Genomic DNA, 112,989 nt, shown 5'->3' with positions numbered 1-112,989 from the left:
GGAATACTGTGTCCAGTTCTGGGCTATGGGGACACATCAGTTGAATACAATAAGCTCGCTACTTAGGCACATCTAACTTGTGCACATTCAGTTTTACATGCCTGGCAAAAAAAATTAAACAGGGGACAAGCACCCAGGGGGGGAAAGACTTTGGCATTCCTACATGCCCTTGAACCCCGTGTGTTTTGACTATGTGCAGTTTTGACATTAGGCGCAATCCCTAGAATGTGACCCCCCATCAGTTGTGCGCTCATTGTGCTGCAGCTGCAGAGGCCGAGTTCTGCCAGATTCTCAGAGGAACGGAGATGTAAGACTGGGTTTCGCCAGAGGTATTCGGAGCATTGCAGCAGATACAATGCATGTAGACAAGGAACAACATTTTGCATGGGCAGGCATAGCAATGCTGCTCACTGAGTTTCTCAGCATTCAGCCTAAAGAGAAATAACTGCCAGTGGCAGGCCCTGGGAAAGGGAGGGCTCACTGCCTTTTTAAAAATGCTGTGTAAGGGCAATCTGAAGGTGATAGCATGTTCTGTGACTTGGGGGAAGGACCACTGCTGCTCAGCAAACATTGGCAGCTGCTACAGATGAACGTGATGGCAACAGAGTCAGGAGAAAGTCCAAGGTAACTGCAAACAGATAGTGGGACAAAGCTCAGCCTCAAACAAGCATGTTTTCATCTGGCTTCAGTTACACACACACACACACACACACACACAGGCCAGTAGGTCCAGTTTCCTGCCAATTTATCCAGTAGGTTATTCTACCACATCTCTCTCTGGTGGGTCACAATAAACACAGGCCACTGAAAAGGGCACAAGCCACAGGCAAGTTCCCATGCCGTCTACCCAATGAAATCAATGGAGGCTGCAGAAGAGGAGAGAGAGCACAGGGCTGTTGAAGAACATCTAAGTGTCACTCACTTTCTGCCATAGAGAAGCAATTAATGTTAACCAAGGAGGTTATGCAGCAGCTTGGCTGGTTTTCTCATAAAAATGTTCTCCTCTGAACTCTAGCAGACTCCTCACGCAACAGAGTCTCATGGGGTGATCAGGCAGAACATCAAGTAGCTTCTCACCACTTCCGAGGGCCATGGCACACCAGAAAATATCCATGGTTTCCACCCCCCATTTGCGTTTTTTCCACAGTGCCCCAGTGCTACACTAGGAAGGGGTGGGGGCATTGTTTTTTTTGTGCCACCACTGCAGGTTAAAGAAAATCTCAAACTATATTGATCCTTGTTTTAAAAATATTTTTGAAAAGTTTCCAGGCCACAAAGGAGTGCTGGAGAAAGGGTGCTAGGGGAGGTGTTTGTGATGCCCACCCCTGGAGCGCAGGCCCACAGCTACCCACATAGGAGGAGAGCCAGGGTGGACTCTCTGCTGAAGGCTCCCTCCAATCCAGAGCCTACACTTTCACTCCTCACTACTCACCCACAGGATTTTTATCCCCCCCTTGATTTCAATTGGTGGGGAAACTTCGCTAGCCTATGGCACTCTGCACTAGCAGAAGACTCAAAGGCAGCCCAACCGAGTCCATCAATAATCATTACTTCTGATTTTTAAAAATGCATTACTGTGTTTGTATCTTATCTGTTGGAAGCCACATTGACTGTACTCTATACATAAAGTTGAGATATCAATTAATAAATTAAACCTTGAAATAAAATAGAATATTTGAAACAGACAGACAGACAGAGTCTCCTTTGCCTTTAATATCTAATTGGGTTGTGCATGTCCTTCAGTAGATGTCGTGGTTTGCCAGGAATTTTCCATGTGACAAATACAATTAGCCAGGTAACAGAAATATTATTATGTGTCTGAATCTAAAATGTTTATTAATTTTATTACAAAGTTTTTATTATAAAATAATAGCCCAATTCGGAACATGTTTGCTTACATAACAGAATGAGCCGCTAGGTGGCAGTAAAGGATTATTTAGGAGAAGCAGTTCCTCATCCAAGGTGAAGAGGGATTTGCTGTCCTCCTTCGAGAGACAATGGGGACAATGGAGCCCTTTCCGGGGTGTGGCTGCTGTGGCTGCGGACAGCTTCTAGGAGCTGCGTGCAGAATGGGGACCCAAGGTGGGCAAACTGTCGCAGAAGGAGCACAGGGTGTCCCCCACCAGAGCAGCGCCCTACCCCTCCTCGAACTCCCCATATACACCCCAGATACGGCTTTAACATCTCCACCCAAACAGATCCATGGACGAAAGTAGGTTGCAGAATACCTAGTGGTTGGGACTGAAGGCAACAAAGCTACCTCTTCACTGCCCATGCTTTCCAGGAGGACCTCCCCAGTTTGTCTGCAGACGGTGGAATTCCCAGTTCCAGTCCCCAGCATCGCCTGCTAAATAATCCCAGATCAAGGGAAGTAATAGTCCCACTCTATTCTGTCTTGGTCAGACCACACCTGCAATACTGTGTCCAGTTCTGGGCACCACAATTTAAGGAGGATGTTACATGGGATTTATGTTGGGAGGGGGCAGAACCGAGTTATCTGCCACTGTGCCACACAATTGTTCAGTTAATTAAGTATTTTTATTTATTTACTTGATGGGGGCAACATCCACGCCCATGGATGTTGACAAGCTGGAAGGTATGTAGAGAAGGGCGACCAAGATGATCAAGCCTGATGAGGAACGGTTGAAGGAGCTGGATATGTTTAGCCTAGAGGAGACTGAGAGGCGATAGGAGAGCCATCTTCCAATGCTGTATCTGAAGGGCTGTCACGTGGAAGAGGGAGCTTGTTTTCTCCTGCTCTGGTGGGTAGGACTCGAACCAATGGCTTCAAGTTGCAAGAAAGGAGATTCCAACTAAACATCAGGAAGAACTTTCTGTCTGTCAGGATTGTTCGGCAGTGGGGTGGAAGGTGGTGGACTCTCCTTCCTTGGAGGTTTTGAAGCAAAGGTGGGATGCCTTAGCTGAGATTCCGGCATCGCAGGGGGTTGGACTAGATGACCCTTGGGGTCCGCTCCAATTCTACCATTCTCTGATGCCATGATTCTACCACAGTCAAATGTGCTGGCTGGCTTCTATAGGTATACCAGCAGTGGCTGCAGATGTAAAATGGTTATTTATTACTTCTCACGTGGGAAATCGGATTAAATGCACCAAAAACAAAAACCGTAAACGTTGTTTGTTTGTTTGTTTGCATTTCCATGCCCTCACTCACGTGGCTGCTGCAAAACCTTGTGTTGTCTGGAGGCGACCTACCGATGCAGCACAAGGCGCTCTGCTTCCAGCCGGACCAGGCTGGCAAACGTCAGGATCGTTTTCTGCGGCTGGTCCGAAGGTTTCCTCTGTCTCTTGAAAGAGATGCGATCCTTTTAGCGGTCCTCCTTGCTGCTTCTCAGGCGAGGACTGCAGCCCCTTTTTCCGCCGCGGCTGCGCTCGTGTCAGCTGGAGGCGGCTCCGGGAGCGCGCGGCCCGGCGACAGCATCCCGGCGCCGGCGGCGAGCGGAGGGAGCAGGTATGCGCCGTCGCGGGGAGGCGGCTCGGGGTCGCGGTCGGCCGGAGGGTGCTCGGCCGCGGGGGCGCCCCCACGGACCCCGGGAGCGATGCCGCGAAGGGAAGGCGGCGGCGGCGGCCTGGGGGAGATCCGGGCCTCGGGCGGCGCAGCTCCAGTGGGCAGCGGGCCAGGCAGCGCTGCCCCGGGGGCCGGGATCCTCGGTCAAGGGCAGAGGGCACCCCTGGGAGGAAGCCGGGGTCTGCGGGCGGGCGGGCGGCCTTGGGCAGCATCGGCATGGCGCCGCCCGGAGGGTCGTGTGGTACAATGGTCATTGCCAGCGGCACTCCCCCCCCCCCCCCCGCTTCTTCTCGGGCTGCTGCGCGCTCCCTTTCCGCGGATGCTCTTTGTTGCGGCCGCCCGCCTGCCCGCGAGGGGGATCCCGAGGGAGCGCGCGGGGATTGCGGCCTTTTCTCCACGAGCTGCTCTTACTCCGCTCGGCCTCTTCCCGGGGCTTCTGCTCCCGGGCGGCGGCGTGTGAACCTGAAAGAAAATCCCAGGCAGCACACAAGATGGTACCCGGCTTCATTACCACGTTTCACAGGCACAACCAGATGGTTGCTGGTTTTGGGTGGAATTCACCCACATCCCAGCAAGTTCACTGCACAATGGCTCTTATACAACAACCCCCCCCCCTTCCCCTTATAATCAGACTTTTTGCAGTAAGGAGATGGACGTGCATTGGTAATAGTTGCTCAAGGCAGGATCTGACCTCCCTGCAAACAAATCAGAAAATGTTGTTGGCATCCATCTGTCTGGAGAGACAAGGGAATGTAACCTCCCTGGGGTGCAAGCCTGGGGGCAGTGTCTGGAGGTGGGCTGCCCAGATGGCAACCCCCCCCCCCAGCCTCGCTGATGGGGCCCAAAGGAAAGCAGAGCAAGATGTTTGGCACCAGGTTGACTGCAGGGGTTTCTGGAAGGAGGCGTAGGGGGGGGGGGGGAGCCATGCGACCCTCTTAGGGCCTCCGCTCCAGTTTTGTGTAGGGTTGACTCCTGAGCCTTTTCTTCTCCTGGATATGTCCTGCAAGGCAGCAGAGGTTTCTTTCTCTTAGGTGGGCTCCCTTCCCAGGGTGACAAGCCCCATCTGCTCCTCACTTCCCTCTACACCTTCTTGACCGTTGGATCCACTCTTGGCCTTCGTGGAAATCCCTATCTCACCGAGGGTTTCAGACCCCTGGACTCCCCTCAACTGCTTCAGCTGGCCAGTCAATGCTGTTTCCCCGGGTGTTTCCGCTGTCTCTGCTGACAGCTTCTAGGAACCACAGGTGAGAGTTGAGTGCCGGGTGCACAGCTGTCAACTTTCCCCCTTTTTAAAGGGAAATTCCCTTATTCCGAATAGGATTACTCGAAAGAAAAGGGAAAAGTTGACAGCTATGGCCGGGTGGGCACCAAAGGTGGACAAACTCTCTGCAAACTTTGTGCAAACAAATCAGACCGGTGCTTGGAGGCATAGATGTCCTGGATGTGGGCTGAATCCTGAAAAGATGGAGGTCTTTTGTGTCCCAAGCTCTCATGTCCAGGAAGTGGAGAGACATCCGGTCATGGACAGGGTTGCACTCCCTTGGATGGAACAGATCCGCAGCTTTGGGATGTTGCTGGATTCAGCTGGTGGCCTTGGTGACTAGGAGGGCCTTTTTGAGCTCTGACTGCTTCACCATCTCTTGCCCCTTTTAGAAAGACATGATGACTGTGGTGACGCTATGCTCTGGTAACTTCCAGAATAGATTGTTGGAATGCTCTATACAAAAAAGGAGATTCCAGCTAAACATCCAGAAGAACTTTCTGATGGTAAGAGCTGTTTGGCAGTGGGACGGTCTCCCTTGAGAGGTTGTGGGCTCTCCTTCCGTGGAGGTTTTTATGCAGAGTTTGGATGGCCATCTGTCAGGGATGCTGTAGTTGAGATGCCTGCATCACAGAGGGCTGGACCAGATGAGCTGCTTGGGATCCCCTCCCACATTACAATTCTATGATTCTATGACTCCTTTCCATTTACAGTATACCCCACCTTTCCTCCAAAGTGCTCAAGGTGGCACTCCTGGTTTCCCATTTCCCATGTTATCCTCACAACAACCCTGTGAGGTAGGTGAGGCTGAGAGACAATGACTGGCTAAAGACCTCACTTGAGGGCCAAGCCGTGGCTTTTACCCTGTTCTCCCAGATCCAATTAATGTCCCACAATGTTATTCTTATTCCATATTCTGGAAAGTAGGTCTAGAAGTGAAAAAGCAGGAGGACCTTTTCTCATAGCTCTGGACGTTTGTGGCGACCCTTGTTAAGAGTTCTGGGTGGCAACTTTCCCCTTTCCCCCACCCCTTCCTATGGGACCTGCTAGTTGTCCTACCAGGTCCAGCGTCCACCAGCTGCCGCTGTTATTGCCCCTTTCAAGCCAGAAGGGAGCCTGGTAGCGAAGCTCTTTTCAGGAAGGAAAGGGTTAAGCAACCCCGCCCTCATGGTCCTTCCGCCCCGCATTTCAGCCTGTGGTGCTAATTTTCAGGGAGGCTGGAGCAGCTATTTTGTGCCGCCCCAGTCACTTTCTGAGGATGCGACTTCACTAATGGGCTTCTGCCCTTTGAAATCTCACTTAGCCTGTAATGCTTCTGAGGTTCAGGGCTGGACCACAGGAGCCATAAGTGCAGCTGAGACGGAGAAGAGCACCTTCCCCAGAGCCCAGAGGAGCAGCTGTCTCTCTGCAGAGGACAAGAGCAGTGGCACGCTTCACCCAATATTTCTTAAAAGGATCCTCTCCACACTGGGGCTCCTGGCAGCAGCCCTTAAAGCTGGATCTACCAGGAGCTGAATAATTCGGCCTGCTCACCCAGGGCTTTCTGTGATGTTAAAGTGGCCAAAAGCCCGGGCGTTTGGGCTTAGATAAAGCAGGAAGAGCCTTTTTCTTATTTTCCTCAGCCTGACCCAAGGAGCTGCCTGCTGCTTTTTCCTCCTTCGCTGGAGGACTCGGCCTGCCTGGGCTCCCCCCTCTCCCGCCATGTGGTTGCTGACTCCACGGTGCCAGGCAGTCACTGGGGAGGCTCTGGATTCTGCAGGCAGCACTTCCTTCCTTGCCTGTGTGTGTCGCTGGAGGGGGCAGTTGTTGCTTCAGGCTCCCCTCCCGCTTAGTTTCTTGCAAGAGGAAAGTTCTGTGCAAAGGGAGGGCCTCAGGTGAGCCAGGCAGATCCATGTCTTCTTCCTGGCTCATCACCAGTCCGTGACCTGAGCCAAAGGGGTAAGTAGGGCTTTCCCCATTTGTGCTAATAGACATTGGAGTGCTTCTTCCTGGGTTCCCTGCAGTGAGCGGACATCTCTCTTCCCTTGTGGGCCTGAGCTGCTGTGACTCTTAATGCCTGGCAGTCACAGAAGAGCATCTGCCAGAGAGGCTGCCTTGGGACAGCTGGCTTGTACTCTTCCTTGCAGCCCATCCCTAGGAGGAAAGGCTGCATTTCAAGCCCCCTGGAAACAGCCACTTGCACCCCAGAAAGGAGGAGTTGGGCTGGGCTCTGCTGGAGATGGGCCCCTTTTGCTGGGGGGTGAGGGGGCGTCAGACTACTCCTTTGAACCAAGTGAAGGAACCCAGCTGTAGGAAAGGATTTTCTTTCAGGGGTGCTTTTCCCATTTTGTCAGGGAGAAAGATTCACCAGCCCCACCCAGAGTGAAACCCCCTCCTCACAGTGAAGGCACAGGATGAAAAAGCTTATTTGTGACCCCCCCAAAAAAACCTTCACCTGTGAAGCAAGCCCATTCAGTGACCCCCCCCCCAAGGACAGGAAGGCTTCTTGGATGCTGCTTAGCACTCTCTGCTGTTCTAATTTTTGTTTTCTGTGCTTTATCCATTGTGTTTTTAGTGTATATATTGTTGTAGACATTTAAGTGGAAAGTAGGGTAGTTGAAAATGCAAAAATAATAAATAAATACTGTTCCTATGGCAGGCAGCATTTTCTCAAGTAAATTGTAAAGGATGTTCATTTTATTATGTGCCATAAGCTTTAAATCCTTCTTGGCAACTTTTTTGCTGAGCTGTTTAGCCTCTATGCTGTATTTATGTATTTGATTCTCATCTATAAGTAATAAATCAGACTTGTTCTTTTTCAGTTTAATTTAATCTTATCTGATTGTCATTCCATTTCTTCATTCTAAGATAAATATGATTTTTTTTTGCCTGTCATTAAAAGTGATTGTCAACTCCATCCCCGTGCCTATTTTATATTTTATAACAACTTTGATATGCATTGGCACCTCTTTTATTAAAGCGATTCATTCACGAAAACATGGAAGGACATCAAAATTGGGACTGACCCAGTAAAGTCTGATGGGGTTATATTTGGGGCCGGGGGGGGGGGTGTTGGTTACAGTTCTCAGGTGCAAAGGAGAAGAAGACCTGGGCCTTGTGCTTAGAACAGTTACTGGTATATAAAAGAGGGTTTTGGGACAGGTGTATGACAAGCCACACCAACCCAAATTCCCTCTTCTACTCCAACTGGTAAAAACCTCTTTATTGTTTATGCCTGGTTATCCTGTAGATTATCTGTATTTCTTCTGTGTGGTTTTTCAAAAGGGTCACATTTTCTCCAGGATGCTTGCAGGTTTTTCAAAACAGTGATAAAAGAAACTTAGCTGCAGTATATATCAAAGATTGGGAGGGATGTCAGTGTGGTTAATAAGAAGAGTCAAGGAAGCTGTTTGCAGCCCCCACAAAAGGTGTTTCAGAAAATGGAAGTATTGTCCAAATAAAGAGAACAAAAAGGACTACAAACTTTGCTCCCCCAAAAGTTGAAAATAAGGGGTGCATTTTAAAATATATGTATTAAGTATATAGAACAAGAAGAAGAAGAATCAGCATGGCTTCTGCAAAAGTAACTTTTGCCTCAGTACTCTGATTATATTAATAAGAGTTCTTTGATTATATTAACAAGCACATGATTAAGGATGATCTGGTAGACATTACACACTTGAGACTTCCAAGAAGCTTTGAGCAAGATCCCTCACCGATGGCTTGGCTCCTGAGTCAACTTGGCAGTTGCAGGATAAGTGTTCAAGTCCTCCTGTGGTCCTAGAGCAGGTTAAATAGAGGAAGTAGAAGGTAGGAATAAATGGGCAATTTCCCCAAAGAAGGGAAGTGGCCAGAGGGTCATGGGAGGCTTCTGGTGTGAGAGGTGCTGTTATCCATTCCTGGGAATGTGCTTGTGCCTAATATGTAGGCAGGGAATACAGGATGTGTTTTGGGAAGGGTGATGTCATTCTGGCATTCTGCCATTGCCTCATGTCCATTGCTGTCTTCCATAGATGGCTAATTGAGGCTTGGTTGGTATGCAGGGACCTCGTCATCGCGAAGGGACTCTGTTGTCTTTGCTACATTTGCTTTGGTTTCTGCAGTGATTGAGGTGATGCCACTGCCACTAGTTGGCCATAGGATGGCATCTGTGTGGTGCTGATGTTAGTCCTGACATAATGGCTTGTAGCAGAAGGATAGGATTGGTCTTCCTGGTACTTGGAAAAGAGGGCAGCTCTGCACAAGGATTTCAGAGGATGTGAGAAAGAGAAAAAGGAAAGCCTCTTTGTACACAATAAAGCCCTCGATGATTCTTCATTTTCATATTACCTCTGTGCTTTCCTGTAACGTCTAGTATTGAAATACAAAATACACATAATTTCAGATTCTGCAGCAAAACAAAATATAATTAGTTACAGGTAGGTAGCCGTGTTGGTCTGCCATAGTTGAAACAAACAAATAAAAAAAAATCCTTCCAGTAGCACCTTAGAGACCAACTAAATTTGTTATTGGTATGAGCTTTCGTGTGCATGCACACTTATTCAGGTACTGGAAGGAATTTTTTTATTTTGTTTCAAAATAAAATTGTGAAACTGCATAAGTCAACATATCTCTATTTGTGTAATGTATCACAGTTGCCGTGGGTTTGTTTTATGGAGCTATCCCATAACAGTCAGCCTTCCTGACTTCTTTGCTCATGCCAACTCAGCAGTTTAATTTCCTCTCCAAGAAGGAGTCCTTCTGCCCTCTGTCACCTTACGATAAGGGAAGCCATCTAGAAAAGGGTGAAGTATTCAGATCATGGTTTAAGGACTTCTTCCTGCCCTGCTTCACAAGATATGTCCCTATTGATTGCAACCCAACCTCATTGGCGCATCTCTGCCCAGGAATAGTTTGCCTGTTTCTGTTTTCCATGCTTTGAACATGGTTTGTGTGTACCTGTTAAGTGTTGTGGGGATTTTTCTTAGTTTGTTTGGGAGGAGTGGGTATGCTGTGGTGCAGATTACAGACCCCATCAGGAAACCACTGAACCTAATTGAACACACTAAGGCAACTAAACTCCCATTGACAATCATGTCCCTAGACATCCTCAAAGCTTTTGATTGCCTAGAATGGAAATACCTATCAGCAGCAGGGGTGTCGCAAGGGGGGGCGGGGGGGCGGGCCGCCCTTAGTTCCAGGGGAGGAGGGGTGACACTTTGGCCGGCCCCTCCCACCCCGCCCCGACGGGCGGACCCGAACGGGGGCATGTCGCCTTTTCCCCCTTCTAGCGGCTATTTTTCGGCGGGGGGGCAGCGAGGAGGGGGTGTCACGCTGGCATGACACCCCCTCCCCGCTGGCCACCACCCCCCCGCCAAAAAAAACCGCTGGGAGGGGGGGAAAGGAAGCAGAGCAGGGCGCATTCAAGCCCTGCTCTGCTTGTTTTTCCCCTTTCCGCCGCTTTTTTCCGGCGGGGGGGGTCGGACCCGCGAGGGGAGGGTGTCAAACTTGTCACCCCCTCCCCGCTGGTCACCACCCCCCGCCGAAAAAAGCCTCGGAAAGGGGGGAATCCCCCCTTTCTGCATCCACGTGCGTCATGACGTCATGATGACGTCACGACGCACTCGTGCCCCTCCCCCAGGTGGGTGTCTCTGCGCTGCCGCCGCCCCCAGCAGCGCAGAGGCTAGCTACGCCACTGATCAGCAGTACTAACTAGCATGAAATTTGGCCCCAACTTCCTACAAACCATCAAACAAATACACTCCCAAGCCTGAGCAAAATGCAGAATTAATAATATGGACTCAAATACCATAGCAATCCAAAGAGGCACAAAACAAGGATGCCCACTATCTCCCTTCCTATTTATCCTGGTGCTGGAATCCCTAGCTATCCGAATCCGAGCAGCCACAGACATCAAGGGCAGCACCGTCTTAGCCATAGAGGCCAGTGTTGCAGGGAACCATGGCGCCAGGTTCTGGAGGGCACCAGGGAAGAGGCAAAGGCTGGACACGGCACCTCCCAGCATCAGCTCGCTGCCCTCGTCCGCCTCCGCCATGCCTCCTTTTGGGAAAGCGTGCCATTGTGGCTGCCCCCTCCCCAGCGTACCCCACGCCCCCATGCAGCCAACCAGCCAAACACGGCGCACAAACACGGCGTGCAATCGGGATCTTGGCTATGCATATGAGGAGGCGCAGGACCCGGTGAATCCATAACCTTCTGGGATCCTGATTGCATGCTCTGCTGTGCCTCCCTTGTGCTTGCGCTCCGGGCTCGACTGGCTGCAGAGAGCGAGCGAGAGCAGCGCCTGTGTCGCTGGCTGCCTTGGCAGCCTCCCTCCCTCCTTGCCCTCCCCCAGCCAGGCACTGTGGCCGGGCAGTCAGGTTGAGCCTTTGGGGGGGGGTATCCATCTCCCTGCTCCGCCTTTGTGCAGCCGTCACTGCAACTGCGAAGCGACAGGCAAGGCGGGGAGAGCTTGGAGGGTTCTGTGCGATAATTGTGGGGAGGCCAGGAGAAGAACAGCTCCAGAAGTATTCCTCTCCCCCCCCCACCCCTTCTCGCCATTTGGACATGCATGTTGCACACTATGCACCCCGTGGGGAACCGTTCCTAAAAATGGTCAACAACTTTGGGGGTCCCCCCACCTAAAAAAGGTTGACAATTCTGGGAAATGGGAGGGGTCTTCGCACCACGGCACCGGATATGCTTAAGATGGCCCTGATCAATGGGGTGGAAATAAAAGGCAGAACCTATAAATTAGGACTTTTTGCAGACAACCTAATGGTCCCAACACCAGATCCCTTACACCAGTGTTTTTCAACCACTGTTCCGCGGCACACTAGTGTGCCGCGAGATGTTGCCTGGTGTGCCGTGGGAAAAATTGTGTTTATTTGATTCCTATTCAAGAGAATTACTTTATATATAGTCAATATAGGCACAGAGTTAATTTTTTTAACATTTTCTAATGGTGGTGTGCCTCGTGATTTTTTTCATAAAACAAGTGTGCCCTTGCCCAAAAAAGGCTGGAAAACACTGCCTTACACACAAGCATCCTCACTGGTCAGAGATCTCTCCCAAGGGATGACTGCATTTCTCCTGCTTCCTTGGCAGCTCACAGTTCTTCTGCGAAAAGCAGGAAATTTGAGCATCTAATGGAGCTAAATTGATTCCACAGAAGGGGCCATCCACTTTCATCCTGACTTTCTCATTTGGCTGCTGACCTCTCCCCTTTTGGCTGCCATTGACTGGCAGTAGGGAAGGGCTGCCTGCCTGAATGTCCAACCAGGTTTGCATTTCTGGGGGCAGAGACAATTAGTACCAACAGCAAGACTGGTGGTGTGTTGCCCTATTTTGACAGACCAAGGATGACTGGGGCGGGGGGTTCTGACAACTGGTCACCATCTAAGCATATTAGGCAGTTTGACTGTCACACATGTTCTATCTATCACCAGATAAAGGGCATAACTACACAGAGGTTTTTATGAGGTTTGGAGGGCCTTTCGGTGCTATGCTGACCCATTTTCTGTTGCATACAATCTGGCAGTGGCATTCCATGTTCTGAGCAGGAAAAGGGGAGGCTTTGACCTTCTTCGGTTGTGCCTGCTAGAAGATGTAAGATGCAAGATCTATCATAATGAAAAGTGACATGTTCTCCACCCCATGTGTTTCAACAGAGTCCTGCCTTTTAATGCAAATTTTATAGGAAATCATTCAGAATTAATATGATGTTTGTGTTGCTTGATATCAATTTGATATTTGGTATCTGAAGAAGTGTGCATGCACACGAAAGCTCATACCAAGAACAAACTTAAATGGTCTCTAAGGTGCTACTGGAAGGAATTTCTTTATTTTTTATTTTGTTTTGTCTATGGCAGACCAACACGGCTACCTACCTGTAATAGATATTTTTTGTTATTGTTGCTGCAAGCAATCCTCTCTCTCCCCCCCCCCGCCCCCGCTCTGAAAGTCCCTGCAACCAATCTGTGAGTGCTAACCCCCCCCCCCCCCGGACTTCCACACATTTTTTTGCGGTGTGTGAATTGTGCCACTCTGCATGGAAGGGTTTTTGAGTCATTACTTACATTTTATATTAAAATAAGAAAAGCTTGTTTTGAACACCCTGACTGATGAAAAAATACTTAGCTATGCCTGCCTATGCTGGGACCCCTGCAAATGAGTGAGGATGGAGGGTGTCAGCAAATCTCCTTGCCTGCTCCACCCTTACTCTGTCATACATGATCCTAACAGGATTTCACTCGTGATTTCTCCTTATGTGTACCTCCAACCTCCATTGCCTGAATTGCTTTACAAATTGGTCTCCCCAATAATATATTTTCATGGGAATTACAAATCAGTCTGGTTTGTGATCTAGGCTTTGGTTTTGAATCCCGTTTATGCTCCTGTGTTCCCTGAAACAGATGTTTTTGTTATATTGCTTTTACATCATTTTTAATGCTGTTTTTATTTTATGGCCTTTTCACTGACTTGTTGTTAGTCATCTTGGAGGTTCCATTGTTGGTGGCAGAAAGCAGGGATCCAAATACCAGTATTTAAATAAATAAAAGTCTGACATGTTTACATACCTTTAATTTCACTTTTAGTTTAAACTATATAACACTTTCTAGTTTAAATTATGTTACACCCTAACCCTAACCCCAACCCCAACCCAAACCCTCAACTTCACCTTCACCTTCACCCTCACCTTCACCCTCACCATCACCCAAACCACCCTAACCCCAACCCCAACCCCAATCCTAACCCTAACCCTAATCCTAATCCGAACCCTAACCATAACCCCAACCCTGAACCCAACCCCAACCCCAACCCTAACCCTAACCCCCAGCCTCACCCCAAACCCAAACCTAACCCTAACCCTAACCATATCCCTAAACCCAGCCCCAGCGCTAACCTCAACCCTAACCGCAACCCTAACCCTAACCCTAACGCCAGCCACAGCCCCAGCCATAACGTTAACCCTAACCCTAACCCTAACCCTAACCCTAACCCCAACCCCAACCCCAACCCCAACCCCAACCCCAACCCCAATCCCAAACCCAACCCTAACCCTCATCCTAACACTAACCCCAACCCCAGCCCCATCCCCAACCATAAACTAACCCCAACCCCAACCCCAACCCTTACCCTGACCCCAACCCCAACCCCAACCCCTACCCCTACCCCTACCCCAACCCCAACCCTAACCCTAAACCTAACCCTAGCTCCAACCCTAACCTGAACCCCAACCCCAACCCCAACCCCAACTCTAACTCTAACCCTAACCCCTAACCCCTAACCCCAAACCTAACCCCAACCCCAACCCCATCCCTAACCCTAACCCTAACCCTAACCCTAACCCTAACCCTAACCCCATCCCTAACCCTAACCCTAACCCTACAGCTAACCTCAACCCCAACCCCAACCCTAACCCCAACCGTATCCCCAAACCTATCCCCAACCCTAACCCTAACCCTAACGCCAGCCCCAACCCTCACCCCAACCCCAACCCCCACCCCAACCCCAACGCTAACCCTAACCCCAACGCTTACCCCAACCCTAACCCTAACCGTAACCTTAACCCTAACCCCAAACCCAAACCCAAACCCAAACCCAAACCCAGCCCCAGCCCTAAACCCAACCGTAACACCAACCCTAACACTAACCCCAACCCTAACCCTAACCCTAACCCTAACCCCAGCCCCAACTCCAACTCCAACCCTAACCCTAACCCTAACCCTAACCCTAACCCTAACCCTAACCCTAACCCCAACCCCAACCCCATCCCCAACCATAAACTAACCCCAACCCCAACCCTTACCCTGACCCCAACCCCTACCCCTACCCCAACCCCAACCCCAACCTTAACCCTAGCCCTAACCCTAACCCCAACCCCAACCCCAACCCCAACCCTAACCCTAACCCCAGCCCTAACCCTAACCCTAACCCTAACCCCTGCCCCAACCCTAACCCTAACCCTAACCCTAACCCCTGCCCCAACCCTAACCCTAACCCTAACCCCAACCCCAACCCCAACCCTAACCCGAGCCCCAACACCAACCCTAACCCTAACCCTAACCCTAACCCTAACCCTAACTCTAGCCCTAGCCCTAGCCCTAGCCCTATCCCTGACACTGACTCTGACCCTAACCCTAACCCTAACCCCAACCCCAACCCCAACCCCAACCCTAACCCTAACCCCAACCCCAACCCCAACCCTAACCCTAACCCCAAACCTAACCCATACCCTAACCCCAACCCCAATCCCAAACCCAACACTAACCCTCACCCTCACCCTCACCCTCACCCTAACACTAACCCTAACCCTAACCCGAGCTCCAACCCTAACCTGAACCCCAAGCCCAACCTCAACCCCAACTCTAACCCTAACCCTAACCCCAACCCCAACCCCAACCCCAAGCCTAACCCTAACCCTAACCCTAACCCTAACCCTACACCTAACCTCAACCCCAACCCTAACCCCAACGGTATCCCCAAACCTATCCCCAACCCTAACCCTAACCCTAACGCCAGCCCCAACCCTCACCCCAACCCCAACCCCCACCCCATCCCCAACCCCAACTCTAACCCTAACCCCAACGCTTACCCCAACCGTAACCCTAACCCTAACCCTAACCCTAACCCTAACCCCAAACCCAGCCCCAGCCATAAACCCAACCGTAACACAAACCCTAACCCTAACCCCAACCCTAACCCTAACCCTAACCCCAGCCCCAACTCCAACCCCAACCCCAACCCTAACCCTAACCCTAACCCTAACCCTAACCCCAACCCCAACCCCAACCATAAACTAACCCCAACCCTTACCCTGACCCCAACCCAAACCCCTACCCCTACCCCTACCCCAACCCTAACCCCAACACTAACCCTAACCCTAACCCTAGCCCTAACGCTAACGCTAACCCCAGCCCTAACCCTAACCCTAACCCCTGCCCCAACCCTAACCCTAACCCCTGCCCCAACCCCAACCCCAACCCCAACCCCAACCCCAACCCCAACCCTAACCCTAACCCTAACCCCAACCCCAACCCTAACCCTAACCCCAAACCTAACCCTAACCCTAACCCCAACCCCAACCCCAACCCTAACCCTAACCCCAACCCCAACCCTAACCCTAACCCCAAACCTAACCCATACCCTAACCCCAACCCCAACCCCAATCCCAAACCCAACCCAACCCTAACCCTCACCCTCACCCTCACCCTCACCCTCACCCTAACACTAACCCTAACCCTAAACCTAACCCGAGCTCCAACCCTAACCTGAACCCCAAGCCCAACCTCAACCCCAACTCTAACCCTAACCCTAACCCCAACCCCAACCCCAACCCCAAGCCTAACCCTAACCCTAACCCTAACCCTAACCCTAACCCTAACCCTACACCTAACCTCAACCCCAACCCTAACCCCAACGGTATCCCCAAACCTATCCCCAACCCTAACCCTAACCCTAACCCTAACGCCAGCCCCAACCCTCACCCCAACCCCAACCCCCACCCCATCCCCAACCCCAACGCTAACCCTAACCCCAACGCTTACCCCAACCGTAACCCTAACCCTAACCCTAACCCTAACCCCAAACCCAAACCCAGCCCCAGCCCTAAACCCAACCGTAACACCAACCCTAACCCTAACCCCAACCCTAACCCTAACCCTAGCCCCAACTCCAACCCCAACCCCAACCCCAACCCCAACCCTAACCCTAACCCTAACCCCAACCCCAACCATAAACTAACCCCAACCCTTACCCTGACCCCAACCCAAACCCCTACCCCTACCCCTACCCCTACCCCAACCCTAACCCCAACACTAACCCTAACCCTAACCCTAGCCCTAACGCTAACGCTAACCCCAGCCCTAACCCTAACCCCTGCCCCAACCCTAACCCTAACCCCTGCCCCAACCCTAACCCCAACCCCAACTCCAACCCTAACCCTAGCCCCAACCCCAACCCCAACCCCAACCCTAACCCCTACCCCAACCCTAACCCTAACCCCAAACCTAACCCATACCCTAACCCCTGCCCCAACCCTAACTCTAACTCTAACCCAACCCCAACCCTAACCCTAACCCTAACCCTAACCCTAACCCTAACCCTAACCCTAACCCCAACCCCAACCCTAACCCTAACTCTAGCCCTAGCCCTATCCCTGACACTGACTCTGACCCTAACCCTAACCCTAACCCCAACCCCAACCCTAACCCCTACCCCAACCCCAACCCTAACCCTAACCCTAACCCTAACCCTAACCCTAACCCCTGCCCCAACCCTAACTCTAACTCTAACCCTAACCCTAACCCTAACCCTAACCCTAACCCTAACCCTAACCCAACCCTAACCCTAACCCTAACCCTAACCCTAATCCCAATCCCAACCCCAACCCCAACCCTAACCCTAACCCCAACCCTAAAGCCAACCCTAACCCTAACCCTAACCCTAACCCTAACCCTAACCCTAACCCTAACCCCTGCCCCAACCCTCAGCCTAACCCCAACCCTCACCCTAACCCCAACCCTAACCCCAACGCCAATGCCAACCCTAACCCTAACCCTAACCCTAACCCCAACCCCAACCCCAACCCCAACCCCAACCCCAACCCTAACCCTAACCCTAACCCTAATCCTAAATCCCTAACCCCCTAACCCTAACCCACTTAATATGAAACTGAGAAGTTATGCTTGTCCAATGTAATGCTATTTAGGCTGCAATCTGATACCCACTTACTTGTAAGTCCCCCTGAGCTCGATGGGGCTTACTTCTTGGTAGACATGTGAAGTTTGGCAGAAGTAGAAATTGCATTAGCAAAATTTGGATAAGCATGAATGTCCAAAGATGTCTCTGCTCCAGTTCTCAAATCGTTCCTGAAAGTGATAACTGGACCGTTTTGCCTTTAAACATGAACTCTCAACGGTGAGTCCTGTTTCTAGTGAGACTCCAGCAGCAGAGGGTTCTGGACACACTTTCCTTGGCATGAGGGCGTTTGTGGGTCAGCCCCGTATGCAGGTGAGAGGCACACAACAGCAACCCCAGAAATGTTTCTGGGAATCCGAATGCTTTCTGTCTTTCTTAGCTGCTGGTTTAGAATCTCTGGTGCAACAGGCTGTTCCTCTTCGTGGCATTTTTCAGAAGTTTCTCCCAAGCAGGACTGCTCCCCAACAGCACCCCAGGGGCAAAATTAGTCTTCAAAAGCAGCCTATTAGCCCAACGGGAAGGAACTGGAGCAACAAAATTGCCAATGAACTATCACAGCCATAATGTTTGAACACTTAGGATAAAGTGTGAGGGGATTTCTATAGCTAATGTGATTTGTGAGCAAACTTTGCAAGAAGGGAAATTTTGCTCTCTTGGTGCTTCCATGAGCTTTAACACTGTTCATTTACATTTGCCAATGTGTCTTTTGTGCAGGGAGGAGACCAAAGGCAGGCAAGATGGTTCCTAGAACTGGACACGTGATGATGGGTAAGGTCTGCCCCACTTGGGCTATGCTTTGATCTGCTGGTTCTTGCTCTGTGGCGTTAAGCATATAGCTAGACTTGCCAGTGCCGTTTACTGGCACTCGCACCCTTTCTGGCCTGGTGAGACCTGTGGAAGCCTGGCATCTATGGCTTCCTGTAAGATAGCACGGCGAGGAGGATAAACTGCTCCTCAAAGGGAGCTTTTACTTCATTATAGGAATGAGGGGCTTGAAGAACATGCAGCATATTGTAGGAAAAGCATTCCAGGCCAGTAGACCACTCTGTGGAACAGGCCATCCCTAAAAAGGCCCTGTGGCTCCTTTCCTGCCTCCCTGTCTCTATGGGAGTATAAGGAGAACATGCTTGCCAGATGAGTCAAGTGATCCTTTTCCAGCAGTGGCCACCCAAATGATTTTGGGAATTGGACCAGGATGACGTGATGACAGCAGTCCTGCCCCCCCCCCAATCAGCTGGGATTCCCTGGTACATAGACACCGAACTTGGTGGCTTTAGCCAGGAATCCCGTAAATTACTAATGCATTATGTAAAAAACAAACAAATGACATTGTTTTGTCAGCCTTTAATCTGATTCTATTTCTTTGGGAAACTCAAGAGTTCTAGAGATACTTTTTTCACCTTATCAACAGACATACTTTTCATAAATCTCTGTCATGTGCCCCATTAGTTATTTTTATCCCCTAAAGACCCTCACCACCACCACATATAGGGAAGGTGCTGTGTGGATCATATCAACTGTCATTTTTCGTACCTTGTTCAGTGCTGTGCTATCTCCATCCTCCATTCCTATGAGTTCTTTCTTTGAGTTCCTGTCTTTGTAATGCAAGTGTGATAGAAATGTTGGCTCCTTCTCATGGCAGCAGGTTCAGGGGACTCTTTGCTGGCAGATGCCCAGCCATGCCAACCCTTGACCCTACTCCCGTGTAACCCCTACCTTCCATTTTAAGTACGCTGCATGAGAGAGGAACTTGCAGGAGAATGCGCTTATGGTCTCCTGGCTTTCTAGTGCCAGTGCTCTAGGGTTTAGTCTGGTGTTGTGATGAAGTTTTGCTGTGAGGCAGAGATCACCATGGTCTGAATGCACCCCTCTCCTTGCTGCTCCCCAGCCTTTGTTGATGCCATGCAGCAGAGATGCCAGATCCAGCCACAGATCTTGAGCTACTTCAACACGGGTCCTTTGCTGCAGACGCCCAGCGCCCAGGACTTGGACGTGGCTTGCTCCATGGTGCAGGTGCAGCCCAAAGTTCTGAGTGACTTGGAGACCGCCCTTGTCGAGAGCCACCTCCCAGGAGGCTTTGACAAGAGCACCACAGCACAGACCGAAACGCTGCGAGATTTTGAAAAGGTAAGCGGTCTGGAAGCACGGCCCCCAAACAGTAAAAACACATATTGTCCCCGAGTCCATCAGAAATTCCCTGAACTGGGACTGAAACAACAAGACTAAAAATCCCCCCACCCCCCGCCCGGAAGAAGTGCTTTTGACTTGAAGATCTTGCATTTTTCCAGCACTCCAACTCCAGCATGTGATTAATGGGACAATGGGATTCTTATACAACAAGCAGAATCTATTGTGATTTGAGCTATCTTGCAAAATACATCACAGTCCTTTCCCAAATGTGCAACCCTCCTGCAAATTTCTAATAGATGTCTGCCAAGTTTGCAGAGAGGTCAGCATGGTTTGACTGCCAGGTGGGGAGAAGTATAGCAGCAGCCTAGAGCAGGCACCCCCAAACTCACCCCTCCAGATGTTTTGGGACTGCAACTCCCATGGTCCCTAGGTAACAGGACCAGTGGTCAGGGATGATGGGAATTGTAGTCCCAAAACATCTGGAGGACCGAGTTTGGGGATGCCTGGCCTAGAGGAAGCTTTAATAATTTCTGCCCCCCACCTAATACCTTGAGGAAAGAATCTTGACCTGGCAAGGGAAGGTGGAACAATATTGGCGTATCTGAGTGGGAACAAGGAAACTGCAGGTTTTCTGGCTCTTCAGGCCTCACTACTGCTCACCTGACAGTTTATATTAGTTGCTGGGCCACTGAAATACTGGCAAGGTTTGCAACCCTGGTCACAGGCCCTGTTTGGAGGTCCACCCGAGCCTTGGAATTTTTAGGGTTCACTAGGCCCATGAAGGGAAGGGAGCGGAGGGTTTTTCCTTTCCTCAGATGCAGGATTATGTGATCTCCAGATCTCCAGTGGCATTTGAGGGGGTTCTCCTCTCCTTCCTCGTCATGCTGTGCCTTGATCATGTTACTCACCCCACACCTGGCCCAGGCGCAATCTCTCTGTCTCCCTCTGCAGTGAGTGGGGCTGCCCTAGTCGCCCTGTTTCTCTGCTAATCTCCTGCAGCTGGCAAGGGAGAGCTGCAGATCCCTCCACAGCCTATCTCAGATTACACCACTTGCGAAGGGGTTCATGCAGGATGAGCGCCTGCCAAGGATTCCTCAAATACCTCTTCGAGGTAAAAAAAGAAATGGAGCATGCACTCTGCCCCAGAGTTGAGCAGTAGCCCCAGAGCTGAAGGGCAGCTGACGCCCGGAGCTTTGAGCTCATCCCAATGTCTCCATAGGCCTCCCAGGCCATGTGGCTCTAGCCCATTTTCCTGGGCTTCCACTCTTTTCTCGGCTTCACAATGTTACTGCAGTAAAAGGGGTGAGAGGAGATTTCCACCCCATGGATCGCCCACCATGTCTAATGGCTACCGTACTCTGTCTCAGCACCTCAATGACTTGAAGAAGGAGAACTTCAGCCTCAAGCTGCGCATCTACTTCTTGGAGGAGCGCATGCAGCAGAAGTATGAGGCCAGCGGGGAGGACGTCCACAGAAGGGTGAGCAAACAGCCACTGCAGGGACTGGGAACTGCAGGGTCTGAGCTTGTTTGGCCCTGGAGGCAGAGCTGGGCGAGAGTTTTCTATGCTACTTAACTGAAGAAAAGTCACTTTATGGAGCTAACAATACTTCAGTGCGCTGAGCTGCTGCCTAGGCTGGGAGTTTTGCCATAGTGTCACTTAGAAGTTGGGCTCTGGCTGGAGCCTGTCCTTCTGTCAGGAGTCGTCTTAGAGAGAATGGGGGTTCAATGCTGCTTATCACTGCCTGGAGGAGGGTTTTGAAATACGGGGTGCAAAACTCCCAGGGGTGTGGGGGAGCCTTGTGGAAAACACAAGAAGAGGTGAGAAATTTTTGCATGTACCCTCCAGAGATAGCTGCTGAACCTGCAGAGTTTGTGTTTTTTCACTTTGTGAACAAACTGCAGCACTAAGTATAATAGTCTTTTATGTTCTTCTTGGTAATTCAATCAGATAACTTTGTTAATGTGCACAAACTTAGAATTCTGAAAACATGAGCATTGGAGAATAAAATACTGTGTGACGACAGAACAGAATGTATAGCATCAAAATATAAAAATGCAGTATCTGGGCAATTGAAACTCATCTTGTGAGGATAATAGTTGCAAGCTTTCTCTCTGGATATGCAAAACGGGTTTCTCTAAAAGGTTTGTTTGTGGAAGGTGCTTGATTTATGGGTTTGATTTTTGGGGGTTCCTGGCTAATGGGTCAATTCCATCTGCTTGAGCGGGTACTGAAAGAAAGTTTGGACATTGGAATGTATCTAGAGGAGAGGAAAGTGTGACTTTGGGTTGTTGGTCAGAAATATCACAGGAGGAAGGATTTGAAGGGTCTGCTACTGCTTTGGGAAATAGGATGCTGCTGTACATAGTACTTCTACTTGTCACCCAACAAGTGTTTCAAAAATTATGTCCGTTTCCAGTGCTTTCCCCCAACCCTGTAAACCTCTGTACTGCTCAGAGAAGAGGGGAATATGCAACAATATTTTAAAACGGTGGTTTTCAAACTGTGTTTGGAGGAAGACTTGGTGGTTCTCTGAAGTTTGCCAGGGTTTTCTCAGAGTCAGTGTCAGAAATGGTGGGAAGCATATCTGAAAAGCAGCTTGCTGACCACTATCAACCTTCTTTAGCAATGTGCAGCTGCAGGAGAATGTGAGGACTTTATAGGGCACACAACGCTCCATTTGTTTGGTGTGATGGCAAGGGCCAGGGAGCCTTGCCAGTGCTCCGGGTTAACCAAGGGTGTACCCTAGCCTAGAACATACCCCCAATCTTCTGCCATGTGCTGTGATTCCTCAGCAGAAGAGTCAACAGGAAAAAATTCCTTGGAGGTGGAAAACTTTAAAAACCAGCATTTAGAGCATCTTAGTCAGGCATGTCACCAGACTCTAAGCGAGTGGTGTTTGACTTACTCACTACCCACAAAAGGGTGTTCACTCAAAGCAAGTGTACGTACCTGTTTAGTTTGCCAGAGAACTTGAAAGAAATGGATGTGGAAAGTTGTAATGGAATGAAGGCAGCGCATGAGAGAAGCCTGTGTGGCCATGTCAGGTGTTGTGGGGGATTCACACTCTTCAGGCAGAGATGGTTGGAGGTAGCTTGAAAGTGCCATATATGATTCCATCTCAGAAACATCACAGGCCATAAATTGGAGAATAGGTTGGGATCCTCTGCCCTCTGAATCAAACCGAACAACACTTAAACCTAGGATTGCATTCACGGTGCTCTGCTAGTTCTAGTCTCAACAGGGCATAGCTGTCAACCTTCCCCTTTTTTTGCTGGAAATTCCCCTATCAGTACTATAGTCTATAGTATAGTACTGAGAGGGGAATTTCCCACAAAAAAGGGAAGGTTGACAGCTATGCAGCAGGGGTGCAGTGGGGATCAGAGCTTGGGGCCAAAATCTGCCTGGCACCTGGCCTCTGGACCACCATGAAGAGGACAGGTCTCACCAGGATGGAGGAGGCTGGTTTTCACAGCATCCTTTTTCCGTTTCAGTTTTTTAGGTATCTTACAGCAAGGAGGCAGCTAGCTGGGCACACACATGGTGACAGATACGCAGGGACTTTGGAAATCAAAGCCAGTTATGGAGGTCAAATTCCAATGTCAAAATGGAGCTAACATTTTGGAAATATGCTTAATGGCACTCTTTAAGAGGCTCATGTAGTGCCTGTTTTGATTCATGAAGCAGTAAATAGAAATACAAGTAGAATGTCTTATTAAGAGCTGGGCCATAGCTAGGGGGTGGTGAGGTGGGCCCCTGCCAGGGACACAGGCGACAGCCCCCCCCCACAAAATTGGCTTTAAAATATGTCCATAAACATACCTATAAATAAAAATATCAATTATTGACTCATAAGAAAAGGGGAGAGGTGGAAAGAAGAGCTCGTTTGTCCATGGCTGGGGGATGCAACCTGTACGGTTCTGCCAGGGGTGCAAGATCACCCAGCGATGGCTCTGACTAAGAGACTTACCCAGGCAAAGTGGAGGGGAGACGGGATATTGCGTGGTTTCCCCCTGTATTGACACAGTTCGGTAGGTGCCTGTTATGGTCCCTTTGTGTATGACAATTCATTCAAGTGAAATATTGACAGCTGACTGCTGGACTTATAGTATAATTCCCCATCTTTAAGAAAAGTGCCTGGGATAGCTGCCCACATGCTGACCCAGAAAGTCTTCTTGATGTCCCCTCAAAGATACAGGCACAATGTTGTTTAGCATGGATTGAAGAGAAACAGGTTCTATCCCCATGAAAGCTGACTTTCACAAGGGACATAGCACAGTTGACACCCATCTTTTGTTTTTTAATTATCTTATTTATAAAAAACCTGCATGTCACATGTGTTGGTCTTTCATCTGCCTTGGACTCCATTGACTGACAGCATCTATGGGGGGGGAGACTATCAGTTACTTCATATACAACAGCTGTACTTCAAAGTTGATGTTAAAATTAGAAGTGGCCTTGCAAGCTGTCTTTCAGACTCAATATTTACATCGAGAGATGCAAAACAAGGTTGCGTTTTGGACCCACTGATGATGATGATGATCCACTAATTTCTCCAGTAATATCATGCCAGGATATTTATGCTGAATATGAAAATGAATTTAGGATTCCTCATATTTTCAAAGTACTCAGATATTAGGACCTCATATATTAAAATTAAATCCAACCCTTTAAAGGGCGGCTTGTCTATTGGAAGCAACTCTTTGGTCCTGCTAGCAGTTCCATCAACAGCCAAAGTTTACTGTGCAACAGGGCAGAGTGGGGCCTTCTCTGTTATCACACCGCATATGGTAGTTCATTTGAATGATAGCAACATGTTGGGAGTCTGGACAGCAAGTCTTGTTCCCCTGAGTCTTTAAGATATTGCAGCCCGGGCCTGGCACTGGGATTCCACGATACAGTTAGGCAATTTAAGACCCAGGACTTAAAGATTTTGCAGGGCCCCCAGGGCCAGCCCAGTCATAAGGATGGCTGAAGTAGCCACCTCAGGTGTCAGGGTCCTGCAGTGGCTTCTTCCAGTGAGATCTCATGGCCATGGGGCGTGTCTCTGTGTGGCAGCACCTCCCTGTTTCGCCTCAAGCAGCAAAAGGGGACTGGACGGGCTGCCCCCGAAGGGTTCTCCCTTTAGATAGTCATGTGAATTCCTTTGGTTCCAAAGCACACAATTAGCATTCCTCTTCTTCCCCTGGTTCACTGCAATTTCATGCTTCAGAACGACTTCTACATAGCTAAAAATAAAAAATAAAAATACTATCATTATCTTAACCAGCAGTTTCCCAGGGTGGCACACAATGAATTAAAATACAACACAGCAAAAAAAATTAACACATTAAAAAAGGTAACATAACAGCAGTCCAGCTTCAAAAGAAGCCAGTTTTGAAACCAGCCACCTCCATGGCCCGATGGAAGAAATGCATCTTTGCCTGAAAGCTAAAAATAGTGAACATGTTCAGTAGTCTCATCTCCAGTGGGAGGGAGTTCCAGTGAGCAAACCAAGGAGAATCCCAACAGGTGAAGAAGAGCCAGCCCACAGCAGAGCTGCTCCCCTCCTCAGCTGGACCATTTGCGACTGCCTGGCTGATGGAGGTGGGGGAGGCCACCTTGAGGATAGCTTAAGAAGTACCACATACAATAGAGAACCCAATCTGACCAGCAGTGCATGCGAGTGGAGGGCTGTGGGACCTGTGCCATGGCTTCCTCGGGTATTGTATTCCTCGGGTTCCCAGGAGTGTCTACTTGGGGCTTTTGTTCAAGACTAGCAGGGCCCAAGCTGCCCACCCTGCGCACTGGGGGGAAAGCTTGATGGAGGAAGGAGCAGCCTGGACTCTGCAGGAGAAGGAGCTCTGCCTCACTATCCTTTTCAAGTGTTTGGAGACTCTTAAGCATAGAGATAAGGAAATGTACAGAATATATATTTGGACTTGAAAAAGGCTTGTGACAAAGTCTCTTATCAAAGGTTCCTGAGAAAACCAGCAGCCATGAAATAAAAGGACATGAATGTGGACATGGGGAGGAGTTACGATTGCCATTTTTTTTGGCTCTGAAAGGTATGCAAAAGTCCACCCCTCCTGATCAGGAACAAAATAGAGAGGTAAAAGTGGTCAGTAAATAATTTGTGCTGAGTTGAGTGGCATCTTTCAGCTCCCATGAGCAGAAATGTGGATGCACACATGCTGCCTCCCATAAGTAGCAGAATACACCACAAGTGTGTTTTACCCAAAGGGTCACGTAGATGTGCTTGTGGGGATGGGTGATATAAACACCTGTCCACCACCTGACTGTGTATCCACAGCCCTGTATGAAAGGAGGGGAGGGGCTGGCCAGAGCTCCGTGGCAAAATGCCTGTTCTGCTTGCAATGTCCCCAGGTCCATCAGGCTTCCATCATCTCTGGTTAGAACAATCTCGGGGGAGAGTCTGGAAGAGACCCAAGGTGGTCGTGAGCCACCACCAACCAGAGCAGAAAATTAGGCTCGATGGACCCATCTTCTGACTTTGTACACCTTCATACTAAGAATTTGGAGCTAAGAGATTTACAGTCAGTGCACTGCAAGAGAAATGTCACCCTGGTGTTGACAGAAGCCCTCAAAATTGTGAAAAGCAAGTGCAGGCAGCTGACATGTCACAGAACTGCCAGCCAATAGCTTCTTCTCAGAGAGGGGAGTTATAAATATCCTGGTTACTGGGCGAAATGATTGCGAGGTTTGTTCTGCTTCTTGCTTGTTGTGGGAGGGAGAACAAGTGAGGCAACAGAACTGGCAGGGCAGCACCAGACAGGGTGGCTTTGCAGCAGGAAAAGAGAGGGGAGAAACTGAAGTGCCGCTTTTAGTTTGTCAAACATTTGCCAACTGCTCCCTTGCTGGACCAGACCCACCATGAACTCACATCACAGACTGGGAAACAGTTCAGTCAGTAAGGAATGGCACATCTAGCAAACTAGAAAGGAGCCCTAAATATTGGACAAATATTGGACGCAGCATTCTGCTTCTGGCTTTCGAGAGCTGATTCCAAGCCCCATGCAGCTGTTATGCCAGCCAGGGGAAATTGCTGCAGAAAGTAAACAGCAGTTGCTTGAAAAGCACTCCCAACTTTCTCCTTTCTCTCTGACTGGAAAAATAGAGGCTGTGACACTAGGAGAGCAGAGAAAACCACATGGGGAAACTAGTTATGGCTGGAAAGGTGACATTGGAGCCATCAGCTTCCTAACCCAGGTGCCATCCGCACAGAAGTCCCCTTTATTTGCGGTGCATCACTGGCCTGGCATTTTTTTGCAAATGCAATTGCTGCTCATAGGACACGCGCAGCGGAGCATGCCTGGGCTTCCTTTTGAGCCATGTTTCTAGGCACAGGTCCAGGCTGTAAAGCTCTGTGTCCAAGCACCTCCCCCCCTGCCACCGCCAGTGCTTTCCCCACAAAAACCACTCTTTATTGCTGAATCAGAGCAAATGGCAACCCATGGGAAAACTGATTGCTGTTTGCTCTGATTCAGCAGTAAAGAGCAGGTTTTCCTGGGGAAAACAGTGGAGGACAAAAAAAGTGCTTGGAAATGGACTGAGAAAGTGTGGGCCTTTGTCTAGAAAGCCCAGGACAAAAGATTTGTGTGGATGCACCCTGTGTCTCCCCTGTTTGTAACACTGTTGCATGCCACGGCAATATACAATGAAAAGTGTCAGGGTCTTAAGTACTGCACACAAAATCAAGTGGGTGGTGCCTGAAAGGTCACTTTAAAAAAAAAATCTTACCTGCATGTGCTCCTCCACGTCTGCACAGACTAATCATGCAAGTTAATAAAGAGTGTGATCTCCCCATTGACTGGCTAATTCCCTAGAAATGGCTTGTGGGAGAAATATTCTGCCTGCCAAGTACCCTTTTACTCCGCCTTGCTGTTTTTGGGGAACTGGCTCTAAATCTCATTTTAAGTTGATGGAAAAGAAAGACACAGTTGGATCCCCAGCGGTTGGGGTGGGGTGAGAAGCCCCACCAAGATTTATTGGGGCAAAAGGCTCCTTGGCACATGTTGGGATTTATATCCCACCACAATCATGTTCCTACCACAGCCACAAACTTAATTCCTCCACCCAAAAAATGAAATGCGAAGGTTTGGGAGGAAGGCACAAGTGCAGGTGAGCACAACGAGAAGTAGCGTCCACAAAACATGCACAATATGACCGTCAGGAAAGTTAAATGGAGGATAAAACTTCATTCCTATAGATTCCACCTCTTTGAAGTTAAAAGTCAAATATGGGGCAGGGAAGGAAGGCACCAAATTGATTCTGCAAGATTGGAGCCGTTCCTGTGATTAACAATAGCACATCACTGGTTCACCTGAAAATCCACAGAGAAAGAGAAATGCAGCAAGTAAAAAGAAATTGGCACAAAAGAAGTACAAAGAACAATGGAATAAATGAGCAGAAGTGGCCGTATTTGTGGCGATCACACAGGGTCCCCGGTCGTTTGACGGACTATTGATCCCTGTGCCACCACGCGCTTCGCTGCCACCAACCAGGATCCCCCTCCCTGGTAATAACTTTCACAGTCAGGGTGCAATTTTAAACAAAATAATAAGTGTTTATTTAAAAACTTCAACAACTTAAGATAATGGTTACAACCCTGCCTACGCTCACCACTATACCTCACCACCAACCCTCCCAATCAACAACCACCCACCAACCAACCCCCTCGATCAACTGCTCTTCAACAACTCTCTCAACTCCCCGCTCTCTAACTCTAACTGACTCCTTCAGCTGCCCCTAGCTCCTCCCCCCCTCTGTTTATTGGACAGCCTAGGGTCAGCCACTTAACCCCTTTTTCACTCCTGCTCTTATATGTATTCCCTAGAAAGGCAAACGCCACATACCTCCCCCCTTAAATAAGTTTGATTCAGGAGGGATAACTGCACAGAGTTATACTCCTGATCAAACTGCGGGACACATTAATTCAAACAAACATTTCCTATGTTTACTAACCTTAACTCCTCATCTTATACTGGCTTAATAATTGTTTTTCCCCACATTATATACAATAGATCATGCAATATTAAACCTTTAGTTAACTGCAAGAAAATTTGTAACCGTCCATTTTAATCTTTGCCTTCGGGTCTTCGTGATAAGGCATCTGCAACGATGTCCAGGATCCTTTCACGCTCCTCATTGTCCTTAACCGCCACAAGAAGTGTCTTTCTCTGGGCACCAGTCTTTTCTCTGCCACACGTGATGGGATGCGAGTTGTCTTCCTCCGCCATATGACACAGTCCCACCCCGATCCCTGCAGTCGATGCGTCTGTAACGATTGTGGATTCCAATCCGTGTAGAGTCTTTGTTTCTCAGGGTCAAAAGCTCTCTGGGATCACCCTTGCTCTCCTTCAGGATCTCTGTTAAGTGTTCAAGCTCCATGCCTTGTGCAAACGTCTCCAAGTCCTCAAAAGCAGCATAAGCACTGGTTATCTGGCTTCTGAATTCATTGGGAACTGCTTTCAGAAGTTTGTGGAAAGCTGCTTTTTTAATCAGCTTGCTGAAGCTTTTTGGACACACAGGTTTACTTAATGAAAGTAGATTAAAAAGCTCCAATTGCTTATTGCTCTTAGCAATCTCCCTTGCTGTCAGTTCATCTTTGGTCTGTGTTGAATTATCAGTTCCCACTTCAAGCAATTTGAAGACTACTTTTTTATGTCTTTGACGTGGTGGCCATGTTAATGCTGTGTAACCACGTTCATTTTGGGCATTCATTTGTGTTGCATGAGTAGCAGGGTACCCAACTTCCCACCACACAATCTCTAGTGTAGGAAACACTTTCACTTTCATAGAAAGTTGATGGGACACCCTGGCAACTATAACTTTCAGTATGTTTTTCTTTCTATATTTCCAACTGATGAATGTTTTATCATAACTTTGAATAGTTGTTCTAACTGATCTCACAGATAGGTCACTTTTTAAAACAACTCTGACTCCTCTTGAAGGGACATAACCCATAAGCTCAGGGTCATATTTTCCAAAAATCGCCACTGTGGTAATATGTGACCAGTCATAAACTTTCCAGGCCTGCCCCCCAATGTCAAATATAAAGACCTTGTATTCTAAATATGGGGCTTCCTGTTCCTCATCCCACAGGATCCCGGAAATGAGACTGTTTACTAGATCCATGTTTACTTTATATGGGCGCTGACATCTTGCCATGTCACTGCATGGAGCCCCTTGGAAAGGAACTTTTGCAATTGAACAAACATGGGCCTTAATTGAGTCTAGACAGGTATAATCATAGCCATACCATGGAACACTCATCACCATCTTCTTTGGATTAATGCCCATGTGAATGTATTTTTCATATTCCATTATGGTGTGGTTATATGGAGCATTGGCTCTGGCTTTGCATTGCAACCACACCTGACTCTGTTCATCGTACGGCATAACAAATATGAAATCACAAGACTTTGCAATCCCGGTGTCAGTGTGATGGACTACCCCTTTTGCTAGTCTTGGAGTATTACTGAAAATCCTTTTAAATTTTTGTAGGTTGTTTCTCATTTCTTCCTGCTGTGAATGGGTTAAGGTAGGGGCTAGCTTAACTTCTTGTATATTACATTCTTGCTCCCCTCTCCCCTCCCAGCATGATATTTCTGCTTCTTCTGGGTCCTCTCGGATAGCACAGGGAGCCCAGCTTTCGGTTTTCTGGTAAGGCTTAATCATGTTTACGTGAACTACCTTGCGCCCCTCATCCCCCTGCTGGATAAGGTAGTTTACATTATTTATTTTGGACACGATTTGGGATGGTTCCTCCCAGGCTAGTTGCATTTCATTCCCCTTTTTGGTTGCTCTAGGCACGGGTTGTGCCACGTCGTGTCCTAAACTCTGGACTGGTGTGGAGATTACAGGTAAAGGACACAGTTTTGCCTTGGTTTTGTCCTGACCTGATCCCTGCCTCTGGCAAATGTCACAGGCTTGGCAATACATTCTAATTTGCTTCCCCATGCCTGGCCAATAGAAATTTTGTGCCACTCTTCGTTTGGTCCGAGTTATCCCCATATGTGCCCCAAAAATACTATTATGGGCTTGCTTTATTATTTTTTCTCTATACATGTGAGGAACCACTAGTTGTCTGCGGTTTCCTCCTCCCCCTTTATAAGGTGTGCTAAGGGCTTCACGATATAACAGCCCCTCCTCTAGGCAGAACCTCTCTGGGCAATCAGGGGTTAATGGAACAGTAGATTTTGCTGCCTCAAAACAGCTGTTTAGTCCTATGTCATTCTTTTGTTCCTGAGAGAAATTAGTCTTTTGAGTAGTTTTAAAAGGTATTAGGAAGCCTGGCTCACTCAAAGTTTCAACTTGAGGACTCTGAGTCCTGCCCTCATTGGCAACTGTTTCGCTTCCCTCAGTATCAGTTGACAGTTGGCCCCCCTTGGAGCGGGTAATAACAAACGCACTCTGCACATGCTCCAGGAGATCCCAACCGATAAGCACAGCAGTGGGGATTTCCTCTGAAATGGCCACTTGCCACTTTCCACTCCAGTCATGTAACTTAATGTTTACCTCAGCCATTTGGAGTCTAACTGGCTCTTTGGCGATTCCTTTTAATTCTATAGTTTTTCCTGGAATTATTCTCTCGGGATTGATTATCTCAGGATGAACAATTGTGATTTGGGATCCGGTATCTTTTAACCCTAGATATTTTTTGTTTTCAATCCAAATATTTTCTCCTGACTTTCTCAAGAGCAAATCATTCTGTTTAATCAAGTAACAGTGTATTACTGAGGCCTCAGGAATCTCCTCTGTCTCAGGCCTAGCTAAAGCTTCGGTTTCCGTGGCAACCTGCTTAGCCTCACCCTGCCCTACTGAGTGGATACAATAAGAGTGTTTTTGAGTGTTTGTGCTCCCAGATTTAACTTGTTCACCAGTCTTACATTCAAAGCTTCTGTGGCCCAGTTTGTTGCACGACCAGCACCTCATATCTCTTCCCCCAGTATAATTAGATTTATTTTCTTTTACCTCAGAGGTATGGGTGTTAGTTTGGCCCACGTCACTTGGGCTTTTTGACTGTGGTATGTTTCCCTTTTTCATTGCCGGAGAAGAGCTTCCTTTAGCATATTGAAATGGGTTTCTGGGGTTCCCCCACAATTTCCCGCCAAATTTTGGACTATCAAATCCATGGTCCCTAATTTCATTAATTTGGTCAGCTATGGATGCTGCCTCCTGAATGGTTTTAGGACTTCTTTCCTTTACAAGATATTTCAGCTCCCCAGTTATGGTGGCATAAAATTGCTCCAACGCAATAACCTCTCTGATTTTTTTAATTGAATCCGCACCCTCCTGCTCTAACCATTTTTTGAGGTAATTTGTAATTTTTGCCCCCAACTGAGCATACGTTTCTTCTCTCAACTTTGTCACACTCCTGAATTTTTTTCTTAGTTGTTCTGAGGTAATTCCAAACCTCGTATAAATTAATTGTTTAAACATCTCAAAGTCTGTTGACTGTTCTTCTGTCATTTGGGCGTATATTTCTGCCAGTACCCCACTAATTCTAGCCCTTAAGATCACCATTTTCTCCTCATCCTTCACTTGGAAATCTTTACAGGCTCTCTCAAATGATATCAGAAAAGCCTCTGGGCTATCTTTCTCCTTGAACTCAGGGAATCGCTTTAAATCCACTTTCCCTGGTGTTTGACTACCGGTGTTATTACTATTGTTTTGATTCTCCATTGCTGCTAATTCTAGTTTCCTCATTTCCAACTGAAATTGCATTCTTTCGCTCTCTTGCTGAGCTCTAATTCTTTCTTTTTCTAATTCAAATTTATATTGTTGTTCTAGTTTCCACTTTTCTAATTCTATAGAAACTTGTGGCTCTCTCGCCTCAGGTAAAATATTAGTGGCATCTTCTAAGCTCTGCTCTTCCCTCAGAGGATTCCCATTTTCCTCCCCTTCAGAGCTATCTTGAGCTGGTTCCCTCACAGGGTTCTTTGTCTTTTTAGGTGGCATATTGTGTGATTGAGGATTGACAGTTAAATTAACAAAATAAGAGAAATCTCCTCTCAGCACTGTTCCCCCTGGCTAGGTTTCTCCAGACTCGGGTCTCAAAGTTCTGCTATGGGTCTTCTCTCTACCCGTTAAGCTTACTTCCTCGGACCCCAAGTCAAAACCCCCTGCCAGAACAGATTTGTGAGCTCTCTTTTCTCCTTTTGTTATCTTAGCCTTGCAGCGTCCTTGGGTACCCACAACTACACCCCCGGGCTAGGTTATCACTTCACAGATTTACCCTTCCCCTTCCAGGTGTATTGTTTAACCCCAGCTGCTTCTGCCAATTTTGTGGTGAACAGGCACAACGATTTCAATATCCCTCCACGGGCTTATTGATGTCTCCTGCCGGCGTATTGATCTTATCCCGTCGCTGCCACCAGTTTTGTGGCGATCACACAGGGTCCCCGGTCGTTTGACGGACTATTGATCCCTGTGCCACCACGCGCTTCGCTGCCACCAACCAGGATCCCCTCCCTGGTAATAACTTTCACAGTCAGGGTGCAATTTTAAACAAAATAATAAGTGTTTATTTAAAAACTTCAACAACTTAAGATAATGGTTACAACCCTGCCTACGCTCACCACTATACCTCACCACCAACCCTCCCAATCAACAACCACCCACCAACCAACCCCCTCGATCAACTGCTCTTCAACAACTCTCTCAACTCCCCGCTCTCTAACTCTAACTGACTCCTTCAGCTGCCCCTAGCTCCTCCCCCCCTCTGTTTATTGGACAGCCTAGGGTCAGCCACTTAACCCCTTTTTCACTCCTGCTCTTATATGTATTCCCTAGAAAGGCAAACGCCACAGTATTATTACTGGTTGAGCTACGGGTCACCAAGTGCTTCATGAGCAGGCAGGAAACAATAGTACTAGGCAAAGCGTGGATTGAACCTGAGGGCACCAGACGAGTCGGAAGATGGCATGTGGGCGAGGGATCCAATTGTGGATGGGCAGCTCAGATTCTCCGTCCGAAGCAGATGATCTGTGTTCTCTAAAGCAGGCAACTGAAGTCGGGACATTCCGTTCCAGGAGAGGCAAGCATCACATGGGTCCGCTGGCTTCTGGCCATGCTATTCACAGGCTACCGAATAATACAGCTTCTGCTCCTTGGCTTAAATTGGTGCATGGGGAATACAAAAGTGGCAAGTGACGCGGTGTTTCATGGAGCAGCTTGCGTGGGGATTTGTGGGCAGTTGTGCTTTACCTGCTTGCCAGCTGGAACCCCCAGTGGAGCCGCCTGTCTTCATGCCATATTTGCACAAAGAGGAATTTTATGTGACCACATTGACATGATGAATGGAGAAGTGGCAGGGACCCATGTTGGGTTCAGCATGGGATGAAGCAGTCATGTGCTCTTTGTCAGGATGTATCCAGGGGGCAACCTCTAAAACCCCTGGGCCCTGGATTCAGAAAATCTCACTACCAGCCAGCTGCCAATCTCCTCTTCTTGGGTGCTGGTTCTGGGTGGATTTTTTTCTTGGTTAGGGATTTTGTAAGCAGAGGCTGCATGGCTAACTCTCAGGGATGTTTTGAGGGGTGACTTTCCTGTCTTGGCAATAGGCTGGGCTCCATGACCTTGTTGGAATGCAGTGTGTGTGTGTGTGTGTGTGTGTGTGTGTGTGTGGTGCCGGATTTACGTATAAGCTAAACAAGCTATAGCTTAGGGCCCCACTCTATTGGGGGCCCAAAAAAATTTTAAAGGGAAAAAAACCCTGGATGTACATTTCCAAAATATAAGATACAAAACAAATAAAATAAAACCCACATACAGCAACAGTGTTTTGTGTTGTGTAGGTTCCTATTTGTTATGTGCAAATGGCTTTAGATACCTATTAGGTCCATCAATTCCCATATAGTCCCATCAATTCCCATATATTCAACACAAAAAACAGTGACAATTTGTTGTTGACAAAGGACAGCTGGACATATAAAGGGTCCCATTACCTTCAGTAGCTTAGGGCCTCATCAAATCTAAATTCGGCTGTTTGTGTGTGTCTGTCCTTTATAATCTCCTTTATATTCTTGCAAACTAAGAGTGTGCTCAAGTCCGTGAACATTTCTGCCATCATAAATTTGTTAGTCTTTAACATGCTATATAGGACTCTTTGTTGTTTTTACTTGGAAACTCGGGAATTTATTTTGAGTACTGGGACTGAATGGAGCTCATCGTCCTGCACAATAATCCGCTCCTGCTTAGCAAAATCTTTCTTCATTGGACCAGAGGGTGAGACATGCTGTTGATTCTGTTGACAGTGAAAATAAAAATAAAAGGGGTAGTCCTTTTAAACACAAATGGGAATCTAGATTTCACCCCCCCCCAAAGCCCAATGGTTAGGTCATGCAGCTTCTCTTCTTTAAAACAGTTTGGGGCAATTTTTGATGGAATCCTCTCCTTCCCATTTTGAGAGCGGAAAGTGCAACCAGACTGGCACATGCCACCCTAGTCTCCACAAGCAGTGCAAGATTCCAGGGAGGGTTGTGTTTCAAGGCACAGCAGAGATGAGTGTCTTTAAGAAGTATGGTTTACCGGTAATTGACACAACTTTACATCTAGAGCCTTCAGTGTTGCCCCTCTCACAACTTCATCCAGCTTGGGTCTAAAGCAGCCTTCCGCCATGGTCCCTGGTCTCCCCCAGCCAATGCCGCATATGAGTTCTGCTTACCCCTGTTCCCCCACCAACCCATAACAATACAAACAGACAGACAGCAAAGCAATCATGCAAGTTTCAACTTTACTAAGATGGTTTCTAAAAGCTTCAAAAAGAGGGTTAAGGTAGATAACCTAAGGAGGGGTTTTAGAAACCACTGAACTGTCTCTTCCTGCTTGCTTTTTTCTTTCTCTCCCCACCCCTCTCCCCACTCCTTTTTGACACCATCTCAAAGTTGCTTGTTCCCCTCAAGTTCAGCTTCACCAGAAGCTGATGGAGCTGCCTGAAGATGTAGAATTTTAAAGATAAAAAATAGATTGCTGTGACAGCTGCTGCTTATCTTCTGGGGATTACAGATTTGGATATTCTGCAAAAAATGAAAGATGTTTTTAATATGCCACAGCGGCAGCAAGAGTTCTTATCGCTACAAAATGGAAGAGTGATGAAATCCCCTCTATTCATGAATGGATCCAAAAGCTAACAGAATAAACAAAGTTAGACAGTCTATCAGAAAATATATTTTTTTTATAAGAATTTTTATTTTCCATACAAACTACATAAAAACAACAAACACATTATACAAAAATCAAAGAAAAAAAACAATCAAAAACAGTACAAAAAGAAATTCATCTAGTTCTTATAACCTTATTTCTAATCTTATTGGGGGACTTCCCCCGTTCCCTTATCTGCATACAGTATAAGTTTATTTTAGCAGTTTCTTAACTATTTTAATAAACATTCACGTTAATTCATCTTAACCTTAACACCTCTTATCTCTATCACTAATTCTTGGTCTTGACACATTAATCTCATCATCTTATTTAATTGTCTTATGTTATCTTCTAAAAACCTCCAATCTTCACTCCTTATATTCTAATTCAACCTAACATTGTATAGCTAATGCCTGTTATTTCCACTGATTTCACTTCTAAAGTCCAATTTTTCACGTTGTTTCAAATAGTCTTTAAATTTCTTCCAGTCTTCTTGCACCACCTCCTCCCTCTGGTCTCGGAGCTTCATGGTCAGTTCTGCGAGTTCCATATAATCAATTAGCTTCATTTGCCATTCCTCCACAGTCGGTAGCTCCTCCCCTTTCCAGTATTTATCAATCAAAATTCTTGCAGCAGTTGTGGCATACATAAAGAACACTTTATCTTTCCTGTGTATCTCATGGTTGGATATACCCAATAGGAAGGCCTCTGGTTTCTTAGAAAAGGTGTATTTAAACACTCTTTTGAGCTCATTGTATATCTTCTCCCAGAAGTCCTTAACCCTTGGGCACGTCCACCACATGTGATAGAAAGTACCTTCTACTTTCTTACATTTCCAGCATTCATTACTCAGTCCATGATACATCTTTGCTAACTTAACTGGTGTTAAATACCATCTATAAATCATCTTCATCATATTTTCTTTTAACAAGTTACAAGCGGTAAATTTGATACCTTCCCTCCACAACCTCTCCCAATCTGAAAACAAAATGTTATGTCCCACATCTTTTGCCCAGTCAATCATTGCTGATTTAACCAACTCATCTTTTGTATGCCACTCCAACAGCAAATTGTACATCCTAGAAAGGTTTTTGGAGTTCGTGTCTAACAGTTCTGTTTCCAACTTGGATTTTTCTACCTGAAAGCCTAGTTTTTTGTCCATTTTAAAAACTTCATTTATTTGGTGGTACTGCAACCAATCATAAACTCCTTCTTTTACTTGGTCATAGCTTTTCAACTTAAAGCTTTGACCTTCTTGTTGCAGTATATCTGCATACTTTAACCACTTCGCAGGCATATTTGGTCCTTTATAAGCCTTCGCCTCCACTGGCGAAATCCACCTGGGGGTCTTTCTCTCCAATAAGTCTTTGTTACGAATCCAAACCTGATACAAGGCATTTCTAATTATATGATTTTTAAAGGCCTTGTGGGCCTTCACTTTGTCATACCAAAGATAAGCATGCCAACCGAACACATTATCATGACCTTCCAAGTCCAACACGTCTGTATTTTCCAACTTGAACCAATCCTTTAACCAGCAAAAGGCTGCCGCTTCAAAATACATCCGTAAATCTGGTAGGGAAAATCCCCCTCTCTCCTTAGAATCTATGAGAATCTTATATTTGATTCTCGGTTTTTTCCCTTGCCAGATAAATTTCGATAAGTCCTTTTGCCATTTCCTGAAACACTCTAACTTGTCTATAATCGGGATCACTTGGAACAAAAACAGCATTCTTGGTAATACATTCATCTTAATAACCGCTATTCTTCCCATCAAGGACAACTTTAGCCTAGTCCATATTTCTAGGTCTCTTTTAATCTCCTGCCATATTTTTTCATAATTGTCCTTGAACAGGTTTGTATTTTTTGAAGTCAAGTTAACCCCCAAATATTTTACCTTTTTAACAAAGTTCAATCCAGTAAGATCTTTTAATCTTTGAACCTGCGATGGCGTCATATTTTTTGTCAGTCTATCAGAAAATATAAAGAACAAACCAAAACAGGAATTTGTCTCAAAATGGAAAGTCTTCAAAGTTTATTTAAAAAACAACTATAGCAGTTTAAACTCTGTTGCAGCATTTGAATAACTTCAGTAGTAGCTTTAAGAAAGATATGAGACCTAAGATAAACCAATAATTAGTTAATCTGATAAAAGTGTGTATTGGCAACAAATAATATATAATTGAAATAAGGAATAGATGGGAGGTCGGGTCTATAGTTCAAGGACCACTTTTTACTTTATTGATTTGCAATTAATATTGTCTTTATCACTGTTTTTATTTGTATTTTTGTTTTGTTTGTTCCTTTTTTGGTGTATCAACAACAACAACAAAATGCCCACCCAGCCAGGCTCCTGATAGAGCACCAGAGTCTTGCAACTGCAATAGTTTGTGGAGATTTCTCTCTGTTTATATTTCACCATGTCTTCACAAAAGGGAAGCGCTTTGCATGCTGCTACCAGGTACCTCAGTATTTGAAGTCAAAAGGAGACAGGTCTGCTTCAAGGCTGGAATATTGGTGCAGCAGCAGGAGAGAGCCACAGCTCAGCAGGTTATGATCCTTCATGCCTGTTTGTACCTTTCAGAACATCGAGCTGAAGGTGGAAGTGGAAAGCCTGAAGCAAGAGCTCCAGGAGAAGCAACAAAGCTTGGAACAAGCCCGGTAAGAGGTGGGGCGGATGGATCTGCAGAGCCCGGTTCACACACATCCCACCCTTAGGAATGCACACACGTGTGTGTGTGTGTGTGTGTGTGTGTGTTTGTGTGTGTGTTTGTGCATGCACACAAAGAGAGTTTTCTGGGCCCTTCTGTTTATCTACTGCACTACACCAAGGTCACAATCCTGTGTTCACATTTCAGTTCCCATTGAAAAGAAAATCCAGATCTGGATTTTCTTTAATTTAGCATGCAAACCGAGTTTCTTGCTTTGTCACTAAGGGTGGACCTAAACACAGGGGTGAAAATGCTATTAAAAAGTCAGAAATTAGATTGTTTTAACAAAAGAAAACAATCTCTATGGGAAATTGTGTTTTAAAATTTTCTGCTCTCTGGTGCCATCTGGTGTTGCATATTTATAGCACATTCAAATGGCTGCTTCTTTACTAATGTAGCTGAGTCTGAAGATGCCAGCAATTGCTCATGTAGAGCTAAACAGTCAGAGTCAGATGCCTCAGGTATTCAGAACGTTGCCATTTCTATTGAATCACAAGACAACTGGGAGAAGGTTCCTCTGGACTGGGTTCAACTGAATAGTTGTGTTAGCATGGCAGGGCTTCCCTGCTCTGCTCCCCCTGGCCCCCTCCCCCCAAATAACCCCGCCGGGGAGAAGAAGGTAAATCCTTCCCCCTCCTGGTAAGCAGTCTTAGTGCAACATTGAATTCCACCGTTCGTTTTTAAAGAGGTCAATAAGACTTAAGCTCTAGGGACAAGCATAGTCAACAACTTACATCATGGTTTATTCCTAGAAGGGGATACATAGGGAAAATACAAATCTTGTAAGGTACAATGAGACATGTATATTCATTTCTTAAGTTCTCTCGTCCAGTAAATCTCTGCACAGCTTGTCTCTGGGGTCAGTTAGCAGTCACTAGGATGAAAGCCTTTGATTATGTCACTGAGTGAAACAAGCAAACTCTGGGACTCCACTGCTTCTCTTTTCACAGGGCTGGGGAGCATGGAACCCTAAAAACATGTTTTCTGGGGGTTCCTCTGCTCTGTTTGAGTCGGCATTGGTGTCCTGGAGTTTGACTAAATAGGTCTAAGATAAATGCACTTTCTATTCAAAAGCACATTTTCTCTTACCAAGCTGCAGAAAAACTTTGGGTTGGATCTAGATTTAGCCATACTTTAAAGTGGACTCATGTTTGATTTCTTCCAAGCATTAATGTACGAGGAATGCTTGTATTCCAAACTATGCTGCTACAACTTTTGGTGACGTTGCTGCATTGAGCTTGGTGGGTGGATCCTACTCTGAGTAAGCTTGTGTTAGGTTTGCATGGAAATAAAACTCAGTGAAATAAATGTAATTTCCTTCTGTGCATCTGTGGTTAGGATTGGACTATAACCCCAAATTGACAGGTTCCTCAACCCTGGCCTAAAGAGTTTAAGTATGTGCAAAAACATTTGTCCCTTGTCACTCTGATCTCTCGCTTTGAGCGCACAAAGTTCCCTTGGGCTGGTCTTGTCCATCAAGCCTCGTGCTGGCTCTGATCTGGCTGCTGGTGCTCTCTCAGGCAGAGGCCATTTTCAGCCCTGCTGCATGGCACCCATTTCGTGGAAGGTGCCAGTGAGGATCTGAACCTTGGTCTTTCTGCAGGCAAAGCAGTCAGTCTTCCGCAGAGCCATGGCTCCTCCTTTTCTTGTTAGTATTCCTTCTGCCGTGTACCAGGGGTGCTTTTTTCTATCTATGAATTTCAGGGCAGCAGCTGGGAACCTGGGCAGTGAGAATGAGGCTGAGATTTCTCACCAGCAACAGAATGAACATGCCTATGAGATCCTGGAGAAGAAAATCCACCTTCTGCAGGAGGTGAGGAAATTCCCTTACAGGGATTTTTTTAGTTACAGGTAGGTAGCCGTGTTGGTCTGCCATAGTCAAAACAAAATAAAAAATAAAAATAAAAATCCTTCCAGTTAGCACCTTAGAGACCAACTAAGTTTGTTCTTGGTATGAGCTTTCGTGTGCATACACACTTCTTCAGGGTTTTGTGTGTGTGTGTGTGTGTGTGTGTGTGTGTGTGTTTTGTGTGTTTGCTGACCATTTTAGTAGGGCACAATCATGAGATCCTGCAAAAACCAAAAGTATAATAGAAAGAGATTCACCCCAGAAGAGTCAGTATTCAGGTAAAGAAATGACATTCTGGGATGACTATTATAGTTACTTTGTATTATACTTATGTTTTTTACTGTTTGCATTTGTTTTGTTTTTCTTTTCTTTTTCCTTTTCTCTCCCCCCCCCCCCATCATTTTTCCTTCTTTGTGTATTCAGTAGAAATGTTTGTATTCTTTGTTTCATTTGTATTTGCATAATAATTCAATTAAAAAAAACAAAAAAACACGAGATCCTGCAAACAGGGTCATGAGGCTGCAGTGGTGGGGGTCAGGTGGTGGGTGGGCAGTTTCTGGTGAGATCTCATGAGAGTTCCACAGGATCTCATAAGATCTTGCCGGAAACTGCTGCTGTTGCTTCTCCTCAATTCTCCGGAGGCTGCAGGGATGTGTGGGGTGCTGCCCCAAAGGATTCCACTGCCCAAGGCGGCTGCTACAGTCTGCCTCAGGGGTGGGTCAGGCCACCCTGAAAAAAAAACTGAGACAGAGATTGCTCCCCACCTGTCAATTTGGAAAATCCAGAAGGGCTTCTCTCCCCTTATCTTGAAAGTCCCACAACCTGTTATCACCACTTTCTGGTGGATATAAAGTCACTAAAACTTTGGGATACAGTATGGATCAGCTGATCCATGTTGCAATTCCAACCAAGCACTAAAAGGAATACACAAACATCCATTCAGCTGGCACCATGCCAAGTTTGAACAGTAAATGTACACCTTCATTTTCTGCTTTGTTCCCAAAATCTGAGTTGTGTCTCCTTTGAGGCCTCAGTTTTGTTTGGAACCATTAAGCAAAGTTTGCAGTTCCTTAATTTCAAAAAGCTTAAATCTTATAATGAGCTCTGTTTAGATTAGCCACTCAAGTCTGTTTAAAGATAATTAACACGTAAGGTAAAGGTTAAGGGACCCCTGACCATTAGGTCCAGTCATGGACGACTCTGGGGTTGCGGCGCTCATCTTGCTTTACTGGCCACGGGAGCCGGCGTACAGCTTCAGGGTCATATGGCCAGCATGACAAAGCCACTTCTGGCGAACCAGAGCAGTGCACAGAAACGCCATTTACCTTCCCACCGGAGCGGTACCTATTTATCTACTTGCCCTTTGACGTGCTTTCAAACTGCTAGGTTGGCAGGAGCTGGGACAGAGCAACGGGAGCTCACCCCGTCACGGGGATTCGAACCGCCGACCTTCTGATCGGCAAGCCCTAGACTCTGTGGTTTAACCCACAGCGCCACCCATGTCCCATTTAGCATGTAGAACAAGCTAAACTCTTGGACAGCATTTTACAAAGCCTCACTGAAGGGTAGCTATCCTGGAATAAGACAGTTGGGGAATGAGGAAGTTCAGTTCTAGTGTCAGGTATCAGTTTATTCTGGTGTGAGATTTGGGAGTTCCGTGGATCTCGCTTGTAGATTCTGTTTACCCTTGCTCCAAGAAGTGCTCCCATCAGAGGGTGTTTATATGCCCCCTCCATGTTTAAATAGCACATGAGGGGGCTGCATGCATGAGTGCCATCCCTGGCTGCCCATCCCAAGTGCATCAAAAAGGTGCATTGGAATGCATCCAGAGAAGTGTGTAGAATCCTCCACATGCTGGGAGAGCCTGATCTCATCAGGATCTCCTCTCAAATGGAATAGCTATGTAACCTTAGGAGTGGTCCTGCATTGTAATGGAACTTGCTATCTAACCCTAATTCAGTTAAATGATGCTGAATATTTATTTTCTGGAGTAAACATGCTTGCAGCATAGGAGCTTAATGCAAACCATTACTTCATTGTACTTACGGCTAAAGAATGGTGTACATGTGAACTTGGACTGCTCCCGGCCACCATATGTGTTGGATGCAGATTCTGTATCAGAGTTAAAATTTGTAAGTGCAAAACAGAGGAAGTGATGTATATCCAAGTTGATTTAAGTGGCGTGAAGGGGTCTCATCCTATGATGTGGTTTTGACAGAGTAACTGTACTGAAATTCCATATTGAATATTGACTGTAGATTTCACCAATGCGTTCATTCTCAATGTCAAGTGGGAGAATGACTTTGATGAGGTGTTACTATCAGGATATTATTACAAGCCGAGCTGTAAAAGCTGCAGCAGCAAGGCCAGCATGACTATGTGTCTGTTTTCATCCTGTGGGAAAGCCACCAGTTCTACCAGCTTTCTCACACACGTGATGTTTTTGTACTTTACTTTCGTTTCTGGCTCAGAGATGCCGGACATGCTAATACACAGCTCTGACTTACTGAGCTGGAAAGCAGATGCATACTCTGCATTTTATCTATAATAAAGTAGTTTAGCCTTAATGGCTTGTGTGTGTTGTTCTTCTACCTGGGGAACAATCGCATATTATCAATGTGCCCCTGGACTCGAGTAGCCAGGAGGGCATGCAGGCTTCATCCCTACCTGGGGGTCAGTCTCACAACTTGCCCCCGCGGCGGGATGTTTTGCTGACAGATACAAGCAGTCCAAGTCCCTCTCAGAGCCTCCATCCTTTCTGTGAGCCTTCCCAAGACATTTGCGGCCTGCCAAGTAGGATGAAAATACCAGGTGCCTCCTCTAGAGCAGTTTTCAGGTGACACTTGGGAAAACTTGTACATCACAGTCTTCTGCTGGCCTCCTCCTGATTTCTTCTGGAGAGAAAGACTAAGGTCTCTTTGGTTTGAACACAACAGGAGACATCCAAACCGGAGGCACCTGCTCTTTCAGGTTCCTTTGTCTGATTTCATCTCTGATTCTTCCTTTAGGAAGCCCAGTCGGCAAAGACCAAAGCAGAGAGGATGACAACTATGGCTGAGGTTGAGAAGGATCGCTGTCTGAAACTCACCAAGGAGCTGATGAAGTTCACCAAGCTGCAGGATGAGACCAGGAAAAGCCAGGCTGTTTTGGAAACCTACAGTGCTATGTTGGCTGAGAAAAATAAGTATGTTTCTATGGGTTTAGTTCCACTGACTCAGTTTGTGTCTGCCACCCATAATGTTAAATTTCTGAGCAATTTGGGGAATAGTTCCCCCCCCAAAAAAAAGTTGTGTCGGTTTGCATTTCTTAGTGCAGAAGGTATTGATGTGATGTGTAGAGATCTTTCCTATTTTAATTAATTCAAGAGGGTTCTGGAAGCTTCTCTGTATGAAAGAAACAAGCAGAAGGTTCATGATGTTTGGGTTATCCCTTCAGAGAAGCCGAGTACAGCTGGCTTAAAACTGGTCCTGTTATCTCTTTCTCTCAAGGTCATGCTGGCTATAATAATAGGCCAGAAGGAGACTGGATTTCGCTCTCTTTTCTTTTATTTTCTTTTCTTTCTTTCTTTCTTTCTTTCTTTCTTTCTTTCTTTCTTTCTTTCTTTCTGGCGTGGTGTTCTATACATAGTATGCTTATTTAGTCTTATTATTTGTAACTTTAAGTCTGCTGCAACTGGATTTTTTATGAACAGTGCAAATCCTAAATGTATAGATTTGACCATTATGCTCATTTGCCTTCAGTAGCAGTAAAGTTCTGCTGGATGACATAAAATTGCCTCTGGTCTATTTTTGGGGAATCCTGCAATACGTCTAACTATATGTTGGAATCTGCTCTGGGTCAATATTGAGTAAAATTCACGACAAGTTGAAGAGGTCTGCACAAACTTTGTATCTCTCTTTTGGGTGCAGGGGTGAACTTGAGGCCTTGCTGCTGTAAGTCTCCTGGTTTGTTTGGTTTTGTACTCCGTTGGTGGAGGAGGTGCTCCTCTGAGTGACAGGTTGACAAAGCCATCCGTAGCTCATTGTATTAGCCTCCTTGATGTCCTGACCTGGTCTAACTGCCCACAGTCATGCCAAATGGCCATCCTGCCCTGTATCCCTGTATCTAGTAGTGTTCCTTGCTTCCAGCCATGGTGACCAGAATGTTTTTCCTCTGCAGGAAAATTGAGGAGCTGGCTTGGAATCTGAGGGACAAGGAGCAGCTCCTTGAGCAGCTCTCCACAGAGAAGCAAAACCTGTTGCAACGTTTGCAGGAGCATGAGGAAATGAAAGTGCAGGTAACAATGCAGCTGAAGTTTCTCCAGTATAAACACTGTTTTTCTAATGGTTCTTTTACATCCTGCCTGTCCAAACAGCCTGCTGTCAATCAATGTGGCACTGAATTAGTGGATTGGAAGGATTAATTTAGAAAGGAAGCTGGAGAAGATCAGAAAATGTATACTGCTGTTGGGTATACATTCCTTGTGGTCACTTCTCTAGCCATGCGAGATGTTTCCCTCTGCCTGGGAAGTGTTTAAGCTGGTCTTCAAAGGCCATGAATCATTGTTTTCAGGAAGATGCCTCCCTTTGCCACTTCTCTTCCCACCTGTGCAGATATTGGCAACGTGGCCTCCTTGCATGAACAAGAACCCATTCAGTCCCCTCAAGCATCATTGGACCCGTAACAGAAGCACCCCAAAGATCCCAGATACCTTCCAAATACTGTATTATTATTTTTGCTAATACAGAGTAAAGCAGACATGCTTTGAAAATGAAACAAGCCCTGAGGCCTTTCCACCTACAGTTTACACTTTGAGTACCCACCCCCCTGCAGTCCAAATAGAAAGACCATTTCATCTTCACATAGCAGATGAGCCAACAGCCCTTGTAACAGCATTAATGTGCAGTGTCAATTGCAACGAGGCAAGCTTCTGCTGCAGCGCATGCAGGCAGAGAAGCTGCATGGTTCCATCTAAGCCCACCAGTAGACAAAGAAACAGATAAAAAGCCCCAAAGCTTCCAGGAGTGAGAAGAAGGTGCCTTTGCTGTTCTGTGGCATTCCTCCCTCTCTCCCTCCCTCCCCCCTCTCTCTCTGTGCATTCCTGGATGACTCTTAGCAGGACTGAGGCAATATCGCCCCCTGAAGCATAGAGCTGCAAAGTGTGCATGCACACGAAAGCTCATACCAAGAACAAACTTAGTTGGTCTCTAAGGTGCTACTGGAAGGATTTTTTTTAATGGTTAATAAAATGGTCCAGTGACATGGGAAGACAAGGGAGTTATGTAACTAATTACTAATAATATCAGGCAATAGCTAGTAGCTGCTCATCCTGCACTGAAATCACAGTAGGAAATAATGGGGGAGTGGGGAAACAACTGCATTTCTCTACATACAAAATACTGCATTTGAGCAATTTGTAGTCCCTACAAAATAAGACAGTCAACTGCAGTTATCTGACAACAATGTCCTCTGGATTCTCCATCAATGCAAGTATTCAAAGGAAGGCGATTCCAGAGAAAATAGCTAATGTGGAAGGAAACAGTGTTTGTTTTCCTTGTTGTGGAAGAAAGCCAATTATTTGCTTTAGTATCCAGTCTAGGTCTCTTTTAAAGGTATAAAAAATGTTTTGGTCTTTCTTCAAATAACTTTCAAAAAATCATGCGAGTCACAGAATTAAATGCAGCATTCCAGTAATAATCTCATGGCAGAATAATTGTCTGACTACTCCTTTGTTATTTATATATTTGTGGAGCCAGCGTACTCCTCCTTTCTTTGTTCCTAAGGCTTAATGGTTTTTTATCCTGTGTATTAAAGGGGACTCATTTATTGGAAAGGCCATGACCCCTCTTTCCATAGGCACTAATTTAATGTGGGATTTGTGTTCCTATGGTTTAGCAGAATCAAACATACATTGCCAATGGCTTAGTTCAGATGTAATGCTGAGCCAAACTATTGTTTAGGGAAAAACACAAGCAGGTACATTCCTTGCAGCTGTACTCCTCTCTTAGGAATCAGGCAGAGGGCTTTTTCGGTGGTGGCACCCGCCCTGTGGAATGCCCTGCCAGCAGATGTCAAACAGATAAGTGGCTATGTGATTTTTAAAAGACACCTGAAGGCAGCTCTTCAGGGAAGTTCTTAGTGTGTGGTGTGGTATTGTGCTTTTACTATTTTTTGATGGGAGCTGCCCAGAGTGGCTGGGCCAACCTAGTCAGATGGGCGGCATAGAAATAATGAATTAATATTATTGGTCCTCCTGCACTGTGGTTTGGCCAGGTGTGCCGTCCAAACCTGGGCGTGTGGTTTGCCCCCCAAAACCATGAGAGTGGGTTCAGACAGCACCCTAAACTGAGCCATGGTTTAAGCATGGCAGCAAGAGAGCTGAGGAAGGAGTTCAGTGATGCCAGTCTATGAGGACTGAGTTCATGCTAAGCTATGGTTAGGCTTAACTTTATCTGCAATCTGAGTCTGTGTCATCATCACTGCTCTGTCAATTGTATTACTCACAGATACATAATTCTTCCCTTTCACATACATAATGCAAGCTCAAAGCATCTGAATTTGCATATCTGATGTGACTGTATGTTTAAGGTTTGCCTAAAACTTTATTTTTCTGGTTTTTAGTAAGTCACAGTGTTCTATGTCTTTAAATCCTGACTGCATGAAAGTGCATTTTAAATGGGGTAATCATAGAACTGTAGAGCTGGAAGGGACCCTCAGCGGTCACCTAGTCCAACCCCCGCAATGTGGGAATCTCAACTGAAGCATCCAGGAGTTGGCCATCCAAGCTCTGCTTAAAAGCCTCCAAGGAAGGAGAGCCCACAATTTCTAGAGGGAGACCGTTCCACCGCGGAACAGCTCTTCCCCCCAGAAGGTTCTTTCTAATACTTACATGAGCCCATTGGTTCAAGTCCTGCCCTCCAGAGTAGAAGGAAAAGGCTTGCTCCATCCTTCTTCCTTGGAGGTTTTTGAGCAGAGGGTGGGTGGCCACCTGTCCTGGATGCTTGCATTGCCGGCTGCCGGGGGTTAGACTGGATGGCTGCTGAGGGTCCCTTCCCCCCTCTCCCGGTCTGTGCTTCTGACAGGGGTAGCCGAGCTACAGGAGGGGAGGCTACGAGCTACGGGGCACCTGGGAGGCTGCTGCTCTGAGAACGGGATGCTGGACCAAAAGGGCCCAGAGGAGACGCGGAGGCTTCGTGGAGAGCTCCTGCCCGAAAAGCATCCACGGAGACGACGGCTGCTCCGCCCCTGGGGCTGTCGGGCAGGGGCCGTGCTTTGCATGCCTCTCCCTCACGGGCGGAGGCGGGGGAAACTACGACTCCCAGAAGCCTCCGCGGGGCCGGCGGCGGCCGCCATCTTGAAAGCGGAGCCCCGGCGGCGCTGCTGCTGCTGCTGCTGCTGTGCGCAGGGCGAGGGCGAGGGCGCGGCCGGAGCATCTCTTCTTGTGGGCGGCTGCCGAGGTCCCTGCGCTCGGGATGCGCTCGGAGTGGTGCCGGGTGTGCGGCCGGGCGCTGTGCGGCACCCACCGGCGCTGGCTCTTCCACGGGGCGTCGGGGGCGCCGCCTCCTTCTCCCTCCTCGCCTTCTCCCGCTCCGTGTTCCCGGCCGAGCCTGCAGGTGCTCCTTTCTCACGCGACGGGGCGCGAGGTGTCCCGCGACGGGCGCGCCGAGTTCGCGTGCGGCAAGTGCGCCTTCCTGCTCGAGCGCGTCTACCGCTTCGACACGGTCATCGCGCGCGTCGAGGCGCTGTCCCTGGAGCGCCTGCAGCGGCTGCTGCTGGAGAAGGAGCGCCTCAAGCTCTGCCTCGCCGCCCTCTACCGGAGGACCAACGGCGCCCCCGAGGCCCAGGAAGGCCAGCAGGAGGGCGCTTGGGACGCCCGCTACCTGGCGCTGCTCCAGGAGGACTTCGCTTTCTCGGGCCTCGAGTGCTGGACGGAGGGCGAGACGCGCGCCGACGAGCAGCCGCCCGGAGCCCCCCGACGGTGCCGGGGCTGCGCGGCGCTGCGCGTGGCCGACGCCGACTACGAGGCCGTGTGCCGGGTGCCGCGGAGGGCGGCGAAGAGCGGAGGGCAGCCGCCGCCCAAGCGCCACGGAGACGGAGAGAGCCTGGACGACGAGGCGGCGGAGGCGGAGCCGGACGGGCCCGGGAGGCGGCGGAGGCGCGCGGAGGAAGCCGGCTCGTCGTCGCTGGAGTCGCTGGCGTCGGGGCCCGGGGGCGGCGGCGGGGGCGGCCTGGCTGTGGCGCTGAGCCTGCTCAAGGCTTTCGGCTGCAAGCCCGTGCGCAGCCCCCGCGGGAGCAGGCTGCCCGTGCCGGCGCGGAGAGGCCCCGAGGGGGCGGCCGGGTCTCTGGGCGAGGCGCCCTCGGCTTCCCCTACGGAGGCGCCCGAGCTGCGCGAGCTGTGGGAAGAGCTGTGCGCCGACTACGTCCCGCTGCGGCCGAAGGTAGCGCCCTCCCAGGCCGCGCTGTCGGGCTCCGAGCGGGTCGGGCTCTGCGCGGCGGCCGGGCAAGCTCCGCCGCGCCCTCCTGCCGAGTCGCGGGTCGGCGGGCGGAGGTAGCCGCCGGGGGGGGGGGGAGGCGGATGAGAAGCCTGTTTTCCGGCGATGCCCTTGGCCAGGGGACCGGGACCTATGCGGGATGCCGCAGCATCCGGATCTGCCGGCTCCTTTTTAGGTTTCCGAAAGGGAGGCTGGCCACGCATGTAAATGGTCTACAAATCCTCGTTTTAGTTTTACCGTTAAGAATGCATTTTATTCAAAACGTATATTGGACGTTGTACAACAAAGCAGTGCTCTCCCCCCTTCCCCACAAGTGGATGTGTTAAGCATCAGGGCAGCAGAACTAAATCCCTCTTTCTGTGCTGTCATGTAATTGAGTACAAAATGTGAAACTTGCAAAGTTGGCAAAATTATTTTTGAAGGAGGAGAAACCCTTGAAAGGCATGGATTGGGGAGGGGATGGCCTTGTTGTATTACCTGGCAGCACCAGTGTGGTTCAAAATTGTGAGAATTTTCTCTCCTCTTAGTGACCTTGTACAGATGGGATCTAATATGGGGTTGTGCTGCCTATAGACAGACTTCTGCAGTTCAGGTATTCTAAATAATTGGTGTGTCACCTTGAATTAATGGCAGCTCCCCTAGAACTGTGTCAGCTGCAGTCGCCAACATTCTAGGTACCGTATGCAATGGAGTCTTGGATTCTCTTGGCGTTGCTAGAATTTGAAATCTCATTAAGTTCAACTTCTGGTTGTATTTAAGAAATTGTGCCTCTGTCAGCTTTAATTCAGAAACATCCATGTCAGCCTAATTGGATTCACATCAGTAATAAGTGCTGATTTCAGCTAGCAGCAGAAAATGTAAAAAATGCATAGCAATGATTGGTGACAATGACATTTTCGTCTAGTTATCATCCAGCTTTGATTAGGGGAAGCTCACTGAACTGCTTTTAAACACGTAGTGGAAGCTTCGCATTATGAGCTGAGCTGAGCCTCCGAAGCCTTTTGCGACTGAGGATTATATTGAGCTTGTAACACCTTGAGAAAATCTTGTTCTGTTAAACCTTGGGGTTTTCACCATTATTTTGCAAAGGAGTAGGTCCTTTTCTATAGCTTTGGCTTAAATTGAAGTCAGTAGGTATGACAATACTGCAATTGTCATATTACTGAAAAGATCCCCAAATCTGTTGGCCTTCAGCTGGTTGTCCTTTTTGACCCATAACTTGAGTGGCTATCTGGCAATCCCATGCATGTTTACTCAGAATTAAGTCCCATTGAGTACAATGGAACTTCCTCCCAGGTAAGTGTGCATCGGATTGTGCCCGTGGGGTGGGTCTCACAAGCTAAAGAGAAACGGTCAGATCAGTTGTAGTAAAATCATATTTGAGAAAAATGTTAAAAGTGCATGCTGAACATAAGAGCTGGGTGTGCAAGAGTTTGAAGGCCACTGTACCAGAGAATAACCCATGTTTAATTTTAAGAAGATACTGGATTTAATTTTCTGTTTTGATCATTTACATGTACAAAACCACACTCTTGCCTTCGAGGGCAACAAAATACTGTCACCAGCCAGGGTTGCTTTCACTGTCAAATTGCAACAGAGGACACCTTTTTAACCCAGATATGGCTTGTTTTAAAGCTGTATGTGGAAAATCAGAAACGGGCCAAGTTACATGTCTGCTAGAAAACTTACTTGGGCCAGATGTTTTATTCTGTGCTTAAAATCTGAAGTAAGGCACTGATGCAGTTTTAGGATGCCAAGGTGATGATGCCTCACAACATTAAGGGCTAGAATGTCAGATTAAATCTGAGGAAACCTAAAATCAAATCTGTAATGAGCCCTGAGCTTCACTTTAGGTCAGCCTGCTTAAGCCAAACCTGCCTCACAGGCTTGTTTTGGTAAAAAAATGGAGTTGGAGTTAGAACTAGGTACATTATGATTCTTTTTGGAGACAGGATAGAATAAACTAGTTGGTAAAAACAGAGAATCTAAGTGGCTTGGTTTTAAAATTCCACCATACATTGAATAATACACATATTTTTAATCCAAGGAGTGGCTGTAGCTCTTTGAAACTCCTCTCAAAATAATCAGCCAGCTCCACTTGGTTTCCCTTAAATGAGCCCCAATGACTTGTCTTATGTAGCTTTTCTTTTAATGGCTTTATGTTGATCTGCTGTGTTTAGTGGCTGCTTAATTTTAATCAATCTATTGCTTTTTAATTGTGATGGTAAGCCACCTCGTCAGGCCATTGTCCTGAATGGTGGGGTACAAGTATTTGAAACTAACAAATAAAAGTAATCCTCTTTAAAACACCAAGAAAAGTCAAATAGGAAAAAGCACTACAAAATAATGAAAACAGTAATTTTAATGGCAATAAAGTAACAAGCAATGATAAAAGAGCCATATTATACCACCATCCCCTTGAAACACTAGCAAGCAACAACTCTTGGAATTCATTCTCTGTTCTTTGTTAGTGTGACACAGAATAATTTCCAAGCAGCTGAATACACAACTTTTCTACAAGTGTGTACAGCTTTGGGGGCATGTGGGACATTAGTAGCATTGTTGTTTTATAATAATAATAATTATTATAATAATTATAATTTTATTTATACCCTGCCCAAGACTGGGCTCAGGGCGGCTAACATCAGGTATAAAAACAATTGATTAAAATACAACTTAAAAACAGGATTAAAATACAACTTAAAATGCAGCCTCATTTCAGCGGAAGCCCAGATCAAAAACTGTTTGGGGAGAGAAAACGTCAAATCTTCACCAAGGCCAACTATCCAGACTGGTCCTACGTGGGCCAGAAAAAAGCCAGGGAAGTCCCCAGATAGGAGTTCCATCACAGAAGGAAAAGGAAAGAGGGGGAGGGGATCAAGTTGATTCCAAGCCAAAGGCCAGATGGAGCAACTGTCTTACAGGCCCTGTGGAAAGAAATCAGATCCCGCAGGGCCCTGGTCTCATGAGACAGGGCGTTCCACCAAGCCGGAGCCAGTGTTGAAAAGGCCCTGGCCCAGGTTGAGGCTAATCTAACTTCCTTGGGGCCCGGGGCCCCTAGAGTGTTGCTATTTATGGACCTTAAGGTCCTCTGCGGGGCATACCAGGAGAGGCGGTCCCGTAGGTACGAGGGTCCTAGGCCGCATATTTTACTATGGTCCTAGACATACATTACTAGGAATACACTGTTTTTTTACCTGCAGAGGAGTGATCAGCAGCTTGCAACAACTCATTAATTTAGACGCAGCTTAGTAAGACAAGAAACGTCTGAGCAGAGCTGTCAGCAGTAGCGTATTGCCTTCAGAAAAGGCTGTGCTGTGGGAAAGATGGAGCCATTCAGGTTTCCCCCAGGAAATGTTTGCTTGATGCCACTGTGACAGATTCAGATATCAGAATCTAAATCGGTTCACTATAGAGAGGATATTCCATGCACCAGACCTTTAAGTCGTTTGGGGGGGCACGCAGATGAAGTGAAAGGGTTTTGAAATATTTTTACTTCACAACTCGGGGGCAGCATAGAGCGGGGCTATTTAAGGCACAGGTCCCTGGGCAGTGATTTCACTGGACTCCTCTCTGGATCCTGAAGCTCAGCGGTGCATCTGAGCCTGGTTGCGAGCACAGGGCGCAATTGCTGTTAATGCCAGGCCTTGCTTTGCCACCATGGGGAAAGAGATAAAGACTACAGATTACCTCAGTAGGAAGTCATGGAGCTGAGGCAACTTTGTGCTGATGAACATGAACCAGGCTCCTTGCTTAGTGACTTAAAGGAGTATGAGGGGAAATTGCGCAACAGAGAATACCGGTAAATATTTTGGAGCTGCCTTGAATGTCATTGTGTGTCAGAAAGGCAGCAGGAAATATTTCCATAATAAACTCACACAGACTTCTTGTATTAGACATATTAGCTCCAATACAGCTTGAAGAAACAAAGTAACTCTGAGTTCTGGTTAGTTTGGCTAGAAGAATCAGGAAGAATGAGGAATGAATAGCAAGAAATGGAATTGAGAAGAACAGGGGAAGGGGATAATTCATGATACTTTAATTAGTAACTGATGGAAAATTGGATATTTGGGTAGAAAATGGAAATATCAGGGAACTTGAAAGTTGTGTTCATGGAATTGGAAGGGTTAAATTGTTCCCAAGGCCAGCCTCTCACTGAATCTCCTTCGTTTACCAGTCCATTTCTCTGCTGAGGTATAGAACAATGGAAGATAACTGCAAAAGGAACTTTATCTGAGCAAATGTCACTTCTTTCTCACCCTTTTCAGTATTTGTTTGAAGATCAGCAGCAACTGACTCTGAGCAACTTATCACAGGGCAAACAAGCATCTGAACTAAATAATGTAGAACTGCTGGAAAAAATCAGCTGCCTTGATGCTACCAACAAGGTATTTTTTAAATAATAAAAGTCAAAATTGCTTTAAATAAATTTGAGGAAAGTGTGTGAGTAAAAACAACACATGGTGAGACATCTATAGCACTTTCCTGGCCTACGTCTAGATGTATGGTGGTAATAACATCTACAGGTGCCTGTGCCTGTAGTCAAAAAATGCATAGGTTCAGTCCTATTTTCAAAAGCTGGAAGGGTTTAGATTACATGAAAAACACGTTGTCCAAGACATGGTAATGCAGAGCTGGGGACAGCCAGACACAGTCCTATTGCCTCAGCACTTTTGATGCTGTGCACTTCCCCCTAAGACTGGAGTGGGGGACTCTTCCAACCTGTTTGGTCTATTTCTTTTGAACTGGTCATACCCCTCAATTCCTACATTCCAGTCACGAGTCTCATCCCACCAGGTTTCTGTAATACCTAGCAGGGCATATTTTCCATCCTGAATTAAAAGCTCCAGTTCATCTTGTTTGTTTCCCATACTCTCTGCATTTGTGTAGAGACAACTGAATCCATGGGTTGGGGCATGTGTACTTAAACCTTTTGTGCTCAAGTGTAAAAAACTGTTCTGGGCCAGTTGGAGCCATCAGTGTGACACACACACACACACACACGTCATTTCTGCCTGTGTATGTGACCCGGGAGCAGAGTCACTCCATAGTGCCCATGCACAATGTCGCCACGTTCGACGCATGCGTAGCGATGCACATGCGCACTACTGAGTGGAGGCAAGCCAGGGAGGTGCATCAGTGGCCCAAGAGAAGCCCGCCCCTCCCCTCCCCCCGCAGCCTGAGCGGGAAGGAACGAAACAAAGCGCTGAGCGGTGCCCGCTTGGCACTTTGCCTCATTCCTTCCCACTTGGGCTGCGGGCGGAGGGGAGGGGTGGGGCTTGGCCTGCAGCTCAACTCTGCCCGCAGCCCAAGCAGCAAAGCGTGCACCGATGGCTAACCTGCTCGGCGTGCACTTTGCTATTTCCGGCTCGGGCAGAGGCGAGGGTCTGCTTCCGCCCGAGCCGGAAATAGCAAAGCGCATGCTGAGCAGGTTTGCAAGCTCCACCACTCAGCATGGCTTTTTCCCAGCATCCACAGGGCTCGGCTTGGGTGTCGTCACCCCCTCCAGCCTGGAACCCGGGGCGCCCCGCCTCCTATGCCACTGTCTGTTGCAGTCAGAAGCAGTCAGTTTGCTAGTATCACAAAATGGAACCTAACACTAGGGTGGGGCTAGGGTTTGTGTGTTATACATTTACTTTAAAAATGTAAGCTGAAATCCTCAGGTTTCATCTAAAATTTCCCAAAATTATGGGGCAGTAAACTCTCCAATAACACAATATATGTTGGAGGCTTAGGAAATTGCAATTAATGTAAATATGTAGAAAGGTTGAGTAATTCAGCAGTAGGTTAAAGTTGTACAGGCATACCTCATTTTACAGTGGTGCCTCGCAAGACGAAATTACCGTATATACGTGAGTATAAGCCGACGCAAATATAAGCCGAGGCACCTAATTTGACCACAAAAAACTGGGAAAACTTATTGACTTAAGCATAAGCCGAGGGTGGGAAATGCAGCAGCTACTGGTAAATTTCAAAAATAAAAATAAATACCAAGAAAAGGCTTGGAAAGAAAGGGTCTCTTACAGGGAGGGCTCAGGGGGTAAGGGGGCATATTGTGGGTACATTTCAGGGGGCAAGGGGAATATTTTGGGAAGGTTTTGGGGGAGGGGGCAGATTCTAGGATGGATTAAGGGGTGTGGGGGGCATATTTAGGAAGGGCATCGGGCATATTCTGGGAAAGTTTCAGAGTGGGCAGTTTCCAGGGTGGGCAGAGCTGGGATGGGCAGGGGTTAAGAGGGAAGGCTCGAAAAGAAAGGGTCTCTTTACAGGGAGGGCTCAGGGGGAGGGGGCATATTCAGGGAGGAATTAAGGGGGCAGATTCTGGGAAGGTTTCAGGGGTGGACAGTTTCTATGGCAGACTGAGCTGGGATGGGATGGGGGCAAAAGCAACAGGCTCTCTGGGGCTGAGCCGGCTTGCGCGCCTGCTCGATGCTCGTCCTCCTCCTGCTCCCACTGCCACCGTCGCTACCTCTGTTCCCCTTTGGGGAGAAGGGACGGGAGGAGGAGGAGGCGATCCTCGCACAGAGCAGTGACTGCTCTGTGCAAGGCATCAGAGAGGAAAAAGCATTGAGGAGCACTTTCTCCCCGCTTTTCCTTCCCCGATGCCTTGCGCAGAGTAGGCACAGGATCATAGAGTCTCAGCGCAGCGGTTCTCCAATCCCCCGGTGCTGTGCCTGCTCTGCGCAAGGCATGGGGAGAGAAAAGCAGCCAGGAACGCTTTCTCCCCGCTTTCCCCTCCCCGATGCCTTGCGCAGAGCAGGCACAGGACGAGGGATCATAGAGTCTCAGCGCAGCGGTTCTCCAATCCCCCGGTGCTGTGCCTGCTCTGCGCAAGGCATGGGGAGACAAAAGCGGCCAGGAGCGCTTTCTCGCCAGTTTTCCCTCCCCGATGCCTTGCGCAGAGCAGGCACACCACCGGGGGATCTGAGAGCAGGCACAGATGGGGGATCGGCAGGGCAGGGGAGACAAGCAGCAAGAAAGGATCCCTTTCTTTCCGCTTGTCCCTCTGCAGCCACCCGCTTCACCTGAGTATAAGTCCAGGGCGGCTTTTTCAGCCCAAAAAATGGGCTGGAAAAGTCGGCTTATACTCACGTATATACGGTAATTCGTTCTGTGAGTGCTGTCGTATAGCGAAAATTTTGTCTTGCGAAGCACCAACGGGGGCAGAGCGGTTTGACGGGGGGGGGGGAATCGCGAAAATTTTTCGTCTTGCAAGGCAAGCCCATAGGAAAATTCGTCTTGCGAGTCAGCCTTTCGCTAATGAATGCCTTTCGTCTAGCGAGTTTTTCGTCTAGCGAGGCATTCGTCTAGCGAGGTACCACTGTGTTGTGCTTTGCAGACACTTCTCCTTACGAGGATGTGGGCGCAGTTGTAGGCAGCAGAGCTGCTTCCAGGGAAAGGAAGCTGCCTCCCTCTCCACTCCACCCCTGCAGCCGGCGGGGCCTGGCTTAATAAACCACAGTATAGTGTAAACATAACTTATATGCACTGGGAAACAAAGAAAATTGTGGGATCACTTTATTGTAATATTCCCTTTCTTTATTTTGGTGGTCTGGAACCAAACCTGTGTTGTCCCTGAGGTGTGCCTGTACTCAGAATGGAAAAGAGTATCTTATGTGGTCGAGTTCAAAGCATGTCTTTGTTTACAACATTTAGCAGCTGCAAGAGAAACTGAATGAGATGGATTTTGAGCTGAAGTCTGTTCAGCATACATCCCAGAGACAGGATCACAAAATCCAGACCTTAAATGTGACCTTGAAGAGCAAAGAGAATGAGGTTTGTAGTGTTACCATCTCCTTGTCCAGTAAATGCTGATATAGAGCCGCTGATTGAAAATTACATCTAATTGTTATTTGCAGCATATGAAATCTTCCCAGTATGTGAAATTGGGCAAGACAATTCTATAGAGGACGGGGTGAGCTGTCCTTTCTGGTACAGCATTTCAGGAAATTCTAACACTCTTGTTGCACCTTGGGGCGGAATTTCCTGAACGTGCCCCACCAGCTGAAGGACTCTGTCTTGAGAACAGCACTCAGGGGAGGAGTTGGGAGATTGCTCCATGTAGCAAGTGGCAGCGCTTGTGCAGAGAGAACATTTGAAATACTGCAATGTTGAAATCCACTATCTCAGCTACCCCACTACAGATTATGTCTCGGGGGGTGGGGGGTGGGGGTGGCGATATGTGCCTTTGCTAATTTCTCATTGCTCAATTCTGTCCTGTAGTCTGAAGAACTGTACCGTGTAATTGAAGGGCAGAATGAGACAATAGCCAAACTACAAGACACACTACATAAAACCCAACTTGGGCAATTCCAGGTATGTTATCTTATTTTGATATTTCTTGTCTTATATCGAATATTTCTTGTCTTATCCCAGACATTTGAACTAGAGGTTCAAAGTATATTGCCCTGATGTTCATAGTACTGTATTTCAAGAAAATTAGCTGTAAATTGTAATATATGATAAACAAACATAATATAATATAATAAACAAAGATAATCTCCATTAGATTCCAAGGAGACTAAAAGCACAACCAAACTGTTCGGATTATGTATTATACATGCAGGTGCCACTGTCTACTTACTCGCTGTCTGAAAATGTTCCACCCTTAAAGAATTTTGCCTGCAGCATTGGCTACCCGCAAGAGCCTCTGATATACCATGGAATGCACTTTTAAAAGCTCCAGAAATGCCAGTATTTTGCTGGGCAGTGATTTCAGTCTTAAACCCCCCCCCTTATTTATTTTTCACATTTTTGCAGATCCCAGGGGGCTCTTCCATGTTGCAGCAGACACAGCCGGCAGCACTCCTTGAGGTACAGAACACACTTTTCTTCACTCAGCTGGAAGTGCAGCAACTGAAGATGGCTCAGCAGAAAAAGGATCTCCAGTTGGCTGAGGCCAGGAAGACCTCCTGCCTTGTAGAAACATGGCTACAAGAGGAGGAGCAGCAGAAGGAGGCCGCATGGAAACACAACCAGGTATGACATGAACTCGTTTGTTGAGCCCTTTTCATCCATCAAAATATAATAATAATAATAATAATAATAATAATAATAATAATATTTTATTTATACCCCGCCCGCCCTGGCCAGGACCATGCTGAGTGCAGCTAACACCAAATATATAATACACTAAAAACACAAATCAAAACGAATAAAATACAGTTCAAAATCACATTAAAATCAAAATGAAATTGAATGGCAACCCACAAATCACAAGTATAGGGATAAGGAATATTAAATATTCATCAGGCCCGGCCATCTGTGCTGGTCCCATATGGGCCGATGGAAAGAGCCAAGGAGGCCGCTTACATACAGGGTCCCATAGAAAGCGGGGGGAGGGGGGTGTTTCATATTGTGCCCGGACCAAAGGCCTGGCAGAACAGCTCTGTCTTGCAGGCCCTGCAGAAAGATGTCAAATCCCGCAGGGCCCAGGTCTCTTGTGGCAGAGCGTTCCACCAGGCCAGGGCCAGGGCCGAGGCCAGTCTAACCTCCTTGAGGCCCGGGACCTCCATAGTATTAGTGTTTGCAGACCGTAAGGTCCTCCACGGGGCATACCAGGAGAGGCAGTCCTGTAAGTATGAGAGTCCTAGGCCATGTAGGGCTTTAAAGGTTAAAACCAGCACCTGTCCTTTTGAGAGCTCCAGAGCTGCTTTCAGGCCTGATTGACTACATTGCTGTATTGGTTTCCAGGAGCTGCGTTGTGCTCTTCAACAAGTAAGAACAAAGCTGCAGAACAAAAACTGGCAATGTTGTACTTTGGAAAGAGAAAGATGGTCAGAGATGCAGAAACAAGAGCTGAAACTGAAGCATTTGAAGCACAGCCTGGCTTGCAGAGAACAGCTTCTACAGGTGAGATACAGATGGGTTGTTAAATTCTGTTTGGGCAGAAACACACCTTATTTCAGATGGTGCGTGTGTTTAACAGGTGAGAAGATCCAAAGGAAAAACTGAAACAGTTCCCAGAGTTGTTGGTGTTGGGTTGGGAAATACAGTTGCTAAAGGGGAGCTTCCGCACTAGTCTGGAATTTACCAGTTTTGTTCATCTGCATGATGCTCTCATCCTGTATATTTTTTGCAGTAGTTCTGTCTTTTCTCACAAAGTCTATAATGTTTTCAAAAGAACAGAGGAGTGGTGTAGAGCTGTTAGCTCTACTCTTCCATAATTTGGAAAGGGTGGGTCTTTGACACATGTAACGATGCATTGGGGAAATGAACCTATTTCAACTCAGCACACATTTATTATAAGATTTGTGGGGAACTGCATTTTTGTTCACTTTTACTTGGCTAAAATATGTGAAAAGTATAGTAAAGAAAAGGATTGACGCCCACCGCAATGAGGCTCAAGCACCCCAGCAGCCATTTCACACCATTGGGGGCCCACGGAGCCAGCCATTGCCCAGTCTCAAATCTTCCATTCTTGGGCAAGGTGATGGAGCTGAACAACTCCAGGCATGCCTGGAAGAAGCGGAGCATTTGGATAGCTACCAATCAGGATTCAGGCCTCACCATGGGGCTGAAACTGCCTTGGTCATGCTGGTCAATGATCTCCGGCAGGCTAGGGACAAAGGTGAAAGCTGTTTCCTAGTTCTGCTGGATCTCTCAGCGGCCTTTCATACCATCAACCATGACATCTTTCTAGACTGTCTAGAGCAGGGGTAGGCAAACTAAAGCCCGGGGGCCAGATGCGGCCCAATTGCCTTCTCAATCCAGCCCGCGGATGGTCCGGGAATCAGCGTGTTTTTACATGAGTAGAATGTGTCCTTTTATTTAAAATGCATCTCTGGCTTATTTGTGGGGCATAGGAATTTGTTCTTTTCTTTCTTTCTTTCTTTTTCAAAATATAGTGCGGCCCCCCACACTGTCTGAGGGACGGTGGACCGGCCCACGGCTGAAAAAGGTTGCTGACCCCTGGTCTAGAGGGGCTGGGAATTGGGGGCATTGTTATACAATGGTTCCGCTCCTTTCTCCTGGGTCATGTCCAGAAAGTGGGGGGGGGGGAGGAGGAGTGATTGGACCCCTGGGCTATCACTTGTGATGTGCCTCAGGGTTCCGTCCTCTCCCCCAGACCATCAGGGGTTTGAGGCTGGGTGTTCATCAGTATGCGGATGATACCCAGCTCTACCTCTTTCAAATCTGAACCAGTGAAGGTCCTGTGTGAGTGTCTGGAGGCGGTTGGAGGATGGATGGCGGCTAACAGATTGAGGTTGAATCCTGACTAGACAGAAGTACTGTTTTGGGGGGACAGGGTTGTCAGGTGTGGAGGACTCCCTGGTCCTGAATGGGGTAACTATACCCCTGAAGGACCAAGTTCACAGTCAGGGAGTCATTTTGGACTCACAGCTGTCCATGGAGGCACAGGTCAGTTCTGTGGCCAGGGCAGCTGTCTACCAGCTCCAGCTGGTACGCAGGCTGAGACCCTCCCTGCCCATGGACTGTCTCGCCAGAGTGGTACATGCTCTGGTTATCTCTTGCTTGGATTACTGCAATGCACTCTACGTGGGGCTACCTTTGAAGGTGACCCAGAAACTTCATTTAATCCAGAATGTGGCAGCTAGACTGGTGACTGGGAGTGGCCACCGAGACCATATAACACCGGTCCTGAAGGATCTTCATTGGCTCCCAGTATGTTTCCGAGCACAGTTCAAAGCGAAGTTATAGGGAACCAGGCAGAGGGCCTTCTCGGTAGTGGCACCCGCCCTGTGGAACGCCCTCCCACCAGATGTCAAGGAAATAAACAACTACCTGACTTTTAGAAGGCATCTGAAGGCAGCCCTGTTTAGGGAAGTTTTTAATGTTTGGTGTTGTATTTTTAATATTTTGTTGGAAGCCACCCATTGTGGCTGTGGCAGGAGCACATAGGTAGCAGTGGCGGCAGCTTCTCTTCCTTGCCTCTGGGGTGGCAGCTGGAAGAACAGCCCAGCACTCATGGGAAACAAACACCTTTGCTGTCCCACACAGCATGAGCCAAAGTTCCTGAAATCACCTGCTCTTATTAGTTCACCATAAATTGGAGTATTGCAATAAAACTTTGATGCCCTCTCTCTTCTGTTTCGTTATCGATGGAAGAGAAGCGGAAGAAGAGAAGGCTGTCACTTGATATTTACAGTCTTTTTTACTTTCCTTGGATGACATCAGTTCCCTTAACCCTTAAGTAGGAGATAAGGAGCTTCTTAATTGGTTATAAATTGCCTTTGAAGTCCGGACTTCATGATTAAGCTCGTTAGGAGTTTTGAGCTGGAGAGAAACGGGGGGGGGGGGAGAGAATCAGTATTCAAGATGACTGTAACGGATTAGAGAGATAGGCCAGAACTAACAAAATGAATTTCAAGAGGGACAGATGTCAGGTTCTGCACTTAGGCAGGAAGAACCGGCTGCACAAAACAAGATGAGGGACACCTGGTTTACTAGCAGTACATGTAAAAAAGATCTCGGGGTCTTAGTAGCTTAACATAAGCCAACCATGTGATGCAGCAGCAAAAAGGTGAATGCTATTCTAGGTTGCAACAACAGAAGTCTAGTGTTCAGATCAAGGGAAGTCATGTTGTTGTTGTTCAGTCGTTCAGTCGTGTCCGACTCTTTGTGACCCCATGGACCAGAGCATGCCAGGCACGCCTATCCTTCACTGCCTCTCGCAGTTTGGCCAAACTCATGCTAGTCGCTTCGAGAACACTGTCCAACCATCTCATCCTCTGTCGTCCCCTTCTCCTTGTGCCCTCCATTTTTCCCAACATCAGGGTCTTTTCTAGGGAGTCTTCCCTTCTCATGAGGTGGCCAAAGTACTGGAGCCTCAACTTCAGGATCTGTCCTTCTAGTGAGCACTCAGGGCTGATTTCTTGAAGAATGGATAGGTTTGATCTTCTTGCAGTCCATGGGACTCTCAAGAGTCTCCTCCAGCACCATAATTCAAAAGCATCAAAGAAGCAGGCATCTTCTAATTTAGTGACTGCTGTCACCATCTGCAGTGATCGTGGAACCCAAGAAAGTGAAATCTCCCACAGCCTCCATTTCTTCCCCTTCTATTTGCCAGGAGGTAATGGGACCAGTGGAGGGAAGTCATAGTCCCACTCTATTCTGCCTTGGTCAGACCAGAACTGAAATACTGTGTCCAATTCTGCATGCCACAATTTAAGGAGGATTTTGACAAGCTGGAACATGTGCAGGGGAGGGCAACCAGGATGATCAAGGGTCTAGAAGCCAAGCCTTATGAGGAACAGTTGAAGGAGCTGGGTATGTTTAGCCTGGAAAAGAGGAGACCAAGAGGAGATAGGATAGCCATCTTCCAATATCTCAAGGGCTGTCCCATGGAAGAGGGAACAAGCTTGTTTTCTCCTACAGACAGGGGCATTCACAGCTGTACCTGGTGATGCCATGATACTCTGTCATGCTCCAGGGCAGCAAGAGCCCAGCACCAGCATGCCAGGACAGGCGTATGGGCGGTGGTGCTGGTAGCAGTCCAGTTGGCAGGTCCACAGTCAGGAGCAATTCCAACAGAGATGAGGGACTAGAGGAGGCTAGAGAATAACTGGAACGCGATAACTGACTACAGCATGGTATGATGGCACATTGCTGTGGCAAACACCTAGGGTGAAATGTAGGCCTTATATACTCTTCCTGAGCTTGCCTTCAGGTACATCACATCATCTGACCATGCTTGCCGGGCTGCACCTGAGTCCCCCAAGGCAAGCACAGCAAGGGCCTGATTCATGCAAACAGTGCTCAGGGCGTGGCTCTTGCAAACACACATGGTGCTCCTTACACCCAGAGGACAGGATCACACTTCAAAATGACCTTAACAGGTTAGACAACTGGGCCAAAGCAAACAAGATGAATTTTAACAAGGAGAAATGTAAAGTACTACACTTGGGCAAAAAAGAAAGAAAGGCACAAATACAGGATGGGTGACACCTGGCTTGAGAGCAGTACATGTGAAAAGGATCTAGGAGTCTTGGTAGACCACAAACTTGACATGAGTCAACAGTGTGATGCAGCAGCTAAAAAAGCCAATGCAATTCTGGGCTGCATCAATAGGAGTATAGTGTCTAGATCAAGGCAAGTAATAGTACCACTATATTCTGCTCTGGTCAGACCTCACCTGGAATACTGTGTCCAGTTCTGGGCACCACAGTTCAAGAAGGATACTGACAAGCTGGAACGTGTCCAAAGGAGGGCATCCAAAATGGTCAAAGGCCTAGAAACGATGCCTTATGAGGAACGGCTTAGGGAGCTGGGTATGTTTAGCCTGGAGAAGAGAAGGTTAAGGGGTGATATGATAGCCATGTTCAAATATATAAAAGGATGTCATATAGAGGAGGGTGAAAGGTTATTTTCTGCTGCTCCAGAGAAGCGGACACGGAGCAATGGATTCAAACTACAAGAAAGAAGATTCCACCTAAACATTAGGAAGAACTTCCTGACAGTGAGAGCTGTTCAGCAGTGGAATTTGCTACCAAGGAGTGTGGTGGAGTCTCCTTCTTTGGAGGTCTTTAAGCAGAGGCTTGACAGCCATCTGTCAGGAATGCTTTGATGGTGTTTCCTGCTTGGCAGGGGGTTGGACTGGATGGCCCTTGTGGTCTCTTCCAACTCTATGATTCTATGATTCTACATTCTGCTACTGAACAATGGCCTTTCCCTCAAAAAGGATAACTCTCTTTCTCTCTCTCTCTCTCTACTGTCATCTTACCTTCCTGCTTGTGTGCGAGTTAGGCAATGAGTTAGGCAATACAACGTCCCTCGCAACCCATCTCCTGCTCCAGCTTTTGTATGTCCCATCATGCATACTTCTGCGCTGCTGCCAAGCAGTTCCTGCTGCTCCTGTACAAGCTCTCTCCTCACCTAGGCCCAAATGCAGCAAAAGGCCTGTATTTGTGGGTTTTGGGTAGGATGCAATCTCCCTCTTCCCCCTGTCCCTCTGCATTGAGCCTCTGCCTCCTCCTGTTGCACCAAATGCACAGTTCTGTGCATAATTAGGTTTGCCTGAGCTCACCATACATAACTATAATTTTTTAAAAATAAAAAATGTACATTTGTATCCCACATTTCTTTGATAAAATCCAGTTTGAGAATGGTTCCCCTTCATTACATACACAGCCTAACAAGACAATGACAAAAATCTACCGACAGCATACAAATCAATATGGCTAACCTGATCAAAAACACCCCACTCACACAGGAAACCAAAGACCACCACAGCCAACCACAAATGAACAATCACACCCTACGCCAAACCCAACCTCTCTCACCGCCAAAGAAGCACAAGCGAACAACAGAGAACCTACACAAACAACGCTGACACCAAACCCTACATATATTAAGGAAAATAGAAACATCGTCACCCCACCTCACCCATCCCCCCATCCCACCCACCTCTTTCCCCCTTCTCTCCCTAATTTCTCAACAACCAAAACTGATTTGTAAAAATGTTACATGGAAAAAATACGAGAGAGACATTGCACACACTTTTGTAAATCAAGAAAATCTTTAATTAAAAAAAATCCAGTTTGAGACAATTTAGAAAACTCTGGTTGCAGTGTCACCCAGGCTCTAGAGATGTAATGTTGCCAAACGGAAAGGGCTTCTCTTCCCCAGAGACCGGGCAGGGCGCCTTTAGAGGCTGACTGGTCATGATGAACATAGAGGAACAGACACTGCGAGTTCCACAGGACCCAGACCTTACAGAGCTACAGCTGCAGGGAATTGTACATAAGCCGCTGTCGTGGTCTAGAATGACTGCTGGTGGCTACCCCCGTCCTGTGAACAGGCATGCAATGGTTTTTCAGAAAGCTTTCCAGGTAAGCCCCTTCTAGGCTGCTCTAGAGTACGTTGCAGTGGACAGTCAAGGTTAAAGGACTTGAAGATGCTGGGCTGATCCTTGCTTTCTTGTGATAAAAGGCCATGCTTGACTGTGGCTCATGCCCTGACCTTGGGTAAATGTGGGTCAGAAAAGTTGCCTCCTTGTCCCTATTCACAACTGCTCCATTTGCCTTCCCAAGAATGCTTGGATCTCTCACCAGCATTGCTTCTCTCTTGGAGCTTCCTGAAGTTGCTCAGGAACTTGTTATTGATGGTGCCAATATGTTCCATTTCTGCAGGAATCTAAGGAACTTATTCAGTATCACCAGAGCTTGGACAAGAGCCCCACATCAGCTGATAATATGGTGAAGAAATTGCAACAGCGAATTAAGGACAGGGATGCCATCCTGGAGGTAATTACAGAGGTGTCCAGCACAATCTCTTGTGTATTTTTTCTGTGTTCAGACTGGCGCCGTCCTTTGCTGTCCCAGGTCTGGTGGAGTCTCCTCAGCTGGTACGTTTTGCGGAGCACAGAGCACCCTGCTCTGCACGTCTAAGGTGGCCTGCTGCTCTTAGGTGGCAGTCTGGGTGGCTTCTGTACTGGGGGGGGGGCTGCATCTTGCCCTTTCCCTTAGGCAGCCAAATGTCTTGGGCCGGCCCTTGCAGTGCCAAGAGCAGATGTCCTCTTTTCTCTCTTGTCTGGCACATTGAAGAGGGGAACGGGAGCTGAATCTCCCTCTTAACCATGAGTGAGGTGTGAGTTTGTGTGAGGTGTGAGTTCCACAATATTGTGGAATGTTTTTTCTATGTTTGTAAACCATTTAAATAGTTTATATGTATTTTATTAAATTATAATATTGGTTGCTTGCCTCTGGGACGCTTGCTACTTCTTTGCCCACTCGTGGCCTTTTTTGTTGCAGCGAGCGGTCGATGAGAAGTTCTGTGTGCTTGAAGACAAGGAGCAGGAGCTGCAGCAGCTTCGCTTGGCTGTGAAAGAGCGAGAGCATGACTTGGAAGAGCTGCGCAGGGTCCTCTCCCACAATGAGGCTACCATTCAGGTGGGTTGCAGCGGGGAGGACAATGCTTATGCCATGGCTTCCTGCCCACTCCTGGCACTGACCCTGTATTATTGCAGCACTCTTCAAGATGACTCTTGCAACAATTCCTTTGCCATTGCTTTTAGGTTGACTTGAGCTACGTTAGGGTTAATCCAGAGTTTCAGAGTAGCACTCAGCTCAACTAAATTATACCTAATGGTGCCAACATTTCTATCCTCGCATAGAACCATAGAACTGTAGAGTAGGGTCACCTAGTTCAGCCCCCTGCAATGCAGCAATATCTGCTAAAGTATCCATGACAGTTGGCCATCCAAGCTCTGCTTTAAACCCTCCAAGGAAGGAGAGTACAGTCATACCTTGTGTTGCATACGCTCCGTGTTGCGCACGCAATGTGCGGGTGCACAGAAGCGCAAAAAACCGCAAACTTCCAGGTTTTTTCTTTTTGTGTGTGTGCAGTCACGTTACGTGGCGTGACCCGGAAGGGATTGCGTATGTAACACGGGGTACCACTGTACTGTAAGTCCACAACCTCCTGTGGGAGACTGTTCCACTGTTGAGCAGCTCTTACTTGTACTGGCTCTCCAGAGTCTCCACACAGGGCTTTTCTCTCCTGAATTGGGTTCTTCTGCATCAGAGATCAGAGGAGTTGAACTTGGACCTTAAAACGTCCAGAGTATGCATACCACTGTAGAGCTGTGTCCCCCTCCCTGCGGCTGAGGGGCCAGTGCCGTGTGCAAAAAGGACCTGATGGAAATAGATGTTGCTTGTTTTGTACCATGAGAAATCTAGACGGAGGTCTGGCTTGGCCTTCTGTTGATCTCTTTGCTATCCCCTCTCTCCCCTCTCCCGTAGGGCTTGGAGAGCTTGCTGAAAGCAAAGGGCCTGGAACTTGAGCAGCTGTTGACAAGCTACCAGAATTTGCGCTGGCTGAAAGAGGAAGTTGAAGCAAAATCTCTCAAGTGGCAGGCAGAGCAAGAGGGAACAATCCGGCAGCTGCAGACAGCTTTGCATGACAGGAATAAGAAAGTGGAAGTAAGTGAGAAAGGCAGCACTGTTGGGAGGCAATGGGACTGTTGCCCCATCCTCATTGATGCAGGTTCACAGTCATTCTGCAGGTATGACATCATTACTAAACCAGAATCCAGAAAGCAGTTGTTGGTTGCGTTGGCCATTGTGCGTTGCCAGAAATGGTGCCCATGTAATCATAGTTGAATAACCTCTGAAATTTCCTTGATCTCAGCACCATGTCTGAAATTGGAAGGCCTGCTTTCCTCCTCCCTCTTGATTATCCTTATCGTTGTTGTTTTCCTAGGTGCTGTCAGCAAAACTGCTATGCAAGCTGGGGCCTGGGCAGAGGGAGCTTGTGGAAGAGCTGTATCTGTGCCTTCAGCAGAAAGAGCAGATCATCGAGGAACTCCTCAGTGACAAGAGCCGGCAGACTATGGAGCAAATGGCTGAGCTTCAGGAGCTGCTTCAAGCTGTCAACACCAGAGAGCAGCAGAGTTGTGTAAGTGGGCAGCTGTGCACTGGGGTTGGCACTCTTCTCTTGTGCTTTCAATGCCAAACTCTGCCAGATGCATCTGCAGGTTTCTCTATCTCAGCAAGAGAGACTCAATGGTTGGGGAGGTGGAGCTCCTGCATGGCTAGGATGCCTACATTCTTCCTCTGCTTCCAGAGGTAATATGTCTCTGGAAACCAGATGCTGGGACTCAGAAGTGGGGAGAATGCTGTTGCACTCAGGCCCTGTTTCCAGGTTCCCCATGGGCATCAGCTGTGAGAGGTGGATGCTGGAATGAATGGCCCTTTGGCCTCATCCCTCAGGATTTTTCTTATGCCCTCGGGCTCTTCTGTCTAGTATGTTTCCCTCTTTGCGTATTCTGTTTAGGAGTCTTTCCATATCAAATATTTGTACCTCATGCTTGGGCTCTCATGACAGGCTAGGGATTCTGTGAGCACACTCCCCACCCTGCTGAGTTGGTGGATGTGATCTCCAAGGGGACGTTGGAGACCCCAAGGCTTACTGTCTTGCAGGACTTCAGCATCCACACCAAATCTGCCTTTTCTGGTGTGGCTCAGGCTCGCAGTTGCCCCAGAGCCCATGGAATCCTACCTCAGATTATATCTGGTTCAGTCCATGTGGCAGGATGTACTTTTGATCTGGGCAGGAGTACACTGATCAAGAGTTTACACTGCTGGGTGAAACCACCACCTCTCCTGAGTCCCTCTGCCACCAGTGCCTGGCTGCAGCTTTGTGTCTGCCTTGGTGGCCGAGGGACACGGGAGCAGCAGTGGTTTCACTCGCAGTATACCACCGGGTAGAGCTGCCTTCATGGTCGGCCCTCATACCAGTCCTGGGTGATGTATCAATACTGCCCAGAGTGGCTGGGACAACCCAATCAGATGGGCAGGGTACTATCGTTATCATTATCATTATCAGATATCTTCTGAGAAAATGGCACGGGCTTTAATAGAAAGAAGTTGTGAGCTGCAAGATCTACGTCAGCAACTGCAGGGCCAGCTTGCACAAGAGAAGATGGAAGCTTCCACTGCCCAGCTCCTATGGAAGGATGAGTCTGAAGTAAGAACATGCTTCTGTGAGAGAACATTCCCTCCCAGAGGGTTGGTCTGAGGGGGGGGGGAGGCCTTCTTAGAAAGAAAAGGGGTAAGGAAATGGAGGTCCACGCTGCAATAATCTGTGCCCTGAGCAGATGCTTCCATCTTCAGTGGTGCTCATCCTCCAGTGCCGATTGTGCTCAGGGCCTAAGAATCGAGTGGGGAAATGGTTGCATGGTGGCCTGGCCTGGAAGCCCAGGACCACATGGAGAGAAATGGTTTCTAATGACACATTTAGCAGCACATCTAGCTATGTGTGCAGTTTTAAAGCAAAGTGTTTTCAGAGCAGAGCCCTGAAGTCTTTCCTAGAGGAGAGGAATGAGAGCAATGTTGAAGTGAGTGAGCAGAATTGGTGCTTCTCAGAGGGAGGAAATCGACTGTGAGCAAACGCTGGTGTAGTTTCTCATTGTTCAACTTTGGAGTTGAATACTATATTCAAACTCTCAAGGCCTATGAAATAGCAGTGAAATAATGTGTATATTTATGTTCTTAGGCACTGAGGCAAGAAAGCTCAAGCAAGAGCCCCACTACCATGACATCTAAGGACGGAGGTGGCCATTTCAACGTGGAGAAAGGTTGGTCCGTAAGCAGCCGCCATTCTGTTTAACTCTTGGCCACCCAGAATGTTTGCTGGCAGGAACAATTCAGCTGCTTCATGCTGCATGTGACCTCTAAGCCCACGACTGCTTGTCAGGGAGGAGATGGACAGGTGCTGCCTGTCATTGTAGTCCAGGGATGGGAAGCCTTTTGCCCTCCAGATGTTGTTTGGACTCCAACTCCCATCAGCCCCAGCCACCATGGCCAGTGATCAAGGGTGTTGGCAGTTGTAGTCCACAGGTTCCGCATCTCTTGTGTGGATATCACTGTGCTGGGTTTGATTTGGTGCACAGCACCCTCCAGTATCCTGAAGGAAAAACACCTTCCTTTCTGGCACTGGGTAAAAGCTTTTTTATTTGTCCAGGGTTTCTTTTGGGGGAGGAGGAGCAGCTGACCTGTTAATCTCTGTTGCCAATACTGAATATGATTCTGTTCTCCCGTTATTTATTTATTTTGCTTTGTTCTTATTAATTTTTATTTATTTACTTTGTCTCCTATTCGCTGATTTAGGAGTTTCTTTGGGAATAAAGCTGAAACATGATTATATAGCTGCATGCATCTTTCTATATTCATTTTTAAAAAAAACTTATGGGAGGAAAGTGGGATCCTTAACTCTTTTTACTCTGGTTGTTTTTCAACTGAAAGTTCTCCTTCACCTCCAGTTTTTCTCTCCACAGGGATTGCACCCCCTAAAAGCCGCTTTTGGTTTTGATTTTTAAAGTTGTGGGGAGGCAAAAGAGGTATGAGATCCCAGCCTAACATTGTGCTGCTTTCTCTCCAGGAGCTTGGGAGGCAACTGCTGGACTTGAGGAAGAGCTTACTGGTGCCAAAGAACAGCTTGAGCTATTGACACGGAAGGAGAAGGAAAGCAGAGTGAGTCTAAGTCAAGGTATTGAGGAGCAGAGACCCCTGGCAGCACAACCAGCGTGCCCATGTGCTGCATGCTGAATGGCAAAGGAACGGCCATAGTTCTGGGCAGCAGTTCTCCTAGGGAAGGGTGCCTTGGGCCAGCCAACAGATCTAGCAGGCGGGCAGATTTTGTGCCGCTGGCAAGTCTAAGACAGCATGAGAAACATTTGCCACATCCTCACGTGGCACTTCTCTCCTTTGCTGCTACTGGCTCTCGTTTCTCTTCTCCACAGTTGGAACTTGCTGCTCTTCAGTCTGTCCTGGTCTCCCAAGAAGAGGAACTACAGGTTCAAGCTTCTGATGTTGAATCTCTGACTAGAAGCATCCAGATAAAAGAAGAACTCATAAAGGTGGGACAAAAGGGCCCTGTCTCTGGTTCTCTCTGGCTGCAGATATCTGTGTGTATAGTTTATGATTTTACACTTGCAGGAGAAAACCTTTGGTTAAATGCAAAATTATAAGAAGCAGCAGAATCTTTTAATTTGAAGCAGGTTTAGTTTGTTTAATCGCAGGCCTTCTTTGGGATGTTGCAAATGAAAGACCTGTGTTGGGTTTTTAATTCAGGGCCTCCCATTCCAGATGTACTCCACACTTTAATGATGTGGAAGATCTCTTGACTGAAAGTTTGTGGTAGATGCATGGCCCAGGGCCATGAACTGCACTTTTCCATTCTCCAAGTCACTCTCTCCTCGACTTCCAGGACTTGCAAATGCAGCTGGTGGACCCTGAAGAAATGCCAGTAGTTGAGCGACTTTCCCAGGAAGTGTTGATGCTTCAGGAAAAGGTAGCCAGGATGGAACAGCAAGGACAGGAAGTCGCTGAAAACAGGAGACTGCAGGTATGGCAGACTCAGGCTGCTTAGATTTATGTCTGTTTCCTGCTCCTCAAAGATGCTCAGAGTTGCCTATGTAGGCTTTTCTCACAGCAACCCTGTGAGACTACAGTGAGAGGGTGGCTGGCTGAAAAGGACTGTGAACTTCCTGAGCAGGCATTTAAACCCCCAACTGCAGTCTAAGGGCAGCCCTCTGCTGATTGCACTGCACAGGGTGGTATTCAACCAAGTTTTACTCAAGAGTAGACCTACTGAAATTAAGGGGTCTACCTTTGTCTCTGTTTGTGGAAAGTTGGAGGCTTTCCTCCTTGCCAAAAGACTCTGATATCAGCACCATTAAAAGCAGCCTTGGTTGAAGTGTGTGGGGGGGTCCACCTGCATCTGTACTCACAGCCTTCATCTGCCTTCGGTCAAGATCTTCTTCAGGAATTGTGAGAAGCAAGCGGCATAAATGCAGCTCAGGTCACAATCTGGCACAAGGTTGTTTTCGCTTGACAGTTAAATAGCAATAAAATTCACACGTAAGCACAAAGCGAAGGCAAATGTTTGTGCTTTCAGCTGCTGCAGGTGTTGGAGGGGTTGGCAGCAGAGAAGAATCAGCTGAATGAAACCCTGAAGGCAGAAAAGCAGCTCTACAGCACTTTGGTGAAGTTTCAAGCTCATCCTGACAGGTGAGGAGATGCTCTGCTCCCCTGTACTATGTCACTGCATCCAGTGCTGAGGCATTTGATGGGTAGAGGCTGGATTTTTCTATGTAGCTGTGACTAGAAACTCTCTTGCTTATGTTCCCTTGCTTTCCCACCTCTTGCTGTTTGCTTGACATATCTACAAAGATTATAGGCTAGTTTAGTAAATCATTAACTCTCAAGGTGTTACTTGGAAGAACTGTTTGTATACCCAGGTTGTCAGAAGTGAGCACCCACCTCACAGCACCCACAGCTTTCCCCTGTTTTCTCTCTGTTGGTGAGAGCTTTGCTGGAAGACAGCTGCAGGGAGTGAGGTGGTTGTGCATTTGAAGGAATGAGAGTAAGTGGTGAGCAGAGAGAGAGGGTGGTAGGTAGACCTTGGCAGAACAACTCCTAAACTGCTCTTAATCTGCTTCCCTTTCTGCATAGTCTTGCCAGCTCTCAACATGAACAGACTTTGCAGGTGGAGCTGGACCGGGTCCAGGCCATCCGTGGGCAACTGGAAGAGGCTCTTGGAAGAAGTCTGGCACACCTGAGCAGGCTGGAATCGCTGGATGGCATTGGAGGTGGGGAACAGGAGTGTGTGACAGTCCTGCCCAAGCATGCCTTCTGAGCTCTGGCCGTCACACTACCGCTAGCGCAGAATGGAAGTTGATCACTAACAGAGCAAGCCTGTCTTGACACTGGGAGGCTGATAAGGGCTTGCTGGAACCCATGTATGCATTATTCATGATCCTGGTACAAACCTGCCAGGGAGATTGTATAATAGATTTTGGCAGCTAATGATTCCTTTCTAGTGGCTCCCCATCACCCCTTCCCCCATTTGGCTGAATAAAGATTCTCCCATCCCTGCTCCCTCAGAATCTGTGTTAATTGTTCTGTGCCATACCAAACATGCATTTGTCATAGAGGGTTTTGTTTTGTTTTGTTTTTGGAGCCCCAGTTCCCTGTGTTTTCACCCACTAACTCCACAAAGCTATTCATTAATTTAATTTATTTAAAAGCAGGCTCCTCAGAACAACTCACAGGGATAAGCATAGCATTAATGGAGGCAGGCCAGCCTGGGGAGCTGCATGTTGCTTCATTGTGGTGATTTATGTGAATTGTTCCCTGGCTAACCTTGGGTAGTCTTTTCTTTGGACCTTGATTTTGCATCCCAATTCTGGCACAGTTCCTGTACTGCCATGCTAAGTAATGCACAGTGGAATTCTTATTATTTATTTATTTATTTATTGATTTGTATCCCGGCCGAGGCCAGGCTCAGAGCAGCTAACATCATAAAAACAACACGATAAGCATAAAAACAGACATCAGTTAATTAAAATACATCTTAAAATTAATTCAGACAAGTTAAAATCTAGGCAGGTGGCCATTATCAGGGTGGAATTGAGAGTGATTAATAATTGCCAGGACCAACTGTTTCCACGGATCATACAACGACCTGTGAGCGGGTTGGGGGCCTCCTTCGGGCTTGTTTTATACAAAGGAAAGTAAGTCAAACTGCATCCTGCACAAAGGCCTGGGGGAACAGCTCTGTCTTGCAGGCCCTGCGGGAAGATGTCAAATCCTGCAGGGCCCTGGTCTCTTGTGAGAGAGCATTCCACCAGGCCGGCGCCACAGCTGGAAAGGCCCTGGGCTCTGGTCTCCCTGGGGCCCGGAATCTTCAGGGTGTTGTTATTTGCAGACCGTAAGGTCGTCCGTGGGACATACCAGGAGAAGTGGTCCCAAGGGTACGAGGGTCCTAGGCCGTATAGGGCTTTAAAGGTTAAAACCAGCACCTTAAACCTGATCCTGTACTCCACCAGGAGCCAGTGCAGCTGGTAAAGCACTGGGTGAATGTGGTCCCACAGTGAGGACCCCGTAAGGAGCCTCGCTGCGGCGTTCTGCACCCGCTGGAGTTTCTGGGTCAGTTTCAAGAGCAGCTCTGCATAGAGTTACAATAATCGAGCCTGGAGGTGACCGTCACATGGCGAGGTCAGGGCGAGAGGGGTAAGGGACCAACTGCTTAGCTTGGCGGAGATGAAAAATGCCACCTTTGTTATAGCTGTAACCTGCACCTCCATAGAAAGGGAGGCGTCAAAAGATTACACCCAAACTCTTGACGGAAGGTGCTGGCACTAGTTGCCCCCCAACCCTGTATCTTCTCGACCGAGCCAAAGGACCTCTGTCTTCAAAAGAAGACCTGCTAACAGGAATCTCACCCAGGGGCAGCTTCATAAAACAGCAGCCTATGCACATTTAAAGTCCTGTCAGAACAGCTGTGAGGAGTTACCTTCACTTGCAGGATCCAGCCCAATTTTGGCTTTTGGCAGGTCCCAAGTTCAGCTAAATCCTGAGTGCATTCACAGAGACGGAATGCAAGCCTTCGACCCCGGACTGACATGGCTGGAAGAGATTGCTGTGGATTCAGGTGGCTAAGAGGACATGAACCCCTGCCCAGTCAGTCAGCAAGCATTATGTTCCATTTCCCCCAAAGAACCCATGAATCTAATGGAAATTGTAGGCCTGTATTGGCTTTGAAGTGGCATTCTATAAAGACAACATGTTACTTACCCTGAATTAACTCCCTTCATGCTTTGCAATGAGGTTGCTAATACCTCCAACTTGGAATAGTCAACTTCCAAGATGCTTTGCTTTTGCTGTTCCTTGGTGCAGCACTTCAATGTGTGGGCAAAATGAGCTAGAAGATTAAGCCTCTCTGTGCCTACTTTTTATGACAGCAAAAATTAGAAAATTCCCAGTATAGGGCCCATGTTTACCAGTTACTGGAGACAGACAACAGAGGAGAGCTTCTTTCCTTTATGCCCTACTTGTGAGCTGCTAGGAGCATCTGGCTGGCAAATGCTGGAAACGGATAGACTTTATTGCTCTGCTTCAGCAAGGCAGTTATTTTATTGCCATCCTCCAGAAGGAGCAAAACTAGATCAAATATTTCTCTTTGTATCCGTTCTCATTACTGAAGGCTGACCCAGAGGCCACAGAGGTGGACACGTCATCATTCCACTAGATTTGGAACTTTTCTTTGTCGCTCAACCATAATGCTGGCATTTATTATTGCTGCTGTTTTGTGTCTCGCTTGAGAAGTATATGGTGAAACTGTGACTGCAATCTTACATAGCAAGAATAAGTGCCATTGCGTTCACTGGTGCTTGTGTCTGAGTGGATGCGTATCAGATTGCGCTGTGAATCTACTTTTTCAGTGCTTAACTAGGAAAAGAGCCATTGGCTCCTCATTGCCATGTGAGTGTAACTGGGTAGCACACCACCCATGGAATGCAAGCAGCCAGCCCACTGGCCCGTGTTCAGCTAGGAGTTGGGAGAGTGCTCCTAAATTCTTGTGTATCATGGAGTGTGTACTTGCTTTTTGTGTGTTTTATATTGAAGTAGGTTCCTACCCTCATACTTGCTGGAGCAGGACTGAAAACGAGAGTAAAGCCTGCTAAAGGTGCCAGGGAAACAAGTTCTAAACCATTTTGGAAAGGGCTGCTCTGTTTTAGGTTAGTTGAGGAAGAAAAACAGGCTTGGATCCTGAGAGCAGTTAACTTGCGGAAATTCACAGAAGAGAAATTTCCTCTTCCTTCCCTTTGCCCCTTTCCTATATCATTCTGAACAATTTGCATTCTAATGTAAGTCAAAGTCTATGGAAGGACTGTGTCCAACCTTCCAGTGAGGCTTTGGCGTGGGGAGCAGTTGGCTACCAGGGCAGGGAGCTGGGCCTGGAAACTTTGTTTTCCTGAGCTTAAGTTCAGGATCCAAACTACAGGGTTCCTTCACCTTTAGGCAAGAGCCTTGGTGTGAAGCAAGAGGCCCCAGGTCAATCCAAGCCTTTTAATTAAAACATATGCCTAATATTGAAAGCCTGTTTTTCCCATTCATTGAATTATAGAAGAAACTGGGAGCCCTTCTACTCTGCACAAGTAGATGTTACACTGGGAATCAGCCAGTGGTTAAAATAAAAAGTAGGACATGGGAGGAAGGGTGAGACTTTCATGAGGGCCAGAGTCAGGGAGAAAAGTTAAACTTCTCCCTTTACACAGCAGTTCTGACAATAATCACTTTCCCATACCTGCTATTTTGTTTTAAACCATGCTGGCACCTAGTTTTGTCCTAAGTTGTGGATTCACTAGGGCAATTCTATTGCTAACTTGTGAATATATGTATTTGCCAGGAGGTTCCTCTGTTTACAGTACGATCACAATTTACTCGTGTTTAATATGTGCAGTTTCAGCTTTATGTGTTTGAAGTGTGGCTGGTTGAAATAATATAAATTAAATGCTCAGAAGGTGGAGAGTTTAAAAGCACTTTTTGCGCAGGTTTCCCAGGTGTGGAGGGGGCTTTTAAGCATTCTGCCTTGTTTGGGGGGGGGGGTGCACACAAGACCTGTTTGGTGTCCCAGCTCTGGAAGGCAAGATGGCTTGCGTGGGGGGCAATTCCAAGGGGGCGCTTTGACTTAGGTGCATTTTGTGTGTATGTGCCATCTCCAGAGCTTAACTCCCATGCAAGATGTGATTGTGCTGCATCTCACTCCTGATTTTCTCCCGCCTGACCTTCATGTATAGCCCCTTCCTCATAGCTGTTTACAGGCTGGTAGTGCCTAAACTTGTTGTGCCTCCCATTTGTTTGCTGGGCTGCTTTTTATGAACAGGTCTCACAAGGTTCCATCTAAGACTTCTTCTGCCCAGGAAGCTTATTGTTTTTGACTAACAACACATGGAAGCAAACTTGAGTTTGCAGATATTTGTGCCATACACACCCATTCGTTATGGGGCAGAATTAGCTGTGGCTTTCTGTTGCATGTACTGTGGCTGGCAAACCCAGATTTGTCCTCTGTGATACAGGAGAGAGGTAAGCTTGGGCCTGAATGTTTTCCCACAAAGTGGCTCTCTTAATATAGACAACTCTCTCCCCCCCCCAGCAATTGTCCCCCTGCCTCCCACACCAGTCCTCTAGTTACCTGTTACTTTCTTTGAACTTGTACAACTTTGCCTTTGGAGTGTCATCCTGGGCTCATTCCACACCAAATCACCTGGTGCCATGTGCTCACACGACTCATAATTTCTTCAAAAAAAAATTATGTGATAACCTCAACTTAATTTGAGGATTTTTTGGTCCAGAATTGGGCACAGGAGAATTTTTTTATATTTTCACGTGATTTAGGCTAATGCAATTTCTGCATCTGTTTAGGGGTGGAAATTCCTGTTTCGCCTATTTTTCAACCAATTGGGCTTATTTTGGTATCAAACTAAAGCTAATTGCGGTCTCTTTCAAAATAAGGTATAAAAATGGTATTAAGTGCCACAGAAAAGGATCACTCACCATTCAAAGTGAATTTTTGTCATTTTATTCCCGGTAGGTTCGATAAGCCATTGCACGCAAACCACAACTAACACATGTATCATACTTTTTTTGTAGAATGGGTTAACCATGTACTTATTATGTTTAAAAATAAGGAGGGTGTTTTTTGGTACAGGTTTAAGGTCTCTGGGCCTGAAGTAACTCACACATTCGTGAGAATAGTTAAAATTCTTCCCTCCTATGTTATAATGTCATCTGATATATTTTTAAAATTAAGTTTTATTGATTATTTAATAAAAACAAAATATGTCTCAGAGCCCTTGTTCATTTTATCGTGCAATGATATGGTCAAAGCTGTTTTGTTTCCCATACATGGTCAATGATGCTGTTGGGTTTTTTAAAATAAATTTTATTGGATTTCACAATTTAATATTCAACCAAATAACACAATTTAACATTTGTCATATAAACAAAAAAGATTTTAAAAACCCTCCCCATGACTTCCTTCAACTTACCCTTCTGGTTCTTTAAATATTTATTACTTCTGCTTAATTTTTTTCTTATCTAAATTCTTATCATTTGGCTTATTGAACCTGCCGGGAATAAAATGACAAAAAATCACTTTGAATGGTGAGTGACCCTTTTCTGTGGTGCTTAATACCATTCTTATACCTTTAAAAAAAAAAGAGAGAGACCACAATTAGCTTTAGTTTGATACCAAAATAAGCCCAAAATAAGCAAAACAGGAGGTTTTTTTTCTAAATGGATGCAGAAATTGCATTAGCCTCAATCAGGTGAAAATCGAATTTTTAAAAAAAATTCTCCTGCGCCCAATTTTGGACCAAAAAATCTTAAAAAAATAAATTGAGGTTATCTCATAGGTATCTACACATAGTTTTTTTGGAAGAAAATCTGAGTTGTGAGGGCTCAGTCAGGTATTAAAATCAGGTGATTTGGCAAGGAATGACCCCCCTGCTGTTCACCTGGGGGCCACCCTAAGAGCCCCCAGTGTTAGTTTGCCATTGGTGGCTGCAGCCTTTGCTCAGTCTCATTGCAAAGCTGTAAGGACAGGGCTCTCCTGCTTTTTAGTGGAAGAAGAGGGAGAACTTCGGCAGGAAGAGACTTCCTGATACTGCAAGGATATGGAAGTTTGTGTTGCATGTGCCCAAATTCTGTCTGTACAGTCTCTAAATCAGAGTTGCCAGTTTTTCAGCTATCTCCTGCAGTGGCAATCTTTAACCATACCTTGATGTACAGATCTTACTTAGTACTGGGTTGGAGAACCTCTGGCTCTCCAGAATTATTGGACTTCCCCTCTCAGCAGCTGCAGCCAGTGGTCAGGGAAGATGGGAGTTGCAGTGCAACAACATCTGGAGGGCCACAGGTTCCCCCTCCCTTCCATGGCTGGTAGGGATGCTTTTCTCTGAAGAAACCATCAGCTGATTTCTGCACATCTTGTTAAAACCACAAAAGCAGACCAGAGCATTTTGTCTGCTGTTGGCAACCCTATAAGTGCACAGAGTTGCATCTTGTCCCTGAATCATCAACTTTGTGGCCATGTTGCCTTCAATGCAAAGTCCCATGTTTATTTTCATGGAAAAGCTTTCCATTTTCCTCAACTGGTCACATTAATACTTCTATTTCCATTTAAAATAAATTAGGCTGATGCAACCATGAGGTTGGCTTATCAACAGTTCGATGAGGGAGATGGCAGGCTAAGTCCCTCCCAAGTGCTGCATATAGCAGGTTAAACACTTAGGATGCTGAGGTGCAGAAGTGGCTGCTCCCATCTCAGAAATTAGAAATATGGGTTGTAGCTCAGACTGCAGGGATACAGAATCATTTCCCTTCTGGCTATCTTTAAAGTGGCAAATTAAACGTAATAACTGCACATTGTTACAGGAGTGGAAATGTCTTTTTGAGCAGAACATAAGCTGAATTTCTTAAGATTGAATTGCCAAACCACCCTTTAGGAATGCTATCCTGTTTTAAAAGTTAAGGGTACGGATATTGAGGTGGTGAGCTGTGGATAGTGTCCACACGGCCAGCCTCTTTGTGCTCAGCCCTTCTTTCTTTTTTCCAGTCAACGGGTGAATTATGCAGCTAGGTGGGCAGGGAGGGGAAACCTTGGCTAATGCGTAAAAGTGTAGGTCTAAGCTTTTATCTCTTACGTAGAATGAAAAATCATGGGCCGTATCCTGAGACAACACACAGTGCAGCGGTAGCTGCCCAGCCATTTAAATACAGGTGAAACTCGAAAAATTAGAATATCATGGAAAAGTTCATTTATTTCAGTAATTTAACTTAAAAGGTGGAACTAATATATGAGATAGACTCATGACATGCAAAGCGAGATATGTCAAGCCTTTATTGGTTATAATTGTGATGATGATGATGATGATGATGATGATGATGATGGTGTACAGCTGATGAAAACCCCAGGGAGCACTGAATTGCCAGAGCTATTAACTCAAAGTCAGATGAGATTAAAAGGACAGACAAGGCTGTTTGCTGTTAATTTGATGTTCCAGGCAAGAAAAACTTGGCCAGGCCCAGTGTTAGTGGAAGCAATATCCTTTGCCAGGTTTTAAATAAAGATTTTTTTTTATATTTAATGTGCAAAACCTACCTCTAAAGTGCACTGTCGAATGTTTGTGGTGGAAGGATATAGACTGCAGCTGCTGTTTTCTGTAGATGCGCAGCAGATTCATCCTTAGATCAGCATGACATTTCTTTACTGCCGGGGCTGGAGAGAAGGTGGCCTCTGGTCAGTTCTGCCAAAGCAGTATCCATGCTGGTGTCTTCAGTGGAGCTGCCTCCTGTCAAGGGGGCTCTGCCATCCAGTGTCTCTCCTATCAACTTGTCTTTTCCCCAGACTTTACTGGAGGTGGGGTGGGGTGGAATAGAGCAGAATGCAGGCTAGCAGCTCTGCTGGAGGCTGAGAAATGTTTGGCTTTGCTTGGAGTGTAAATCCTTCAATAAAACCTGAGAATGTGACTTAATCCTCTATTGAATGAAGTATAGAGCTTTGTCCAGTGCATGTGTGCGCACACACGATTGTCACACTAGTTGTGGATGTGTTATTTGGGCAAGAATTTATATTTTCCCAGGTCAGGGTTAGAAAGATGTCACAGGCTAGGGAGGTCTGCTTGGAAATAAAGCTGCTGTTCCTTTGTACATGGGCACATAATAAAACACGGCTGTGTGTTTCTAGCTCCTAAGCAGAGAACTCTTCTTTCGGGCTCCAGCTGCTCTGGAATAAGAACACTATAATGCTGCGGGAGCCAGGGAGGGGATGTCAAAGGACAGGGGAAGGGGATTTTCCAGCACTTCTGAAGCTTTTTGGCATAGTGATAAAGGGCTCAGGTTCAGGGTTGGCTTCCAATGGGAACGTGAGAAATCTCTTGCTAGGCAGAGGAATGGGGAGAGGTGTCTAGAGAGGGAGGAAGGGCAAAGCTGTCCTCTTTCCCTTTCTACCCTCACAAAACATCCACTCTAGTGAAGGAAGAAAATCTTCCTGATTTTAATCCTCATCTCCAGAATACTGTAAACTCTTAAGGGGACATTCTCCCCTGCCCCCCCCCCCCGCACCATTCAGTAGTTTCTAAAAATTCTTTGATGTTTTGGGTTACTTTTTGATTTACAAACCAAGATACTTATGCATACCTGGGGGGGCCCATGGAAGCACCCCCTTTCTTGGTACAGTTTCACTGCCAGATAGATCCTGGAGGTCATGGGCACCAAAGTTGCATTAGAAGGAGTTATTATTTTAAGTTGTAACTATTGATATAATACAAGCATCAAACATAAATAACATATTGTTTCTTTCTTCTGCCTCTTCATTACAAAGCAGTCCTGCCCAGGAGGGGCATTGTCTGGAAATGTGGGGAATACGGGGGTAATAACTGTATTTTATTGCATTAAAAAAGTACTCCTGCTGATAAATTTCTAATGATACAGTAGACTTCTCAAGTTACCAGCAATCTCATTTCAGATTTATGCATAAAGTAGCAATAAAGAAGAATTCTTTTGATGGGTTTCTCATAGCCTATTATTATTATTATTAGTTTGTTAGAATAGTCTACAGTACAATTCCATGCTGTTTACTTGAAACAAAACAGTGGCTTCAGTGGGATTTACTTGTAAATGCGCAGAGAATTACAGCAGTGAAGCCTGATCCTACAAAAGTTTGCTCAGAGGTAAATCCTGCTGAGTTCACTAGTTGCTCCCAGTCAGGGGTGCCAACTTGAATAAAATATTGGGGGGGGGGGTCAGGTAAGCCCTGCCCCACATAATCACAAGACCGTTTGAATGGCGCGGCCCTGACCCCCTCAAATATTTTATTGGGGGGGGCAAAGGGACCTTGGCCCCCAGGAGTTGGCTCCTCTGCTTCCAGTCAAGGGTGCATAGTTCTTCAAGAGATACTGGCACACTTCTGGCTCTTGTGGAGAGAATGGGGCCAAGACTCTTCAGGGAGGTGGGAGCAGTGGAAGGCTAAGCCCAAATCCCCCCACAAGGTCTTCCATGTGTGTCTACACAAAAAACCCACGTGAAGCAAAGTAAAGCTCGAGTCAGCCAAATATTAAATGGCAAATTATGGCACCATCAATGCACACAAGGGGAGGTGGAAGGCCTAAAGGCACCTGTAACCCTAACAGGTATTTGCTCAAAAACAGCTCAGTGGGACCAGAATGCTGACCTATTTTTGGTTGGGAGTGGGACGGAAAATGGGAGGAGGGGGAATGCAATGGAGTCTCCAAGAAAAGATTGGCTGGCTTGAATGTGGAACTCTGAGCCGGAGCACTACTGTGGCAGGTCCCACTTGACAAGGGAAAGGAAAGGGGATCTGCTTGAATCTGAGAAGTCCTGAACTGTAAAGCCTTGACGGGCATGCGGGAAGTATTTGTCTCCAGGCTGAGCAAAAACAAGAAATCAGTTAGGAAAGTTCCTGAGACCTCTGGAACAGCCCTTTCAATCCCATACTTTATAGAGAAATGCATCAGCCATGCAAAACAAATTTAATGTTGTGCAGGGACAAATACGATTAGGAAAAAACTTTCTGCTGTGGGTATAATGAAACCCAAGAGTAAACCGCTTTATATGCAGAAAACATATACTGTATGATGGAACCAGACATCACTAAGAAAATAGCACAACTGTAAAACAGAATATGAGTTAAACAATTCCCCTTCAGATAACCAGTGTATCGCCTCCCTTAGAAGTCAGAGTCTGCACAGCATTCTTAACAGTACCTAGGTTGGAAATTCCTTTAAAAATTAAAACTATTTATATCCAAGACAACATTAAAATTCATTATGAAAGAAAACCCATAAATAAAAGTAACATGAAAAGTCATTAGGCTCTTTCCTGTACTGCAGTTTGCATTACATGAGATTTTACTCTTATCTTGGGATCAATGAAATCTCACTGAGACGAGAAGGGTTTTCACAGGAAGAAATGAAGCCCTGTTCATTCATTTGCTCAGAGCGACAGGCTGCTTTCATGGGAGCTCTTCCACAAACCTTTTGCCAAAGCTCTCGAGTTCAGAACAGGGAAGTTGTGGTCCTCTAGATGTTTTTTGACTACAGCTCCCATCATCCATGACAATTGGCTAATGGGGGCTAGAATACATTATCATCTTAAGATCCCTGTTAATTTAAAAGTGGGCTACAGAATAAAGGGAATCTACTCAAACTGTTTCCTCACTTGAACCTATTGCGGCATCTCCAACTCCCCAATTATTATTTTTGCTACCATGGCAGCTGGAGTGGTCATATCCAAGGGGCAGGTTAAGACACCAACTAAGTTGGCAAACACACTGCCTTGTCTTCCTCTTTTCTAGACTGCTTTCTGGTCCCCCAGGGAGATGCAGCTGCAGCAATCTTGACACCCTCCATTTTTGTCCTAGTGGGTGAAGGGGAGGAGCTTCCAGAATCACAGGACTCAGGCAACACTTGAGTAGTGGAGCCAAGTAGCAGTTTGAGCTTCCGACACTAATCTGCTGTTCATTTGTTCTAAATGTCCCTTTCAATAGACAATTTCTTGATAGTTGAACACAGTATTCCAAGGCCATCAAGGATTGCATAAGGATATTGCTCCTGTGGTATCAAAAGTGCAGCAGGTGAATACAGTCTACGTGGGAGCACACCCCATGTTCTTTAGTATACAAGACTGGCGTTCCTACAGTAACCTCACCAGAAGGATTTCTGTATGTATTTAGCCTGATTTCTCTTTGGGCATGTGTGTTGCAATTGATTTGAGATCAGCGAGGTACTCTTGGGGGTGTCTTCTTTTTGCAAAGGAGACCCTGCTTTTCTCAGAGCAGATTTCCTATCACAAAATTTCTATAATATATCTACTCCCGGATGTGTTGTAACTAGCAACCTGTAGGGTGAGTGCCAAGCTCTGTAAGCCACTCTGAGCCCATCCTCCTTTTATAATGCAAGGCCATCATGAGCTAGTGTGGCGGAAGAGATATTATATTATAAGGCTGATTCTAAGCTTGACTTGGATTTTTTGCAGGGTGCCAGTGCCATTGCAGGAGCAAGAAGAGCCTGCATCTAATCTGAGATGGATGCTCACTTTTAAAATAAATAAATGAAACCAGAGAGTGGAAGGGCTCCTTCAAGGCCACCCATCCAGCTGCTTAATGCACACAACTGGGTTTTGCTGGAACTTACAGTATTCATAGGCAGGCATGAGAGGAATGAATGGGGCCCAACGAGAATGACTTGTGCGCCACAATGTATACTTTTGTCCTTTAGTTTGGTCCCTCAGACCCCTCAAGTTTGTTTTTCAGTTGCTACCAATAAGCAAGCAGGGTGAGAGTCCGGTCTGAAGGGTTGGGGCTCCACCCTCTGGTAAAAGCAGAAAATAAATCTGCTTTCTGACCAGGAGGTGGTGTCACCACAGATGTGAAAACTGCTCTGGACACCAAGGCTGAATACACACTGTATATCTGAAACACATTGGAAGCACATTTTCCCCTCAAAGAATTCTGGGCACTGTAATTTCTGGGAATTGTAATATTCTGTGTGTGTGTGCGCGCGCGTGCACGCAGACACACACACACACAGTTCAGAAGCACACCAGAAATAGTTTGTCTGCAGCCCTGAGTAAAGCTGTTTAGAGCCTAATTTTCCCCATTTAACAGATTACCACAAATGTATAGGGGGAAAGCAGTGAGATTGGTATTGTCGGAAGCTAATACACAAACTAAATGGGGATGCAAAAAGCTGCAGACCCACAGTAAACTCCACTGAGGGCAAACTCTAAGTTGTACAGACTTGCTTTACACTAGACTAAATACCCGGCCCCTAAGAATAGGATAACCTAAATTCAATCTGAATTGGTGCTGCTTGCAAAAAAGAAAAAGGTGGTTGTGTTGGCTGAAGAACCCCAGTTTTGAGGAGTTGGGAGGGTCTCCTCAATTAATGTAATCTGTTTCCCCCAATTTTCCTACTTTCTCTGCTTCTCCTTCTCTTCTTCTTGCCCATAGGGGTGTTCACACTACACTAGGCACCTGTCTGTCTTGAGTGAAGACAAACCACTGCTTTAGCAACACCTGGGACACAAGCCTGGGCAAGTGGGTCTGGGAGTCCTGGGGGACAAGACCATCTTGGCCTTGCTGATGTGGCCCAAAGGAAAGCAGAGCGACACATTTGGCACCAGCTTGGCTACAGGAGTTGCCAGGAGGAGGCATACAAAGCACCACCCAACTGCCTTAGGGACTCCACTCTGGATTTGTGTAGGAGGGTTTACTCCTTTGCCTTTTCTTCTCCCAAAGGTATCCTGCAAGGCAGCAGAGGTTTAGGATCAGAGATTTCCTTCTCCTAGATGAGCTCTCTTCTCAGGCAGGTGAGCCCCATCTGGCCCTCACTCCCTTCTACAGAAGCCGCCTTCTTGACCGTTGGACCCACTCTTGGTCTTGTCTGTTCAATCTACCAGAGCCTGTCTGCACATGGAGGGGAAGTCCCTCATTCATGGAGGGTTTGAGACCCATTGGCTCCCCTCAACTGCTTTAGCTGGCCAGTCAAAGCCATTCCCAGGATTGTGGCCGCTGTCGCCTGCTGACAGCTTCTAGGAGCCACAGGTGAGAGCTGAGTGCAGAGTGGGGACCAAACTACCCTAGAAGGAGCATGACGTGCCCCACACCAGAGGTACTACTCTTCCCCTAACACCTCATATGGCATTCAACAAATGTGCAATCAGTATACCTGTGTACACAAATAGTTGAGCTGTACACTCAGTTATTCACTTATAAAAGTCAACAAGTGTACAGTTTGTGGACACAACACTTGAACTGTGCAAATGTGCACACTTCCACACAAGCACTTTTACCTGGGTAGAGACAGATTGCAGCTGGTTAATGAATGAATAAGCCTCTTGTGCCTGGTTGTTCCCTTACAGCTTTGGATCTTTTTCAGTTTCTCTTTCCCCTTTCTTTAATCTGTTAGCATTGCATGGCTTTACCTTCTTCTGTCTTCTTCTGTCTCTCTTTCTCGGCACAAAATCCTTGGGGAAGGCAGCTTTTGTACCTTGCTTCCGTTACAAAGAGAGGAAATCTGGTGCAATTTTAACTGACAGTTTTGTTAAGAAACAATTCCTCCCACCTCTTTCTTTCCTTGTGCCTTCCTTCTTCTCGGTCCCCATTAACTACTCCCCCTTTACCACTTTCAGATTATTGAATGGACAAACTTTCAGATTACTGGATGGACCGGCGAGATCTAGCAATGTAGTGCTTAATTCTGGTGCTCTATACATTTTGGTGGTTACTTGAGGCTGGTTCATTCCAAAACACACCCACACCCCGGTGCAGAGGAATCCAAGCTCAGGCACTGTGGGGCATTCGCTTGGGCCTGGAGGGCACATGCAGCAAGACATGCATTGTGTCAGTAGCCAAACTTCCTGGCTGTATCTGTAGCTGCTGTGTAGGGAAAGGCCGGTCCTGCAGTAAAGGGAAGAGCTGCAAGTACTGAAGTATTTTCCTTGTTGGAATCTGCAGTCAATCTGGCATTGAGTTGCTGCAGCGTCTGTGCTGGCAATTATGCATGGAAATTTATACAGGCCAGGGAGAAGTCTCAAGGGTCTGCTTTGTGGTGTCATTCCTAGGTCCAGTGGCAGATGAGGATGCTGAGGATGCCAGCACAGAGTTCACAGACAGTATTGAAGAAGAGGCACAGAGAACCACTCGCCAACAGGTGAATCAGATGGAGAGCAAAGCATCATGCTCAAAGGGGCAGGTGCTGCTTCCTGGGAGCAGTGTGATCCTGTGTAACAGTGGAGACATTGTTCCTTTGGGCTGGCTTGAGGAGGCTCCGCCCAGGAGGCTGGCTGAGGCGGCCAAATTCCACCCATCCCTGCGACCACCACCAGAGAAGTGAGGAGAAGTGGCGGAGACTTCTGGTGAGATCTTGCAGAAGTCTAGAGATCTCGAGCAGCTCTCGCCATTGCTGCTCCTCACTTCTCTCATGGGGGGGGGGCACCCCACCTGCCCCCTGTCGCTGTCAGAGACCCTCTCATCAGATCCTGCCAGAACCCACAACCACGTGACATAACACCAGTAAGCAAGGCTTGGGTGCGTGCGAACTGCTGCGTGCAAATTGTTGTCATTATGTTGGAAGTCCCAGTATTGGTCTTCTCCTTGCTGAAGCTGTGCACTTCTGCTTGTTTAGCAACTCATTCTCTGGCACATCTCCCAGAGATTGGGTGTCCTGGTCTTTTAGGAGTTATCTCCTCTTGTTTCAATTACATATTTTAGCACGCCAAGGAAGGAGCTGATGGCACCATCGTGGGCCAAACCAGTTGCCCCGCTCCCTCTCTGGAGAGAGAAAAGAGCCTGCAGGCCGAGCTGCTTTATGCGAAATCTGAGACGCAGCAGGTTCGAGAGCAGAAGAAGAAGCTGGAAGGGGAGCTGCAGCATCTCAAGGGGCAGGTTGAAGAAGCTGGGTTCTCCTCAATATCTCAGCTCAGGTAAGCTAGGGTGGCTCCCGAAAATGTCCTCCTGGAGTGCAGCAGCCTCAGTTCTAACGTATTTGTTTGTTTGTTTTTAATGAAATTTAATTTCTATACTGCCCTTCCAAGAATCACAGGGTGGTTTACAATATAAAAACACAAAAATACATAACATAGTAACAAACAATAACCCCTTTCCACAGTTTGAAAGGCCACACATTGTTTAATTAGTCAAACACCTGGAAGAAGAGGAATGTTTTCTCCTGGCGCCTAAAGATATGTAATGAAGGTGCCAGGAGACCCTCCCAAGGAGAGCACCCCACAAATGGGGAGCCACCACAGAAAAGGCCATGCAGAGGGCACACAAAGAATTGCCTCAGAGGGCAATTGCGGGGTCTGAGTCGGTTCATATGGAGAGAAGTGTAGTGTTTTTTTTTAAATGTTATTATTTATACCCTGTCCACCTGGCTGGGTTTCCCCAGCCACGCTGGGCTGCTTTCAGCATATAGAAAAACATAATAAAACATCAAACATTAAAAACTGCCTGATACAGGGCTGCCTTCAGAGGTCTTCTAACAGTTGGCGGGTGCTCTTACCATGAAGACTGATAGTCCTCCTCTTTCCTTGCATTTGTGATATGAGCCAGTGAAACTGAAATCAAAATAAAAGGTGTCCAGGCAAATGGGAAGTCCTGAACCCTTGTGATGATTTTCTTTGGGGCAAGAACCACAAAAGTTAAATGTCTGATAGATGTCTGGAGCATGTTCCAGGTTGCGGGTTAGGAATAGGCCTTTTGGCAGGTCCCCGTTATACAATGGTTAGTGATGGGCCAGAGGAATGCGCAGAGGCCTTCCAGCCAGCTCCCAAGACATGCTTCTAGTGCAAAATTGTGCAAGGACAAATGCCTTGTACTCTGAGGTCAAAACTCCTTTATGCAGGCCGTGAGGAGGACTCAGGGGTAACATTCATTCTGTCAGCCTGAGGCGTAAGCAGTGAGGATGACAAACACTTCCTCTGCTTCTGGTACTTTTAAAAAGTTGCTTTCCAACCACCCTTCCCCCCCTCTTGATTATGCTAAACAAAGGGAATGGTCCTAATGCTGGTGGATCACAGAGCAATGGATTCAAACTACAAGAAAGAAGATTCCACCTAAACATTAGGAAGAACTTCCTGACAGTGAGAGCTGTTCGGCAGTGGAATTTGCTACCAAGGAGTGTGGTGGAGTCTCCTTCTCTGGAGGTCTTTAAGCAGAGGCTTGACAGCCATCTGTCAGGAATGCTTTGATGGTGTTTCCTGCTTGGCAGGGGGTTGGACTGGATGGCCCTGGTGGTCTCTTCCAACTCTATGATTCTATGATTCTATGAATCTCAAACACTTCCTGGGCCAGTGCTGGGAGGAAAGGTTCAACACCCGGCTAGTCCAGGAGCAATGCCTGCTGCAAGCAGGATAATCCAGGATGGATAATCCAGTGCTCTGCAGGTGTTGCTGGGCCACATCTCCTGCAATCCCCAGCCACAGACCATGCTGTGTGGGGCCAATGTAGAACAACGGTGTAACAACAACACCTGGAGGGTACCATGTTGGCTACCCCAGACTTGCCAGTTATCAATAGTGCTTAATCCTATGTCTCTACAGGAAGGCCCTGCTGAGTCTGTGTCTCGAAAATGCAGAGCTCAAGGAGCAAGTTGGAGAAGCCATGTTATCCGAGGGTTGGGAGAATGAGGATGAAAAGGAAGAGCAAGAGGACCTGAAGCTGGAAGTCAGGAAGCTGCAGGAGAAGCTGCACTCTTCGGAGATGGTGATTGGCCTCCTGAAAGAACAGCTGACTCTCAGCAGCCAAGCAGATGGAAGTATCTTCCAGCAGCAGGTCGCTGCTGGTGTGACCCAGGAGTCCGAGCGGCTGCAAGTGGCCTTGCAAGGCAGCCTCAAGGGGGCTCCCCATGACAGTGCCCCACAGCAGCACTGCCCACGTCCCCAGAGTGTGGACACCAGCCTAAAAGAGACTCAGGTAACTCTGGATTACCTCAGAGCTGGGGAAGATCTGCCTAGGCTAGCAGCAGCTGCCATTTCTACTCAAGAGTTCTTCCTGTTTTATGGTTCTCTGGTCTCCTGCACCGAACAGATTTTAAAAAGATATTAACTTCCATAATGATGTTGGGCAATGGCAGGATTTACTGTTCCAAACAGTTATTTGCAGTACTAACTTAATGCGCTTTGCAGTAAGCTTTAGCATCTGTTTAAGTGGGCGCTACATGTGTCTCAGCAGGTTGGTGCAAGTCAAGTGCAAATCAAGGTAGAATAAAATACTGGGTAAGTGTGGGCAGTGTAACCTACAAGGGATATTTCATGGGTCAGTTTAAAGTCAGCTCTGAAAACTCACATGTCTTTTCTGCTGTTGACAGATACAATCCCTCATTTCTTCTCCAAAGGTGTGGGAAGTCAGACTGGGAAGCAACTCTTGGCAGCAGCTCAGGCAGCCAGTCCATCTTCTCCCTTCAGAGCTGCCTCAGTGCAAACAACAATGTCACAGGCTGCGGGGCAAACTCCTGGTTTCCGAGGCCACTGTCCTGGCTCAGGTGGCACAGCTGGAGCAATACCGGGCCCTGCTCAGTGAGTACGGTTGCACCAGATGTGTGGACGCAGATGAGGGACACTTAAATCCTAAGGAACAAAAAAAGATGCTGGTTGATTGTCTGCAGAGAGTTCATTGTGACCTTTTGCTGTCTTATTTCCTGTCCTAATACAACACAAACTGTGGAGGAAGAGCTGAAATGCCCAAAGAAGGATTCCCCATTGAGCATTGACCCAGGAGCTGAAGTAGCCGGGGGGGGGGGGCGGGGGAGGAATGGGCATGCCAACATTAAAAGGGAGGAAATGTAAGCAGCTCCAACTCCCCCCATTTTGGGTGTTGGTTCCATTGGTTGTTAAATCAAAATTACATCATCCTTACACAATAAATTTATTTTAGCTTGAACAATCAACAGTTCACTTCAGTTAATTTCAGCTTGTATGTAGGCTTCAGTGGCTGAGTTATCTTTCTTTTTGGCAGTGGAGATTTTGATCATGGGAGCACAGTGTTTCCTTTCAAGGGATGCAGCCATTTAACCCAGACCATTATTGATAATAATCCAAAAATGCTACAGGAAAGTGTTGTGGATGGTGTGCAAAGGCTGCAGGGAAGAAAGGAACTCCCTGTTTCGTGTGGGCTCTTTCCCTCAGGATTATGTTTCCATGGGGGGGGGGGGCGTGGAGAGGTTGTGTCCTGGAATTTGCAGAGGTGCCCAAGGCTCTCTAGTAGCTTTTGCCCTTCAGCCAAAGGCAAGAGGCTAGTGTTTTTGGCTTTCTTTGTAACAGGTGAGCCCACGGTGCAGCAGGACACCAAGCAGATACAAGTGGATCTCCAGGACCTGGGCTATGAGACCTGTGGGAAAAGTGAAAACGAGGCTGACAGAGAAGAGGCAACCAGTCCTGGTAACATGGAAGGCCCCCCAGGCTGGCTGTTGCTGCCCCCCAAGGCCTTTTTGGAGTTCCAGCTGAGCTCTTGCCCACAAGTGGCCGGGGTGGGGGGTGGGGCTAAAGCAAAGGCCTCCTGATGCCAGAGTGATTCTAAAAGTGGGATATATCTAGGGCAGAGGTTTCCAACCTTTCTGAGTCCCCGGCTGCCTTGAGCAATTACATTCTTTCTGCGGCCCCCCTGTGGGGCTCAGGAGCCCAGTTATGTCCCGTCCCCCCGTCTGCCGAGCTGGCAGCCTCTCACCCTTTTTTGAACGCCCTCTCTTGTGGAGAGTTTCCCCAGCCTCCTCCCCTCTCCCCTCTCCTTGGGAGTCCCCTGGGCATCAGCTGCCACCCCCCCTGGTCTCTGAGCCACCCCCCCCCCCCGCTTCCTCACACTGCCTGGGAAGACGGTGCCCCCAGCCTTAGTGGCCCAATAGAAAGTGGCCCAAGGTGAACGTGAGGCCAGCGCCTTGCTCACCTTGGGCCTGAATGGTGGAAAGGCTCCCCTTTGGCACCACCAGGCACTCAGCTCCCAGGCAGGCCTTTCACACAGCAAGTACAAGAAAGGCCAGCGCAGCACCTGCCTTGCCTGCCTGCCTGCCCAGCCTCCCACTTGTCTGTCCATTCCCAATAGCAAGGACTGGCGGACTGGCTGGCTGGGCTCCCTCACCCACTTGCTTGCTTGCTTACTCCAAGGCTGCCTCAGCTCCTGGCAACCTGCACCCCCTGGCCAGCCCCAGAGGCACTATTCACACACGGGGCTTATAGCCAGGGCTGCTGCCACAAACAGCTGTGCAAGCCTTTGGGAGGCAGAGACACAAGAGAGCCTCAGAGGAGGGAGGGAAGGAAAGAGGGACAGAGGCCAGGGTTGCCCACGGCACCCCTGACCATCATTCAAGGCACCCCAGGGTGCCATAGCAAACTGGTTGAAAACCACTGGTCTAGGGACTATTTCATATGTTCATTGCATTATTTTTAGCTGTACATCTAAAAAATTGTAAATGCAACCCATGAGCTTTCAATCCACAGTGTGCTGCCAGGAAGTTGGGATTTGCAGCAACTCCATATTGAGTGAATGTTTGGTGGAAAATACCCTAATGGATGGGTGGAAACCCTTTTTGGACTGGTGGACCAGATCCTCATCTCCCTCCACCCTGTGCGCTAATCTTGACTACCTGTGAGCTCCTAGGAGTGCAAGAAGGGGGTCTGCTTCACCAGCAGGACTGAACCCCATCAGCTGATGTAACACGTACCATACCATACAAAAAGAGAGAGATATATATTTTGAAGCTGCCAAGAAAAGGGATTTGCAGCCCCGAATATCTGTCAGGAGCTCATTTCCTGGTTTCTTAATGAACCAATCTCAAAGTCTATTGGGGCAAAATCTTAAAATCCCAATTATGTCAGCTGGTGGGCGTGGCTTGGGGGAAATGGCCTCGTGGGCCAACTTGCACCCCCTGGCAGGCCAATATTGGTCCACAGGTGGAAGCTCCACCCCCCCCCCCCCAATATCTCACCTTTCAGTTGTTTCCCCAGAATGTGAAGAACATGCTATGTTCCATGAGGAGTTGAAGCCTAGGAAGAACATGCTGGGCTCCCCTCCCAGCCCATGTGACGATGCTGCCATTCTCCGCCAGCAAGTGCGGGACCTCCAGCTACAGCTGCAGAGCTCGCACAGAGTCATCCAGAACCTGCAGGGTCGTGTGCGCTCCATATCTGCCATGAGCGACTGTGGCTCTGGGGGCGAGCGCCCACTCCGACAGAAGCCAGGCTATGCCAGGCTGGGCAGCTCCCCCTCCCACAGCATGACGGAGGAAGATGAAGGCTGGTACTCAGACAGCCTGGGCTCCTTCTGCCCCGCCAGCCTCCAGCCCAACCGAGACCTGGCCAGGCTCATCCAGAGGGTGTCCCTGCTGGAGGCTCACCTGGGAGAGAGCAAGACCAAGGGGCTGCTGGCAGAGGAGCTGAAACCTGCAGCATCCATGGGGTAGGACTGAGGCAGAGTTCCAGGGGGCGGGGGCGGGGGGACTGATCTGCTGGGCCTGGGAGACGGACCTTCACAAGGCGTGCGGTAGGGCAGCCCCTCCAGTGCCTTCTTGCTCCTTCTTTGCCAGTGGGTGGAGCCCATTAAAAGGCTCTGTAGATACACTCGGTCTTCTGGATATCCTCTGGTATATTCAATATACAAACCGTTTCCTCATGGCAGAACATTCAAACAACATTTTATTATTATAATTACTACTACTATTATTATTATCATCATCAACATTATTTAAATTTTTATAACCCCTTCATTTGCAGATCCCAGGGCCATTCACAAGATAAAATTACAAGATAAAAGCACAAAATACATAATATAAACAGGAACAAAAAACCCCATAAAACATTAACGCCTTCTTCCCCTCCCACAAGACATGGAAACGGGTGTTAATCAGCCCAAGGCCTGGTTGGGGAGGAGCATTCTCACCTGGCACCTAAAGGTGTATAACCTTCCTGGGGAGAGCACTGACCTTGTGAAATTAATTTGGTAAAGTCAAGCAAGAGTTGTGGATCCGGTCCAAGGTGTCTCTTTCCCCACTCAGTGGTGGAGCTCACAGCATCCCCTGAAAGTCCGGTGCCTTTCTTTCTCGCTGGGGGCTGAGTGTTCCTCCATCACTTGGGTGAGGGGGAGCCTTGCCTCTCATGGTCCTCTCTTCTCCCGCAGGAAATACGATTCGTTGGTCCAGGCTCAGGCTCGGGAGCTCTCCCATTTGCGCCAGGTGATTCGGGAGGGACGAGGGGTGTGCCACCTGCTGAAGCAACACTTCCAGGACACCATCAAGTCCTTTGAGGAGCTCCTGAGAGGCACCGACTTCGATTACTTATTGGGCCAAAGCTTCCGTGAGAAGCTGGCACAAGGGAGCCAGTGGGCAGAGCGGCTGGCCAGCAAACTGAACAGAAGTGAGTTTTCTCGGCTCTCACAGACTTCGAGTTTGAGGGCTTGTAGGGGTGCAGATAGGGGCCATGGCACCCACCTGAGAGCTGCTGGAACTGAGTTCTGGCAAGTTCCACCTGCAAAAAAGCCCTGCCAGTGGGGAATTGCAGGCTCAGCTTCCTTCCAAGCCAGGGCCTCACCTGGGATAGAGGCATTAACATGACAAAAGGGCTTGAAGGCCCATCTTGGGCTTGGGCAGACAGAGGTTGCCATGGGGATGGGGGCGTGTTTGAGGTGTCATGAAAAGAGCAGGGTGTGCTGGGAAGAAGAAGAAGAAGAAGAAGAAGAAGAAGAAGAAGAAGAAGAAGAAGGGGAGAACAGACAGAGATCCATCTTTGGGAGGCTGGATGCAGAGCTGACTGGAAGACATGCCTTGAACTCCAGTGCTGCTCTGCTTTGGGGACCAAGTCCCTCTTAAAATGACCAGGCTATGACAGTCTCCGCTGTGTCTTCAATCCTCCAAAGGAACATAAACTCTGGGTGTGAGCGCCTGGAACTCCTGGGAATCTTGCTACCACTCAGCAGAGAGTGGGAGTGGTGCCCAACTTCTGTAACACTACTTAACTATCTGCCATGGGCATTCCTTTGACTGGGAAGTGCCCTTGACAGCAGCATTAGAAGAGTTTGCAGCTTGAGTGAGTTAGAGTGGAATGTTCACTTACAGTTTCTGGAGTTCAAAGGCTTTATTCACGCAGAAACGATTTACAGGACAAGTGGAGATAAGAGAACACAGCAGACTTTTTGTCTCAACAAGTTGGGAAAGAGAACAGACTAAAGTGGTTCAGCTTTTTCAGGTGGAGTTAACTTAGACACCTGAGTGTTGACTTGCTCACTAGACAAACAGTTCCCTCATGTGGTTTAAAGTAATATGTTCATTAGCTACTAGCTCAAGAGAAGGAAATGTTTTTGCTTTTCTCCAACAAGCAGTTATTCCCACTATACAGCCTGAGTGCTAAGGCCTAGAGAGTGTGTGTTCATGCTTATTTATTGAATCTTTGGCTGAGACAGGTTTTACAATTAGGCTTTCCTAACATTGTCTGTGAAAAAGTCTGAAAACCATATAGGCAAGGTATATAAGAAGCTTTTTTTTTTTTTTAAGGGCAGGGTCTTGTTGGAGACTTTGGCGTGACATCATTTTTTCTCAGTATGGAACCCACATTTTCCTCATGACTTCCTGTTTGGTCCCCTATTAGAGACAGGGAGAGGGAGAAAAAGTAGGGAGACTGCAAAATCATGGACTAACCCTGTTTCTCTGAATTCTGTTTTCAGGGAATGACCTAAACATGGAGGACAAATCTAATCACGAACTGCTTACTCTGAGGTAACTGTAGTAGATTCCTAGCTGCAGGCTTATTTTGACATTACTTACTCCAAATTTGGTACATCTACGCATCCATTTTACTGCACATCTTATGTATGGTAATTTTTTGCCACTTGGCAGAATGATACAGCTCATCACTTAGTCAATGGACTTCTGTATCCAGTTTCTGTATAGTCCTCTGTCCTCCTGGGCAGAAGTGCCTGTCTGGCTCAAAGAGTCCCCTCCCTAAGGGCATAACTACCCCTCCGCTTTCTTTTTACTTGAAAAGTGTGTGTCACTCTCTCACTTGGGTCATGCCACATTACAATGCTTTTAATAAAGACATCCTGCTTTACTAGCCTCTGGAGCCTCCAGGCTGAACCCCAGTATTTCTGTAACAATTTGGTGTTAGCAGTGGGATGCCTGGTCCTCCAGCTCAGGGCTGGGACAAGCCAATCCAGTACTGAAAGGCTCACCTAACTGAACACTTCATACAACAACCGGTGGCCCTTATTAGTGTGGGATCCTTTGTAGCCAATGCATGTCCTGTCCTGTAATACCGTAAGTTCTCTCTAAGGGAGAATTTGTGCCACAAGTAGACTTTGTGAGTTTGCTGGTTGGCAGAGAGGACAGTGATAAGTGGGAAGAAAGAGATAGGCATGATGTTAAGGTGGCAAGATGACACCGTTAACACTTGTGTGAAACAATTTCACCTGCTCATATTCCTTGTTCAGCACAGCCATTAAAAGGGTAGAGAGCCCTGTGTCCCCCCCCCAAGGTGATGTGTCTTCTTTGGGGAGGTGGGAAGCCTTTCTGTGGAAATGCCTTGTCCCTCCCCAGACTGAGCAAGGAGCTCCAGGAGAAGGAGCAAACCATCCAGAGCCTCCAGGCGAAGCTCCACCTGCGCTCAGTGACTCCTTCCAGCAGCCGCACCATCTCTGAATCACCCCGTTCCGGCAGCAGCACTTCCTTTCTCTCGGAGGGCCTGGACAGCTGTTCTGACATGGATGAGGGCAGCGAGCGTGTTTTCTACCAAGCGGACCCTAGTGAAAACCAGCCCCACAGCCTCCAAAACAAAGGTATAGTCTTAAAGACCTGTCGCAGAAATGCTCCTCTCCAGGACTGCTGAGTAGCATAAATGGTGCCAGGCCCAGAGACCTCTGAGGACAATGCAGCAGGGAACCTGGAACAGGCTTGGGGGTGCAAATCCTAGTTGCTCCAGTTCTACACGAAGGTGCAAGGGGGAGAGAACAGAACAGACCAGGCCTGTCCAGTAGTCCCTTCTGTCCCAAGACAGCCTCTCTAAGGCTCTTGCTCACACTTGGGAAAGCTCCATTGCAGACTTTCTCCACAGGGTGGGAGCTGCTCCTAGGGGGCTTCCATGCACAGATATATGTACAGGCTTGCTAAAAAACTTTGCATGGAAAGTCAAAACTGAACCCACAGTAGGGTTCATGTGTCAGAGGTTACAAAAGGCTGGAGAGAGGTGAACAAGTAGATATTCACACAATGGGATAGCTTGCTTTTATAACACCCAAATTACAGGTTTGGTGGGGTGCAGGATGGAGAGCATTGTAGAAAAGGACTGAATACACGCCTCCTGTTAGTAATAGGAGAAGAGAAAACATATTCAGAACAGGGCACAGGATTTAGGTTGAACCACAGACGGCCCATGTTACATGATGCTAAGTCTGGTGGATGTTGTTTTGTTCAGACATTTCTAAGTTCCCAAGGAATTCACAAAACCAGAGAGGGAAACCCCACCCCCCCCCAGGTCTAAAAGCAATTTAGATTTGCAAGTGAGATATTCTGAATGTGTGTATCCACTCATCCGCCATATATTCAGCTGGTGTGAGGTTAGAAGAAGGCTCAGATCACCCAGCTACCTGGTCCTCATGGGGCACCCAAGGGCCTGGGAGGTCTGCACCACTGCTGTGTATATGGGAACATGCCTTGGTCTGAATGCCATTTCTGAAGGTGGGAGGCAGGTCATACCTGCAGTTCAGATGCTTGCTAAACTTTTAATGCCATGGTTGTACGACTGCTTTTATTTCATCTCTTCCTATTTAATATGAGCAACTCTGAGAGCACCATGTTTTCTTAATGTGTAGGGTATAAATTTAGCAAACAAACAAACAAAATATGATCACTGTCCACATTTCCTCTCACCATTTGTCATATGATCAGGGCTCCTTTGCCCATGATACTCTCCACATGCAAAAGCAAAGCATTTCCTGTCCTGTGTGGCTTCTTTTAGACTGTTATTCCAGCAAATCTTCTGCGCAACCATCTCCCCCACCTGCTGCAGCCACATCTCCTGCTGCTCCAGCGGAGCCCATCCCAAGGAACCTTCTTCTGTCTCCTTCGCAAGCCACCCAGCAGCCTTGCAGAGGTATGGTGGACCACATAAAGGAGAGTGGAATGGTGGGCCAATTGTTGGCGTGTGTGGACCTTTTCCATTTCTTTTATTTAAATGGTCTTTTTAGTTATAACTTAATTGATGTTATGAAGATCAACAGGCAACATAGACGTGCTAGGAGCAAAGGAGGATATGGTAAAGAATATTCAGGGATCTTAATTGTCAAGGGGCTAAAGCATCTCATTCACCTCCTCCCACTTGTGACTGAGGCCTTTCCAGCTCAAGCCTCACTGTCTTTAGATGTGTCATAATATTGAAGACAAAATGTAACCACAACCTTTTCCCTGTGTCTTCAACTTGTGGGGGAAACTCCCATGGAAGAGAATGATTTCCAGATGGCTTGAATTCCAATACTGCTTATTTTAGAACTTAACCCTTGACAACACCAACAGCTTTCCCTCAGCTGGGCTGGCTGCCATCCTGCACCTTTTTCTGAATCAGTCCTTTGGTGAGGAGGGAGAATATTTCCAGTTTCACCACATCTTTGTAAATGTTTATTTTTCTTCCTGACAAATATTATTTTATAAAGGTATGGGAGAAGGTGCTTCATTGGGGGTGTAGGCCCAGTCAAAACTTCCTGGGAACCAGCAGAAAGCCAATGTCATGACTTCAGAACAGGCACAATATGGCTGCATCTAGGAGAACTGCTCAGAATCCTAATAGCAGAATTCTGCGCTAGTTGCCATTTTCAAACTGTCTTCAAGGGCAGCCCCATGCATAACACATTGCTGTGATCCAACCCAGAGGTTAAAGATAAAGGACCCCTGACATTTAAGTCCAGTCGTGAACGACTCTGGGGTTACGGCACTCATCTCGCTTTACTGGCCGAGGGAGCTGACGTTTGTCTGCAGGCAGTTTTTCTGGGTCATGTGGCCAGCATGACTAAGCCGCTTCTGGTGAAACCAGAGCAGTGCAAGGAAATGCCGTTTACCTTCCCACTGGAGCGGTACCTATTTATCTACTTGCACTTTGACGTGCTTTTGAACTGCCAGGTTGGGAGGAGCTGGGACCGAGCAACGGGAGCTCACCCCATCGCGGGGATTTGAACAGCCGACCTTCCAATTGGCAAGCCCAAGGCTCAGTGGTTTAGACCACAGCACCACCTGCGTCCCTAGCCCAGAGATTATCAGAGCATAAATAATCACAATCACGCTGTGTCTCCCCTGGAAAGCCCACAGCTGACCAACCAGATGGAGCTGGTAAGAAGGACCCTTAGCCACCAAAGCCACAAGGTCAAGTGGGGATGGATAGATCAGCGTATGTCCATCCTGTGTACAAACGCTAGTCTGCCTCATCCCATTTATGGACAGATCATTTTAGGGAAAGTTCTAAACTATCCACATAGCTTGGGGCGGGGGAGAGATGCTCTTTCATGGAATCAGTCGTTCTCGTTGAGCAGACTTCCTGAGCACTCGCTGAAGAGGCGATATTGTGTCCTCCAAGCTGCAGCCAGCATCTCTGGAGAAGAGCCCACTTGGTTCCTATGTTTGTCTGTCACCTCACCCTCTTAACCTTCTCTCTCTCTCTCTCTCTCTCTCTCTCTCTCTTATTCTGTGCCTAGGGCCCCATCCAGACTCTTTGTCCAAGCCAGCTGGTTTGGTTTCGTTTGCCTCCAGCCCCTGCTCCTTCCTGCCTTTGGGGCGTCCTCCTCCTCCTCCAGCCCCGGCTCCACTCCTTGGCTGCTGCAGAGTGCCAGTTTTCTCCCTGGCTGAGGCACAGCAGGAGCTGCAGCTGCTGCAGAAGCAGCTGGGAGAACGTGAGCGCTCGGCCTCCCTCTCCAGCCTCCCGCACGTGGCTTGCATGGCTTGGTGAACAACCATCTCTGCATGGCCCGACTCCACCTCTGTCAGGGGAACTAACCACCTCCTAGGATAGCAGAGGCCATTGCAGACCAACTTTGGGGCTGGTATTTTGAGGGTTCCAGAAAGGCAATGGACACTGACACTGTAGGACAGACTGTGCTCACTGCCGAGAGCAGGGAATGAGGGGGAAATTAGATTCAGTTTGCATTTAAAAGTGAACCCACTGAATTCACACTGCTTGTGCTGGCCCCCAGGGGTTTGTCCGTAAAGCAAGGTCTAGCCCAATCCCAAGTCCAGGAGTCCAACGAGGTCAGTCTGGCAGGGAGCAGGGCAGGAGCAGGAACAGGGTTACAGTCAGAAGCGTGTTAGCAACTGTGTTGCTCACGCAACTTGGGGCTGTGGCTGGCTGGCTTTTATCTGCCCTGACGCTTAGGGTGGCCCCAATCCTCTGGAGACTCGCCTCTCCTTCTGGCCTGGAGGCGAGTACTCCTCCTGCAAGCACTTCTCTGCCCTGAACCTCTGGAGCTCAGGAGAGGCCGGTGGGCTACCGGACCCAGGGGCTGCCTCAGCTTCCTCTGATGAGGCTGGGCGTGGAGCACCTGCAGGCAATGGGTCCTCCCTCCCATCAGAAGCCAGAGCAGACTCTGCTGGTGCCTGCACCTGGGGATCCAGCACAGGGGAGGCCCCTTCAGACTCAGGCCCTGGCCCTGGCCCTGGCTTAGCTGGTTCTGGAGGCGGGGAATCCTGTGCCGGCTGGGATCCCTCGGGTTCAGAGTCTGAGTCTGACTCCTCCCAGGCCATCCCACTTCTCAAACAATAGGAGAACCCAATACAGTCATCGTTCAACGTCTTTGCTTCCCTCAGCCAACCTTTCCATCTGGGCCACAGTGAGGAACAGAGATGCCACATCACACAATAGATCCCTAATTAAGATCTTCTCTCTGTGTATTTTAAATTAATCTTTAAACTTAGAGGATCCAGATGAGACTGCACCATATTCCAAATTAGAACAATTGCTCCCCATCCCTCCCCAGCTTCTGGAAGGATTTTAATCAGGAGAACATTGAGAACGGGGTCAGCCCCCTTCCCTGATCCCAAGTGTGATTTGAGGGCCCATAGCTCCCCCCCCCCCCGTATCTCTATCTCCCACAGGATCTCCCATGTTACATCTAGTGTGGTTTGAGTTGCTTTGCTTTCTGAGTCTTTCATCTTGTTGGCAAATTGACAGCCGAAAGGACTTATGGACAATATCTTCTGATAGAGATCAAGAAACAATGTGTTGTTATTATGTATTGCACTTACTAGCTGTCACGTTGTTTTATTTCACTCTGCATTGCATCTGCTTTCCTTTGCCCTTCAACACTGTTGTGACCTAGAAAACCCAGACGGGTTTCATAAGCAGCAGGATTTTTCCTGAATACTAACGAATCTTCTACCAGCAAGAAGCAGCTGCATAGTTTTTCTCTCTAGAATTGTACCCAATATAGAGCTGTGTTCTGGTTTCCAGATGCCAGACACCTGGACACGTGCTGTAGGGAGAAAGTGGGGAAGTTGGCTGAATGGAGTAGACACCCGCAGCAGTCCCCACTCCCTACTCCCATGGAAAGTTTGCCGTGTCACATAGAAGTGAGCATGGTGTCCTGTCCTCCTCTTTCTGACTTTCTGCTGTCCCCCCTGCCTAGGTGTGCAGCTGCCAGCTCTACCTCCTGTGAAGTCCGGGTCACTGGCTGGCATCCTTTCCTCAGGAAGCCCTGCTGTCTCTTCCAAGCCCTGCCTCCAGGCCTGCCCTCATGTGCTTCCCACACAAAACTCTGCTGAATGGAACAGGAAATCTGAGGGGTGGGTGGGGGAGAGCAACCCCCCCTGTTGTATGTACCTGAACTTCAGAGAGCCACAGGAGAAGAGATGTGTCTCTGGAATCCTGCCATCATGTTCTTCAGCAACACTTTCTAGCCAGAAGCTCTCAGGTAAACCCTGCAGTCCTGCCCTCTTCATTGCATGAGTCATGAGAACCAGCCTTCTTTGAGTGCATGGTTCCAGTGTAAGAAACCACCGAGTATTCCTTGGATCATGAGTGACATCCAGCTCTGGATCAATGGGCATTTCCGGGCCCGAGTCTGGTGAGATTCGCCAGCATCTCTTACTATTACTGGTATTACGCAGGTGGTGCTGTGGTCTAAACCACTGAGCCTCTTGGGCTTGCCAATCAGAAGGTTGGCGGTTTGAATCCGCGTGACGGGGTGAGCTCCTGTTGCTCTGTCCCAGCTCCTGCCAACCTAGCAATTCAAAAGCACACCAGTGCAAGTAGATAAATAGGTACTGCTGCAGCAGGAAGGTAAACAGGCGTTTCTGTGTGCTCTGGTTTCCGTCACGGTGTCCCGTTGAGCTGGAAGCGGTTTAGTCCTGCTGGCCACATGACCCGGAAAGCTGTCTGTGGACAAACACCAGCTCCCTTGGCCAGAAAGCAAGATGAGCGCTGCACTCCAGTCACCTTTGACTGGACTTAACAGTCCAGGGGTCATTTACCTTTTACCTTTGCCTTAATATTGCTCTTGTAGAACAGGATGTGTGGTTCCATCTTTTCATGCCAGGTTATAAATATGAGGGTGATAGTAGCTTGCACAGGTCAGGTCTCCTTCCTATGCTAGCAAATTCCCAGAGCTTCAGAATTACTTTTGGCGCATCATATCTTGGCTCTCATCTCCCTTGCATCTGTGCCCTTCCTTGCTGCTTGAGCACAGCTGGTGGTCTGCTGGAGGAACACCTTTCCGAGATCCAGATTCTCCGCCAGCGCCTAGAAGAGTCCATCTCTGCCAATGATCACCTGCGGGAGCAACTGGAAAAACGCCTGTCCCTGGTGCCAAAAAGTCATGGTAAGAGAAAAGGCATCCTCACCCTCTCCTCAGGGAGAGATCTGCCACAGATGGCTCTCAACACCAAAGTGCTCTGTCGGTGTCTAGATATCACACCTGTCACAGGCCCCCTCAGCTGGGATCAAGAGGAAGCAATAAAACTGGCTGAAGGCATTATACAGGAAGACTTTAATATAGAAAGGACCTTTCCTGAATGGGACCACGAGTGAGTAGACATTACAGAATGATCTTGGAGATGCAGAAGGGTGTTATTAGGTAAAATAGCAGTACGTTAAAGTTCTGTTTAATTCCGCTTTAAGGGGCTCTGTGTATATTTCATACTTTCAGATCGTACTCAATTACAAAATGCTCATATGAAATGCCCCTCACTTTTCCTTCCTTGCATCCAGCCATTCAGAGTGCAAGGGATCTCTCCCCTCCCCTGTTTTCTGGTGTACCTGGATGGCGAATGGAAAGAACTGAAGTCCAGTTTGCCTCCCAGAAAGCAGACCCTTCAAAGCCATTTCTCTTCCTGGCAGTCTGTGCACCATATGGGGAGGGAGAAGCTCTGGGGTCGGCAGGAGATGGAGATCTCAGCTTGGACAGGAGATGGAGATCTCAGCTTGGACAGTAGGCCTTTCCATGTCAAGGCCAACCTCCCTTCTACAGCAGCTGGAGATTCTGATGGTCACATGTGAAAAGGCACTAACATTTTTATTTTAATCAAGAAATAATGGCAGTGTAGTCGCATTCTGTTTGAGGACTCAAAAGCACCCCTGACTCTCTCCCATCCCCAGAGCTGGAGCAGCTGCAGGAAGCTCTGCGGGCATCACACTCAAAACTGCATGATGGCGAGATGGAGCTGCACCAGCAGCGAGCTGAGCAGCAGCGGCTACAGGAAGAAATCCGAGGCAAGCGGCAAGACTTTGTGCACCTCCAGGAGGAGTTTCTGGCTCTGCAGAAGAACAATTCCAGGTAGGCCAAACGGAATGGCAGAAGTCAAGGAGATGGAGCATCTCCTTCCCCTCAAAGTCTTATGGAGATGGGAGCTGTCTTGGGTGTGGAGGTTGGATGACTAGGCATTGGGGTGAAGGGACGGGCTTTCCCGGAGGCAGACTCAGAGCCATTCACAAGGATCCCTACAGTGGCAGGCATCTCCACAGCAAAGGCTAACAGATTTAGTGTGGCGTAGGCTGTCTTGGACTGCATCCCATTTCATCAGAACATTTAATCACGCCAGTCCACAAAAGTTTATGGCCAGAATAAATTAGTTTTTAAGTTGGTGAAAGCTGCTTTGTTAGTTTTCCTGTAAGATTAATAAGACTAGCCTTGCAGAAAGCATCAACACAATGACCAGACATTGTTTGAAAAACAAACCCCAAAAACACTACAGTTGGAGGAGGGAAAGAACTTTTGTGGGAAGGAAGAGAACACAAAAGGAGAGTGAATGGGCTTTGATTCCCCCCAAGAGTTGGAAAAGGGAAGAAGAAGGAGGAACTCTGATGAAGCTGCCTTTAGGCTTTCTGCTCCTGCTTGTCCCTTCAGGATGGGCCTTTCAGAGACATCCAACTTCCCAGCCAGAGATGGCAAACTTTCATTCATCTCTTGGGGATCTCCTTGCAGGCTTCAACATAGAGTGGCTCTGCTTCAGCACCAGTGCGAGCAAAACCAGCTGCACTTCCAGACCCTGCAGGCTGAATTACAGCTCTATAAATTGCTGTGCGGCCCACAGCTGAAGGTGGCCTCAGGTGGGTACTTACTAAGCTGCTTCCTGGGACACCCCTGGAATGCTCCTGGGGATGCTGGTTGGTTGGGCCTGGGCACTGGAGAAGCAGGTGGAGGCTGAGAGGGCAGGACATCGGATCTTCCTCTGTGATGTCTAGAGTGGAACAGATCTATCCCGGAGCTCCTAGGAAGCCTTCACAGGGGCCAAAGGGTTCCCCACTTACTCCGTTCACCACCATCATCATTAATACTTGTATACCACTTAATATGCAGAATCTGTAAGCATTTTACATGAAACCCGTGAGATAATTAAAAAAGAAAAATGCATATGCAACATTTGAACAAAAAATACAAATATATCTGTAAAAACAGAGAAGCCGTCAACAAAACATTCAGTTCAATGTCATTAAGTAATCAAACAGAACAACATGATGAATCTCATGAGCCCAGCAATGCCTGCTGAAAGGGGGGGGGGGTTAAAGCTGGCCGCTGCTTCTGCCTCACATTCTGCAGTACATGGAAGACCCTTTGACCGCTGGCCAGGTGGATCAGGATGGAGGAGAGTCCAGCAATAGCAGCAGAGCCACAGGTTCCCCATCCCTGGTTTAAAAGATAAACCCAGCCACAGTTATTGGGGGGCTCTCAGAGAAGGCATGTCATTCTCTTCCTTTTTATTAGTGTTATTTGGTACTAATTTATTTATTTTTTGCTTGTATCTGTAAAAACATAACAACGAACAAGCAATTCCCTTCACTCCTAGATGCTGACAGAATGCTGGCTTGAGTAATTTGCCTTATGCCTCTTGTATCATTCAAAACACTTGCTTCCTCTTCCTCCTCAAGATCTGTGTGACTCTTTGATCTTGTTCCCATCATGACCAGACCAAAATTAATTAAGCATGTATTTATTCCCTAATCTTTTGGGAAGTTGCAGTGAACAGTATTGCTTGATGGGTTGTGCAGTATCAGAGCAGGTATTGGATGAGAATATTGTGTAATATTGGGTGAGAGGTCTAGCACAGTCAGAAGATTACAATAATATTGATCATAAAATTTTGCAACTTCCTGAAAGATTGGGAAATGGACATCAAAGGGCGACTTTCCAAAAGATTATCTGCAGAGCAATGGAACCTGGAATAAATCAACAAAGTATTTCCTCATATACCTTTTGAGTTGGCAACTAAAAAGAGCAGCCGACACCATCCATGGATTATTTTAGGGTGGATGTCTTCCTTGATCCTCTCTGGAATTTTCACTAAACCTAATTCTCTCCACACATGCAGGGAAAGTCACACCTTGGGATGAAGCTCATAAGAGATCAGCACCTCTCTGTGTGGGTGCAGGTCAAGGCAATAGCCAGAAATTGCAGATCTTGAGATCTCACCCAAATCTCAGAGTTTCAGCAAGATCTCACATGATCTTGGCAGAAGTCGGCGCTGCTTCTCCACTGGTGGTGGGTTGGGCAATATGTCCGCGGGGGCAACAGCTCTTGGGCTTTTGCTGCCTGAAGTGGCTGCCTCGCCCCACCTCATGGGTGAGCCAGTCCTGCATCTGGTTGTAGCTGGAGAAAGCAAAGCCTGTGTGATCTGAACTCCAAAGAGGCGCTGACCAAATTAGGTTCCAATCTGGTGCTTTCCTTTCAGGGACACACAGACAGGAGAACCCGGTGCTGTTAGACGATATCAGCAACCAGGGGTCCCATGTGATCAGCCACCTCAAGGATTACAGCACCCTTAAGAAACAGATTCTGGAAGGCAAGACTCTGATCCACAAAATGGCCTCTCTCCTGCATCCTGGCCAAGAACTACAGCAATCCAAGGTAAAGTGGGAAGATGCAGAAAATATAAACACCTCTGGAGCCACGTGATCTTTCTCAGCCATACCATCACGAGACTGTGAGGCCCAGGAATGGCCACAGGTCGTTGGGGCTGCAGCAGTTATCACAGGGTATCTTTCCAGAATTACAAAAACCATCCCAGCTTCTGATTTGATCCCAGAAAAATCCCTATTTTGCCCGCCAGTGCTATTGCCACCAAGCTCAGGAAGGATGATGAGCTGGTGCTTGTCCTGAGTGGCAGCTGCAAGGAAGCATCCCATTGCCTTTCCATGGTCTTTTCATGGCCTATCAATGGCTGCCACTGCTGGCCTCTTCCCTTGGGCAGCTTGTAGTGGCTGCTGAAGGGCAGCCAAGGAGGAGAGGCTTTGGCTGCTGAGGCCCAGCTCTCCCCAGGGGCAGGGAGAGGGCAGGAAGAAAGCAGGAGCGGAGCAGAGCACAAGGAGTCTTGGTTTTGATTTTTTTTTAATGCTTTATGTGTCTGTGTTTAATCTTGCTGCTTTCTAAAATTTATTGATTGGTGTGTGCTTTTCTTTTACCAATAAAATAAAATTGGGATTGAGGATTTTTCTCAGGACGGTGGAGGGGTGTGTGCCATGCCCCGTTGGGGTGGTGCTGGTGGCCCTCACCCATCTTCTGACAGGAAATGCTCTGCAGGGTGGGGGGTGCAAAAAATGGGGGGGGAGTCAAAGAAGGCCAGTTGTCAGGTAGTGAGAAATGTCCCTATTTTCATCTGAGGAATGTTTGAGAGTATGCAAAAGTTAAAAAGGGAGCTCAAAGTGGCTGAGGTTGTGCAAGAGACTCTCTTGATAAAAGTTTCTTCTCTCTGCTCCTGTAGATCTTCTGCCAAGAAAGGATCAGGCAACTGCTTGCCAACACAAGTTCTTTGCACCAGATCCTGGAGAAGTCCTCTTCGCTCCTGGCAACGTTCTGGAGAGCAACCCTTCCCGGCCCCCACATCTCTGCGCAAGTATGGCAGGCAGCAGGGAGACACTTCCTCTTCCCATGCAAGACATCCCCCTCCTTACCTTTAGCAGCAAAGTCATGGTGCAGGCATTCCTAACTTAGTCTCTTAGGGCTGATTTATATGAGCAACAGAATGGGTGCTAGAATGGAATAGACTATTCAATTGGGCAAAGAAAATCACATTTATAGACCACTGTATCATAAAAAATATATCACAGAGGTTTGTTTACAACAATATAAAAATATAAAACCAGACAATAAAATAATAGATTGTTAAAAACAAGTTAAAAGCAAAAAAAAATTTTAATTAAGTAAACATCAGACCATTTTGGGGGATGTACTCTAAATTGCCTGCATAGACCTGATGAAACAGAAATGGTTTCAGCAGGCATTTAAAGGTTGGCATAGGAGATGCCTGCTGAATCTCTATTGGCAGGGAGTTTCTCAGGACTGGGCAGATGGTCCTAAAGGCTCAACTTTTCATTCTTTTCAAATGAGCCTCACCAACTTGGGAAATGACGAGAGACACTCCTGCAGATGATCTCAGTGACTGAGCTGGACTATAAGGGTTCAGGTGACCCCTGAGGTACGCTGGACCTAAGTTGTCCAGGGCTTTGTAAATCAATACAAGGATATTGAACCTGGCTTGGTAGCAGGTGGGCAGCCAGAGCAGCAGTTTTAACAATGGTGTGGCCTCTCTTCAGCCAGAAGCTTCCGCCAACAGTCTGGCTGCCACCAGGGGCGTAGCAAGCAGCTTGGCTGCTGGGGGCGGCAAGCCAAGCGGCACCCCCAGGGGGCGGGGCATCGTTCCATGCGCATGACGTCATGACGCATGCACACGGAGCAACGCCTCCGCCCGGGCCAGTGAGGAGGGGCGTCACCACTTCTCGCTGGCCCGCCCCTCTCTGTTCCCTGGGAGCCCAGCCAGCGGCGAAGAAAGCTCTGCCTGGCTCTGCTCAGGGAGCCCAGTGGCAAAAAAAGCCGCTGAAAGGGGGAAAGGGGGAGCCCATGCCCTTTCAGTGGCTTTCTTCGCCGCTGGCTGGAAGCGCCAATCGCGGGGGGCGGGGCCCCACCCCGAGTGTCACCCCCCCAGGGCACTACCCGGGGCAGCCCGCCCCCCCGCGCTCCGCCCCTGGCTGCCACATTCTGCCCCAGCTGGAGCTTCCAAACCAGACCCAAGGGCAGCTCCACGGAGAGCGCATTGCAGTAGTCTGTCCTAGAGGTTACCAATACATGAACTACAATGCTGTTTTGCTTTTGAAAAGTGAAGAATTATAAAATGTCTTTTACTCATATGTTTCTTAAAGAGGTGCAGCGCATTCTTTTACCTGCAGGAGTCCATAGCCTCATTCTGTTTCATGGTTGGACTACATCACTCTTGGAGATGCCATAGAAAATAATCAGAAGCTTCTTTCTCAGGAGCCATCTCTGAAGGAGGAGATCCAGGCGCTCAGAGCCAGACTAGAGGAGCCAGAGAGTCGCCTGCGGACTGCCGGCCATGGGAAGGAGAGCATGGAGAGTGTCCTCCTTAGTCACTGTGAGCTGCCTCCCAGCTGTGAGGTGGTTGGTTGGGCAGGGGTGGGTGGCTTGGCTGTGCAGCCCTCAAGGCATTCATCCAGCCTACAGATCCAGAGTCACGGCCTCCCTCATCCTCCTGCCCTCTTTGCAGCTGAATCCACAGCAACCAGAAAACAATGCTGGGTCTTGTTTTGGGGCAGGAAGAGAGTGGAGAGGAGGAAAACAGGGCACATGTACACTACAAGTTTACATACTTGGAATTAAAAATAGAAATGTGTGATTGCCCTCCCTTTTGCCTCAGAAGTACTTGGGGGGTTTCAGGCCATTACAATCAAAGACTTGAGAAGTCTGGAGGGCTTTTCCCCACGGCCTCCCACATCTGGGTGCTTCTTTGTCATGGGGCAGAGGGAGCAGAGGCTCCTGCTCCTGGGCTGTGTGCCGGCCTCGATTCTGTTCCCAGTAACCAGAGCAGAGGAGCTCAGGGACAAGTGCCGTGCCTCAAATACCTGCCTAGTTCTAATGGTATGTTTCATAGTCTTCCCAGCCCCACTGCATAAACTATTGTTACTGCATGTCGCAGACATTGTTTTCTTTGACTTGGGGCTGTATCCTAGCAGTGCGCTGGCCACTGTCCTGTGCATTCTCACATGCACACGCATGCAGGGCACATACAGGTGCACGCATCCCCATCAGGGCACTGGAGTCGGCTCCCCATAGTGCTGCCAAAAGCAGTAAGGCACATCAGGCCTCTGCATAGCTGGCCGGCCCCCCACTGCTGTCTACTGCACGAAGGGAAATCTCACAAGGTGCCTGGGCAATGAAGGAAAGGAGATGAAGGGGTCAGGGAGGAAATGTTCAGAGATAAGCCTGATTGTTCCTTTGCTTACAGTGACGAGGACATATGATGTGCTGAGGAAAGCAAGGATGAACCTGGAGGTAAGTCCAAGCCCACTTACCTGCACAATGATATAGCTGAGCCAGGAGGCCAGAGGAATGCAGGCCAGGCTGGGCCAGAGTTCACTTGGCCTACAAGTCGGGGGGCGTTGCCGTTGGGCACCACAGGGCTTGCTCCAAAGGACTTACTCAGCCGCTGTCCCTCTTTCTTGTGCAAGGCTACAAACCCTTTCACACTTCTTAACTACCCCCACAGGTGTTGGCCCCTGGGTCACAGGGTCACCACCCCCAGGCTCACGTTCTTGGAAAAAGGCATCCCCATAATGGGGAGAAAAACACTCAGACTTTTTCCTACTTTCAAGGGCTTTTGTTCAGTTTACCACCCTCCCTGTCTGCTCTAGGCCAACAAATTCTCCAAGATAATCATAAAAGCTGGGAAAGAACTGTGAGGAACAGCAGCTGAAAAAGTCCTAAGACCAGGTTGTCACTCATGAGCTGCTTCCTTTTCTGCTACTCCAAGGAAGAGAACGCTGCCTCTTCTCTGAATGGGCGGGGGCGGAGCGCCTTTAACCTCCAACCTGCTGCACAGATGCCTTATTGCCTTTCAAATCCAGACTATCACCAGCTTAGAGGGAGGAGATCCTGTTCTGCTCTCCACACCTGCTGAGATAATGCTGGTCCCTGGCTTTCATGTGGGCTAAGCAGCCTTGTACCCAGAATATAGGGGGCCCCAAGCCAGTTTTGTGGTCAACAGTGGGTTCTGTTTACTCCCCACCATTTGCAGCCATGGATTTAAATTCAAGGTTGGTGTTGCAAAAGATGTTGTCCCATGGCACCAATATACCACTCCTGCCCTTTAGAGCCCTGAGAGCTTCTTGTCCTCACTGCATGAGGCGGAGGGAGTTAACCCCGTTCTTAGACCTCTGCTTTGTGCACTTTCCTCTCTAGGGGATGTCCCCACAGCCTCTTCCATCCTGTGAACAGGTTCTTGCATGAGCGAAGAAGGAAACCTAGCGGCTCAAGTGCCCAGAAGCAGGTGGAAGAAAACAAAATTCAATTACAGTTCGTCACCCAAGCCCAGGCATCAGAAAATGACCCTGCCCAGACCAACAGCTCTTCATGGTCCAGCAAGCCCTGACTTTTAGGATTTGTCCTGGAACCCAACTACTGCCTGGCCTGCCAACTCCGTCTGCTTCAGGTTGTGGCACCAAGCTGTTCCCTACCACCACCTGTGTGTGCTCTGGAGTGACTGCTGCTAGGGATCAGGCTGCAACGTGCCTGGAAATGATCCAGCCATAAGTGCAATACTATACTAAAAATAGACTACTGCTATAAATGCTGCTGTCTGGAAAAAAGAGTGCTCTAAATGTGGCTTCCTCTGAAGCTGCGCTCATCTGACTCAGTGAGGCTCAGCGGCTTCTAGCGTTCTCCTGTGTATGTTGCTGTAAATCAGGGTGTATAATGTACCAGTAAGGCAATGCTTTCCTTGCTCCAGAGAAGTATGGCCTTGAGATATATTATTTGAAAATGTAATTATGCTGAATTACTGGCGAAAGGGGGGAGAGAGCAAGGCTCCCTTAGCCCCGGCATCATTTGACTCTTCAGCTACTCATTTTCCTCTTCTGAAGTTACTTCTGAACTCAAAGCCAGCCCCATCAGCCCATAGGCTGTTTTCTGATGTGTATTTCAAGTCACCCTCTGCAAGACTTCTTGTGACTGTTGCTTACCTGGAACAGGTAGCACCAGTTTACGTATAATGCACACAACAACTAATTGTGAAAGGATTAAAGAGTCTGTATTATAGTCTGTATGCTGTTAAGAAGGGTGTCTAAGGGATGGGGGGAAATGAAAGTTGGCTTTGCTTAAATTTATTGAAACAATCCAACAACAAACCTAGGTTACAGGGAAATTGTTGCGCGATGGGCCAATGGCCGTAATAATAAATATCTATCTAAACCTAGGTTACTTACAGCTCAAGCATAAACCTGCAGGTTACATTTGTTGTGGTTTATGCTTAAATTTATTGAAAGACATGAACCAGAACCATGTTTTCTTTGTATTATTTGAATTCCCAATAAAACTTTTTTAAAAAGTGGATGGAGTTTGCCTATGATGGAAACGGACAAGTTGCATCTTTGCCCGCAGTGCGAGACGGGCCTGGGCAAGTCCCTGAACCCTTTCTAGGAGCCGCTAAATTAAAGAGTTACCGGTACATCAGTTCTATTTCTTGCAGGAGCAAATGGATTTAGCACGGCTCCAGATAGCTATTGAGCTGGATGTCAATTGGGCATTACAGGACCAGAGCTTGTTGAAGCAGCCACTGCAGTGGGAGAGGACGGAGGGGTGGCTCTAGCCGCTCTGAGCCTGCCAGTTCCACAGCCCTTCTCTCTCCCTGCTGCTTGACAACACCCTCTTGCGCCCAGGATTGCAGCCTTATAGTCTACTTTCCTGACGACTCGGCCACCAGCTCCATGCACCACTGGGCTGCTGCTACAGGTCTTTTTATGAGTGCAACTGCAGTTTTACCTGGCAGCTCTCAGCTGGCATTGAGGACTATTGCACATGTTCACAACCACTCTTAGTTCAGCCAGATGCAAATGTTGGGAGGTCCGGGCTGCAATCCTAACAGTCTTACCCACAAGAGAGAGAGAGAAAATTTCAGATAATACCTGGGTCACTTGTCACTTGGTCCTAGTCAGGTTGCATGGCAGTGGGACAGTGTGGTGTTTTCAGTTGAATTACCACGGCACGTGACTTTAAAGAATAGAGAAAAGACAAGGAAGTTTGAACCAGCAAACGACCTGTATGAGAGTAGATGAGGAAGAGAGAAAGCTTCCTCCCCAGCCCTCATACAGGTACTTTTATTGAACACAAAAACCCGCCTTCCAAGATTCAAATCATCCAATCACAGTGTCCAGAGCAAACTCCCCCCACAAGCCATGTGGCCATGAGGAGAACAAAGAATCTTTGAACTTAGCAGAAAACTGGTTTGATCTAATCCTACTTCCTAGGCTACAGATCCTAATTAGCATTCCAAAGATCAGGTAAACAAGATGAGGTAGATATGACAGGATGTAGATAGAAGAGAAATCTTCTTTGCAGATCCCTGCCATTATGACATTTGCTCAGGCCTCCAGGAACTAACATCAAAGGAAACATATGTTCCGGGGTTCTCAGGGGTTATCAAAGAACACATCCTTTTGCCATGTGCTTGTGAGCTAAACAGCAACCAAATTGGAAAAGAGAGACGTGACTCTGTTGCTAGCCAGCAATGGAGTTTTAAGACACAGCCAATTAATACAGCCAGATTCAGGTCATGTAGGATAAATAAGAAAATCATATTTTGCCGCCAAACCAGTAAGGAGCATTGCACTCAAGCACAACCGCATATATGGGTCTCGGAATGTCCCGCTCGACTTTCACAATGTTCTTAGGCAATTTATTTATTCCTTATTTATCCGGTATGAACACTACAGGACAGGAGGGGTATTTTCTGGTTCACCTCATGCAACAAAATGTCTTAAGCAGCTCTGGTGCTTTCGGTCTGGTTTTGCCACAAAGTGCCTTGGCTATCCGGATGGATGATATCTGCTGGCAGTACAGGAGAAAGGAAATTTCTTGATTTACCTGGACCTCAGGAGCTTTCGATGAGTTTCCTTCTGGATGTGTTGTCCAGCAGTGGTGGACCTTGTGGTCAAATTTCAGCGGCATCTTGTGCGATGCCAAAATTCAGCACCTCCCCCCTTCCATTTAACATCATACTTGTGGCACCCCCTGTGCTTCCAATCACACTCCCCTAAACATGCTCATGTCCAGACTGGGAGCTGAAAGCGCCACAAGGAAGTGGTTCTGTTCATTCTTGGCTGATACTTGGAGAGGGTGCTGGGAAACTACAGCCTACCCCTGACCCATGGTATGAGCTCCTGTGGGGTCTCTCCACTTTGGCACCTACACACAACTACTTGAAGAGTCATCTTAGAATTTGGAATAATGTATCAGTACAGTGCTGATGACGCTCAGTTCCATTTTTCATTTTCATCAGATTCAGGAGAGGTTGTGGAAATGCATCATCATCATCATCATAAATTTCTACCTTGCCCATCTAGGCGGCTTCCAGCAAAAGATTAGAAATACATTAAGACATCAGTCATTAAAAACGTCCCTAAACAAGGCTGCCTTCAGATATCTTCTAAATGTCATATAGTTGTTGTTGTTTTTTGTTTACATCTGATGGGAGGGCGTTCCACAGGGCAGGCTCCACTACTGAGAAGGCCCTCTGCCTGGTTCCCTGTAACTTCACTTCTCACAGCGAGGGAACTGCCAGAAGGCCTTCAGAGCTGGACCTCAGAACGATGGGGGTGGAGACGCTCCTTCAGGTATACTGGACTGAGGCCCTTTAGGGCAAGAAAGGTCAGCACCAACACTTTGAATGAGGTCGGAAACTTACTGGGAGCCAATGTAGGTCTTTCAAGACCAGTTTTATGTGCTCTCGGTGGCCACTCCCAGTCACCAGTCTAGCTGCCACATTCTGGATTAGTTGTAGTTTTCAGGTCACCTTCAAAGGTAGCCCCACATAGAGCACATTGCAGTAGTCCAAGCGGGAAATAACTAGAGCATGCACCACTCTGGTGAGAGAGTGTGTGGGCAGGTAGGGTCTCAGCCTGCGTACCAGATGCAGCTGGTAGACAGCTGCCCTGGAAATAGAATTGACTTGTGCCTCCA

General features: G+C 47.6%; 1 protein-coding gene across 5 annotated transcripts; it reads left to right on the top strand.

Annotated features, from left to right (window-relative positions):
• The first annotated feature begins 17,689 nt into the window (after positions 1-17,689).
• Positions 17,690-110,144, top strand: PDE4DIP (phosphodiesterase 4D interacting protein). Of its 5 annotated transcripts, XM_033151153.1 has the most exons (44): positions 17,690-17,759; positions 18,162-18,215; positions 19,336-19,574; positions 20,945-21,055; positions 38,307-38,383; positions 40,138-40,246; positions 43,291-43,466; positions 44,441-44,558; positions 53,022-53,141; positions 56,410-56,529; positions 56,977-57,069; positions 57,514-57,732; positions 58,447-58,605; positions 64,845-64,958; positions 65,466-65,603; positions 66,456-66,635; positions 66,916-67,110; positions 68,041-68,181; positions 68,710-68,791; positions 69,595-69,686; positions 69,956-70,072; positions 70,423-70,560; positions 71,113-71,225; positions 71,670-71,806; positions 85,647-85,735; positions 86,296-86,507; positions 88,125-88,497; positions 88,892-89,099; positions 89,844-89,960; positions 91,509-91,971; positions 92,689-92,924; positions 94,228-94,279; positions 95,099-95,337; positions 96,516-96,650; positions 98,239-98,433; positions 100,162-100,446; positions 101,221-101,352; positions 102,129-102,306; positions 102,955-103,079; positions 104,699-104,874; positions 105,728-105,859; positions 107,275-107,392; positions 108,263-108,309; positions 109,216-110,144. In XM_033151153.1, the coding sequence occupies exons 2-44, from the start codon at positions 18,185-18,187 to the stop codon at positions 109,261-109,263; spliced, it is 6,579 nt and encodes a 2,192-aa protein (XP_033007044.1). In that variant the 5' UTR covers positions 17,690-17,759; positions 18,162-18,184; the 3' UTR covers positions 109,264-110,144. The 5 variants fall into 5 exon arrangements, with proteins under 5 accessions (XP_033007044.1, XP_033007043.1, XP_033007041.1 ...); XM_033151152.1 differs by lacking the exons at positions 17,690-17,759; positions 18,162-18,215; positions 19,336-19,574; ... (3 more) ...; positions 43,291-43,466; positions 44,441-44,558 and adding an exon at positions 47,719-48,699 and having other exon boundaries at positions 88,919-89,099; positions 91,521-91,971; XM_033151150.1 differs by lacking the exons at positions 17,690-17,759; positions 18,162-18,215; positions 19,336-19,574; ... (3 more) ...; positions 43,291-43,466; positions 44,441-44,558 and adding an exon at positions 47,719-48,699 and having other exon boundaries at positions 88,919-89,099.
• The last annotated feature ends 2,845 nt before the right edge of the window (positions 110,145-112,989 follow it).

Source organism: Lacerta agilis, chromosome 6 (assembly GCF_009819535.1).
Source record: "Lacerta agilis isolate rLacAgi1 chromosome 6, rLacAgi1.pri, whole genome shotgun sequence".
In the NCBI taxonomy this organism is placed as follows: domain Eukaryota; kingdom Metazoa; phylum Chordata; class Lepidosauria; order Squamata; family Lacertidae; genus Lacerta; species Lacerta agilis.
The sequence above is the reverse complement of the archived record's forward strand: the minus strand, read 5'-3'. Positions and strand labels throughout refer to the sequence as shown.

What these genes read in the sequence shown, in the direction of transcription:
- PDE4DIP (XM_033151148.1), top strand. Translation starts at nt 47,734, where the DNA reads ATGCGCTCGGAGTGGTGCCGGGTGTGCGGCCGGGCGCTGTGCGGCACC. An exon ending in CCAGAGAGCAGCAGAGTTGT is followed by an intron (nt 67,111 to 68,040) that starts GTAAGTGGGCAG and finishes TATCATTATCAG; the next exon opens with ATATCTTCTGAGAAAATGGC. An exon ending in CACCCAGCAGCCTTGCAGAG is followed by an intron (nt 96,651 to 98,238) that starts GTATGGTGGACC and finishes TTCTGTGCCTAG; the next exon opens with GGCCCCATCCAGACTCTTTG.